At 45.4% G+C, this 122,283-nt stretch overlaps 2 protein-coding genes and 2 long non-coding RNA genes across 4 annotated transcripts; 1 reads left to right on the forward strand and 3 right to left on the reverse strand.

The window, feature by feature from the left end:
• Positions 1–1,728: 1,728 nt before the first annotated feature.
• LOC308588459 lies at positions 1,729–4,181 on the reverse strand. The gene is made up of 2 exons (XR_014008788.1): positions 3,603–4,181; positions 1,729–3,125 (listed from the first exon to the last, which is right to left on the reverse strand). It is a non-coding gene; the product is annotated as an uncharacterized lncRNA (long non-coding RNA).
• Positions 4,182–4,698: 517 nt separating this feature from the next.
• On the forward strand, positions 4,699–52,932 carry APCDD1L (APC down-regulated 1 like). The gene is made up of 4 exons (XM_081196375.1): positions 4,699–5,099; positions 39,314–39,488; positions 43,857–44,415; positions 49,468–52,932. Exons 1-4 carry the CDS (start codon positions 5,063–5,065, stop codon positions 50,236–50,238), a joined length of 1,542 nt encoding a protein of 513 aa, XP_081052501.1. The 5' UTR covers positions 4,699–5,062; the 3' UTR covers positions 50,239–52,932.
• Positions 52,116–108,018, reverse strand: LOC308588418. Its single transcript, XR_014008736.1, has 2 exons — positions 107,924–108,018; positions 52,116–53,922 (listed from the first exon to the last, which is right to left on the reverse strand). It is a non-coding gene; the product is annotated as an uncharacterized lncRNA (long non-coding RNA).
• On the reverse strand, positions 58,113–104,668 carry VAPB (VAMP associated protein B and C). The gene is made up of 6 exons (XM_081196715.1): positions 104,187–104,668; positions 80,139–80,291; positions 65,156–65,259; positions 62,095–62,175; positions 60,303–60,479; positions 58,113–58,650 (listed from the first exon to the last, which is right to left on the reverse strand). The coding sequence occupies exons 1-6, from the start codon at positions 104,242–104,244 to the stop codon at positions 58,492–58,494; spliced, it is 732 nt and encodes a 243-aa protein (XP_081052841.1). The 5' UTR covers positions 104,245–104,668; the 3' UTR covers positions 58,113–58,491.
• Positions 108,019–122,283: the final 14,265 nt, after the last annotated feature.

The following is a 122,283-nucleotide window of genomic DNA, read 5'->3' on the forward strand; positions in this document are numbered from 1 at the left end:
AGAGGAAAGAAAGGGAGAAAGCAAGCTCTGAATTTCTGTTCAGTTCGATTTGTCCATCAAAAGCGGCGTCAGGTGGTAATAGAAGGTTTTGGAGGCGGCCAACACATCTCCCGTTCAAGCGTCAGCCTCGATTCAGCTCAGTGATAATATGCTGGCACACGAGGTCATGCGAGAGTTGCCTAGAATTGCCTACCCAGCGCCAAGGTCAAAGCAGTCCAACTGGAAGTATGAAAACATATAATGCCCAAATGCCTCTGGAAAGCATTAGCTTCCCCCAATACTGTTCATATTTCCAGCCAGCCACCATGGTGGGGCTTACTAAGCTTCTCAGCATGTTTATTTGTTCGCCGTTGTTGCACAACAACGCCTGGTTTGAGATTTGTAAGAGGAGAAACAGAGCCTGGGCTGGATCCTGCCCCAGGTGCAGTGGGCCCAAGCCGAGAACACTGTGCATGTTTTGTTGGGAATATTTTGAATAAATTTAAGGAGATCTGCTGAGTTCTCTGTTCCTGCCAGAGTTACAGGGCTGCTGTGTTGCACACCAGGTCCCGACGGAACAGCCGTCACCATTTTTGGAGCTGTTTTGGACTTCAACCCCTTAAAAGGGCAGCCAAAGTGATCAAGGAGACTGAACAACTGCCCTATGAGAAAAGGTTACAGCATTTGGGGCTAAGCTGGTCAGAGCTGATGTTAAGATTTTGCTTCTTTTGATGGAAAAAACACTGCCCAGTTATGCAAAAGTGTAATACATCTGTACCTTCCATGCTAGAACTCTAAGGGCTTTTTCACAGAGGCACATAAATTGGTTTGTGCTTACTGCAGATATATGATTCAAACATAAAATCACAAAACGTTGGCTAGAAATGTGCGCATGATTTCTCCTTTGTGGTCCATACCACACTGCAGACATTAACCAGGAACGAAGCACAATGAGAGAGCCTAAGAAGTGAATCCTGTCATAACTTTCCTCGAGATTCCTGGATCTAGCTCCTGACAGAATTTAACTAATGCTTAGAGTGTTAAAAATGTGCTAGACCTGTGGGTATTTAAACTGTGTATTAGACACTGTTAATCATCTGGAATCAGCACGTGTCAACAGCTAATTAAGCCAGGACTAGCCTCCTGCATTAGGTGATAGCCTGGGGGTAATGAAACATTAAGACATCAAAGAATCAAAGGAACTCCATCTACAGATAAAGAGCTTACAATAGAGAGGGTGGAGGCAATATAAGCAATGAAGGCTGGAAGCTTAGAGTAAGTTACACATACAGTAAAGCAGCAGGCTGAGAAATAGGAAATTGTTTTCAATATATGCACATTTGAAATTGTGATGACCATGATCCTAGATCACTGGTTTAAATGCTACATAACGTACATAATGTGTGCTTGCTCATGGGCAAACACATAAATGTGCATAATGTTTGTTATGTACAAAAGGTTTTAGGTTTGTTCATTCCAGTGATGCATCACTTTTAAAAAAATACAGTACTTGTGGCCATAAATTTTGTGTTCTACCGTTGAAGATGCATGTTATTTTATAGAATTACACACACCCCAACTTAGTTGTTTCCCCCATGAAGTTTTTGTTGTGGGTTTGATTTCCTTCATTCCTCCCTCACCCACCCAAAACTAGTAATCTACATTAACTCATCTTGACTAGTGTGCATTTGTTAACGGAAAAATCCGAGGGCTCCCTTGGACAAAAACAAAGACACCAACCAGGATAACTTGGAGCAAAACAGCAGCCTGTAGGCTTGGCCTTTATTGAACTGTTGCAACAGGGTACTCCCCTCACTTGCAGGAGAGAGGAAAGACACAGAAAAAATGGTGTGCAAGGTCTTATAAAGACTTTTGAAATTCCCATCCTGTAGATCAAGACCACCCCCAGAAACATCATACATACATCACAGAAAGGAGGGGTTGAGGGAGGAGTTGTGGTGGTAACCTGAGTGTCCTGTCACCTGGCTGGTTCCCCCTTTCCCCATCCCCATGAGTACTTTCCAGGTGACAGAGGGGAGTTTGCAGTTTCCTGCCCCCAGAGGGAAGAGCTGATTATTGTCCTTTGTTCCAGTCCATGCTGAATCCACTCCCATATGAAAGTTCTTTGTGATCTTGATGGTCTTCTGTCTGGGACCATCAGGGTTGGCATAGCAACTGGGCAGGGCTCCTGTGTATGTGCTGGTATGCTCAAGGGATTATGGCTGCCCTGTATCAAACCTTCCCCATTTTGTAGTCCTTCCTTCATGGAGTAAAATAAAAGTGGAACAGTGCAAATCCAATGTATGGTTGATTTTCTATGAATTTATAACAGAAGCGTAGCGTATGTCGTGTGTGAGTGTGTGTGAAGTTTGTACAAACTGAATGATTGGGGGGGGGGGGTTTCCCTGCTACACATTTAAAGGGTTGGCTAGCGATAACTACCAATACTGCCTGACAAATACTACCTGTTATAGAAGCGGTCATCATGCTACTTGGCTGATAAACAGCATATTTGCCCAGATGTCCCCCAGTCTCCTATAGCTTCAGGAAGCTGTTGCTTTCAGAAAAAAATATTTTTTTGGGGGGGGGGGACTGGCAGATACCAGGCTCCACTTGCCCCAGTTCCCTGGAAACACAAACAAACCACAACATCCCCTCCAAAACACTAATTAATATATTAATAGAAACTCTTGTCTAAGGCTTATGTCCCTGGCAGAAAACACCACTTCTCTCGCTTATTGTCCTCAGGCCCCAGCTGGCTGCAGAAACACTCCTTCTGGGAGATACGAAACTATTGAATAGTGGGTCTCTCAAAGCAGCCTTGGTGGGAAAGGCATGCAATGGCAGGAAAGTGAAGCAGGAGGGGAGGAGGTTTTCTTGGCAGTTGAGAGATGGCTGGCTTCCAAGCCCAAAGGGCATGCCATTTGGCTAGGGTGATGCTCAGCTGAAAAGCCCTTCCCTTGGGCAAACTCACAGCATGGCTTGCCTCAACACTCACGAGGGCTGATTCACACGACCCTGGAGCCTGCTTGTTTTCAGCCCAGAGGACACAAAAACGGTGCCAGCAGCTGTATCGGCGGTGGCGGCTCTCCTGCAAATCCTTGCAATATCTGCCCCCATTTTTAAAGCTGTGCTTGCACGGTCCCCTGGCTAGAAAGATGGTGGTATCAGGGAACACATTGATACGGATGCTGTCTCCCTCAGACCTTATCATCATGTGCAGAATTCGACTCTTATCACACAGAGTGTCTGTGGCACGCCTCCCAATGGATGCTGAAATCATACACATGCCAGGGACTTGCCCCATCAGGCAGAGGGAGGCAGCTGCTACAGGCAATATATTTTGGGCACTTCTAAAGAGCTACAAAGAACACAAACAGTTCCTCATTATATTTTTGCTTCGGGTACGCACAGGACTGGTTTCTTTGCCTTGGGCACCAAAATACATATTAGACTGCTTTGCACTTGGCACTGGCAAGAGACCACGAGTTTGCTATGAGGGTTGCAAAGGCTTTCCATGATGGCGAAGCCTGTTCCTTATGTTCCAACAGCCACTGAGTGAGGTCACAGTTGATACCCCTCTTGCCTCATTCAGGTAAGGCAGGTGGGATTCAATCACATACCTGCAAATTCAGGTTGCAGCATCAATAGTTGACTGGGAGGTTCTTGCTCAAGAAAAATCTCCAAAAGATCAGACTTTTCACTGTAAGGAAAGTGACAGGGGAATGCACTGGAACACCATCTAACTGTCCTGCAAACAAATCGGAACGAATGCTCAATAAAGAAGTGATCTGGAAGTGAACGCAGAGGCCTGATTTTGCTCTGTGCCCAAAGCTAAGGCAGTGAGGAATCTGAATTTGAGAGTGGCAGTGCGCAAAATAGTAATAATAATGGCTTTGTGGGTTAAACCAGAGCCTAAGACTTGCCAATCAGAAGGTCGGCGGTTCAAATCCCCGCAATGGGGTGAGCTCCCATTGCTCTGTCCTAGCTCCTGCCAACCTAGCAGTTCGAAAGCACGTCAAACTGCAAGTAGATAAATAGGTACCGCTCCGGCGGGAAGGTAAACGGCATTTCCGTGCGCTGCTCTGGTTCGCCAGAAGCGGCTTAGTCATGCTGGCCACATGACCCGGAAGCTGTACGCTGGTTCCCTCGGCCAATAAAGCGAGATGAGTGCCGCAACCCCAGAGTCGGTCAGGGGTCCCTTTACCATATTTATATGGATACCAACTGAGAACACCCATAAAAAGCAATCGTACAAAAAAAGGGAAAATTTTGTGAAAATAAGAAATATTTAGTGGGGAAGGGCGCCAAATTTTGTCCTTGCTCAGGGCCCCATATTACCAAGCTCACTTATCTTTGAGCTCTTTGGGGGGAAAGCTGGGCCATAAATGTAATTATCATAAATAAAATAAAATAACCGGCCGCTGACAATGCGCAAAGCCATCGTGGCCAGCAGCCCTCGCCTTCCACGAATTTCTCCTCTAATCCTCTTTGAAAGCGATTTTGGTCTGTGAATGGTGGCGTGGGGGGAGACCGCAAATAATTTCTGCTGGGGTCGGGAAGTCGGCGGAGGGACTCGGCCAGGGCTGGGCGTGACCGAAATGTGCGTGGAGGGACGTGGGGACACCCCTCTCCGCCCGTCCCTCCCTCGATCCCCCCCCAACCACCTCCCCAGTCTCCACCTCTTCTGGCCGGCGAACCTGGGATCTGCCGACCTGCCTTAAAACTATCGGCAGCCAGGCGCTGCGGCTCCGAAGAAGCGAACGCGCCGTGCGCTGCAAGGGGAGCAGCAGGAGGAGAGAGGAGCGTGTTTCTCTCTCGATCTCTGGAGCAGCCGCCGCCGCCAAACCCAGCCCGTCGGGGCCTCCTTTGCCCGTGGGCTGCCTCTCCCCGCCTGCCCGGGACTTTCGCTTCTCGGCTGCACATGGATCCCCGGGGATTCCCCGGCACAGGCGGTGCGCGCTGAGCAAAACAGCACCGGAGTTGCCTCCTCTCCGCGCGCGCTTTGGTTTTTTCCCTCCCCGGCTGTTTCCCGGGGGCAGGTTGTTGCAAAGGCACCGCCGCGTGGGGCTTGGACCTGGCCATGCTCGGCTCCTGGTGGCTCGTGGGACTCTTCGTAGGTAAGCAGTCGCGCGATATTTTTATTTTTTAATGGGCGCGTGGGTTTGAGCTTGCATCTGCGCCTGGGGTTCCTGCCTGCCGCTTTGGAGCGCGGAGACTCGCGGCTCCCTCGGCTATGCCCTGCTGATGGGTCTCCAAGGAGCTGGTTTAGCCGCGGCACCGTTGCACCCGTAGAGCGTAGAGCGTCTAGGGGTAAAGCGGATTCCCACGTGTAATAGCAAAGCGCGGCTGCAGTCGGGAACGTCTGCACGGCTGGGGATGGGGAGTTGCGCGGGCAAGAGGATTTAGTGCGCGCCCAACACCCTCGCAGAGGCGACAACGCTTAAAATGGAATCGCAATACCCTTTAATTGCTCTGTTGGCCTCGAAGTCAGAATAATTAGGATAATAATAGTAATAATAATATGAAAGAGTGCAATCCTACACGTGCCTACTCAAACGCAAGCCCCGCAAGTATGTAGCAGTCCCATGCATAAGAGTAAGTTGCACTGAAACCAGCGGGATTTGCTGAATAGGCACCCGTAACAATTGCGCTGTAAGGGTTATTGGGTGTGAATGTCCTGTGATTAATAGGAAGCGTTGGCTACTCCAGATTAATGCGGAGTTCACGGTTGTGACGCTTTATGTGTGAGTTTGTGTATTTAAGTACAGTCGGAACTGGAAGAAGTCGAACTCTCCCTTGCAGCAATATCGATTCCGATTGGTATTTACACCCTATACACAAATGTGCATAGGATTGTACTCCAGAATAAGTTCCACCACTTACTCCAGCGTCCCTAACCTCTGACACCCATCAGTATGGATTAAAAAGTGGTTGGTGGGGAGGAGGGTTGAAGTCTTTCTGAACAGATCAGGGCAGTGAAATTGCATTAATGGGACAGGACAGAACAACCAAGATGAAAGCTTAACCCGCCCAGAACAGGAGGGATTGATATTGTGTGTGCGTTTTCCAGAGCGGATCTTCTTTTGGGGATTCCTAAAATTTACACTTCCCTACTCGGTTCTGTCCCCCATTTCCTGGTACTGTGGCTCCCTGTTTTTCAGTGCTTTGAAAGGATGCAATTTTGCACTCATGTGGGGAGCCAAAGTTGCAAGTTGCGGAGGCTTTTGATAAATCTGTCTCCTGTGTAGACTCAGCCACCTGGGCTTCCTTCTGTAATGAAAGGATGGGGGAAATATTTAGGGGTTGTGTACAGGCATACAAACTGCCCCCCCTACATAAATGTGCTGTGTGTGTAAAAAGACTTGCCCCTTGTGCCAGATGCGCAGTTACTTGTGGAACAGGCACTGCCACACACAAAGGAATCCCTTCTCTCCTTGCTTCCCATGTCCTGGGGATGGACAGCAGGTTCTCTTGCTAAGCCCCTGACTCAGTTTTAAGTCCAAATGGTTCCCCTGAGCTTGCCTGGCTCATCTGGGACAAATTCCAGAGAACTGCTTGCAGCTAACACAGCAAAAGGCTCCTGCAGCAGCTTAGAAGCCAAGCCAATATATTGCGGCCTGAATTTTATTTTATTTTATTTTTGGTAGAGAAGAGCCTCCTTTACCAGTTGTGTGTCTCTCAACTCACTCAGTTAAGGAGGATGAACATGTGCACACGCTCTTTTGTCAGTTTTGGTGTGGTCCCCGTCCCCACTCCCCTGGAAGTCCCAAGTTGCCGATCCGTCAGCTTGCAGATATTTTGCTGCAGCGAGAAAGGGTTACACGCAGACATGTACATGTGTTTGGGATCTGCTTCTGTTTGCCATGGCAGGGAGCTTGCCTGGAGGAGCCAGCACCAGTCTCCGACAGCTAATAAAAGATCACAGCTAATAATGAGGAAGAGACATTGCTGGCTTCAGCCAAGCACCTGAAGGTGGTGGTGCCAATCTCGATTGCAAAAGGAAGGCGGCTGGGAGGGAAGGGTTTTTCTTGGCTCTGCTGGCCTCCCCCTTGACGCCCCCACTGTCCGATATTGGTCAAGCTTAACTAGCCAGGCAGCAATCTTCAGGAACTGGAAAACTTCCATCCCGTTTGATTTGGAGATTCGTTCCACCTTCTCCCTTCGCTTGAAATGCTTTCCACAGCTATTTGAAGCGTGGTAGCTTTTTAAAAACTATATTTTATTAATATTCATGTAGCACATATTAAATACAGAGGGAATGACCGCGATCTGCAAACAGTGGGCCAGACCTGTAAGGCGCGCTTGTTCTCTTTTTGCATATCTTAACAGGGAAATGTGCACCTATTGAGGAATGCAAGTTTTGTGACCATCTGAAAAGCCGCTTACAGGTGACTTGTATAGTCTGGGAAATGGGGAAATGCATTTTCGAGCCCTTGCAAAATTCGTAGTCTTTCCCACCTTGAACGACAGCTGGCATTTGCCACATTTTCAGCAGTTATACTTAATGTGTCCTATAGCGTAGGACGCTTTGGACTACAACTCCCATCAACCTCAGCCAGGACAACCAGTGATTGGGAACAATGGGAATTGTAACCCAGAACATCTGGAGGGCACCAGGTTGGCAAACGTTTATATAGTGAGAGAAGAGATAGTTTGGCTGCGCCCCAGAGTATGGAACCCCTTTCCCCGTTAAGAAAGGTTGGCTGCTCCTTCCCTGTTTCCCATTGATTAATAAAGACTGTTTTATTCCAGCAGGCTTTTGCTGCATACAAGTAACTCACGGTTCATACACATTCAACTTTTGCACATTCAACTTTACGTGCTAGGCAAAAAAAAAGTTCTTTAATTTAAAAAGGAGCTGGGCATCCAGGGGGAAAGAAACTTGGGGAATCCCACCTGCCATTGCACCCAGTATGTTTTGACTATACAGTGGTACCTCAGGTTACATACGCTTCAGGTTATAGACTCCGCTAACCCAGAAATATTGCCTCGGGTTAAGAACTTTGCTTCAGGATGAGAACAGAAATTGTGCTGTGGCGGCAGCAGGAGGCCCCATTAGCTAAAGTGGTGCTTCAGGTTAGGAACAGTTTCAGGTTAAGAACGGACCTCCGGAACGAATTACCGTATTTTTCGCTCTATAACATGCACCCGACCCGACACACTCGTAGTTTTTAGAGGAGGAAAATCCGTAGGTATGCCACCCGTAGGCATTCCCTCCATAACACGAACAGACATTTCCCCTTACTTTCTAGGAGGAAAAAAAGTGAGTGTTATGGTGCAAAAAAATACGGTAAGTACTTAACCCGAGGTACCACTGTACACAATTTTGGCTTTATCCCTAGAACACAACCTCTCTGCAAGTTGAGAGTCACCTGTATGTGGCAGATAACATTTTTATGCTTGACTTTAAACTGCAGGTGCTGTCTCCTTGGTTGATAGTTTTATACTGTTGTCTTAAAGAAATGGCAATGGTAAAGGTTACATGCTGCCCTGAGTACTGCTTTTGACCCAGGACGGCAGGATAGAAAAGACATTTGTAGCTGAAGAGACGTGACAGGCGAAAAGCTGAAATTGTCCCAAATGGAAAGGGCATAGAAGGGAAAGAAGGATATGGAGGCACGAGTGCAATTTTTATTGCATCGCTGTGGCCTAGTTCTCACAAATGGAAGATGATTCAGTAAACCCGTATCTCAATTGGATCACTTAGAACAGGGTTCAGCAACCTTTTTCAGCCGTGGGCCAGTCCACCGTCCCTCAGCGCATGTGGTGGGCTGGACTATTTTTTTTTGGGGGGGAAATGAACGCATTCCTATGCCCCATAAATAACTCAGAGATGCATTTTAAATAAAAGCACACATTATACTCATGTAAAAACACCAGGCAGGCCCCACAAACAACCCAGAGATGCATTTAAAATAAAAGCACACAATAAAAGTAAAAACATGCTGATTCCCGGACCATCCGCGGGCCGGATTTAGAAGGTGATTGGGCCGCATCTGGCCCATGGGCCTTAGGTTGCCTACCCCTGACTTAGAACTACAGGCAGGGACTCCCATGACTCCCAGGACTATATTTTACCCCCTCCCCAACCTTGCCACACATAGAAAACTGTCATGCCAGGTGGAAGGGTTTAGCTTAGCTAGGCCAGACCCTTCCTGCTAGCTTTCTCTCCATAGTTTTTTTTTAAGTATAGTGTTAAGTTGTGGATGAACATATCAGACGACACAGCGATTCTTCAAACAGCTCTTGTTTATTCACAGGCCAGAACAGAACTGAACTGAAGGGTTCAGCCAGCCTGCTTATATAGAGCTCCAGTACAACGCAACTGTAACAACGTTCTGTAACTATCCAATCACTGAACGTCACTTTCAATCCCTTATTTGCATATGTGGACCTGAGTGAAAACTATCCACAATATCCCCCTGCTGGCCCAGGGTGAGAACTTCAGTACATAACACATACTGGTAGCTTTCTGTGCTGTGTGACAGAGCACATGGCACTTTGAGCAACCCAGATTCAGGTTCTTCGTCTTATTCTCCTGCTTGTGCAAACTAGACACGTGTTTAGGGTTCTATGAGGAGGCCATAGGAACACTGCCTTCTTTTTGAGTGGTCAGCTCAGCTTAGTATGTTCAACACTGACTGACAGCAGCTTTCCAAAGTTCAGACCGGAGTCTCTCCCAGCCTTACCTGGGCAGGTGCATTTAAGGCAGATGCTCTGTCACTGAGCTACGGTCACCTTACTTCTGAAAATAAGTCCTGGAGTTTTCTGTTGTTGTTTTGCGTCATTCCTTTCTCTGATGTGCTGATTCACCACGGCTGCATACCGCCTCCTTCAGCCTAAAGCTTGCATTTTGGATTCCTAATTTTGAGCTCCTGGTCTTTGCAGTCTTGTTTCTTACGCACGATAACACAGCAAGTGTCTTATGGTGGGATGGGGGCTGCAGGAGTCTGCCTATAGATGGGGCACTTGCTACTTTAAGCACAGTCTGTGCCGTTGGGCTAACAGAGAGCAAAGTCTGGTTGTTGGCCAGCTGTAGCGAATAGCTAAATGCTGCTGCTAAGCCTGCCCTGGTAGAATGCCACAAGATAAGAATTGCCTTTGTTCTGAAAAAGGCGGGCATCATTTAGGAAATTGTGCTATTGTTATCCAGATCCTTTAAAAATAATAATAGGACTCTTTGAAAAGCTGTGAGTATTCTAAAACAGAGTACCTAAGTTTTGCTTGAAGTGTAGATCTTCATAGCTGCCCTGCAAAATTTGAGAGGCTGGGAGGACTGAGACCCCTCTATGCTGATGATGCTCCAGAACACACATAGTGCAGAAACAGTCTGAGTTAATGGGGATTACTGGAAGGCAGATATGAGATGAAGAGTTCTGTATAGTCTGAAAGCTTGCATACTCCAGCTTGACTATAAGTTATTGTGATAAACTGTTGCCATATATACAACTGTTCAAGCTGTTTGACAGTGGAACGGACTCCTTCGGGGGGTTGTGGACTCTCTTTCCTTGGCGGTTTGTAAGCAGAGGTTGGATGGCCATCTGTCATGGATGCTTCAGTTGATATTCCTGCATTGCAGAGGGTTGGGCTAGATGACCCTCGGGGACCCACAGAACACGATTCTGTGTTTCTATGTATTAACAAATCTCAGGAAACAAGACAGAAATAGCCTTAAGGTAAGAGAGAAAATTGATTGAAAATGTAAAATAGCCCTACTAAGTTAGCAACAAAGGGACGTGGGTGGCCCTGTGGTCTAAACCACTGAGCCTCTTGGGCTTGCCGATCGGAAGGTCAGCGGTTCGAATCCCCGCGATGGAGTGAGCTCCCGTTGCTCGGTCCCAGCTCCTGCCAGCCTGGCAGTTTGAAATCATGTCAAAAAAAGTGCAAGTAGATAAATAGGTACCACTCCGGCGGGAAAGTAAATGGTGGTTCCGTGCGCTGCTCTGATTTCGGTGTTCCGTTGCGCCAGAAGCAGCTTAGTCATGCTGGCCACATGACCCAGAAAAACTGTATGGGGACAAACACTGGCTCCCTCGGCCTGTAAAGGGAGAAGAGTGCCACAACCCCAGAGTCGTCTGCGACTGTATTTAACTGTCAGGGGTCCTTTACCTTTTTTAACTTAGCAACTGCTCTGGTTTGTTGTTGTTTAGTCGTTTAGTCGTGTCCGACTCTTCGTGACCCCATGGACCAGAGCACGCCAGGCACTTCTGTCTTCCACTGCCTCCCGCAGTCTGCTCAAACTCATGCTGGTAGCTTCGAGAACACTGTCCCACCATCTCGTCCTCTGTCGTCCCCTTCTCCTTGTGCCCTCCATCTTTCCCAACATCAGGGTCTTTTCCAGGGAGTCTTCTCTTCTCATGAGGTATTGGAGCCTCAGCTTCACGATCAGTCCTTCCACTGAGCACTCAGGGCTGATTTCCTTAAGAATGGAGAGGTTTGATCTTCTTGCAGTCCATGGGACTCCCAAGAGTCTCCTCCAGCACCATAATTCAAAAGCATCAATTCTTCGGCGATCAGCCTTCTTTATGGTCCAGCGTTCACTTCCATATATCACTACTGAGAAAACCATAGCTTTTACTATACGGACCTTTGTTGGCAAGGTGATGTCTCTACTTTTTTAGATGCTGTCTAAACTGCTCTGGTTAAAAGGGAATTAAAACCTTGGGAGGGGCGGAGAGTGGGGAGAGAGTTTATTACTTGCAATGCAATTCTATATGTCTACTCAGAAAGACGCCCCATTGAGTTCAGTGGAACTTCCTCCTAGGTAAATGTGCATAGGAAATGACCGCTATGCAGAGATCTACGGCAACTGAGGGGTCCAGGGCATGTTGCCTTCTGGCATGTGGGGGTCAGGAGCAAAGCTCAGGTCCATGCCCCCAATATAGAATATATCAATAATTTCAGCATGTGCATGCACGTGAAAGGACATCTGAGACATCTGCCATAAAATGTCATAGTAGTTCAACAGGGCATATGAGTGTGTGTGTGCACAAGGAACATCCTGGGTCACATATTTGGGGGATATGTATGAATCTGAAGCTTGGTGTTCTACTTCACTTTGTTAATCAGCACACTTAGGGGAGAGGGTGAGCCCCCTCCCCCATAGCCGGCCTCGTCATCACCCACAAGTTAAAGGGATGCCATTATCTGTTTAATTTGTTTACCACTTTATATTTCTAAGGGATGCGGGTGGCGCTGTGGGTTAAACCACAGAGCCTAGGACTAGCCGATCAGAAGGTCGGCGGTTCGAATCCCCGCGATGGGGTGAGCTCCCGTTGCTCGGTTCCTGCTCCTGCCCACCGAGCAGTTCGAAAGCACGTCAAAGTGCAAGTAGATAAATAGGTACCGCTCCGGCCGGAAGGTAAACGGCGTTTCCGTGCGCTGCTCTGGTTTGCCAGAAGCGGCTTAGTCATGCTGGCCACATGACCCGGAAGCTGTATGCCGGCTCCCTCGGCCAATAAAGCGAGATGAGTGCCGCAACCCCAGAGTCGGCCACGACTGGACCTAATGATCAGGGGTCCCTTTACCTTTTTATATTTCTAAAGAAATCTCTGTTGACATCTCTCTCTCTCTCTCTCTCTCTCTCTCTCTCTCTCTGTGTGTGTGTGTGTCTGTGTGTATTGATTGTTTATAAGTTAGTGGGTGCTAGACACCCTAAAATCCTGGATCCGGTAGGTGTTAGAATTTAATCAATGCTTGAAGTGTTAAAACTGGGTGCCAGACTCGTGTTTATTAAGTAAGGCCTGTGCGTATTAAGATGTGTGCTAGACAATGCTAATCCCCTGGAATCAGCAAGCGTTAAAAGCTCATTAAGCAAGGCTCACTTTCTTGTGAGGTGATAGCTCGCAGGTTGAGCCATGAAGAAAACAAAAGGTTCAAGGGACTCTGTCTGAACCGGCAAATGGATGGGGCCCCTCCCTCCATCTACAGAGAAAGCCAGAGCTTAGAGGAGAGAGATTAAAGTTAGAGTTGCTGTGATGTGAACTAAATGAAAAACAAAACAGCAGGCAGAACACGATGACTGATCCAGAGCTGTGCCTGTGGAAAAACCAAGACCCTCTTGGAGCGTTAATGCTATGACCCCCTCCATTGTAGGCTCAGGTTATATATGTGTGTAAATAAACCATATATCATAAAGACACCACTGTGCCTCATTGCCGAAAGGAAGCACAGACGCTGGGTAAATGCTCTTGGAACCCCCTGAAATCTTGCACCACTAGGAGATTGGGATGTGCAATAATATATTTAAATACAAAACAAATTCCAAACAACAAATTCAAGTAACACAATTAAGTAATAAGTGGCCTTTGGAAGAGACATTCAGTTGGTACTGCAGGGGTTAAGTAGCCTCTCCCTTTTGCCCCTGTCATTTCCAGGTCTGGACCTTCCTTTCTGGGCTTGATGCCACAACAGGACTGAGCTCATTTAAGAGATGCTGTGATTGCGTCAGTTGACATTCTTAGTTTGATGACACATGGGGATTTTTACATCAATAAAAACCAATTTCACTCTTAATGTGTTTTTTTAAAAATGCAATTAGTTAACCAGTTTGGCACAGATTTGGGGGTACCCAGAAAGAATGATAAAACTTGCGAAATGTGTATGCTTCAGGTTTCCTGTGTGTCCCAGCTTCTCAATGGGATTTATAAAGGTTGCAGAAAGTTACACAGTGGTACCTCGGGTTAAGTACTTAATTCGTTCCGGAGGTCCGTTCTTAACCTGAAACTGTTCTTAACCTGAAGCACCACTTTAGCTAATGAGGGCCTCCTGCTGCTGCCACACCGCCGGAGCACAATTTCTGTTCTTATCCTGAAGCAAAGTTCTTAACACGAGGTAATATTTCTGGGTTAGCGGAGTCTGTAACCTGAAGCGTATGTAACCTGAAGTGTATGTAACCCAAGGTACCACTGTATACCCAAAGAGAAATGTGTGTGGACCCACAAGATCAAAGACTGAACTGCACTCAGCCAAATGCATCGCTTGGACAGTATTACTGGGGGCTGAACCTCATCCCTTCGCACCTCATTTTGAGCTTTAGATTCCTATCAGATTTTAAGGCAAACATTTTTTTGGGGGGTGAGTAGCAGCTTACTGCCCTTCTTCTCTGCCTGCACATATGCTATCCCCAGAAGAAGAAAAAAAACCTTGGTTCCCAGGACCTTCATCTTCCTGCTAAGCCTGCTTGGAGGGTCTTTTGATTTGTGCGGCTTGAAACTTAACATTTTCCATCTTGGCTGAAGGCTCCAAGTCTTCTCCAAGTCTAGCGAAGGAATTGTTGGGACACCATGACCTGTTTTCAGTTATTTTGCAAACTCAACTCCACACACACCCCGGCCACTCCAGCTTTACAGATCGTTCTCTGTGACAGAGTAAGTAGATGGCAGGTCTTCAAACCAGGTTTTAGGACGACGACGAATGGGCTGTGGAAAGCTCTTTGGTCCATTGGAAGGAGAGGTGTAGTGGTCCGGGTTGCGCGAGGTCGAAGACCCATTACAATTTCCGCGACAGGGTTTCCATCTCCAGTGTCCTAGAGACAGCCACTCAGCATGGATCACACAGGGTCCCCGGACGTTTCACCATCTATTGATCCCTGTGCCACCACTTTATTTCTCGCTGCCACCACCCATGCCCTACCTGGGACAATACTGAGTCCAGTCAGGGTTAAACTGGAACATAAACTTTTGTTTATTTATTGCAGTTTAACAAGCGTGTGGTTTCATAAATGGTATCAGTCAATTACAATCATGGGCTGCCTATCCAGACCTATAACTTCCGCTACCTGCTCTCACTCACTAACCCACCTCTCAGATATTTACGGTACTTGTCTTCCTAGCCCCTAACTATTCCTGACTCAGCTTATTTCACTTCACTAACTCAACCTACCCACAAAGTGGATCCCAATTCACTCCCACTCCAATCAACCACCCAACTGCCAACGAACTTCTCCCAGAGCTGGTTTTATAGTCCCTCTGACTCCACCCTCCTGGGTCCTGATTGGGTAACCTGTTTAACTATTTCACCTCCAGCACTCTCATATGTTAACGTCGCAGTCAGCCATGGTGGCCTTGTTCCATGGTCACTCTGGAGCAACACTGGGGAGTTGGTGCTTCAGTTCCAAGAATGGTGTGCAAGCTACATAAAACTTAAGTCACACTGAAAGACGTTATTGGTGCACTCGGCGCTTCCCCCCCAAGAAAAATAGATGCCAGAACTCAGTGTGCTTGCAGTAAGTGGCTGAGCAACTCAGGGCAGCCCTGAACAGATGCTGGGTTAGCAACAGCCACGTTCATTGCCCGCAGAGGCACTAAAACTACGGCAAGCTGCTCCCTAGCTGGTTTTGGGGTTGCCCCTGGTTCTGGTGCAGGTCAAATAAATGTGCCCCCGCCTCCCTCATCGTCTTAGATTCAGGAGGATGGCTAGGGCAGCTCGGAAGGGCCCTCGTGCAAATACGCATGTGTGCAATGGGAGAGGCCTGGCTGGAAAGTTTAAAGCCCGCCTCTTTTACATGGGAGATGGATTGAAGAAAATACAAATTTGTTAAGTTGTGGGTGAACATATCAGACGATACAGCGATTCTTCAAACGGCTCTTGTTTATTCACAGGCCAGAACGGAACTGAATTGAAGGGTTCAGCCAGCCTGCTTATATAGAGCTCCACTAGAACGCAACATTAACCATTTTCATCCAATCACTGAACGTCACTTTCAACCCCCTATTTGCATATGTGGACCTGAGTGAAAACTATCGACAGTATCCCCCTGCTGGCCCAGGTTGAGAACCTCAGTACATAACAAAATTAGTCCAGCCCCGTAGCTTGACCAATTGTGGCTGGGAGCTAGGTGAAGTCATAGTTCCAGAAAAAACGTGTAGACTGGTACAGGCTGGCCAGCTTCCATTTTGACTTGAAATAATTCATGTGGGGCATCTCAGAAGTATGTAAAGGGAAGAAGCGGTTGGGGGGGAGCACCGGCCTGCAGTGGCACTCACCCGAGAGGTGCCAGAATTGTGCCCCGGCGTACTCTGGCTGCAAAAATGCACTGGGCACGCTCCAAATCGTACGCCCTTGTATGTGCTCAGAATATAGTAGATCTAGCTAAAGGCTTGGAAAGCGTGAAACAGAAGCTTGGAAGCTTATGTTAGCAAAACTTGGAGAGATGAAAGGAATTAAATGAAAAAAATGTTCTGTGTAGCCAAGGAGGATGGGGTTATTCCTTGAATAGCTTCTTGCCCATCTCCAGACCCAGCAGGAGCTAAGTCAGAAGTTCCCCTGATTTGCGTTAACTAATGTGGGTAACAGAATTACGCTTTCCTTGGTGGAAGATTTGGAATATCCTGTTGCAGAATGTGGGGTGTGTTTTTTTTAAAAAAAGTAAAATAAAATACTTTTTTTCAACACTGATAATACACAATCCTAGCCTCTTGGTTAACACGCAAATTGCAGATGATTTAAGAACTGGCTGGAGCTGGTGGGAGAGTGGTGTAAAACATCTGGGGGGGCACAGGGCTGGGGAAGGCTGCGTAAGAATCCTCCCAGCTGTTTTTCTGATCCCAGGCATGTGCATTTCATTTTCAAGTGCTGGCAACACCACCAGCTTCAAAGAAGCAGATTACAGAACAGATACACTTTATTGGCTGTGAATCTCTCGGTTTCATTGAAACGCTAGTACGTTTTATTAGAATTTGGAGACTGGAGATGTTGGTTGTCGTCAGCATCCTTCCTTCGCGCAAGAGCAGGCAGAATTTAGGAGGTGCATCATTTGGTACCCCTCTCAGCCTGGGATTAATTACTGCAGCAGTTGTCTTATCTCCGGGCAATCACAGTCCAATTTATTGGTTTAATAATCAATTAAACTGTTGCAGAAATCCTGCTTTGTTTTGTTTTTTAATTATATTTCATTGGATTTTCCAAAAATTAACACATACATTCCAATACATCATGATTTCTTTTTGTTTCATCGACTTTCCACCCCATTTCCCACGGTGTTTTTTAATTTCTCCCCCTTTGCTGCACCCTAACACCTGTCTCTTAATACCATAACAACAATTCAGTGATCTCTAATACCTTTCGTTGCTCATAGTTCAAATCCTGATCATGAGTTCATAATACTTACATAATACTAATAGAGTGTTTCTTTTAAGTTATCCGAAAAAGGCTTACATTCTAGAAGTCCTCTTTCATGTGGTCTGATTTTGCTCAGGTTGTCTGGGAAATGAATTTCTTGCTTTAGCACAGGGGTGGAGAACCTTGGGGACCAGATGTGGCCCTCCAGGAATTTCTGTGCGGCCCTTGGCACTCTCCCCCAGACCACACCCTCCTTGAGCGTTTCTGCTGGGCTGGACCATATCCTTGAACTCTGATAAAGCCGCTTTGCTTGCCTGGAGGGAGGATAAAGAGGGATGTGTTCCATTCTCTTTTCCCTCTGGTTCTGCCTCCAGTCTACTCCCCTACAAACTGCTGCAAAGATATCCCAGGGCTTGAGGATCAAAAATTGCATCGTAGAAGTTGCGTTGTACAGAATCAGACCATTGCTCCATCTTTCTCAGTGTTGTCTACACTGCAGCATCCCTCCCAGGTTTCAGGTAGGGAATCTTGCCCAGTTTTACCTGGCGATCTTTGGCATGGAGCCTGGGACCTTCTGCATACAAAGAAGATGCTCGGTCACTAAGCTATTGCCCTTCCCTGTTGGAGTGGGGAGAAACCTGTCTCCACTTGAGTAGTGCCCTGGCCTTCGAAGGCACAGCTCTAGGTGCTCGCGAACTAATCGGAAGTTCTGGTCAGGAGTCTCACAAGTAGACAAACGGCATTTTTTGCCACTGCTAGGACCCATGTTTGATTTCGTCAGCTGTGTGTATCTGAAAGCACAGCTGCTCACAGGAGGAGGAGTGCAACAGTCTGATTCCAATTAAATGGCACTTAGGTGGAAATAGGAACGGCACATTCAGCAAAACTTGAAGCTGATCACATTCAGCAAAAATGAAAATTAAATGGTAGAATCCCCCCAGGGCTATACCATTTCAGGCTGCCGATGGGAGAATTGCATTTCCAAATGCTAGCTACCCATTTTTTTCAGGCATCCCTGCATGTAGAAAACTGACACATAAGGGGAAATGATTCCCGTATAACCCTTTCCTCCGATATGCTAGTTTTCTACAAGCAAGGAGATTTTTCTTTGTAGGGGTGGTGCTCCTCCTAACGGAAAATTCCCACTTGCGCTCTGAGATGCTATAGTCTTGAAAAGGCATTTGTGTATGCACGTATATGTGCGCACCTTTGAGCCAACTCAACACAGATTTTATTGGAAATTCTGCAACACTATTCGTTGTATATAAATTACAAGTGCTACCTGCAGCAAAATGTTACCGTGTGAGGTGGGCCATGTTTATCAGCGTGCTAGCCAGCCACACCCTGTTCCAAGATACTCCATTCCATTTCCTTTCCCATTCCACCCCCCCCCCCCAAATTCATAGTCTGCATTTTGTGACTACTGAGCATGCTAATTTCTCAGAGGGAAGTTTGTTTTTTCCCAGTTTCCTAAAACAGAAAAATGCTTCTGCGCACCTTGAAGTTTTCTCCTGAGCTTGCCAACATTTTCTTCTTCAGTGTCGATGGTGCTGTTTTGGTTATATAAGCAACGGTGTCAAGCTGTACTGCTGGGGTGGGCGGGGAGGAGATTTAGAAAATCGCTGTTTCCAAACTTTGTTCTGCCAGACACAGCCTCCTATAGAATAGGGTCCCAGCGCTGTTTTTCTTCCTAGCAATTTCTGGTTTTTGAAAATCTCCTTACTCATCAATCTGCGCTTGTGGAGAAAATACAGAAACCACAATATATTTCATTTCACTTGCATCTCCCTCCGCCTATTTTATCTGAATCCTGTTTTTATCTGGATCCATGTACTTTGTACTATCCAAAAGCTATCATTAGAGTAAAGAACAAACGGCTTCAGATCACAGGATCCAAAAAATACATTAATCATTGGTATTTTTCTCTGCTCGGTTTTTGTTTTTTTTGTTTTTTAAGTACTGTACAGAATATATGAATAAAAAAAAAAGACTTCGTCCAAATTAAACATGACCGGCAGCTGGAAAGTATGCATTTTGCTTATTAAGTGTGATGTGTTTGCTCAGCATTGTTTCATTAAACTCTTCCCCACATGAAATAATTATGCGCAACTGTTAATCTTAAGTCGAGTTTGACCCAAATTGTTTTCAGACATAAAACTTTTAAGCGTCGTCAAGCAACCAGTATGGATCCTTTGATGTTAAAACAGTCTGGATTGCATCAAAAAACATTGGTGCAGTCCATTGGAATTTCAATACTTTAATGAAAGGGTAGGTAAGATTTTTGACCATGTCGTGGATGACATTTCCAAGAAATAGTAGTTACTTGGTGAGTGAGGGACCCAAAATCGGTGGCGGTAGCTTGGTGTTCAGAGAAATGAGAGTTGTTATTACTATTATATAGAATGTGCGTGCATGTAGTTTTTCCATCCATCATCAGAGAAATCCAGTACAACTCTGTCATTCTTTACCACATTCCCTCGTGAGGCTTAAAATTTGTCAATGATAAATGGGTATTTGGATTTCCTGGAGACATAGCACAGATATGTGTTCGACTTAAATAGAAGTTAATGACTCGAGATTAGCGGTGCTTTATTTCAAAATGAGAGGTCCTTTTCTGTGGGTCTGGTACCCCCACTTGCAAGACCAGGGCAGACAAAGGGGTGGTTGGTGTAAGTCCTCGCAGGGTCCTCCATCCTTGGAGGATAGGCAGGATGAGACACCAGGAGTAGCTGCGCAGGCATCCCCTGGCAAAATACGGCCAATATTGGGGAGCTCTTGCTCCTCCAGATGTTGTTGGACTCCAATTCCCATCAGCACCAGCCTGCTTGGCAAATGTTCAGGGATCACAGGAGCTGCAGGCCAGCAACATCGGCAGATTCCATATTCCTGGACTACAGCATCTTCTTGATATGTTAAATGGGTTTGGGATTGAGCAGACAAGTGGAAAACTGTTCCCTGAGAACAATTGCTGTAGGCTGGTGGGTGGAGGGGGAGCTCTAGCAGCACCAGGAAGCAAGACTGGAGCAGCCAAGCATAGTTTCTTTATTACGTCATAGTATCACCGAAGGGACGCGGGTGGCGCTGTGGGTTAAACCACAGAGCCTAGGACTTGCCGATCAGAAGGTCAGCAGTTTGAATCCCCGCAACGGGGTGAGCTCCCGTTGCTCGGTCCCTGCTCCTGCCAACCTAGCAGTTTGAAAGCACGTCAAAGTGCAAGTAGATAAATAGGTACCACTCTGGCAGGAAGGTAAATGGCGTTTCCGTGCACTGCTCTGGTTCGCCAGAAGCAGCTTAGTCATGCTGGCCACATGACCCGGAAGCTGTACGCCGGCTCCCTCGGCCAATAAAGCGAGATGAGCGCCGCAACCCCAGAGCCGGCCACAACTGGACCTAATGGTCAGGGGCCCCTTTACCTTTACCTTTATCACTGAGTTGGATGGGGCCATGGGTGGGGCCATCTAGTCCAACCCCCTGCAATGCAGGAATCTTTTGCCCATGGTGGGGAATCGAACCCAAGTCCCTGAGATGAAGTGTCTCACGCTCTACCTGGCTGAGCTGAGGGGAGATACTGGAAAAGATGTTCTAGCTCAGCTCTTACCCTGTTTTGCAAGCTCTTTACTTGCAGGGAGTTGTTGGTTGCCTGTTTACAATCTTCTGTTTGAAAGATGGAGTCACCTGGATTCCACTTAGTTTTTGAGTGTGATTCAGGTGCAGTTGTCATTTTCAAAGCCCTAAATAGTTTGTGGCCAAGCTACTTGAAGCACCATCACCTCTATGTGACTCAGCCCATCCTTTCAGAACAGCCATTGCGGCCCACTGGCCTGCGCCATTCCTGTCGGACGCATGGTTGATGGCAGTGCATGAGGAGCCTTTCTGTGGTAGTGTTCCGTTGTGGAACTCCCTGCTCCAAAGGTAAGGTCAGTGGGTCCCCAAACTCCCCACACATATGAACCACTTGAAAATTGCTGAGGGTTTTGTTGTAGCAATTGCAGCGCGCTGTGCTAGATGCTGTACGGTCTTTTTCAAATTGCATTTTTACAGACATAGCACAGACCGCCTGAATGAAGCATGTGGCCGCTGGTGGTCTGTGGTCTGCAGTTTGGGTAGCCCTGAGTTAGGTTAATCTTCCTTCCCATTTCTTTCCCACCAGGAACTGAAGACCTTTTCCCCCTTCAAATGAGATTTTGATTCCGTTTGCAACTTAATTTAATGTATAGTTTTGTAAAAAAAAAGAAAGTATTTACTTATTTATTAAGACTTATAAGCTACTTGTCACCTAAGAGACCTCCATCCACCTTACACTGAAGAACATATAAAGGCAAAGGGACCCCTGACCATTAGGTCCAGTCGCGGACGACTCTGGGGTTGCGGCGCTCATCTCGCTTCATTGGCCAAGGGAGCCGGTGTACATGACTAAGCCGCTTCTGGAAAACCAGAGCAGCACACGGAAATGCCGTTTACCTTCCCGCTGGAGCAGTACCTATTTATCTACTTGCATTTTGACATGCTTTTGAACTGCTAGGTGGGCAGGAGCTGGGACCAAACAACGGGAGCTCACCCCATCACGGGGATTCGAACCGCCAACCTTCTGATCGGCAATCCCTAGGCTCTGTGGTTTAACCCACAGCGCCACCCATGTCCCGAAGAATGTATACAAAACTATAAAAGAAAACGGAAATGAAAAAGGGTCTTACAAAACGTTAGCATTCCATACAGTGTGTAAATAAAACACAAGGAGCAGCTTCTGCCCAGTAGCAGGGACAGCAACATGGGCAGCGAAGTAGCAATAAATGAATAAATAAATAAATCCAAAATGATGCTTCCACCCACTAACCAGCAGATAAAAGTAAAAGCTCAGACACTGACACACACCCCTCCCTAGCCCAGACGTCAGCCGCATCAACATAGTGTTTTCTCTTCGTCTGTTCTAATCTCCCCACACCACCCAGAAGTCCAGGCAATTTGTGGTGTGTGTGATCCACCAGGGATGAACTTGTGGCTCACCTCTCTTGCAAAATGTAGAGCAGGAAGAGGAAGTTTCACCTGCTCTGCAGTTGTTCTGGCTGCAGATTCTCTTCTGGGGGGTGCGGTGGGGGTCCAGTTTCAACCTTTTGTGTTCTTGCTCTGTAGACCCAGCACTATTATAAGCCTTGTTCCATTTGGCATTACCCAGTGCACCGTTGTGATTGAATAAATATTATTTTGTGTGTTTATCCTGCTGGAGATGGGTGTGCCTGATCCAGTTCTTTCAGTGCGGAGGGTGCTGTGCTGGCATAGACGGATGATATCATCAGCCTGCATAAGCTGCTATGAGTGTCTCCTCTGGCTAGGTCAGAAGCATCTCTCTCTTGCTGCTGCACATGCCACCCCGTGAGTTGGTGTCGTTAATTTGCGGCGGCGACATATCCAGGCAAATGGCATCCTATTAAATCTGGACATCTCGGCTGGTTGAAAGCATTCCACCGGCATGAAGTCCACGCTCAGTGTATTGACATTGACATCTCTATTTTGCCATTCAAACCACACCCTAAACACTCGGCTGAAGTCATGTTTGGGGGATGCCAGTTGAGATCATGGCTCAGTTGCTTGGGATTCATCCGCCATGATAAAGCTTTAAACTAAATGTTGGTGGGTATGACGTCAGGTGGAGGGTGGTCAAGGACATATGTTGGAATCTCCAACCCGAGTCTTTCAGATCGTTTTGCACCATAGCTGTCAACTTACCGATTTGAAAATAAGGGACTAGCAGCCAAAATAAGGGATTTTCCAAGCACAGGTGTGTTCAGCTTCTGAGACCCTTCGAGCCAAAGGCAGAAAGCCCAGCCAGCCCAGCAGCCAAGCAAAGTCTCAAGCGGTGGTTCCCACAGCGCAGCAACCTGGCAAAGGGGATGCAGCAAGGGAAACCACCATCACCTCTCCGCTGGGAAGCGCTGAGCAAAGGTGAGTCCTCAAGCAACATGGCCGATTTGATCGGCACAAGGCATGCAAGCTCCACCCCCAGTCGTTCTTAGACTCCTTATTGGGTGAGCAATGTAGCCAAGCAACACAGTTGGAACCTCCCTCCTCCCTGGCCGGCAGGCAGGGAGGGAGAGGAGCTGCTTCCTTTGAAACCTGGGAAATTTAAGGGACATCATCAATAAGGGACAGCAGCAGGACACAGCGCTGGGATAAGGGACTTTCCCGCCAAATAAGGGATGGTTGACAGCTATGTTTTGCACCTGCAAGAGCTTTTCTGCACTGGTTCTCTAGAGCCTGGGTGAGAGAAGAAAACAAGGTGAGATTAACGAGGAGTGTTGCATTCGTGTTAACGGCTGCGGATCCATGGGAACGTCGCGGATATTGCCATTTCCAAAATGTGGATGTTCAAGTTGTCCCTATTTGGTTGTGGTGCTCACTCCCAGCAGGGTAATGATCGGATGGGAGGAATTGCTGTGAAGAAGCCCTGCCCATGCAATTCTGGTAACCACACAAGCGCACAGCACAGCCACTTGGAATCTTGCATGGAGAGGAACCAGATCCCATATCAAAGGATGCAAGAGTGAAGGGGGAGGCCCTGGTACCTCTCACCTGAGAAACTGGTGGATGGGTTAAGCCAGGCAAACCCACATAAACCCCAGGAAAAGAGGTGAATAAAACAGTTCTCTGTAGACCCAGGAATTGAGAGTAGTTTATCTACCTTCCTATTCTTGTACTATAAACACTGTGCACACTGATGGTCACAGTGTTTATAGTACAATACAATACACTACACTACACTACAATACAATACAATACAATACAATACAATACAATACAATACAATACAATACAATACAATACAATACAATACAGGGATGCGGGTGGCGCTGTGGGTTAAACCACAGAGCCTAGGACTTGCCGATCAGAAGGTCGTGGTTCGAATCCCTGCGATGGGGTGAGCTCCCGTGGCTTGGTCCCTGCTCCTGCCAACCCAGCAGTTCGAAAGCACATCAAAGTGCAAGTAGATAAATAGGCACCGCTCCAGCGGGAAGGTAAACACCGTTTCCATGCGCTGCTCTGGTTCGCCAGAAGCGGCCTAGTCATGCTGGCCACATGACCCGGAAGATGTACGCCGGCTCCCTCGGCCAATAAAGCGAGATGAGCGCCGCAACCCCAGTCGGTCACGACTGGACCTAATGGTCAGGGGTCCCTTTACCTTTACAATACAATACAATACAATACAATACAATAGCAAAGATACACCAGTAACAACACCCTTATAATGAAGGGCAGTACAGTTGTACCTTGGTTCTCGAACGTAATCCGTTCTGGAAGTCTGTTCGACTTCCGAAACATTTGAAAACCAAGGCGTGGCTTCTGATCAGCTGCAGGTGCTTCCTGGACCCAAGCAGAAGCTGCGTCGAACGTTCGGCTTCCGAAAAACATTCAAAAACCAGAACACTTACTTCCAGGTTTTCGGTGTTTGGGAGCCAAAACGTACGAGTACCAAGGCGTTTGAGAACCAAGGTACGACTGTATATAAACCTAATAAAAATAAAATAAATAAATAACAACAATTTGCCTTCTGTTACCATTCTCAAGATTAGAATACCTGGTCTTTGTGAATGGCAAAGGAGGAATGTGCAGTTTGTGGTGCAATGCAGAGCTCGCTGGAATAAAGTGCATTTTGGGTGATAAAAAAACTACAGTTTTATTTTAAGAAATAAGTAATATTCCAGAGTAACTTGCACAGCATAAGCACATCCAAACGGTATAACCACGTTTCACAATGCATGATAACATCAGATCCTCAGGTGCTGGCAGAGAGAAGGATTTCTGTATTGTGTTTGTGCATTTCCTCAAGACGACGTAAAAATAGCATATCCCAGTGGACAGAAAGCTCCCAGGTTCAGTCCCTAGAACCTTCAGGTAGGTCTCATGTTCTCCTTTGGGCTTCCTACAACCGTTTAGTTGGCCACTGTGGGAACAAAGTGCAGGATGCTGATGGAATTTGTACCCTGCTCTTCCTCCTGATAGAGCCCAGGGCAGCAAATATCAAAATGTTAAAACAGTACAAATTAAAATAAATGAAAAGTGTCATGGGTCAACACCAACAGGCCAGCAGTCGGAGGCAGTGGCGGACCTACGTTTTTGGGCCCTGAAGCTTGAACCGTTAAGGGGGCCCCTTCACAACCAGCAACAAGTTCTGGGTAACCACTTCTTCAACGGAGTTGTTCCATGACAGATCACCACAATGTTTTTACAAAGAAATTAACTGCTACATCTCAGATTTTGAATAAAATTGCTGTACTGTACTGGATTATCTCACACGTCAAAGGCACTGGTGTGAATAAAAATTTCCTATGCCTTATATTTTTGTGAGTTATGGGAGGGAGGATGAAAATTTGGGAAATGTTATATACATGCATTATACATCATAGAATGATTTGAGTCGTGTGGCTCAAATTGGGTCTGCTAGACCCAAAATTATTAAGCATGATGGACTTAAAGTCCCTTCTGGGACACCTCTGAGATTAGGGGCCCTGGAGCTTAAACTTCCTTAGTTTCATAGTAGATCTGCCCCTGGTCAGATTAAGTCCAATCGCAGATGCTTCTGGGGTTGCAGTGCTTATATCGCTTTACTGGCCAAGGGAGCCGGCGTACAGCTTCCAGGTCACGTGGCCAACATGACTAAGCTGCTTCTGGCGAACCAGAGCAGCACATGGAAACGCCATTTACCTTCCCGCTGGAGCGATACCTATTTATCTACTTGTACTGGTGTGCTTTTGAACTGCTAGGTTGGCAGGAGCAGGGACCGAGCAACGGGAGCTCACCCCGTCGCGGAGATTCGAACCGCTGACCTTCTGATCAGCAAGCCCTAGGCTCTGTGGTTTAACCCACAGTGCCAGCTGTGTCCCGGTCGGAGGTAGGGAGGGGAATTATTGGTTTGTTTTGCTTTTGTTTTTCTTAGGTGTTTTACATTTACATTCTGTATTTTTATGTTGGGAGCTGCCCTGTGAACACCCTTCGGAAGAATGGCGGCATGCAGATTTAATAAAGAACAATATATTGCCTCATGTGAAGAGTTTTTGTTGATTAAGCGGAATATAAATCTTGCCAGCTAAATAGATAAATAAAGTTGGGTGCTGAGGGGTGGAGAAGAGAGAAGCTTGGTTATCTCTTCTGACAGCAGAACCCCACGGTGGCCGCACCAAAAAGGGGCATCCAGGATCTGGAGCCAAAACATTGCAATGATTTGCCGCAGTTCTTTCTTCTGTAGATACGAAATGTTGATGTGAAGACCTGGGAAGCGTATTCTGTGTGTTCATTTTCAGCGCCATTTCCCCTTAACGCGAAACGGGGCCTTCTATTCTTCATGTTTCTAAAATCAAGCTTGCCCTCCCCACTCCCCAAATTAGGCCACCTGGATACGTCAAATGAAAAATCTAAATGACAGCCTGCATTTGTGGTGAGGAAGTCCTAAACTTTGCTATAATTTGAAGGAGCACAAGCTCTGTTATTAGATTATGCAGAGGGCAGGTTGAACGTCAGCTTCAATTTGAGCGTCTGTCGGCTGCGTTCAAGGGAGCTGGAATGCATCAAACATTGGCCCATGTTGGCAGGCAAAACAGTAGGCTGAAATTTCAGACTATCTAGAAACCACACCCTAAGAGATTGCGCCCCCCTCCCTGAAACAGTCTGCCTATTGAAACAATGCCAATTCTATGCTTTGACCGGACAAGCAATTTTTCTCCTTCTAGCCAAACATGTTGCCTTTCTTCCTTTATTTTGGTTTGTGTCATTGGTGCTGTGTGGTATGCGTCACTTTAATAGCCTTCCAAGCTTGTGTTTTTTCCTTTCGAGGTGCCTTCTGCCATGACAGCATCTAATGCACTTTGACTGTGCAAAGTGCAGTTTCTGGATGGGGGAAAAATATCTCTCTTTCCATATTCCCTTGCCGTGCGAGCTGTACTCCTGGGACACTCTTGGGGCACATTAATGCAATTTGCAAGCTGCTTGGGGAATCTTTCAAATTATCTCCAGCAACATAAAAGCAAGTGCCATGCCCTTGGAGGTTTTTTTTTGGGGGGGGGGCGGGGTTCATAAAGCATGGAAATGTAATCGTAGAAGGGCTGGGAGCCACCGAGTTCACAGCTGAAACACATTTCCTTAACCATCTGCAGTACATTCAATTAGTCAATAAGGCTGCAGTCTTGTGACCCCCTCAGAATGTGTCCCTGGGGCCATAGGATAACATCAGACCTCCCCCTCTGCAATCCAACCTCAAGTGGGGGATCCAATGAGAAGAGATCCTTTTCCCTGCTGTTTTGGCAATGTCTACTATACCCACCCTGTATGTACTGATGCTGGAGCTCCTATATGGGTAGTGGGCTATTTGAAAGGATGCAGACATAATAACAACGCTCTTCACACTTGTGATTCCTAGTACAGTAACTGGTATTCAGAGGTATACTGTCTCTGACAATGGGAAGTACAACACAGGAATATGCATCTGTCCCATACGAGGATCGAACCTGCGACCTTGGCATTATCAGCACCATGCTCTTAAGCATCCGGGTTCTGAGACTTGAATAAGAATCCACGTGGCATAAAGCAAGGGTGGGTGTGGCCTTCCTGTTGGATTTGGTGTGTTTTACAATGCCCTGGTATTTTATGGAAAATGAAAAGCGGTATTAAAAAAACCCTTTCAGTGAATATAAATTCGAATAATGTTTTTAAGGTCCCGTGGATCATAGTGGCAAAAGTTAAGCAAATACTCTGTGCAGGAAAATGAGAAGCTGCTCACGGTCACTTTACCTGTTGAAATAGTACTATTCCCTGAACACTTTATGTGGCGCTCTGAATTGTACAACAGGGGACCAAATACTCTTGAGACCTTTCCCTGCAGTCTCTGGCAGAGCTGAAGTGTCAAATATTTTCCCCTTACTTTCCCAACAATGTATTGCCTTTTTCAGTTCCACCCTGGACTGGTCACTATCTCTTTCCCCTTAAAAAATCCCCACTCTTGCATGCTGTACCCTTTGAATATTTATCGGTTTCTATCATTTCCATACCATTCGCTTGTCAGCCAGCCAGCCTGTATGTTACTAAGCTCCTTTTATCATACCTCATAACAAAAACCTCTCATAATTCCTTTGGATGGACCTTCAAGTCTTGCCAGTCCCCCTGTTTTGTGTTGCTTGGGATGAAGCCCCTGTTTATTTTACTATTATGTGGTAGGTGGTCCTTTTGCTTCCAGGCCTGCGATCACTATTAATTACTTAGACCCTGGAAATACTTCTGGCAACCTGATTAATAGTTGCGCTCTTCAGAAAGCACCATAGGAGATGAAGAACAAGGGAGGGCAAGTTCCTTATGTATCAACGTAGAAGAGACCACAATGGCCATTAATATGGAGCTTCCATGCTTGGGTATGCAAGGATAACATACGTCTTCTATCGGCTTGAAAGGAATTTAACTTCAAAAACAGTCTGTCTTGCTTCCTGTTATAGCTCCATTTCTTTTGAACTTAGAAAGATGGAAACCTGCCTTATGCAGAGTCGGACCCATCTAGTTCTGTATTGTCCACGCTTAAGAACAGAGCTTAAACCTTGAAATCTCTGCAGTTCAGCCACTGACTGGTGCAATAAATCTGTTGCTGCCATATCCCCGACAACTGGCCAGTCAGCCGCTGCTTAGAAGCCTGTCTGGAGTCTCAACAGACTGGCAGTCTGCTACTTGGGCAAGTTCAAGGTGTTGAAGAAGGCCCTAGGCAGCTCAGGAACAGGTTCCTTGAGGACAATGCTGTTTTTCTAGAAAAAGAGGTGCTGGAACTCATCACAAACTCACCATTCTTGTTCTCTTAGAATGGCAATGGTGCCCACCTGAGAGGTGCCAGAACTTGAGTTCTGGCTGAAAGGAAAGCCCCTTTCGAGGGACTGCCTTATCCCCTACATAGCCAGTCCGTCGCTGTTGTCTGTGGGAATAGCTTCTCCTGCAAGCTCCAAAGATCTCAGAAGTTCGCTCCGCAGTAACTCAGAGCAGGGTTTTTCGTGTGGCTGCCACCGTTTTGTGGGATAGCATTTCTGTCAAGATACAAGCAGGCGCCCACTAGCAGCTTTTTCTGGAAACAGTCGGAAGACTTTTTTTTTATCTGCAGACTTTCCCAGCCAGATAAATGGGCCCTTGTCACAAATGTCTATTTTGTATGGTGGTAATAATAGTAATAATAATAATAATAATAATAATAATAATAATAATAATAATAATAATAATAATAATAGTAATTGCCCATCTGTCTGGGTTTCCCTGGCCACATCATCATCATCATCACCAAGCGATAAAACATCAAACATTAAAATGTTCCCTAAACAGGGCTGCATTCAGATGTCTTCTAAAATCAGATAGTTGTTTATTTCCTTGACATATGATGGGAGGGCATTCCACAGGGCGGGCGCTGCTACCAAGAAGGCCATCTTTAACTTTGCTTTAAAAGTAACTGCTGTTTTAGGTTTCCTAAAAACTGTTTCGCTGTTCTAATTTCACATTGCCTTGAGGTGATTGCGCAGAAAGCCATTTATAAGTTAAAGTGATCAGTTAAACAACAACAACAACAACAACAGTTTTGAGCCAAAACATCCTGTTCCTGAATTGCTATTGTTCCGTGGTTACTTTTCTTTCAGTTATTTACGCCCCTGTCTGAACTTGCTTCAGGAAGCAGGGCCACCTCCCCACCTCAGTTATTTTTCCTTCACAGACATTTCAGCCCGTTTTCTCATCCTTCCTTCTGCCATACACTTCTCCCATGTATTGTTATGGTAACCTGGATTCCCCTGCCCCCCCCCCAAAATTTTTTTTTAAATTAGATTAAAAATGGGGCTCTGAACATTTTCCTTGCCCCAGGGGTCAACCTAGGTTTGCCACACAGTTGCCCACTGTGGAACAACCATCCAATTCCCAGCCACCCTATGGAGTGTGGAGTGGCAAAATAACAATATTTTTAATTAAATAAATATACATTGTCGCAGCCACTAGCTGGAGTAGTACATAACAACTGGATGTGTTTCCTGGTGGTTCTAAGGATTTAACTTCTGTGCCAATTTTTAAATGCCCGCTGAAAACTTTTCTAGTCCTCTAGGCCTGTGCAGGCAGTTAGGAGTACACCCCCCACACTGGACTGTTGATAATTGTTTTTGCCTTTTTAAAAAGCTTTTTATGATTTTATTGTTTGGTTTTAGGTTTATTATACTGTTGTAAACTGCTGTGATATGTTTTTAATGATACAGCGGTATATAAATATTTTAAATAAATAAAATAAAATGCATGCTTCGCACTTGCATGTGACAAGCCTGCTAGCTGATTTTCCACTTAGAGAAAAGCAACTTTGGAAAGGGTCAGGTTGGAGGAGGGAGGCTACAGTTTAATGATTTCCCTGCTTTTCCACTCAAAATGGCAATCTAAACACCCACAATGCTGTCTTTTCCCCCTGTGGGGATTCAAAATGCATGTTTGTGGCATGTTTGTATGTCCGTGATGTGTAATTATTCCCTCAGACTTTATATTTGTTAGTGTTTGTTTGTGTGCTTAGCACTGAAAGAGCTGGTCTCAAGTTCGTGCCTGCACAGTTTTTAACAGCAATTTAAGAGTCAATAGGTACAAGTGGGGCCCTGCAACAAAATGTTGCAGCATGGAGTGCTTTTGTTCAGGATTTCAGATAATGCATTCCATTCAATCCCCAGCACCTATTATTATTATTATTATTATTATTATTATTATTATTATTATTTATTACTAAACTAGGTGGAACATTGGCCTGATTCAGAATAATCGCCACTCAAAGGTTTTTATGATCACCATAATTCAGCTATCTCCTTTTCCTTTATATTCATTCTTGGTGTGCTAAAAGTCATTCTCATCATGACCTTTGGCCATGACAGTTGCCTGGTGAGCATTTCTCCTTAAACTGCCCCCTTGTGGTGAAGTCTTGAAGTACAACATGGATTTCTACTATCACTTCCGTAGTTTGCATCAGAGAGCTTTATGCTTAAAACTCCTCTATCCTACCAAAAGGGACTTTTTCCTTTCAGTATTCTCGGGATTCTTTCCGGCTTTCCCCAGAAATTCTCCAAACCCGCACTGCCAACATTTCCCAGACTTAATTTGGTTAAGGGACAGTGTCAGTTGAAGGTGTCTAAAGCTCTTTCTACATTTCCAGCTCACTGAAATGAAAGCATTCAAACTTGCTTGAACCCTCCAGATCTAGGAACCATTGTTTTTATAAAATTATTCCTTCTGGAAAATGAGTCTTGGGCTCAAAAGTCATTACTGACTGCAGAAAAACAGACAATGGCCGTTAGCTTAAATTTGAGATGTTCTTCCTTCTTTCATTCCTCCTAATGAGAAGGGAGGGTTGGTTTGGGGTTTTTTTCAGCCCCCAGCGTTCATGTTGTGGGGAAGGGAAGGGTCACAAATTCTATCGACAGCACCTCTAGGAAGGGCTATCTAAAATGGCTGCTCTTCAGTCCTGACCTAGATGGACCAATGGTCTGATCTGGTATAAGGCAGCTTCCATATCTTGGCTTTAGCCTCAGCTGCTGTTATTTCTCCCCCAGTAGAAGGAGGAAAATTGGGAGGCAAGAAGGCTGGGGCTGAACCATTAGGAGCCGAGGTTGGACTTGGCTATTAATGGCCTGGTGATTTCTGAAATTGGAGTTCGTTTCCAACTCTCCCGTTTCAAAATTCTTCTCCATCCCTGTCTCTTCCATATAGGTGAAACAGAGCTCCTTAACCACACCTTTCATTGTTTCTTGGAACGCGTTGCCTTTATTAAGATGGCCAGGTCAGTTGATGGGGGAGTTGTGCGCCCAGGTACGTCAGCTCTGCTAGGGCCCATACTAACTGCACTGTGATGGCCTGGGACTCGGGCTCGGACTTGGAGCCAGAGTCGTCTCAGTCTGAACCGGATCCTTAGCCTCAAGCGGCATCTGAACCAAGTCTGCGGCCTGATTCTGAAGAGCCCCAGTCTGCACAGGTTCCCAGGCAACAAGCACCAGCTGGGCCGAGTCAGGGGCCTGAGCCTGCCCTGGCTCCAGATGTGGGGATTACCTCGTTGCCTTCAGCCGGGCCATCACTTACAGCTGCTCCACTACCGGTTCGGTCAGGAGAGGCTGAGGCGGCCTCTGGGTCTAGTAACCCACCGACATCTCCCGAGCTGCAGAGACGAAAGTCTGAGAGAAGGAGAGAACTGAGTACTCGCAGGAGGAGTGCTCACCTTCGGGCGAGACAGGGAGGTGAGTCACCAGGGGATCAGAACCGGCCGTTACCCCATCAGAGATAAAAGGCTGTCGGATCCAGCCCCAGGTTGCAGGAGCAATGTTGCTGTTGGCCAGAACCTGCCTGAGACCCTGTGCCTGACCTTGCCTGGTTTTCTGCCTCGTGTCCTGCCTTGGTCCTGTCGGACTGACTCCTCACAGAACCCTTGGATTCGGGACTGTACCTGGACCGCATTGCTCAGGTTACCCCCAGGCCCAGCACATGCACTTTGCTTCCTGGCCCTCCGTCTAAAGGGCACAAGCAGAGTCTGCTGGATCAGGCCAGTCCATCATCTTGTTCTCAGAACAGCCAACCAGGTGTACTCTCTTCATTTGTGATTCACTGGCTCTGGCAGTGGATTTGAACTACATCTACCCTTGCTAGAAGCCATTGATAGCCTTGTTCTCTCAGTCCATTGCCTGCTCTGTTCCCTTCCTGCAGCCACCTTACCTCTGGACTCCTTGCCTCTCCTGTCCCTTTAGCTTGCCTGAGGATTCAGTCCCAGCCAAACTGACAACCCCTCCCCCCCCCGAAAGAATTTGGACTGCAAATATTCTCTGAGCTTTGTTCTTTGACCAGTTGGAATTTTTATGAGCATTCTCACTTCATTCAGTCGATGTTAGAAGCTTCACTGCCACAAGCACAATGCAATACAGATTCTCCCAGAAGTAAAAACATCTTAGCCGGTTGCGCTTTCACTTTTTCCCCTTTGCCAAGTCTTATCTTCTATTAGGAAAGAAAGAAAACACAACCTTTTCCCTTCTTCAATGTGTCGGAGCCCTGTGATTATCTTGCCAAAGTGTCTGTGATTCAAAACAATGCCGGCTTGGTGCCTCTGCCAAGGAGACATAATAAGGATTCAGTCAAAGAGCAGCGCCACACATTGGCTCAGAAATGTTAGCATGCGCAAACATTTCGGCGCTAAGCCATCAGTAGTAAACATCTGGAATAACTACACTGATTCAAGTGTGTATATACTGATGTAAACAGTAAGTGATTCTGGTCCATTAGCACTGCACATTGAGACTTTTTTTATTACTGTTTGTAGCAGGGATGTATTTTTACTCATTTAAGTAAAATAAAGTCTTTGTTTGGGTTCACAGCCTGTGGCAGGATCCAGCATCTTGGGACAGGCTGCTGGGCCTCCAAAACCCCACTGCGGTTGCTGCCCCCCCCACTTGTTCCCTGTATAGGTTGCTGGCCACTGTGAGCCACCCACTGGTTTAATTTCCCACAATGTTCCAACATTGGTGTCCCTCCAGGGAGCTGAAGGCAGCATGCATAGTTCTCCCCTTATTTAATCTGCACCACAACCCTGTGGTGCTAGGTTAGGCTGAGAGGCGGTGACTGGCCCAAGGTTACCCGGTGAGCTTCCTGGCCGAGTGGGAGTTTGAACCCTGGTCTATCGTGCAACACTCTAACCACTACACCACACTGGACTGGCAATGTCAAGGCCAGGGGTCAGCAAACTTACACCGGGCCGGAGGGCGGGGGAGTGCATGCCCAAACGTGCGCGCACGCACTATTTCCAGCGCACTTCCGGGACAGAGGAGCATCGGAAATAGCTTGTGTGCATGTGCACAGGCCTCCTCCAACCTGTATGTGCACTGGAAATAACACTTGCGCATGCACAAATAACGCTTACGCATGTGCAGAAGCTATTTCCAGTGCTCCTCAGACCTGGAAGTGGGCAACAGTGCAGTGCTGGTAAGAGCAGGCAGCAGGCAGCGGGATAAACGAGTCCCTCGGGCCTTATCCGGCCCATGGCCCTCAGTTTGGGAACCTCTGGTCAAGGCTCTTTCTTATGGTTCGCTGTCTTTTACCTGGACTTCAAATAACAGAGGGCTCTTTCAAATACAAGACTGTCGTTGAACAGCACTTCAAAGAGAGTCCTAGGCATAGTAGGATATGTGGCCAATCTACAGGAAGTGCCCATCAAAATAGTGTTTGTTTGTTTGTTTGTTTGTTTGTTTGTTATTTACAGCATTTCTAACCCACTTGTCACTGAATATTTTCAGTCCCAGAGCAGGCGGGGGGTGAGGGGTGGGTGTTTGTGTGGAGTAGTAAAAATAAACAGAGAAAACCAACAATATACAAAAGTTCCAAAAATCATATAAACAGGTACAATAAGTTACATATTAACACTCCATTCATAAGGAAAACAAGCCAAACCATGAGAAAAATTATTTCTATACATATGTTGCAAGTCACAGCAACAGCCAAGGCGACATTTTTCCACCTTCGCCGCATCAAGCAGTTGGTCCCTTACCTTTCCCGCCCCGACCTGGCCACAGTGATCCATGCAACAGTCATCTCCAGGCTTGACTACTGTAACTCGCTCTACGCGGGGCTGCCCTTGAAGCTGTCCCAGAAACTCCAGCGGGTACAAAATGCTGCAGCGAGGCTCCTCACAGGGTCTCTACCATGGGAGCATATTCATCCAGTGCTTTTCAAGCTGCACTGGCTCCCGGTGGAGTACAGGGTCAGATTTAAGGTGCTGCTTTTGACCTTTAAAGCCCTTCACGGCCTAGGACCCTCGTACCTACGGGACCGCCTCGCCTGGTATGCCCCACGGAGAGCCTCAAGGTCCATAAATAACAACACCCTAGTGGTCCCAGGCCCTAAGGAAGTTAGATTGGCTTCAACCAGAGCCAGGGCCTTTTCAGCACTGGCCCCAACTTGGTGGAACGCTCTGTCTCATGAGACCAGGGCCCTGCAGGATCTGATCTCTTTCCGCAGGGCCTGTAAGACAGAGTTGTTCCGCCTGGCCTTTGGATTGGAGCCAATTTGATTCCCTCCGCCCCCTTTTTCTTTTTTCTTTTCCTTCTCCTACAATGAGGCTCCATTTTAATATTTTAATGTTCCATTATTTTAATGTTGTATTTTATTTTTGTTTTTAAGTTGTAATCACTCATCTTGTTTTTATTATTGCTTGTAAGCCGCTCTGAGCCCGGCCTTGGCTGGGGAGGGCGGGGTATAAATAAAAATTTATTATTATTATTATTATTATTATTATTATTATTATTATTATGTATGTAAAAACAAACGCAAGACATTCAAATAGATTACAGAACTCGTGTTTTTAGCAGCAGCTCCCACCTCATTTTTCAGAATCCTAGCCAGCAAGCGGTTTATGGCAGAGAAAAATCATATTCGTTAATGTCCCCATTTTACAGATGGGCAAATAGAAGCTGTAAGAGAAATACTTCTGAAATATGGTCTGGGGCCACCTTGAAAGGTTTATTGCGCAAAAGGAATGTGAAAACCAGCTTCCTTAGTCCTGGTCCACAGTTTGTCCCTTATTCTACATTGATTCAAACTTAGAGAATAATTAATAATAATAATAATAATAATAATAATAATAATGAGGAGGAGGAGTGGCAGGGGGTTAGCTCAAATGACTGAAAACTTGGAGGAAAAGCTTATTCAGAAAAAGACACTGGTGTTAGAGACCAGGGCAGTATCTCTCTTCCACTAGTAGAAGCCTCACCGACTTCTGTTGTGTATTTTTTTTCAAAACTATCAAGTTAAAGGCTTGGTTTGGCTGCCTATTCTCCCATTGCCTAAGCCAGTAACATCCGCTGCTACAGGAAATTAGGTAAGTGACAAGATTACTGTCCTTGTAAAAGGGCAACAGGAAAGGCTTTATGTTCCTGTGTTGCAATTCAGCTGTTGCCCATCAGCAGTAAATTTGGCAAGGGAGAGGAGGCAGGGTTGGGAGGAGGGGGGAGTGTCTAGAGATCGGGCAGGCTAGAAACCTATTAAATTAAAACGGGATTGTTTATTGGACACGTTTCAAAGTGGTGCTGTTTGTACGCGCGCTCAGCTTTTAATAGTTCCACTCTGGCCGCTGCGGAGCTTTGTGTAACTCGGATCTTGATTTGGTTAGCACACCAAAATAGTCAGCCTTTTAAAATGTCTTGCTGCATGCAATGGCTGACGGAGCCATATGTTCCCAGAAACTTGAGGATCTCCCTAGACCTCGCTTTGGGAAGGGAACAAATGAGGAAACAGACATTAAACCCACAAGCCTGATTGCAACATTCCTCTCCTTCTCACGAGCCCCAGCAACAGATCCCCAGAAACACACCATAAAGGCTTTCTAGTAAAGGTAAAGGGACCCCTGACCATTAGGTCCAGTCGTGGCCGACTTGGGTTGTGGCGCTCATTTCGCTTTATTGGCCGAGGGAGCTGGCGTACAGCTTCCAGGTCATGTGGCCAGCATGACTAAGCCGCTTTTGGCGAACCAGAGCAGCACACGGAAACGCCGTGATACCTTCCTGCCAGAGTGGTACCTATTTATCTACTTGCACTTTGATGTGCTTTCGAACTGCTAGGTTGGCAGGAGCTGGGATTGAGCAACGGGAGCTCACACCGTCATGGGGATTCAAACCGCCGACCTTCTGATCAGCATGCCCTAGGCTCTGTGGTTTAACCCACAGCGCCACCCGCGTCCCTAAAATACTGTTAGGCTTTCTAACAGTATTTTAAATGTATTATCAAATCACTTCTTCACTGTTTTATATGGTATTGTTACATACCAACCCCAATCTCCAGGTGGAAGATTCCAGGGGTTGCAGGTGTGTTTACCATAGTCTGCGTTCTCTTCTGGGAGAATGAGGCACAACAGAGAGACAGTGATCTATTGCTTATTTACACTTACAGTGGTACCTCGGAAGCCAAACACAATCCGTTCCGGAAGTCCATTCGACTTCCAGAATGTTCGGAAAACCAATCTGCAGCCAGTCGGAAGCTGCGGAAGCCGTGTTGGACGTTTGGGTTCCAAAGAACGTTCGCAAACCGGAACACTCACTTCCAGGTTTGCTGTGTCCAGGAGCCAAAACGTTCGACTCGCAAGGTGTTTGGGTTTCAAGGTACGACTGTATCTACAACCTGAACCCACGTGATGGGATTCCACATCCCATGCGCAGCACGGCATTCAGAGAACAGCAGAAAGCCATCTTGCATCTCTTTGTTGCAGCTTTCCCCCTCCAGCCCGCATCGTGTTCTGCTTGCAAAACCGGCAATTTTTCTGTTCGCTTAGGCCAGCCACACCGAAATCCTGCAGCCCTTTGGTCTCTAGTAACACACAGCTGGAAAGAGGTCTCTCCCCTCCTGGTCTGGCAGTGTCCACTCTCTCTTGATGGTTTCCTTGACGGGCCATTGCTGGTCTTTGTGCTTTATGGACTTTACTTACATTCATCTGGCCCTGCTCAGTTAGCCTGGCTCATTAGCATAAACTAAATCCAGAATTTTCTGTGTTTGGCACAGTTTAATCAAACCTTGATTACTTCTAACTTTTACTAATTCTAAGAATTGCGTGCGACTTGCACCCACAAACCCCAGCACCCATGACCTGTAACAATATCTAGTAATATCTATTATATGCATTATCACATAATTTTTATCATTTCTAGGATGTTCAGTATACAATTACATATTTAGGTTATTGCATGTTATTAAAAATGCATTTTTTAAAAATGAAGTATTTTATGCATGTCTCAAAAAGTAATTATATTGTTCTCTTGCCAACAGTGCAGTGTTAGAAACTGTTTCACGATCTGCTGGGTGCTACTCAGATTTGGGGATTGTGGCCTTTGCATGTTTCTCTGCTACTGTTTCCGTTGCCACCTGTTGGCCTTCCTTGAGACCCGGACCTTCGGGTCTCCCTTTCTGGAAGCAAATGCTTTTTTTCCAACTGTCTACATAGTTGCTCTATATTTAGCCAGAGGATAGCAAATAGATCTGTAATCCTGGTGCTTAAATTAGAGCTAAGACAGCACCAGGATCTTCCTTGCTGAGTACTAGAAAGTTATGTATCCTGTAAATTAGAACCACACTGTTGGAAACAGAGGCAAAGAAATCTAATCTAGAGCCACCTGGCTAGACATCCAAGGAGAGAGAGATAGCCTTGTTGTTGTGCCACAGATTAGACGGATGGATTTATTTAATCTCTTTCATATAAAATACTTATATCTCACCTTTCCACTTGATAAACTTTCAGAGAGAGAAAGGGTATACCAAAAACACAAATCATGAAAACCTATAATGGGGCTGCTGCCTAGTTGAAGAAACCTGAAACCAATCAGTTTATTAAATTAAATTTGTGCACACACATACACATATGCATTAAAACAGTGTGCACACACAAAAAAATGTTTGTGGGAGAAGTTTTGCAAATAGAATTATTAAACTAGAGGCAAGTCTGGTGTTTGGCTTTCACAGATGACTTCCTCATCTTCTCCCCTCAAACAGTCCTGGGAAAAATAGTTTGTTAAGGGTCCTGGGGATTGTTAGGAGACACCCCCCCCCCATTCTCCTCTCAGAGCTATACTTCCCAGAGTTCTCTGTGATGAGGGATCGATTGCTCAGCCACGCTGGGAATTGTAGCTCTGGGAGAATAGGGGTCTCCTAACAACTCCCAGCATCCTTCACAAACTACAGCTCCCAGAGTTCTTTGGGAGAAGCCATGAGTGCTTAAAGTAGTATTATGATGCTTTAAACGTACAGTGTGAACACGGCCACTTGGTTGTGCACAAGGAGGGGAGGGGGGAGTCCATTTGTGCAAGTGAAACTCTGTTCGTGCAGTGCTAATTACAACTCACATTTTTTAGTAATATTTTAAAAATGATTAAAAGTTGCAGTCCTAACATCTTCTGCAAGCAAGCCAGTTTCCCTTTCTCGCTCTCTCGCTCTCGTTCATTCTCTATCAGGCTGCGCTTCCCATTTGTAAAATGGGCACAACAGTGACATAATCTAAGGAGTTTGTCTTCACTGCAGCCAAGACAGAGAGCGCAGTGTATTTTGCAGCTAAATTTTGCATCTGTAAATTCTGCATCTATAAATTACCAGAGAGGCAAAGAATGCCTGTAGGCAGATGCCGTGATGAGGGGGCTTTTTATTAGGTGAAAGAGGACCTGTATGTGTGTCTTTTTAAAAAAATCTGATTTCTCTCTCTCTCTCTCTCTCTCTCTCTCTCTCTCTCTCTCTCTCTCTCTAGCTTACACATCTGGGAAGAAGCTGTGGGATGTCCCTCCATCTCACACAGACCAGCTCAGTCCAGGAAAACTGCGGTGGGAGCCGCAGTGCCAGCATCAATTGCGCCACCTCCAGGATGGTGCTAGAATTTCAGCTGTCCTGCCTCCCAGGCTGGAAGGTCACTGGATTTCAACAGGGTAAGGAGTTTGTAGCAGTGTAAAGGGTAAATGTGCAGTTCTTGAATACACTATCGAGTCCGCGACCAGAAGGAGGAGGAGTATCAGGAAGAATGGACAAAATTTAATGATTATTTAGTTAAATATGTAAAATTAAATTAATTGGAAATAGCTTGCAGATACTTAATTGGCTTAGGATTTCATATAAGTTAAGTGATGAATCAATATGTTTAATTTTAAAATTAAAAGATATAACGATGTTAATGTTTTAGTTAAATTTGATTTGGAAAAGCGTTAAAAGGAAGTGCATGGAAATTCAACCAAGGGGAAGCGAGGAAGTCGATTAATAATGTTAATAAGTGTAATTTTAATAAGGTTATGATCCATGTTTGTTTGTTTATTTGTTTGTTTTGTTTATAATTTTGTGAAAATCAACAAAATGTTTATATATATAAAAAAGCTGTTGAATACACTATCTCTTGTGTATTTAATTGCAGGTGGGGAATTTTGACTAATAGAAAACATGTCTTTCTTTTGCTGCTTATTCCAGTTTGAAAGACAGTGAACGTCTGAGCTCCAAATTGCTTTGCCTTCTTTGGCAATTGCACGGAGCCCCAAATCTAACAGTGCCACTCATACACTAAAGCAGAGTTCTGTGTTAGAGGATGGTCTATTAGGAAATATTTCCAGTGTGTACTTTGTTCATCACTTCTCTTCGCGGGGCCTGTGCATGACTCCCTGCGGCCAGGGGATTTTATTTTCTGTTTCTCTTTATAGAAAAAGTAATCCTTAACTTGCAAACAGAGAATTTGGAAATCTTAAATCAGGAGTGGGAGTTCTGTGACTCTTCTATTTTCTATAAGCCAATATTTTTTCAATCTTCAAATCTTTTTTTAAAAAAAATGATATTTATTAAGGTTTCAAAGAAAAGAATTACATGAATTAAAAAAGAAGAAGAAAAGAAAGACAAAAGAAAAAATAAAAGAAAAAATACAAAAAAGATAAAAAACACTTTAAAAAATACATCAGTCTTTCCATACCTTACATTCATTTCCTTGTTTCCCTGACCTCCTCACACCTCCCTTTTTTGTATTCCAATTCAGTTAGTTAATTCAGCAATTTCTTTCCCTCTTTGTTTTTATCTTAGTCCTTTTACATAATATATTCTAACTTTGGATTCTCACCTGTTAACAATCCATTTTTACATACACCTTTATAACATTGCTGCTTAAACCACTTAACTTCATTCTGACATCATTCTAACATTCATTAATTTTGCAATATTTCTGTAAATAGTCTTTGAATTTCTTCCAGTCTTCTTCCACTGACTCTTCTCCCTGGTCTCGGAGTCTGCCAGTCATTTCCGCCAATTCCATGTAGTCCATCACCTTCATCTGCCATTCTTCCAGAGTGGGTAGATCTTGTGTCTTCCAATACTTTTCAATAAGTATTCTTGCTGTTGTTGTGGCATACATAAAAAAAGTTCTGTCCTTCTTTGGCACCATTTGGCCGACCATGCCCAGGAGAAAGGCCTCTGGTTTCTTCAGAAAGGTATATTTAAATACCCTTTTCATTTCATTATAAATCATCTCCCAGAAAGCCTTAATCCTTGGGCACGTCCACCAAAGGTGAAAGAATGTACCTTCAGTTTCTTTACATTTCCAACATTCATTATCGGGCAAATGATAGATTTTTGCAAGCTTGACTGGTGTCATGTACCACCTGTATATCATTTTCATAATATTCTCTCTTAAGGCATTACATGCCGTGAATTTCATACCTGTGGTCCATAACTGTTCCCAGTCAGCCATCATTATGTTATGTCCAACGTCTTGTGCCCATTTAATCATAGCAGATTTCACCATTTCATCCTGTGTATTCCATTTCAACAGCAAGTTATACATCTTTGACAAAATCTTAGTTTTGGGTTCTAGCAGTTCTGTTTCTAATTTTGATTTTTCCACCAGGAAGCCAATTTTCTTGTCCAAATTGTATGCCTCCATTATCTGATAATAATGAAGCCAGTCTCGCACTTTGTTTTTTAATTTCTCAAAACTCTGCAATTTCAGTCTATCTCCCTCTTGTTCCAAAATTTCCCAATATTTCGGCCATTTGACCTCCATATTGAGCTTTTTCTGAGCTTTCGCTTCCATCGGTGACAGCCACCTTGGGGTTTTGTTTTCCAGTAGGTCCTTATATCTTATCCAAACATTAAACAATGCTTTCCTGACAATATGGTTTTTAAATGCTTTATGTGCTTTGACCTTATCATACCACAAGTATGCATGCCATCCAAATACATTATTAAAACCCTCTAAATCCAAAATGTCTGTGTTTTCAAGAAGCAGCCATTCTTTCAACCAGCAAAAAGCTGCTGATTCATAATAAAGTTTAAGGTCTGGCAGGGCAAATCCACCTCTTTCCTTTGCATCTGTTAGTATTTTAAATTTTATTCTAGGCTTCTTGCCCTGCCAGACAAATCTAGAGATATCTCTCTGCCACTTCTTGAAGCAATCCATTTTGTCCAAAATTTGCAATGTTTGAAACAGAAACGACATTCTAGGCAATACATTCATTTTTATCGCAGCAATACGGCCTAGCAGTGAAAGCTTCAAATTTGACCAAATTTCTAAATCTTTTTTCACTTCAGCCCAGCATTTCTCGTAATTGTCTTTAAATAAATTCCCATTTTTTGCTGTCATGTTAATCCCCAGGTATTTCACTTTCTTAACCACTGTTAAACCTGTCTCATTCTGAAACCTCTCTCTCTCAATCGGTGTTAAATTTTTCTCAAATCCAGGTATTACAAGTTAATGCATAAAGGGTTTCTGATTCTTAATAAATATCAATAATGATTTTTCACTGATTAAACACATTTACTTTGCCATCTCAGCTAAGTCCAATAATTTTATCAACCCTTCCTCCAGCCAGATGGGTGGAGCATAAATAATAAAATTATTATTATTATTAGTAGTAGTAGTAGTAGGTAGGACGGTATCTGTCCATATTTATGCATATATCAGTCTCGCCCTGGAACGGCACACAAGTTGTGTGAAAAGGGCAGATTGTTCCATGAGGCAAGCAGGAATGCTGATGGAGCCATCTGTTTAGCACTATGTTGACTTCCTCTCTATCCTCTGGAGGGGGCCAATCTCTATAAGGCCTGCCCAAAGTGAAGCACCAGAACTTAATAAAATTCAGGCCCTGCCAAACTTGTAACTATCTGCTACTCACTAGCCATATGGGATTGCCCACTGGAGACCTGATAAACCTATTTGCTGCTGATATTGCCTACCTGGGGCTGTAAAAAAAACAGGCACAGGGGATCCAAGCACCTGGTAAGCCAAAATATGTGGTCATTAGGCTGCATTCAGTTTGGGGTGGGGGACAGTTTACATGGGTGGTATCCAGTTAAACCGCTCCACTTGCGCAAGGAGTTTTAGCTTTGCAGTGGAACTTCCCAGCCCTGCATGCCTTGTAAAATCTGCTCTGGGGAGTTGAGGGGAGCTCCATAACAGATTTAGGGGTTGCTGCTTTAAAAAAGAAGTTTGTGTACTTGAAATAAATACTGCATCCTTCCTCCAAGAAGCATTGGGTAGCACCCATGGGGTTAGTCTAGGCAGTGGTCCACACTGGCTCTCCTTTATGACCAAGGAAATTTAATTTAGATAATTAAATGTTGTTGGTTGAATTATATCAAATTAGATATGGTACACCAATTTGCCTTGCTTTGTTTGTTCAATCATAGAATATGAATGTTCTGTTTGAAAGACATTCTTGAGATGCCCTGAATTCAAAATGCTAATGAAAACTTTGCATATCTTCAAGGAAAAATGCATAAAACATTTGTTAATTAATGGACCTTCGTAGCCGGCCCTTCACCACACAGTCTAAGAGTAGATTACATACAGGTCAGTTCAAATACACCATGTAACAATAAATTATGATCCCATCTTCCACCACCAGTGGTCTCTGCAAAAAGGTCTCTGATGTTGAACTGTATACATAACAGTGTCAAACCCAGATGCATCTCAGAAGGGGGGCCACCACAGAAAAGACCCTCTCACACACCCATTCTGTTTCCCCATCCCAGTTCTTAAAATCTCCTAAGCTAAGATAGTAAGATGACCGTATTTCATTCCAATATGCCACATATTTCAACAATTTGTTGGCATAACGTGATTCTTGAGCCATAGCAGCCCATGCCTATTGTGACAATCTGTCAGTGTTTTCCCAACTGGAATTCCCTTTGAGCTCCAAGTTATGCAACAATCAGAAAACAAGTAATGAAGTTTCCGTTTTTCTAGCACATTCATCAATATAGTATATATTAGGGGAGATATATTGCAAGGGCTGTAATTTAACCAAAACATCCCTCTTCGTTCTCAGGTGTGAGGTACGTCCAGGACCTGAATTTCTCACCCGGTCCTATATGTTCTATGCCAACCGGCTCTTCAAAGCCTATCAGTTCTACTACCGGGACCCTTCCTGCCGGGACCCCTCTTACTCCCTGGTCATCAAAGGGAAAGTCAGGCTCCGCCAAGCCTCCTGGATCACCAGGGGAGCCACGGAAGCAGATTACCACCTCCACAAAGTTGGCATTGTCTTCCACAGCCAGAGGGCCATGCGGGAAACAGTGGCTCGCATCAACCAGACGTCGGGAGAGCACTGTAGCGGGTTCTCGCCGGCTGGGCGGACTTGGGCTCCCGGTGCCCTCTATGAGCTCCTGAGTGCCAAAGCAGAGCGGGATTGCACTGCGGGCCTTGGCTTTGCCATGCACGAACTCAGCCTTGTACGAGTGGAGAATTACCAGCAGCCCTTGTTCCTTCAGCAGAGCCAGGGGAGCAGGGCGGTGGAGGAGCTGTATCTGGGGGACATCCACACGGAGTGGTCGGAGAGGCTCCATTATCGGCCAACAGGATACCAGCGCCCCCTGCAGAATGTGATGGTAAGGGGTACATCTCATGTGGGATTGTGGCCAGATGGGATCTTCCAGGCTAAAACATACCCAACTCCCTCAACCGTTCCTCATAAGGCTTGGTTCCCAAAACGTTGAGCAGACCTGGCCATTACAAAATTGCCCAGGAAGGACTGCGCCCCTCAGATTTACGTTTCCAAACACAATTCAAAGTGTTGGTGCTGACCTTGAAAGCCCTAAACAGCCTCGACCCAGTAGACCTGAAGGAGCATTTCCAGCCCCATCGTTCAGCTCAGACACTGAGCTCCAGCTCCAAGGACCTTCTGGCGGTTCCCTCACTGCGAGAAGCGAGATTACAGGGAACCAGGCAGAGGGCCTTCTCGGTAGTGGCACCCGCCCTGTGGAACGCCCTCCCATCATACGTCAAGGAAATAAGCAACTATCTGACTTGTAGAAAACATCTGAAGGCAGCCCTGTTTAGGGAAGTTTTTAATGTTTGATGTTTTATCGTGTTTTTAATATTCTTTTGGGAGCCGCTCAGAGTGGCTGGAGCAACCCAGACAGATGGGCGTGGTGTAAATAATAATAATAATAATAATAATAATAAAGGTAAAGGGACCCCTGATCATTAGGTCCAGTCATGACCGACTCTGGGGTTGCGGCGCTCATCTCGCTTTATTGGCCGAAGGAGCCGGCGTACAGATTCCGGGTCATGTGGCCAGCATGACTAAGCCACTTCTGACGAACCAGAGCAGCGCACGAAAACGCTGTTTACCTTCCTGCCAGAGCGGTACCTATTTATCTACTTGCACTTTGATGTGCTTTCAAACTGCTAGGTTGGCAGGAGCAGGGGCCGAGCAACGGGAGCTCACCCCGTCGCGGGGATTTGAACTGCCAACCTTCTGATCGGCAAGTCCTAGGCTCTGTGGTTTAGCCCACAGCGCCACCCGTGTCCCTAATAAGAATAATAATACCCCCCTAAATCCTGGTCTGGAGGGTATGGCAGGCTCAGTGGACACTGATGTTACCTTATGGGGTCTCAGTTCTGACTGGTCCTCCTCTAGTTCATATGAAAAAAAGAGGAGCAGAAAAAGGGTGGGGGGCAGAGAAACATTATCCAATAAACCATTATCCCTTAGCAGAGAATGCCATTACCAGAGGAAATAGCCCTGAATGTAATTACGGGCGGCAGGACTGGGATATACAGAACGCAACTTCCAGTGCAGCTGAAACAAGCCGGCCTTGGTTTCTTTCTCTCTCCACCCCACCCCCCAATTTTTTGTCAGGAGCTTGGTTTCATGCCCAGAGCGTATTTTTTAATCAAAATCATAACTAATCAATTGAGAAATGTGATTGAACTGCAAGATAGGACAAGGAGCAATGAGCGGAAAAGGGCTCATGACCGTTGCCAGATGGGACCAAAGACAGGGCTGAGGTGAAGAGAGGGGAGGAAAAGCAGCCCCCCCCAATATTGCAGCCACTGGGATTCTTGAAGGACGAGGCGAAGGACGAAAAACAACCACCTTTCCGAGGCACATGCTCAGATTGGCATTAAAGCCAAGTTATCTTGGGCCAAAACCATATACGTATGAGCTAAACCAGATGGTAAACACGAATTGCTTTCTTAAAAAAAAATATAATTAATTAAAAACCCAAGCTGAGGTGCGCTGAAATACAGTGACTTCACTGCAATGCTGCAATTAATCAGCTCACAGTTCTACGCGGCTTGTTGCTGGCGGATGATGTCACTGCCTGGGGAGAGTTAGACAGTGTCACTTGCCTCCTTCGAAAGAGTTTCACGTAAGTGGAAGTGAGAAAGGTTTTTTGGCAAGGAAGAGGAGTCTGCAGATTTTTGGCTTGCTTTCGTGGCCACCCTTTATTTATTTATTTGCTACCAATCTTTGGGGAAGGGCAGTAGCTCCGGTGTTTGTGTGTGTGTGTGTGTGTGTGTGTGTGTGTGTGTGTGTGTGTGTGTGTGTTACTCTCTCTAGAATGCATAGGGGTCCTGGGTTCGTTTCCCGGTGGCTCCCGGGGAAGGTCAAGGAGAGGTAGGAGAGCTGCTGTCCGCGTCAGTGCAGACTACTCTGAGCTACATAGACTACATGGTCCAACAGTGTTGTATGTTCCCTCTTTGTATTTACTTGCATGTGCAGATAATTCAAAGGACGGGCACGGCAGTTTATGGCAAGCTTTGGAGAAGGGTCAGAAGGAGCATAAATTCTTTGAGGCTAGAACAAGATTGGAGAACAGCCAGTCTCTGTGCCAATCGTGGCCTGCCAAGGAGGTTCCAGTTTCCATGAGGCAATTTTCCTCACACCCATCGGTGACATCAGCTGATGGGTAGGAGGGGGTTTAGCCCATCAGGATTTAATCTCCACTCATCAGCTGCTGAGCCTGTGTTTAATAAGGCACTTTGCAAAAGCACTCTTTGAAGCAGCTCCACGCTTCTCCTTTTATTTAGTGAGTGGTTGTGGGTAGTAGATCCGGATAAGAATCTCCAGAGGCTGAAATGGGAGCATGGGGGCTGCCTTAAAGCACTTTGCAAACAGCAAAAGGGCTTTGAAGCCACTGCAGGTTCCCAAGTATCAGAGAGCTAACTGTTGTGCACTTGGAAACCCTACACAAGGTAAGTGAGACCACTCACGTGGTCAGTCATGTGGTGCTATGATGTCATGTGATCGACAGGTGGGAGGCCTCACCCACCTGCCAAATTTGGCACACTCTAAGGATCTGGCCTGTGAAGCCAAAAACGTTTCCACGCATCCTGTCTCTTTTAAAAGGAAAGAAGTCTATTGTTCAAGGTAGAAGATAACTTTCTTTTGTACGCCGGTCTCAACTTCATTCCCAGGCATTTTGAGTTTAAAAAAAATATTGGGTAGCAGGACTGGGAAAGACTGTAAATTGAGATTGGCCTTTCCAACCTGGTGAAAGGTAAAGGGACCCCTGACCATTAGGTCCAGTCGTGACTGACTTAGGGGTTGCGGTGCTCATCTCGCTTTATTGGCCGAGGGAGCCAGCGTACAGCTTCCGGGTCATGTGGCCAGCATGACTAAGCTGCTTTCTGGGGAACCAGAGCAGCGCACGGAAACGCCGTTTACCTTCCCGCCGGAGCGGTGCCTATTTATCTACTTGCGCTTCATGCTTTTGAACTGCTAGGTTGGCAGGAGCAGGGACCGAGCAATGGGAGCTCACCCCGTCGCGGGGATTCGAACCGCCGACCTTCTGATCGGCAAGTCCTAGGCTTTGTGGTTTAACCCACAGCGCCACCCGCGTCCTACCTGGTATATTCCAGATATTAGACTGCAGCTGCCATCAGCCTCAGCCATTGTGGCCTAAAGGGTGATGAGAACTGGAGTCTGGGATTCATAGCCCGGCCAGTGTAAGGCAGCAATTGCCTCTCTGAATTTTTCTTGCACTCCCATAGAAGTTCAGCTCGCTTACCGACCTCGAGATCAAGTCAGCCGAATTGCTCACAAACAGCAGAGGTTTCTTCCAAGCCCCCTGCTCTGCACAGAGGAACGTCTTTGATTTCCTCTTAAATATGTTTTAAAGAAAAACCACTCTTGGGAAATTATCTCCCAGTATTAAAGTATTTCCTGCTTTAAAAATAAAAAGGCTGGGAATATTTAGCTGCAATGCCCTGTGTACCGTCAACGCTCCTCGAGAGTGACAGTTGCGGTAAGGCGAGTTGAAAATGGCTTGGTTATTGCAGACTTCAGTCAGCGCACATGCAAATTGCCTGCTAAGTGCAGAGTTACTAAAATCTCATTCCCATGCAAACACGGCTGGCGTCTTTCAGAAATCAACCATATGCAGCAGCCCAGGCTTATGAAAGCAGATACGCTTCACTGTAAATTGTTATGTTGCCCATTTCTATAATTAGTACAGGAACACGTTTTTAATGCTGACTTAGAAACATTTCGGGTTATATTCCCCTAGTGTATGTCAGATGAAAATATGTACATTACTTCCACATTAAACGAGGCTAGCTCCTCATAGTGGGGTAGAGAGGAAATTGCTTTTATACCATTAAATAAACTACCAGATACCACTCTGAAAAGTTAAACCTTTCCCCTGCCCTGTAGAATTCCGACACAGGCTTCTGATGTTTTGATATAAAAAATCTGTACTTGCCACCCCACCCTTCTCCCTGTTGGCACCTATCTGGCGTTCAAATACTAAAACCTGCAGGATTTCACAATTTAGCCTAGACCAGTAAAAGTAGCTGCATCTTATATTTTGCCAGATAATTTAAATAAGTCATTATGAGCCTCCTGCAAAGGATAGAGCTGGTGAGACCCAAATCACCACCTAAATTTGATGAGAGATTTAAATTTGCCGAGAGATCTAAATGTACATTTGTTGTTGTGGGTCTCTGCCTCCCCCTGCAGTCTTTTAAGCACCTTCCCACACCCCTGGTCTTTTGTATCCTTAAAATCTAAACCTATATGATTTTAATTTTTTTGGTTGGAGAAGAAGAATAAAACAGCAAACATGTTTTACTAATAGTAGAGCAAGGAGGCTGGTAACGGTAAAGGGACCCCTGACCATTAGGTCCAGTCGTGGCCGACTCTGGGGTTGCGGCGCTTATCTCACTTTATTGGCCGAGGGAGCCGGCGTACAGCTTCTGGGTCATGACTAAGCCGCTTCTGGCGAACCAGAGCACCGCACAGAAACACTGTTCACCTTCCCGCCGGAGTGGTACCTATTTATCTACTTGCACTTTGGCGTGCTTTCGAACTGCTAGGTTGGCAGGAGCAGGGACCGAGCAACGGGAGCTCACCCCTGTCACGGGGATTCAAACTGCCTACCTTCTGATCGGCAATTCCTAGGCTCTGTGGTTTAACCCACAGCGCCACCCGCGTGCTTAAGAGGCTGGTACAACCAGGGAAAAGGACAGTTTTGCCTTGCTCCCTCCCTCGCAGTCTAGTCTTTCATGCCCTAACAGAAGTTAACGTTTTCTGCTGAATCTCTTCCTTCCCCTTTGCGGAATGCAGCTTCCCTTGGTAAAGAACATGCCCGTTTTTAAACAAGCAATGAAAAGCCTTGCTGAGAACTTGTCTTTTCCTTCCCTTCCCGCAGCATCACATCCAGCCGTGCCCTGCCTGCGGGATTATATACCGAGCTGACGAACACCACCCGCCACTATTACCCCTCAAGCCGGACCTCCCCATGCTGCTCAGCGGCCGCTGGGTCAGCACTCGCTGCGAGGTCCGCCCGGCCGTGCTTTTCCTCACGAGGTACTTCATCTTCCACGCCAACAACCGCAGCTGGGAAGGCTACTACCACCATTACTCTGACCCTCTCTGCAAGCAGCCGACGTTCACCGTCTACGCTCTCGGCCACTATACCCAGGGAGCGGCGTCCCTCATTGTGCGAGGAGGTACCGAGCTCGTCTTCAAGGTGACCCGCGCCCGGGTGACGCCGATGGATCCCGTAACTGTGGCGATGCTGAACTCCTCCAGCTTTGGGAGCTGCGGAGAAGCCGGTGCCTGGAGCGTCGGGCAAGAGCTGGACGTGACTCACACGAACGGATGCGCCGCCCTGGGGATCCGACTGCCCCACACCGAGTACGAACTCTTCCGAGTCGAGCAGGATGCCAAGGACCACAGCTTGCTCTTCATCGGGGAGAGGCCGACTGATGGGTCAAGCCCCAGCACACCTAGCAAGCGGCCCACGTCCTACCAGGCCCCTCTTGTCCAGTGCGGGGGCCCCTCCGGAGCCCTAGCGAGGCACGTCAAGCCAAGTTACCTGGGAAGAATAGGCGAGGGCAACAGCAGTGGGGCACTGAAGACACTGCCTTGGGCAACCCTGCTAGCATCTCTAGCTGTGCATCTGGTCAGGTGGGACTAGAAGCCCACATGTTTTGGTCACTGAGCTGCTGCATGGAATCCAGGCAGCCTTAGCGTTCAGACTTACCTGTATGCACAACAAAATGAGCACACTGGGGAAACTGTTTCGTTTTCTACCATGCCAATACGCACTCTCATTTTTTCTTAATGATAGGTGACGCCTGTTGGATGTGCTTTCCCCTTTCATACCTGCCTAAGTATGGAGACGGGCATCTGAACTGGGCTGCTTGGTCTCTGATGTAGAGGGCATCCTTCGGCTTCTGATCAGGTGGCTTAAATTGTACCTAACGCACCAGAATGGCCCGTTTCAATAGGTGTAGACCTGCACCCTCTTCTCCCCACCCACCCAAACAAAAAATAGTAATTCTCATGTATCAAGAAGCAATTCTGCTTTCATGGGACAATTTCAGTTTCGTTGCTCTGGATTAGCGTCATAGAGACATATCATTTACTATTTTGTTCACAATGTATACCAACTGTTAATAGTATAAAAGTTGGAATTGGGGATCCTGTTATCCAGCTTCCATATAATGTACCATGTGTGAGGAAATGTACCTGCATATTCAACTGCTTATCTTAAACAGGGGAGGTGAGGGTGTAAATTTGGTCAGCACAGAACAACCCCAGAGGCTGGGTTTGCACATAAAGCTATACCATAGCACAGTGTTAATATGCACAAGCAGGCAGATTGTTGGAGATTAGTTTTACTTCACGCTAATATTTCCTTGTTCTCTCAAGCAAACCAGGGACCATAGTTGTTGGTTTGTTTTGTTTTTTAATCTGGTCATTTTTAAGACAGGCCAACTTCGAAACATTTCTTTTCAAATATTTTTAGACTGCCTTTTAATTCAAAAGTAAATTCCAATGCAGGATACAATCATCAATTATCCAAATACATTAGGCAGGGAAATAGCTACAACTGCAGACCAATAGCCTGAAAATGCATGGGTGAATAAATATAGAGTTTTAACACAGTTTTAAACAGTCATTACTATCAGTACGTGCCTTATCTCAGAGCAGAGTCTTCTACAATGTAGAAGCCACCAAGGAAATGCCCTTGCCTTTGGATGCTGCAAGATGGATTAATATAGGTCATGGCATTGGCAGAAGGATCTCCTCCAAAGATCTTAGTGAACAGAAAGGTTTAAATGGGATAAGGAGTCTTTTCCAGGTAGCCAAGTCTCAAGTTCCTTAGGGATTTAGGTCAAAAGAAGAAATTACGAAGCTGGCTCGCATAACGGACCAGTTTCTTTTGAACGACCATTTCTCTTTTGCATGGCATGACAAGCCAAGATTATCAGAAGGCGAAACTAAACACTAGCAAAAGCATTTTTTGCTGGTCATGTGGGAGGAGAGAGGAGAGCCCTGCCAAGCGTGGTGCTTTGCCTGGGCTTCTTCCTGCTTATGGAGTGTTAAAACAATGGTTTTGCATTACGTGCGAACCTGGCCACAATGTCTGCTTTGTAGGTGTCGTGGATTTGTTTATTTGAGGCCCTTGGTTATTCTGAAAAAGAGCGTGAATCTAGTCCTTAGGAATAAAGATGATAAAATGCTAAAGACAGTCACAATTTAAAAGCCAGACCAGGTACAAGGTGCAATTCATTTAGCCATGTATGTGGAACTCAACCAAGGTGCTGGGATTGGAAGAAACCAGTTCACATAAGGTCAATGAATTGTGCAAGCCAGATTTAAGCAAAGGAAGCTGCCTTAGACAAAGTCAAACTATTGGTCCGCCTTTCTCAGTAGTGTCTACCTGGCAGGTGTTGCAAGTTCTAGATGGGGCATTCCCAACCCCACCTGGGTATGCTAGGGATTGTGCCTGGGACCTTCCGCATTCAAAGTGCATGCTCTACCACTGAGCTGCGGCCTTCCTTTTGTGAAGACTGACTTTTCCCACCCTGCCCCACATACCTGATTATCCTACTACACCTGCAAAGAAAGATAACAACTATTGTAAACAGAAAAATGCTCAAAAGGGCATTTGTTTACAGCCTCAGCTGTTCTACTCCACTGTGAAAAATAACCCAGTATGAGTTTTCTGGCATCCTTCATCTCTCTTAATCAGTCAACAAAGCAACATCCAATTGAGTTAACTCTGAAATACACAGCTGCTGGCAACAGGCAAAAACTCGTGATTTCTCGTCTGATCAAAACTTGCTTGGCAGCTATTCCTTGGAGCTGTAGAGTTCCAGCCGTTGCATTCTATGAAGCAATTTTTATTTTCTGGCAATAAGGAGCTATGCATTAAAAACATCCTTAAGGGAGAAAGAACGACCATGACAATCTTCAGTAACTCAGGCTAATGTGCATGGCATTGTATTGTCTCAAAACCACTGACTCCTTTTTAGCTATAGAGTAGATTCCTAAAATAATCAGATCTCCTTGGACCTGTGTGCCTTCTCCAAATCACTGAACTAGCCTGCCCACCCCCCAAAAAGAGAGAGAAAACCCTCCAGCTATGCAACTACAATTTACATGGTATATTTACAACATTTTTGGCTAATATGTAGATTAATGATGGGTTTTTATACAAGTACCAGTGGGGAATTGTGCATTAACTGATTCAGATGTAATGCTTATCTTAATGTACAAATTTTTAAAGCACAAAATGTATTACAGCATGTTAACTTTTTTTTCTACACAGGGAACTTTTTTTCAAGCCATGTATATAAAACAGCTGCCCAACTTCTAAAAATGGCTACATTTTGTTATAGGCACTGACATAATTACATAAAGTACTTCCACTTTTCCCTTTTGCTGGCCCATTTCTCTGCAATTCAAGATCTCTGTTAGAATGTGGGTACCTTTTCTGGCTAGACGGCCAGATCCTTATTTCCCCACCTGTGACAGGCCAAATTTGATCTGTCAGTCACCTGATGTCATTATGATTCTATGATACTTCCATTTCTAAGCCCCGATTGCTAGGAATTCAAAATGCTGCTCAGGGCTATTTAAAAGCTCTTTTGCAAAGAGCCCTACACTGCTATTTAAGCCTATGAAAACCAGAGTGTCAAGGAACAATGCAAAAGGACTTTCAAACAGCCCTACATTGCATTTTGAAGCAGAACCCAGGATTGGACAGTTAAATTCTGCTGTTTTGGCTGCCCAGGAACTGCCTGTTCCCAGTAGGGGAATCGGTGTATGCAATCAGCACAGAATTTAACCCCACCCAACTCGTCAACTGACAGCATCGGCTGACTGGACTAACATCAGCCGATTGGCAGGTGGGTAAGACTGGTGGTTTCCTGGAGGATCTCACTTCCCATCAGCACAGCCAGCATGACCAATGGAGTCCAACATAATATGGAAGGACGCAGATTTTCAACTCTTGGGTTAGTGTGGTGTCTTAACACAGCTAGGGTCTGGTGCCTGGGATCCATGTTTCTGTGTGTCCTGGTAAATGTGAAAATCTATTTCAAGTAAATGGAACCAGAAATATGGGGAGAAGTCATTACTCAGTGGTGGGAACACATATTTTACCTATGAAAAGTCCATGTTTTTAATTCTGGCCACCATCTATTGAGTTCAGGAGTGCAGAGGGTCTCCACCAGAAACTTTGCAGTCACCATCTGGGGAAGATGAAACACTTGATTGGACTGGACCATGTGTATTCATGGAAATGTAACTTTATAGTGGGGGGCGAGAGACATAGCTGTCACAGATTTGAAAATAAGGGACCAGCAGCCTCAAAAATAAGGGATTTTCCGGGCACAGGTATGTTCAGCTTCTGAGCTCCTCCGAGCCAAAAGCAGAAAGCCCAGCCAGCAGCCAAACAAAGCCTCATCTGTAAGGGACAGCAGCGGGACATGGCGCTGGGATAAGGGACTGTCCCGCCAAATAAGGGACGCTTGACGGCTATGGCGAGAGAACCTGCAGCCCAATTCCATGTGGGTGAGGAATGTTCAGCACGACGACAGGAGTGGGGAAGGGCCAAAATGTATGAAGCAATTAGTGACAGGATAAGAAAAAAGGCCCTCTTGCAGGCGATCAGATTTTTGAGCAAAAAGCCATTTGTTTTCCTCTCTTCCGGCAGTGCACTGAGGGGAAGCAAAAACAAGGCAGACTACCTGCCATGTAGAATGCAGCCCTTAACAGCGTCCTCACTGACTGATTTACATGATCAAAGACTTCATAGTTGCATTTCTTCAGCCAATGTTCATTCGCTGCTCTCTGTGGTTGATAATACCAAATAGTGGTTAAGAGGTTCCTCAAGCCACATAACTCAGTAGATACTAAATGTGGTTTATTTGTCTGTTGTGTTTATTGAATGCATATCCCACCACTCATCTTTAGTGACCTTGGGATGAGTCTCAACAATATAATAGTCAAGAGAAGACACAGTTAAAATTCCTAGTTGCTAATCCTTCTTTATAGTCCCACTTGGCTAACTTTTTGCCTGCTAGTTGTTTGGGGCTATAAAGCCGAGCAACCCCAGCCAGCACAACCAGTTAAGTCTACGTGTCATCAAAAGCTTGCCAGGCCAAGGAGCAAGACATCAGAACCTGCTATTAGTGCTAGGAAGGGTCTGTTTTCCTTCTCACGGGGCTGACGCCTAGGCTTTAGCAGTGTAATCAATTTCCACATGACCAAATCCTCAGTTCTCTAAAATTTAGACAAAATGTTTAGACAGGCCAATTAATGCCGAAGGTCTCGGTTCAATGTCCAAATGGATTAAAAAAACCACCCCACAACCAAACCCTAAAAACAGATTTGGTACTACAAATCTGAATAGGTGTGTGTTCAGTCTGCGAAACAGACACCAGATGTGTGTAATTAGCTCTTGCTATTTATTCCATCCAAAATAAATGCACACATCCTTTGCAGTTTCTTCCATTTTCATTTCAGAAACAGTAGTAGGTCATAAATGCATAACAGTTTTGATTGAAGCATGAAGCGGTGCTTGGAATCGGTTTACGTTGAATAATAAAATGTCCAAGGATGGAGAGTCCACAACCTCCTGTTCCACCATCAAATAGCTCTTAGAAAGCTCTTCCTGATGTTGAGTTACACCCCTAGATCCTTTCCACATGTACTGCTGGCAAGACAGATTCTCCCTATCCAATATTGGTGCAGCTAGTTTCCACATGACCAAATCCTCAATTCATCTACTCCAGCCCTCCTGCAACACAGCAATCTCAACTAAAGCACCCTTGATTTCTGTGGGTTAATCTCATGGCCTAGTTCTATTTGGCTGTGGGCCTTTACTTGCACGGTGGCATGAACCCATAGAAAACTGCACTTCCTGCAGCAGTACTGCAATGGTTAAAAGCACCACAGGTATGATGGACAGCATTGTCAACTCCCGGAAGATGAAGGCTGTAAAAGCTGCAGGCTAAATCTGTGATCCAAACAGCAGAAGCCATCTTATAGGTGGCAGACTTTTATAGTGGTGATCACTTGTAAGCAACTCAATGCTGTCCATCCATAACTTCCGTAGATAAGACTTTTTTTTCTATTTGTGCATGACACGTCCTCTTCAAAAAAAGGTAAGTCACATTCTTACTTAAGTTGCTACTTGTTATGTGTTTGGAAACAAAATTAAGTTAGGAAAAAGTGGTCATCAAAACTAGGCAACTTAAGGTCTCGTTACGGACAATTCACTTTTGCAGCATTGAAGCACAAAATGAAGCAATCAAAACAGGGACAGAACTCCATTCGTTTGGGGATAGATTTATTTGATTTTTTTTTAAAGATGCTACATAGTCAAACAGGATTGGTCTTTTTGTTTTTAACAGCATAGAACTAATTCCTACTAATTTTTTTCCCCTACATAGACTTATTTTTATATACAAAAACAGTTTTCCTGACCGCTGTTTCCCCCAATGTTTAGATGGTCGAAAGTGAGAATTATGTCGTGCCCAAAGCATCAGGAGGAGGAAGAGTCCATCGTTACTACAGCAACAAAAGGAAAATTTAGTTCTATTCACCAACTTTGAACAGGTGCCTTTTCTCTCTTTTTTAACCATTTATAACAGTAGTCAAACTTCTGTGACGGTAAAGGAAACATGAGATGAAATACAGTCAGCTTGCAACTTAACGTGCATTTAAACTTAAAAACAAAAAAATTAAAGAGGGGGGGCACCAGCTATCCCACCTGCCACTGCAGTGAGCTTGGGAGAGCATTTGGAGGTGCAGGGACTATGTGTTTTGAGTATATGAGATTTTGGCTTCATGAGCTATCCCTGGAACGTAAGTTGAGAGTTGACTGTGTATTAAATAAGTTAAATATGCATTAAACATTTGGATATAAAGGACTTTAACTCAGCTACGTGAACCAACAGCAAACAGTAGCTTGGTCCCCTTTTAGAACGAGGCATTGACCCTCCTCGCCCCACGCAACCTGCCCCACAGGTGACTGTCCAGTGGTATTTCCCACACTGTTCAATGGGGCTGCATTCAGCTCCTCTCAGCTTTCCATTGACTGGTATGTTAATACCAGTGGTGCTAAACCAAGCGTACCCAACCTGGTGCCCTGTGGGTGTTGCTGTTCCCCCAACTTCCCATCAGCCTCAACCAGCATGGCCATTGGTCAGGGATGAGGAGATCTGGAATCTAGCAACAGCTGGAGAGCGGTCGAAAGGAAGGCTGGTCTAGACCTACCGTCCCACAAACGAGACAACCAGGTTGCTTAAGATTCATGACCTTTGCCCCCAAGTTCTTCCATGCACATGTCCCCTTTTCAGCCAGTTATAGGTCCAAGAGACTCTTATTCCTTGGGTGCAGCATCATTCAAGAAAGTTAGCACTAAACAGCTGATGGGCAAAGGAGGAGCATGTTATTTCTCTCTCGAACTGAGCTGTTGAGAAACGGAGAATGCCCCAGAGACTGAACTAAGCTGTGCTACTGATGGGCACAGAACAGCAAGTCCCATTCCTTCTCAGGTCCAGAAGACCAAATCCCTGACAGCCTTTCTTCTATAGTTCAGGACAGAAACCTGATCTCCAAAAGCTTCACGAGAAGGTAAATGACAAAAGGCTGAAATAAGGTCTTGTAAGCGGAAAGCCACTCCCCCCCCCCCCCAGCGTGCAATGCATTATGTGGCTAAGCTTGTGAGAGTCTGCCGAGGGTGCAAGCAGAGGAGGAAAGGTTTGCTGATGGATGCGACAAGCGGAGGATGCAAAAAGGATGCGATGGACGAGGCGAGAGGTGCATGGTCCCCATTAAACATGATGCCATCTTGACTGGAAACACAGAGGGACAGGAAGAAACTATTTTAGCAAGACAGGAGGGTTCAGATACAAAATGCGGTGGCTCATTGCAACGCTCCTCTTTCCGACAAAGCCTGGCTAAGAAAATCGCACCCGCAGTTCAAATCGGAGCACATCTGGTGTAACACGTTGAGTTGACCACAGCTGGAAAGTAGGCTCCTTGTGTTTCCAAACCACCACTGGCAATTAGGTTTCCTCACTGCTAGACTGACATGAGCAAAAAAGCATGTGGGTGACCCTCTCGCCTTCCACTCCTCCTGCTACGGCCTCCAAAAACTTTTGGTCGCCCCTTTTCTAGACTGGCCAGGGCCAAATTTCAGAAACCCGGTGCTGCTGGCACCCTTCTGGATCATGAACCTGCTCCAAGTCCTCTCTCCTCAACTTCCAAGCTGCCCAGTTAGTGGTTCACAGCTCCTGCGAATGACGCAGGACATAGAGAGGCAGGGTCACACTTAAAGAGAGTTCAGGGTGAATAAACAGCTGCTTGGGGAGTTACACTGCTGAGACCCAAGTCACACCCACTTGACAGAACTGTTAAAATTTAAGAGGAGGAGGAATGGTGGGTTAGCCTATTTTACAATAACGCCATCAACCTCACCTGCCTGAAAGCCAACCTCTAAATAACCAGAAGGATCTACTCTTTTTCAACGGAGGAGCTTTTTCTCCCCCCCCCCCCAAAGAAGAGAAGTCCAGTAATTGGGATGAAGGTCCAAGAACTCTTTGAAGTTTAACTTTAAAAAAAACAAACAGAAAAACCCACACACACACAAAATGCACCTTTATAGTGTTAAAATACATGATTTTGTCCTCACTGCTCGCAATCAAGATGTAACTCGCCTCTCTTCTCCTGCTCAACTCCTTGTACGTTTTATGCTTTCTAGTAGATTATGTTATGTTAATGTTATATTTGTGCAGGGGTAAAAATTTAAAAGGCAAGACCTGTGAGATGTCATACATTTTTTTTTTAAACATTTGTTATGAATAAATTTAATACCAATGATATGGCAGATCCATCAATCCAATTTACAATCCTCAGCATGCTGCCTCTACAAGGCGATTTTCCCTATAATGACGCCAATGATGAAGAACAGTACCACCAGGGCAAGTAGTCTAGTGCTGAGCCCCTCTTCCTTCACAACAGGTGCTGAAGCAAAGCCCGGGTGGTTTGTCTGGGGCGCCTTCCTCATCCGCAGTCCATCTTCTTCCTGCAGCAAGGATAATTTATGGAGATTAAAAAAATAAATAAATGCACTGAGCAAAAGTGTGCATTAGAAGCTCAGCCTCAATTCTGTGCTGAGATGTAAACAATCTGGGGTGAGATAATGTGCTCCCTTTTCCAAGCAGAAAACTCCGCTCTGCCAGGCCCAAAACTGACCTAACTGTTCCTGCTAAACAAAAACAAGTTCCTGTTAAAAACTGTTCCTGCTAATCCAAAAACAGTTTCCCCCCCAAGCTAGATTGATCAGGAACTGCAGTCAGCTCTAACCTCTGTTAATGCAAGTGCCAATGCTGTAAGAAACCATGGGCAGCCAGGAGAAATTTGGACCAGAATGGAAGTGATGGGAAAAGACAGCACACGAACCTACAATCTGTCACTAACAGATTAACCATGGTTAAACCCCCCCCCCATGTCTTCTATCTAGTTAAGCTTGTTGTTACTCATTTTGCCATCATTCACTACTGTGGTAGATTTTATGCATTAACTAATTTCACAGATTCACTCAAATAATTACTGCCCTGTTCTCTGGCCAAAAGGCACCTAGAGTGGCTAACAACTGTCTAATACACAACAATAGATCAGGGTAAAGGTAAAGGGACCCCTGACCGTTAGGTCCAGTCGTGACCGACTCTGGGGTTGCGGTGCTCATCTCGCTTTATTGGCCGAGGGAGCCAGCGTACAGCTTCCGGGTCATGTGGCCAGCATGACTAAGCCGCTTCTGGCGAACCAGAGCAGCGCACGGAAACGCCGCTTACCCTCCCGCCTGAGCGGTACCTATTTATCTACTTGCACTTTGACATGCTTTCAAACTGCTAGGTTGGCAGGAGCAGGGACCGAGCAACGGGAGCTCACCCCGTCACAGAGATTCAAACCGCCGACCTTCTGATTGGCAAGTCCTAGACTCTGCGCTTTAACCCACAGCGCCACCCTTAATAGATCAGGGTAAGGCCAGGTTAAAACAACAAAAAGCTATTGTTTGTTTTAAACCATGGCTTAATTGTGAATGTTCCTGCTGCTCACCTTCTCCCAATAAGCCATACCCCAGAACAAGCGTGGTACGGCTTATCATGTGAACCTGGATTGTGGCTTATTTCAAACAAACCATGATCAGTAAACCAGAAGTAAGCCAAGGACAACGAACCTCGGCTTACTTCTGGCCTACCACTTGTGGTTTGTTGGAAACAAACAAGCTATAGTATCCAATGGCACAAACCATACCGTGTCTTGTTTGTACTGGGAGATGCAGCACCCAACATAATTAATGACTTAAAACAAACTACTGTATTGTTTGTATTCTATGTAGGCTGCACCAGTGCAAGGATTTTCCTTGTGAGAGGGAAGCTTCTGCCCCTCTCCTCCCCCCCACAGCCCCAAAATCTCTTCTTGGAGTTCCCCCAGCCCTGGCAGGGAAGGAGAGGGCAGAATTCCTGTTGCACAAGCAGGAATCCTTGTACTGGCCTCCACCACCACAATAATTTAGATGAATGCACCTCTGTTACTTAGGAGTGGTGTGTGAAGCAGCATGAAACAAATCCCCAGGCGTAATTAAATGCCCAACAAAAACACAACTATGCCAGGCAGTTTGCAATACATGCCAATACTTTAACTTTGTCCTAAGTGTCAATGGGTTGACCTTACCTTAAATTGTTTATTCTCCTCTCGTAACCTCTGAACTTCTAACTGAAGCCTCTTACATTCTTCCATTACTTTCTTAACTTCGCTGTCATCCAAAGAAGAACTTAATGATTTAGACATTACAGAAGATTCTGTCTTTGTTGCAGCTGTGGATATAATTTTATTTATTTCTACATCATGCTGTTGAGACAAAAACAACAACAACAGAAAGTTTGTTTTCATTTAGGGCACTTCAAATCCTATCGTTCCTCTCTTTACAAAGCACTTAGGACAGCCAACAATCTCAAGTCAGCCTTCCCCAACCTAGTACATTCCAGATGTTTTGGACTACAACTCCCATCAGCCCCAGGGAGCCGGAACGCTTTGCATACTGTATCTATGACTATTTTTGAAATCCCATTGCCTTGCCCCAACTACTGTTCCCTCATCTCTGGGTTGGTAGATGGAGAGTTGTGCTTGTGTGAGAGACAGAGATGCCAACAGCCTCCTACAGATACCTATTCTACTTGAAGTCTTAATGTTAGTGCTCTAGTGAAAGGAGTATTAAATTTCTAGGGATATTTGTAATCACTGCGCAGAGTACTTCCTTATTCTCTCAATAGTTCCCAGCCTTCATTATTTTTCACATAGTACACAAAGACCCAAGTTCTAAATATGGGTTCCTCATTGCGCCCATTTTGCAATGGCTGACAACTGCGATTACAAACAGGGCCCAAAGATCTGAGTGACCAGCCAGGCACAAGGGTATTTATGTGTTCAAAAAGCAAAGCCAGAAGTGTCCAGGAACACCTCTCAGATTGTTGGAAGTGTCCTGTGTCAAGCTGGTGAGGTAGCCCATCTAGAAGAAAAACTATGATCCTAGACCTTCACTGCGTTGTGTAACATCTTCGAGAGAAGAAAAAGCTAAGGAATTAAACCCTACACAAATCCAGAGTGCAGTCCCTAAGGCAGTTGGATAGCGTCTTGTATGCCTCTTTCCGGCAACTCCTGCAGCCAAGCTGGTGCTAAATGTGCTGCTCTGCTTTGCTTTGGACCACATCAGCGACTTGTTCTCTGGGCAGTCCAGGACCTCCAGACACACTGCCCAGTCCTGAGGTCACTTTGGTGCTGCAAGCGCAGCGAAAACAGCGCAGGAGGCAGCAGTTACCTAAACACGCCCTTCCTTGGCGACTTGTGGAATGTTCTATTTCTTATCTGACGCTGAAATTGCATCACAGTCTGGAATACTAAGAGCAATGGCTAAAGCTACTATTTGATGCCTAGTCTCCTGCCATTGCAACTTTTACGGATTAAAAGAGAAAAAGCAGAAACGTGGAATCCACAGGCTACTCTATTGCAATATGCTGCAATTCCACCTTTTACATTGTTAGAGGACTAAGCGCCAGAAAAACAACCACCATATATCTAAAGGCATGGCTGTGACTGCAGAATTGCAATGCACAATCCTATGTAGAGCACAGGTGCAGTTTTAGTAATGATGTGCCCATGACATGATTCTGTGTGAGAGAAGAAAAAGCAGGGAACATAATGAAGAAATTCAGCTTCACCCACAGTAAATCGATCATGTTTAAATCAATTTTATTATAATCTACAAAAATATGTTAAATTGACTATAAAAATGCCTCTTTGCTGGGAAGATTTGTTTTGAACGTTTAATATAGTTTCTGAATAAACCGCAGCCTTATGTTTGGGCCTTGAAATATATAGCTGGTTTAAGAGTCTAGATATTTCAGACACTACCTTTTACTTATAAGCAGCAGCTGTGTCAAGTTCAGAAAGTAACAATTGCACTCACGGGTTTATCGTTTTCTGCCGGCAGCTCAAACACACATCTAAGTTTTGAATCCATGAGTTCCTCTGGCTTTGCTTCTTTCCACTAAAACACACAGAACGGAAGAAAAAGTTAAATTTTAAAAGAATGAAGTCTTCTTCAGTACTATGCAGTTTGTTTCCCCGATGTCTCTCCAATGTCCAAGATACCTTCCAGAAGCAAAGTGAAACCCCCCTATTACATGGATCATTCGTAAAAAATAAATAAATAAGGAAAAGTCTATCTAGCATTCTGAAACACTTCTGAGAAAGTTTCAGAAGGACCAATAACAGGCTTTAATGAATCTCCCAGCCATGACAAGCATGGTGTCATCTTCTGCTGAATGTGAGGAACAGCCGGCGTTTCCCTCCGACTGCGATGCTGCAGAGATGGGCGAAGATAGCTGGGAAGTCGTGCAGTGACGCCTGCTATCTTTCCACTTGAAGAGACTTGACTATGAAGTGTCAAAGTGCCCCCCCCCCATCTCCCTAGGCCTTCTATGCTTTGAAACAGGAATGGTGGGGTGGTGTTGAATTAGAGCTGGCTGGCGCATGCCCACCGCTCCATGCAACTCTTCGCTGGCGGATATGGGCAGGGAGAACCATGGAACTGCAGAATTGGAAGGATCATCTAGTCCAGGGGTCAGCAAGGTTTATCTTGCCTGGGCCGGATGGAAATCCCTCCGTGGGCTGGATCGATCGCGTGCACCCCACAATTTTCGGTGTCTGCACCTGCGCAGACACGATTTTCAGTGCTGTGGAAGCGAGTCGCCATGCCGGTTTAGCGCAGCGCGCACCTTGGCTTGTGGGCTGGTCAAACGACCTCCACGGGCCACTTCTGGCCCATGGGTCTTAGGTTGCTGACCCCTGATTTAGTCTAACCCACTGCAATGCAGGAATACACAACTGTCCCATACGGGGATTGAACCTGCTCTTATCAGCACCATGCTCTAACGAGTTGAGCGATCCACTTGGATAAGAGGGATTTGCCTGGGGAGAAAGGGGTGAGTCTTGCTCCTACAGATTTTGGCTTGGCTTATTGGCAAACAGTGAGCGTTCGGATGGAACATTCACACAGTGTGCTCCCAGATGGCACAGGGCGAACTGCACAGGCTAGTTCTGCTTGCATAAGGTTTTGTTTCCCACGAGGAGCACATGCCATTGAGCAAAAATGCAGTGGGACTGCTATTAGCTAGGCCAACTGGTTCCACCTATTGTGCTTGGCTGTGGGTTGCATGCAATGTGCCCCAGAAGCAATCTGAACATCGCAAACAGCAGAGCTGTTTGCTTCTGGTAAAGGGCAAAATCGTTCACAAATGCAAGCCACTGGGATTAACCACAGCCTCCCATAGAGGTGGCATCCCCTAGATAGCAAGTTTGCAAATTAAAGAACAGGTAAATGCTGACATTTTCAATTTGTGTGTGTGTGAGAGAGAGAGAGGGTTATTAGGACACTGACAACTGCAATCCAGATTATTTCAAATGACTTCTGCTCAATTCAAGGGGTATTTTGGTCTGTCGACCAGTTCTCATAAGCAATGTTCATTCAAGGTTCATGCTCAGGACCATACTTTAAGAGTTAAATGTCTTTTAATGCTACAAGCTAGGGTCAAAGGGACATGCTATTTATACAACTGATCCACATATTCTTGTTTTGGTTCCAAAAAACATTTTAGCTTTTTCAATGTAATTGGCGTTCTTTTTACAATCTTAGGCTTTGCTGCTTTTTTTGTATTTATACTGCTACTGCTCTCCTGCTGCTATTAGAATATTTTGCAGCTGCTTTCGTGTTTTACAGATTGAAGATTTGTTGTTGGCAATTACATTATGAGTGAACATTATTGGTTGTATGCAATGAAGTTGCCCCGTTATCACGAGGGGTTCCACTTGTGTAATGGAACTTCCCCTCCCTCTGATCTCCCCATGGCCTGCAACCAGCTTGGGAGAATTGGGGGAACCCACAGAACAGATGGGGGGGGGTCAGCAACATGTAAAGAGAAAGAGAAAGTCCTGTTGCACAAGCAAGATATTCTTGCACTAACAGAATGACTTTGTTGGATATAACCCTATGCTAATACGCTGTGAGCCACTTTTGGAGAGTTAATTCCTGAAAGGCCGTCCGTAAATATTAAAATAGATAAACGTGCATAAATAAATTGTAGACCTTGCCGCTGGGCAAGATTCATCAGTACTTTTCACAGCGATACCATCCAACTCTAGCAACAGATGCAAAATCCATAGGTATTAACCACAACCTAATATGGATAAGGGTACCCTGAATTTTCCGATGTGGCTCAGCCAGCACTGCCTTCCCCTGTGGAGAATACGAAGCCACACCATTCCTACATTATGCTGTAAGGGTATGCTAGATGCGGGGGTGACATTAGTGCAGTTGCAGTGTTCAAGCATGCCACAGGGCCAACATTACTTACAAATCCCTCTTGCTGGTTTGGTTCATGCTAGAGATATAAAATGTCCAGAAATGTTGGAAGCCGTGGCGGAAACAGTGTTTTGTTTCTTCGTCTTTTAAAGAAGAAAAAACCTGGGATCTGTTTTTGCAATATTTTAAAAAAGCACACCCCGCCCCCCAGAACAGATTTAGGGTACGCATGTGGGGACAAGAGGGGATGAAGTTCCATTGCACCTGGGAAAATCCTTGCACCTAAATAACGTGTTAGCAGGATACAGCCCAAATATGCTTGCACAGTCCAGTTGCCTAACTTGTTTTCCTGAAGTGAATAAGTGAGCAAATAAGATTTCTTCTCAACAGACCTCTATGAATCTTGAGGCATCTGCACTTGCAGCAAGACTGCCAGTTCAATCAAAGGTATCCAGTTTGTCTATTTCAACTTTCATTTCTTGAAGGTTGTTTGACTTCCAGTCCAAGCCCCCACCCCCTTTTATACCGCTAGGTGCTCCGCCGTGTCTCACTATTACACTGTGCCCTTTAAACAACTTGTCGGCTCTTGTTAAAAGGCTTTCTGCCATGTTATTCACACAGAAGGAAAACAACACAGCACCTTAGTAAGTCATTTCTCAATACTCACTACTGCTTCCATGTCTGAAGTATCGGGGGGTGCGAACATCGACTGAACCATGAACTTGTGTTTACTTTTTTCATTAGGGTCGTAATCAAAAGGCTGTAGCATCACTGGAAAGAGAAATCATTGCCATTAGAAGCGCAGCATTTATTGCCACAAGTGCATCTTTGCTCGTTCCCAGAAGCAATTCCTGGCAGCGTCGATAGATGCAAGGAAGCTGGGAGCACCACAACATTAGTTTCAGAAGCTTAACCCCAGTTGAACAATGAAAACGCTTGAGCTTTTTTTATACTTGTAAGCTACAGAATTATGAAGACTTGTGCAGCGCAAGGGCATTTGGCGTGACTGCTGAATGGGAGAAGGGAATGCAGTCATCCACTTTGTGTAGGAATGTTATTTCTTGGGTGGCATTTACTCAAATTACCCCGATAAGCTACTGTTTGCAGAGACCAGGTTCTCACCTCTGAAAAATGGAAAGCTGTTACTTCTTTTTACAAACGGTTAAGACAGATGCTTCATGCCTCCTCCCCTCATGCGTGGAGGGAAGAGCGCACAAATGCTTTGCTGCAAGGATAATCAAACAAATGCCCTCTCCTCTTCAATGAGCGCATGAGGGAATAGCAGGGACTCTCCTGTTGACTGCACCCCTCCCATAGCGACACACTTACAGGAGAGTCCTCCCTAGCAGCCAAAAGCAGTGCTTCTGTGTCCACATCAAGGAAAAATTGGTGATTGTATGCGCCTCAAGTTCATACACAAAATGTCCTTACCTACCTGTAGTTCCCAGGGTGACTACGTTGCATCCCTCCAGGTGCTGCTAAACTATAACTCCCATGAGCCCCACCCAACATGGCCAATGTAGTTTAGCTGTAGTTTATAGAGTTGTAGTTTAGTGACCTAGGCAGTCAAACTGAAGAAAAGTAACTTCTTCAATTTCACATTTTTCACTATTATCATCTGGTTTATATCACTTCTTTTCTCCCTTATAAATCCTGGTCTAATCCTCATTTCCAGTTACAAGCATCCATGGATGATTACATCTGAGGGCATAATAGCTTTTCTGTTTGAGGTCTCCGGTAAAATTGCCTGCCCCCCGTCAAAAAATTGGGAGGTCGTTGGAGTTGAACGTAAGCCTGGCTTACGTTTCTGCTACAGTCAGGGCCAATGTGTAAAGTATTTGAGTTGTCGACATAAGCAATTCCTTTGCTGCCTGTTCCACCAGTTGTCACAACCCCGGGCATCTGGCACAAACCACGGCTAAGGGAATTCTACAAAACATCCAGAATGGAAAATTTAGGAACTTGTCCGTTCAGTGTGGTATGCTGAACTATGGCATAGTGTGCTGTCTGAACCCAGGTTCCTGGTTCATCTCTCCCCTCGCTAACCACAAGCTGTAGCCCAGAACCTGCATGGTCAAGTCATGCTAGCAAGTCACAGCAAGGCTTACCATGTCCAGCAACCCATGATTTTCCTCAGCAGCTTAGTGTTTTGTTACGTAAAAAGAATGTGCAGTAATGCAGCAAGGAAAAGCCAAAGCTAGGGAAGAGAACAAGGCCAAGTCTGCGCTACTATGTGAAGGGGTGCACACATACGAAGTTGTTGCTAATAGCAACAGACTACGTTTTGTTTAAAGAAAAAAACAAAAACATGTTTTAAGAGTACAGAACATTCAGCTTTTCCAAAGCTGAATCTAGGCTTGCAACAAGCATGTCGCAATGAGACGTTTGGCCGAGCCCTGCCTGAAAATCTATGCAATGTTCTATAGTCAAGGACACATTCCAGTTCAACGTGCCTTTTCCACTTCCTGCAGCTCAGATATGCCGGCTCAACTTATTAGACCTTGCACACCAGTCTCCACACAGCAAGCGGCATACAAACAGATGTGAGCCCAACTCCTGCTGCAAATCACCAGGCCCTAATCCACTTCTGCTCCGATGCACCTATGGCAGGGGGAAACCCCTGCTGCATTTCCCCGTGTTCTTGTATTGGAAGCATTTGAGAGATTTTCATACCAACAGGAAGTGAGAAGAGATGCGTGGCTGCAGGGAAGAAGGACCAGGTAGAGGAAAGGAGCTATGCAGGGACACAGTGTGGGGCAGCCCTGGCTTTAAGCAGCAGGGCAGTCATTTGCACCCATCCAAAGACGTCTTTTGAAAGCATAAGCTGGTTCCTCACGTTCTGCAATTTCTCAGGGGGATCCCAAGATATGCAAGTCAGTAAGCTTTGGAGTTCTGAAGAATTCTTCAGCAGGCGAAATCACAGGATTGTAGAGTTGGAAGGGACCCCCGAGAACCATCAAGTCCAGCTCCCTGCGACACAGGAACGTGCAGCTGTCCCTTAACGGGGATCAAACCTGCAACCATGGTGCCATCAGCACCACGTTCCAACCAAGTGAGCTTGCATGCTACTTTTAAGCACGAGGTGGTCGGGGCTGCAGCACGCCCAGTGCTCTACTCTAGCATCCTTGGCTGCTGGTGCCCTTTAAGGACTTTGGCACCATAGCCTTGCACGGCATATGAGGACTGAAAGTGGCTTTCCTTGGATTTCTCCAAGGAAAAGAGGAGGCACCACAGATCAAAGCAGAGGACCACAAACAGACTGAGAGGGACTGTCGAATTTCGCCAGTTGTAGCAACATCCTAAGTAGTTTTTAAAAAGCAGGTGTTTAAACATTTATCTACGCCCCCTTCCAGTTTAACCAAAGCAGCAGAACCAGTATAATCCATAACTGTTAGCGAAACCTGGAAACTGAAGGACCAGGGCAAATAAACAGGTGGGGGGGGAGATGTTTGGTGCCAGGTGAGTCTCTGGGACTCTTCTATTCAAGGAGACCTGCCTGCAATCATCCTTGTCAGCACTCAAGGAATCCAATGAGGACTGAGCGTAAGGGTGTGAGAAACAGAAAAACGTGGGGAGGGAGCTTCCTGGAGTGTCCTGAATGGCTGGCTGGCACCCTGGCCAGAAGGACTCCACACTGATTTATTTATTTTTTTACTGCAGGTTCCACTTGTATTCTTTCATTCTGGAATCCAAAGGCTCCCACAGTCTTCTGAAGACCCCACCCTTCCTTGCATCAGGGGAACTTGAGAATAATAATAATAATAATAATAATTTATTATTTATACCCCGCCCATCTGGCTGGGCCTCCCCAGCCACTCTGGGCGGCTTCCATAAAAACCAAAAATACAGTAAAATGTCACACGTTAAAAACTTCCCTGAACAGGGCTGCCTTAAGATGTCTCCTGAATGTCAGATAGTTGTTTATCGCTTTGACATCTGCTGGAAGGGCGTTCCACAGGGCGGGCGCCACTACCGAGAAGGCCCTCTGCCTGGTTCCCTGTAGCTTTGCTTCTCGCAGTGAGGGAACCGCCAGAAGGCCCTCGGCGCTGGACCTCAGCGTCCGGGCAGACTGATGGGGGTGGAGACGCTCCTTCAGGTATACTGGACCGAGGCCGTTTAGGGCTTTAAAGGTCAGCACCAACACTTTGAATTGTGCTCGGAAACGTACTGGGAGCCAATGCAGGTCTTTCAAGACCGGTGTTATATGGTCTCGGCGGCCGCTCCCAGTCACCAGTCTAGCTGCCGCATTCTGGATTAGTTGTAGTTTCCGCGTCACCTTCAAAGGTAGCCCCACGTAGAGCGCATTGCAGTAGTCCAAGCGGGAGATAACCAGAGCATGCACCACTCTGGCGAGACAGTCCGCAGGCAGATAGGGTCTCAGCCTACGTACCAGATGGAGCTGGTAAACAGCTGCCCTGGACACAGATTTGACCTGTGCCTCCATGGACAGCTGTGAGTCCAAAATGACTCCCAGGCTGCGCACCTGGTCCTTCAGGGGCACAGTTACCCCATTCAGGACCAGGGAATCCTCCACACCTGCCCGCCTCCTGTCCCCCAAAAACAGTACTTCTGTCTTGTCAGGATTCAACCTCAATCTGTTAGCCGCCATCCATCCTCCAACCGCCTCCAGACACTCACACAGGACCTTCACCGCCTTCACTGGTTCTGATTTAAAAGAGAGGTAGAGCTGGGTGTCATCCGCATACTGATGAACACCCAGCCCAAACCTCCTGATGATCTCTCCCAGCGGCTTCATATAGATGTTAAAAAGCATGGGGGAGAGGACAGAACCCTGAGGCACCCCACAAGTGAGGGCCCAAGGGTCTGAACACTCATCCCCCACCACCACTTTCTGAACACGGCCCAGGAGGAAGGAGCGGAACCACTGTATAACAGTGCCCCCAGCTCCCAGCCCCTCAAGACGGTCCAGAAGGATGCTATGGTCGATGGTATCAAACGCCGCTGAGAGATCCAGCAGAACTAGGAAACAGCTCTCACCTTTGTCCCTAGCCCGCCGGAGATCATCAACCAGTGCGACCAAGGCAGTTTCAGTCCCATGATGAGGCCTGAATCCCGACTGGAAGGGATCCAAATGGTCCGCTTCTTCCAGGCGTGCCTGGAGTTGTTCAGCAACCACTCGCTCAATCACCTTGCCCAGGAATGGAATATTTGAGACTGGGCGATAGTTGGCCATCGTGGCCGCATCTAAAGATGGTTTTTTAAGAAGCGGTTTAATAACCGCCTCTTTCAGCGGGTCTGGGAAGGCTCCCTCACGGAGGGAAGCATTCACCACCCCACGAAGCCCATCGCCCAGTCCTTCCCGGCTAGCTTTTATAAGCCAGGATGGGCAAGGATCCAGGAGACAGGTGGTTGGTTTCACTCGTCCAAGCAGCCTGTCCACATCCTCGGAGGTAACAGATTGAAATTGATCCCACTCAACTTGACTAGACAGAACTCTAGCACTCTCCCGCCCCGGCCCTGCTCCCACGGTGGAGTCTACTTCTTCCCGAATCTGGGCGATTTTATCTGCAAAAAACTTTGCAAAATCATTGCAGGAGAACATGTGGCCCGTACTGGGCCCCGATGTTGCAGGTGGTTCCGCTAAATTGTGAACCACCTGAAAAAGTCTCCTGCTGCTGTTTTCTGCAGATGCAATAGAGGCGGTGAAGAAATTCTTCTTCGCCGTCGCTATCGCCACTTGGTAGGCTCGACGTTGAGCTCTAACCTGTGTCCGGTCAGATTCGGAATGAGTTATCCGCCACCGGCGCTCTAGCCGTCTCAACGATTGTTTCATTGCCCTCAGATCCGTGGAAAACCACGGGGCTGTCCGGGCTCCATGCAATCGGAGAGGGCGCTTCGGAGCCAAACAGTCAATAGCCCTGGTTAACTCCACATTCCAGCGGGCCACCAGGGAATCGGCTGAAAGGCCATCAACATGGGATAAAGCATCCCCTACCACTCTCTGGAAACCATTTGGATCCATTAAGTGGCGGGGGCGGACCATCCGAATTGGTCCCACCTCCCTGCAGAGGGGATGGGTCGCAGAGAAGTCCAGTTGCACCAGGAAGTGATCTGACCATGGCACTTCTTTCATTTCGCTTTTACTTAGTGTCAGATCACCAACATCCATAGAGGTAAACACCAGGTCCAAGGCATGTCCACGGCTATGGGTTGGGCCAGACTTATTCAGGGACAGCCCCATGGAGGCCATGCTTTCCACGAAGTCCCGAGCGGCCCCTTGTAAGGTCGTGTCGGCATGGATGTTAAAATCCCCTAGGACGACCAGGCTAGGTGTCTCCAGGAGAACATCCGCCACGACCTGAAGCAGCTCGGGCAGGGAATCCTTGGTGCAGCGGGGAGGTCGGTACACCAAAAGGAATCCTGTACTGCCCCTATTGCCCAACTTCCAGAACATGCACTCAGAAAACTGGGTCTTCCCAATAGGACGCCTGGTGCAAACTAATGACTTCCTAAAAATCACTGCAACCCCCCCTCCCCGCCCACGTGACCTGGGTTGCTGTGCGTAAGAGAAACCTGGTGGACAAGCAGCGGCAAGGACAGGCCCATCTGCTTCATCCAACCAAGTCTCTGTTACACATGCCAGGTCAAATCCTCCATCCATGATCAAGTCATGGATGGCAGTGGTCTTACGAATCATTGACCTGGCATTGCACAGCAGCACCTTCAGGTCACGTGGGTATCCCTTGCTGATTCTAGTATCCATCCGGACAGGACCAGACCCGGAGGCAGGGATAGTCCTCAGACAACGACTAAACCTGCCTCCTCTGTAATGACATGGTCTGGTCTTAGCGTAACTCCTCCTCCTACCCGTGATCACTGAGATCGGTTGTCCCAGTGCATCCCCCCCTGTGGAACATGCCCCAGCCATTTTGTGGGCTGGGGCCCACTCCCCGGCAGCCCTGAACCCTCCCCCTAAAAACAAAATAACACCTTAAACAAACAAACAAAACCAATAAAACAATACAAACAAAAAAATGTAAAAATTACAAAAACATCAAAATAAAAAAATAATAATTCCCCAAGCCCAACCAAACATCCATCCCACCCCCACCCCCCACATACAAAAAATCCAAAGAAAATTTTTAAAAAACATTTTAAAAACACTCTGTGCCTCTCCGGCAGTAACAACTGTCCTAGTGAGGCCTGTCAGGCCCCGCCCCGGGCCAGGTGGTAAGTGTCAGGGAGGAGCAGGGCCCTCAGGCACTCACTCAGGGGAGTCCTCCTGGGCAGCAGGCAGCAAGCAGCACGCAGTCCTTATGAGGCCCCAGGCCCCGCCCCAAGCCAGATGGTAAGTGGCAAAAGCAGGGCCCACAAGCACTCACTCAGGGAGTCTTCCTGGGCAGCAGGCCGCAAGCAGCACGCAGTCCTTATGAGGCCCCAGGCCCCGCCCCAAGCCAGATGGTAAGTGGCAAAAGCAGGGCCCACAAGCACTCACTCAGGGAGTCTTCCTGGGCAGCAGGCAGCAAGCAGCACGCAGTCCTTATGAGGCCCCAGGCCCTGCCCCAAGCCAGATGGTAAGTGGCAAGAGCAGGGCCCACAAGCACTCACTCAGGGAGTCTTCCTGGGCAGCAGGCAGCAAGCAGCACGCAGTCCTTGTGAGGCCCCAGGCCCCGCCCCAAGCCAGATGGTAAGTGGCAAGAGCAGGGCCCACAAGCACTCACTCAGGGGAGTCCTCCTGGGCAGCAGGCAGCAAGCAACACGCAGTCCTTATGAGGCCCCAGGCCCCGCCCCAAGCCAGATGGTAAGTGGCAAAAGCAGGGCCCACAAGCACTCACTCAGGGAGTCTTCCTGGGCAGCAGGCCGCAAGCAGCACGCAGTCCTTATGAGGCCCCAGGCCCCGCCCCAAGCCAGATGGTAAGTGGCAAAAGCAGGGCCCACAAGCACTCACTCAGGGAGTCTTCCTGGGCAGCAGGCCGCAAGCAGCACGCAGTCCTTATGAGGCCCCAGGCCACGCCCCAAGCCAGATGGTAAGTGGCAAAAGCAGGGCCCACAAGCACTCACTCAGGGAGTCTTCCTGGGCAGCAGGCCGCAAGCAGCACGCAGTCCTTATGAGGCCCCAGGCCCCGCCCCAGGCCAGATGGTAAGTGGCAAAAGCAGGGCCCACAAGCACTCACTCAGGGAGTCTTCCTGGGCAGCAGGCCGCAAGCAGCACGCAGTCCTTATGAGGCCCCAGGCCCCGCCCCAGGCCAGATGGTAAGTGGCAAGAGCAGGGCCCTCAAGCACTCACTCAGGGGAGTCCTCCTGGGCAGAAGAGACAATTATAGCAAGAGCAGCGCAGCGAAACACTCTGAAAGGGGAAAAGGGCTGAGTTAAGCAATTCCGTGACAAATCACAAGAACATGCACGACGGATGTGCTGACAGTGCTGTTAATACACAAGCCATTTCCTAAGAAACTGAAGTGTAGGCATGCAATGGACTCCGGAGTCTCAACAGATAGGGATTCTCTCCCGGGAAATTTGCATTCCAGTTAAGGGTCGCTTTAAGGGAGCGAAGAAGAGCAAGCTGCATTTCTAAGCGGCATCGTCTAAAATTGATTGCATGATTTCTGCTGCTAACCATCGTGATGCTAAGGAACCCTAGTGCGTGTCAGCTGACACCGAGGACAGAAACGAGGAGATCACATGGGAGCCCTGTGATGACTCGGTAAGGGGGACTCAGACCTTGGGGCAACATCCAAATAACACGTCCTGTCCATGCAAGGTTTTATGTTTGTGTAATAATAATAATAATAATAATAATAATAATAATAATAATAATAATAATAATTATACCCCGCCCATCTGGCTGGGTTTCCCCAGCCACTCTGGGCGGCTTCTAACAGAATAGTAAAATACAATAACCTATTAAACATTAAAAACTTCCCTAAACAGGGCTGCCTTCAGATGTCTTCTAAAAGTCTGGTAGCTGTTTTTCTCTTTGACATCTGGTGGGAGGGCGTTCCACAGGGCAGGTGCCACTACCAAGAAGGCCCTCTGCCTGGTTCCCTGTAACTTGGCTTCTCGCAGCGAGGGAACCACCAGAAGGCCCTTGGCACTGGACCTCAGTGCCCCGGCAGAACGATGGAGGTGTATACTCCTTCAGGGACGCTCTTTCAGGTATACTGGACCAAGGCCGTGCAACAGAACTCCCGCCCCAGCAGGTCCTGAGCCCTCCTCTAGAACAGATTTAGGAAATGGGCGGGTAGGAAGGATGGGGACAAATTCCCATCCCATATCCTGACAAGATACGTTAGTTGGATGCCACCCTTACTTCTCCCTATTCATGGCTAACATTTATTCTATTTCTTAATCACCCTTTAACCCAGTGTTCTCCAACCTTGGGTCTTCAGTTGTTTTTCAGACTACAATTCCCATCATCCCTGACCACTGGTCTTGCTAGCTAGGGATTATGGGAGTTGTAGTCCCAAAAAGCAGTTGGGAGACCCACGGTTGGGAGACCCTGCTTCAACCAAAAAGGAGCCCAGGACCATGTACAATAAAAGATAAAACAAGAGTAAATAAAATAAATGCTTATAAATCACCATAAACATCTATAAAATATCAGAACCTTCAAAATACAGACATAACAGCTGCTGCTTGGAAAACCTGTCAGTAGAGCATGAGACTTCTAATCTCTGAGTCGTGGGTTTGAGCCTGACGTTGGTGAACAAATTCCTGCATTGCAGGGAGTTGGACTAGATGGTTTCCTAGGTGGTCCCTTCCAGCTCTATGATTCCCTTATCAAAACAGTGAAACCACAAGCGGTAACAGGCTGGGTACAATATTTGGCTTGTATGGCAAGCTGACATCTGATCAACCTGACATTAGGATGGATTCTGGTTTCAGCCACTCCAGATGCACACAGTTCCTTGCATGCTAAATGCTTAACTGAGCTCCTGCCATGGGGTAACACTCCCCTTCCTCCGTTTTTTAGGAACAGATATGTCCATGCTAGACCTAACTGTTAAGCCATTACATTAGCACTCATATGCTAACTTACGGTGAGGTAAGGTGAGTTTGCACTTTAATCCTGGGTCTGAAGCCATTACCTTTCGTCATGTCCTGTTCCCTTATTGTGTTTATCCTCGATTAAGCAACTGCGAGAGGTATCTTGCTGCAGTTTTGTGCAGGCAAGAGTCTCGCTATACAGTGGTACCTCAGGTTAAGAACTTAATTCGTTCTGGAAGGCGGTTCTTAACCTGAAACTGTTCTTAACCTGAGGTACCACTTTAGCTAATGGGGCCTCCCGCTGCCCCTGCACAGTCGCTGCACAATTTCTGTTCTCATCCTGAAGCAAAATTCTTAACCCAAGGTACTATTTCTGGGTTAGCGGAGTCTGTAACCTGAAGTGTCTGTAACCTGAAGCGTCTGTAACCTGAGGTACATGCAAGCTCCTGACAGATCTCTCGAGGCTGTCCCTTAATAAAAACAAGCGCTCTCCTCGAAGTCTGCTTTTACCACTATCTGTAAGGAGATATGCAACGGATAACACCCTGTCGTGTTGTGACATAATCTCCAACACTGCTGACAGCACTGAGGTTTGCCCCATTCCTGTCTGCTGATCTGCACAGAGGCATTCTTGATAGCTGCTCCAGTTATGGAACTCCCTTCCCTTGGAATCTCACCAGAGCCTAGGCAACTTCATGCAGCGCTGTTAAAATAATAATAATAAAGTCTTCTTCTGGGCTGGCTCTTGGTGGCTCTGGTCCAGCTGGGAGAAGGGTGGAGGCAGTAGCTGGAATCCGGTATTCGGAAGAGCTTTCAATTAGATGCTTTGTCATCCCAAGTTTATTTTATGGTCTTAGCTACGAGCCCTCGGGGGCTGTGCAGGACAAAAAGTAAACAAGTATTAATTAAAGCATGCTTTGCAGAAGGCCGTGAACGAAATTAAGACCACATGCTCCCAAGGACACTAGAAATAAGCTGATTAAAGGTGCAGCACAGGTGGGAGATATGGGGAGCTACGAAGAAGAATTAAACCAGCAAACACCAGGAGATGGAAATGGTCGTGCTAGTTTTGAAGGGTATAGCCGCCCTTTGCTTGGTTGAAAGAGTATTGATTATCCTTGCATCCTGCAGCTTCAGTCCTGGAAATGGACTCTTTTAAGTGCATTACAGATTCAGCCAGCTAACAATTAAATGCCACGTCATTCTGTGAAAGACAAAGCAGGCGAAACCCCACCCCCACCCCCTTCACTTGTGGCAGAACCGAGAACTCCCATGTGAAAAACCTGACAAGGCAGCTGAAACTCTGGTTTCTCAGGCCTTCTTCCATTAACACATGTGCAATTGAAGGAGGAAGGTTCAGAATGGGGGGGGGGGCATATATTTTTTCTGTCAGAGGGCCATCATTTCCTTCCTGTTATTTTTGGGGGGAGTGGGTCACATGGCCAGTGGGGAGCAGAAAAAAGGAAGGGGGAAATGGACAGCGCAATGGATATGAATTTTACCTGTGTGCAATAAGCTACCGTATTTTTCGCACCATAGGACGCACCAGACAATAGGACGCACTTTGTTTTAGAGGGGGGAGAACAAGAAAAATAATTCTCTCCCTCTCTGCCCAGCGCCCCTTCAGTGAAGCGGCAGGAGGCGCTGCACAGAGAGGGGGAGAACTTTTCCCCTCTTGTTTTCCTGCTCTAAAACAAGGTGTCGTTTAAGGTGCGTTCAGGCGGCTACCTTGGAAGCCTGGAGAGCGAGAGGGGTCGGTGTGCACTGACCCCTCTCGCTCTCCAGGCTTCAGGTTCCTTTCGACCTGCTCTTTGGGGCGGGGGAAGCCCACCACCAGCCTCAAAGAGCAGGTCAGGGAGCAGAGGAAAGGCGCAGCGGAGAGGCTCCTGCTATAGCTGCGCATCACCTCTCCAGCCAGGAGAGGGTCGCGGGGCTATGGCGTCTTCGCTCCATAGGACGCACACACATTTCCCCTTCATTTTTGAAGGGGAAAAAGTGCATCCTATAGAGCGAAAAATACGGTAGTTTACAACCCCCCACAAACCACCTCTTTATCCTCTATCAAAGCAAGCAAGAAATATATAAATATGAGCCCCATCCTGTCCTGTCCCCTTTATAAAGACCTGAGGAATGAGATCATTACCCCACTCCTACTCACCATCCCAGGCCGCCCATCTGCGGCCACATTGTTCTTTCTGTTATCAGATCAAAATGATCAGATAACAGCAAAGGTTGCTAGGTTTAACGAGGGTGCAATGAGATTAAGGGCCACTATCTGAATGATAGTCTTGATCATTTGATTGTCCTTTTTATCCACTGTTGTCTTTTTAATTGTATATATTGCTTGTTTAATGTTGCTATGGCCGTTGGCTAATGCAAATAAAGTTAAGGGGGGGGGGAAGAGCCCCAAGCTGCAAAACTGCCACTGAGAATATATATCCAAATGACAGCGGAAATGAGGTGACCATTGTCTCTTCCAAGCATGCTTTTTTGAGGGGTAGGGGGTCCTAAAGTGAGAGACAATTGGATGACAAAGAACACAAATAATGGCCTATCCAATGTCATCAGGTGCTGATGGTAGTCTGAAACACAATGAGGAACGACTGCCAAATCAGGTTGTCTGAAGACACTAATTTTAATTTATATAATAGGGCTCATATTTTTAATTTCTGTGTAAACCTGCAGTCATATATAATGGAGATGGAGGCATTCAAACTACAGTACATGAGAGCTCTGGGTAACCTGTCTGGTGGAGGCCCAGAGGCATTTACCCACGGTAAATTTTCCACAGCTCTATTTTGCTGGGGAATTTTTTTTTAAAAAAATGCTTCATATATTCAGTATCACCAAGGAATGGATGCCAATCACAATTTTGGCATTAGGCAAACTTGGCAGCTTTACATTTTTAGTTTTGTTTACTAAATGCAAGTAAATCTGACATGATAAATTAGATCAGAAAGTTTTCCGAGGCAAATTATGATATGGAAATTATCCTAACTTGCACAGGAAATTTTCCGGAACATTTTCTGATTCAAAATTTTCTGGAAAGCCCACATCACTGCCCGCAGGTAACAGATTATAAACGCTCAAGTCTGCTGAAGTTTTAATGAGTTTCCACTAAGCAGAGAAACAGTTTGCCATGGGCATTTGAGAACTGGTGGTAGGAACAGAGCAGGGGTGAGAAACCTGTGGCCCTACAGATGTTGTTGGCCTCCATATTCCTGCATTTCAGGGGGCTGGACTAGATGACCCTTGGGGTCACTTCCAACTCTACAATTCTATGATTCCATCTCCCTATCTGCCTAAAATGGCCAACTGTTTGGGATGAAGGGAGCTGCAGTTCATCATCATCAAAAGAGTCACAGATTCTCTATTCCTGAAGTAGACAGAAGGACTGGAAATGTTCAGGGGGAGCGGGATTTCTTTGTTTCCTTCCTCCCAGGCTCCCCCCCATTTTTACAATGGAAAAGGGGAGAAAATCTGAGGGAACATCGAAGAACATCCTATGGAAAGGTCTTCTCCTTTGGAATGAGTGAAATACCTTGGTAGACAAGGTCTTACTCTTCCAAAATGTTCAGTATGAAAATTGTTGTGCAAGACAATTACTGTATTAGAGGGTAATTTCTGTGTAAACTTGTAGTCATATATGATGTTCAAAATCGTGTGTGTGTGTGTAATTTGCATTTAGAGGTTGGCATCTTTGTGTCAGGAGCACAAGCTGTTGTGAATTGCTGCTTTCCTTGTTCTGGTGACCTCTGATCTACGCCCCACCTAAAGCATACATTTAAAACAGTATTATACCACTTTTAACAGTTATGGGTTCCCTCAAAGAATCCTAGGAAATCTAGTTTAAGGGGAATAGCCACCTCCTTTCAACTCCCAGCCCTACTAAATCCCCACAGTTCCATGGCAAGAGGAACTGTGTTAAACCACCCTGGAAGTGGTTGGAGGTGTAAGAAAAATCTGCTATCCTTCTGACCAGGTACCTCCCTCCCTTGGGGGGGTCAATCATGTCACCTCTCTTCCCCACATACCTTTCTAGAAGGCATTTATACTTTTGAGGTTGCAATCCTACCTGGGAGTTAAGTCCACAAAACACAACACACATTATTTCTGCATAAGATTGCTCAGTAAATTCCATAAATACAGTAGAATTCTATAGATGCATCTAAGTCTCCTTCGGCCAAAAAAGAGTTGTATTTGTTAGTGATATTCACAATGCAGCTATCAGCCAGGTTTAAACAAGCATTCAGGTGAAGCCTTCCCTTTCAATAGAGAAACAGCCAACATGGCTTAAAGGTGGTCATCACAGTCTGACAGACAACGCTTGCTGAAAGGTACATTATCCAGGAGACAAACAGACCTAGTTTAAAACTCAGGTTTAAAAGCTGCCTATTTTATGCACTGGGTAAGTAAGGGGTTTTACAATTTCAAAGAAAAATTAAATATCCTTTTTTGGCAGCCAATCAGAGTATTACCCACAGCTGAAGAGAACATTTGTTTGTAAGAAATAATTGCAGAAAAGTGCACCAAGAGCTAGCTTTGTGCAGTACAAAATAAGGTTCTAGTTGCAATCAGATCTTTGAGCACCAAGGAACTAGTGGCAATTCTCAAGTGAAGAGCACATTTTCAATAGAGCTGATGGTTTAATTAAGGCAGACATTAACCAAATTGATTTAGTATTTCCATCTGTCCTATTGAGCATTTGAAGTCTACAGACTTAGCATGCTTAAAAGATCATATATATCTATACTTGTTTTATTCTACAAATTAAATTGCTCTTGAAATCAACTGATAATGGTTAAGAGATGAACAGGCCTGTATTAAGCTAACAGCACAAACCTGCCAAAAACCAGGCACTTTTAAATCCCCCTGAAATCAAGGAGATTAATTTAAGCATGTGTTTAATCTTCCACTCAAGTCACTACTAAGTTCACCTACTCCCAACTATTTATTGCGCAGCAGCAAACTATTGTTTTAATATAGCTACCATCTGAAGCCATGGTTTGTTGTTGACTTACAAACCATGGCCTTCTAAAACTACGGCCTTGCATTGCTTGAGAACCTGGCACGCTTTCTTAAACAGTTTGGACACTCTGTCCTGTCCCAGGAAGGTTAACACGCTACAAGGGAGTGAGACAAGAACAGCTGGAAAACAAAATAAACTTTCCATGCTGAAGGTTCCAGGTTCAAGCTGTTATCTCCAGTTAACAGGAAGTGATACGAAAAACCTCTTTCTGAGACCCTGTAGAGCTGCTACAGTATGAGCAGACAGAAGCCTGACTGTCAGACAGCTTTCTGTATTCACCATTTGCTACTGAGTCCTCCTCCTTTGCTAACTGAACAATTATTTTTCTTTTTGTACCTCACTGTTTTCATTTAAGTTTTTATTCCTTATTGGTTTTGCACAGTATTTGTAGTTCAGCAGATCTGCTCTAAATCGTTTTAAAATTAATGATCGAAAATGGATTGCCTGCTTTGTAATGTTCATTTTTCATTATTCCTTAATGAATCACTTCATAAATGAAGTAACATAATTAATAAAAAAAGAGCTTTTACTTAACATCTCTCCCTTTCCCTGTTTGACGTCCTACTATACCGGGAGGCAAGGCAAGCACACCTGGGGAAATGGATGGGCTTCTTAAAATAAGAGATCACCGTGCTCATCGCAATGTTGGGGCTGTTATGTCAGAATAACTTACCAGACACATTAATTGACGTTCCTGCATCTATAATCCCACTGTTGGGTCTTACGCAGTATCTGCGTGGTGCTGTGGTCTTCACCTTGAAGCACACATTTCTGTCTGTAGGGTTGCCAAGTTTCAGGTTCGTGGTGACGACGTCTGTGAATGGACCTGCGGGATGAAACAAAGGACACGTCAAAATATTTTCCAAACATTTCAGAAAGTACCTCGGGATTTTCTATTCCTACAGATGTGTGCACCTATCAGGACACAAAGAGCAGCTTGAGCTCAGAGTTCAAAATTAGCCAGGTGCCAAGAACATTTTGCACCTGGCTATCGCCTACCTGTGACCAAGTGAAGGTGCCCAGACTCCAGGATGGCGCCTGACATCTCCACCATCTGGAGGTCTATGGATCTTGACCATTTTCACACACTAGCAACACTTCAGCATCCTAAAAAGCAAAGACATCACCTTGCCATCAAAGGTCCGTATAGTTAAAGTTTTGGTTTTCCCAGTAGTGATGTATGGAAGTGAGAGCTGGACCATAAAGAAGGCTGATCGCCGAAAAATTGATGCTTTTGAATTATGGTGCTGGAAGAGACTCTTGAGAGTCCCATGGACTGCAAGAAGATCCAACCTATCCATTCTGAAGGAAATCAGAAAAGACCCTGATGTTGGGAAAGATGGAGGGCACAAGGAGAAGGGAACAACAGAGGACGAGATGGTTGGACAGTGTTCTCGAAGCTACCAGCATGAGTTTGACCAAACTGCGGGAGGCAGTGGAAGACAGAAGTGCCTGGCGTGCTCTGGTCCATGGAGTCACGATGAGTCGGACACGACTAAACGACTAAACAACAACAACCAGCACAATCAGAATGAATTTCAGGAAACAAACAACAACAAAAAAGACTTTCAAGCCGTCTGGCCCAAAAATGGCAATTAGGCATTCCGTTTTGGAGGCTGCAACCCTGGTTTAAGGAGCTTATAAATCTGAGCTTCTAACACTGCCCCCTGTGTGCTGGGACCCCATGACAGACACACAAGAGGCAAGCCAAGTTATCATTCCTTCTATTTTTGTGGTTCAGACTGTGTGTGGCACTACTTAGGTTGCCAAAATAGCACAAAGGTCTGCACGATCCAACATTTGCAGAGCTATCTTTTAAAAAGAAATAAAAAACCCTACGGCAGGGGAGGAGGGCCAAAAAGACTAGAAAGGACTGAGCATGCAATATGTGGTATAGAATATGTTGAATATGTTGGAGGAAACCAGGGATGTGGTGGGGAGAGGGTAGAATCGAGTGACTTGAACCTGTACCAAAACACTGCAACACAGCATTTTGTTGCAGGCCCCCAGTTGCTGACCCCCTCCCGAACTGTAAAATGGGGATGAGGCCAGGGCACAGGGGCCTGTCTAGCTGCCACCCCAGTGAATTAATAGCTAAGCTGACCTCTGGCCCCATAACTTCCTGGCTCACAACCCTTGCTCTTTACTGTGCAACACCAGCACTTGATTCCATTTGTGTATTGCTCCGGCAAATGTTTTCTAGAGCGGTGTTTAGACGTATGAGGTTCCCAACTTTAAATAGCAGGGTATGCAAAGCCTTGTTAGCACCAGTTATAAATAGCCCCCAAGTAAACTATATTATAACTCAGCTTGCAGATTCTCCAAGTTTCTAAATGGGATGTTGCTATTATGGGCAGATATGAAAGGTCAGGAGTTAATTACTTCTCTGGTCAATAGCTGAAGGAAGCTGCCAGAGGATAAAATTTCAGGTATGACTTCTGACTGCAGTTTAGATTTTTATGAGTTCCCTTCTAGCCTAGAACTGTTTTGGTTTATTTTATTTCATTTTTGTGCTTCTTTATGAGAAGATGCACAAAATTTGCACCAGACCACCGCAAGTTCATCTTACGTACAGTGTTACCTCGGGTTAAGTACTTAATTAGTTCTGGAGGTCCATTCTTAAGCTGAAACTGTTCTTAACCTGAAGCACCACTTTAGCTAATGGGGCCTCCCGCTGCCGCCGGAGCCCAATTTCTGTTCTCATCCTGAAGCAAAGTTCTTAACCTGAAGTACTATTTCTGGGTTAGCAGAGTCTGTAACCTGAAGCGTCTGTAACCCGAGGTACCACTGTACTGTAAAAAAACCAAAGGAACACAAAAACCCCTCATTATTTTCCCTAACATTGCAGAATTTTGATCAAGATTGGCTGCTAAAAAGTATATTAAGAAGCAACAGCATACTCACAGATAGATATGCTTTCTGCATGTGGTTAATAGATTCCCTAGGAAGAAAACAAAATGGAGCATTCTTCCTTTCCTTTCAAAAAGCTCCAAGTAGGCACATGGCAGAGGTTTATAAAATTATGAGCAGCATGGAAACAGCTGGTATTCTCTCCCCCTTTCCCCGGCAATACTTGAAGTTAGGGGAGGCACCCTATGAAAGCTATTTGCTTAAGAATCGGGTCAATTGACTTATGGAACTCATTACCACAATATGTGGAAACAGTCGCTAATTTCATATGGTTTAAGGCTAGATGCTGGGATTCGATGAGGGCTGTTGCCTTCTTGTTTGTGTGGTTCCCAAAAACATATGGCCAAGTGGATTTATTTTTAGTCTCACCCAGCAAGACGAAGCCTTGTGTTCTTTAATCTGCAGCACTGACGGCAAGCGAGGCGAGACAGGTTAGTCTTAACAACTAAGAAGTGTATATGAAAGAAAGCCTTGCGGGGCCCACCAACACCGATCCTATTTTCTTTGATGCAATTTATTGTATTAATAAAAAAATTATACGGACTTCACCATAAGGTCCCAAGGTGGGTTTCAATAATATACAATTATAAACAAAATTAGAACTGTTCCACCCAGAAGAGAATGGTATAAATAATGGCTGTAAGTGTATATTTAACGTAAATCATAATCCTCTGGACTTCTAATCGGATGTTATTGGACACAGTGGACCAATCTGTGTGTCACGCTAAACCGTGGTCAATAAGTGAAAGCCAGTTTTTAGTCTGCAGTGTGGATGCCATCAATTCTTACCTAGCAACGAAGATCAAACTGCACAGTGCAGACTTCCTTCCAAACAGGAATAGGTAAAGCACAACCACACACAAATCCAAGTCTAAACAAAAATATGTTATGTTTCTCCAGGAGAAAATAATGCGGCTCTATGCATCATTTATCTGAAGGCCCAGACTCATTCTAGAAAACTTGTTTCGCAGGAGGGATTTAAACAGCCACGGCTCGCCCACTGCAAAGAATCCTGGGAACTGTAGCTTGATAAAAAGGGTGCTGAGAGTTGTTCTCAGATTCCTCTTTCAGACCTACAATTCCCAGAGTTCCTTGGGAAGACAGACTGGTTGTCAAACCTCCCTGAAAATGGTGAGGGGGAACAAGGGTCTTGTAACAACCGCCAGCACCTTTAACAAACTGCAAGGGAAACTACAACGAACACAATGCACTAAAAGTTAATAATGAGAAGATCAGAATGGTATTTTGGGGTGGGGTGGGTAGGGACCTAGCTATCAGCTAGGCTTTGGTCAAGAGAGCAAAAGGACATATTCACACCCTATTATATTGTTCTGAGAAATTTTATAGACTAAAACAATAGTTAGCAGCCCAGAAGCCGGCGAACAATTCCTCCAAAAAGAACAAAGAATACTGCATAATTTCCAAGTTTGCCACAGTTCATTTTGTACTTAATATACCAGCGGCGCATCAATCTAAACTAACCACTTTGTGCAGTGGCATTACAGAACTGCATATATTTTCAAGTAAAACATGTGCTAAAGGAACTATGGCAAAAGAACATTATGTCTATTCTAAAAGTTCGAAGCCAGCCACACAGCCCAAACAGTTGAGACCTTTGCACACTCTTACAAGGGGGCTTGGGAAAGGGCTATAAGGGGGCTTTGTGGCAGATGAGTCAATGTCCGCCAAGCTTGAAAGCCGCTACTCTGGACTACCTCTACTGACAACAGCACTAAAACATTTTTTTTAAATCACCACCGACGACAGGAGGTCGGCACAGAATCCGTAGCTAAATGCTTTCGTATTTTAAGTGAGGCACTTTCTGTATTTTTTTTAAAAAGGAGCAAGCTAACACATCAATATAGACAGACGGTACTTAATGCATCATGCATTAAAAATAAGAAGCCGCGTTATATACCTCTGCAGTAATTCTAGCCAATGGGTGGTATTCAAGTACCGTGTCCCAACTGTGCAAGGATTTCCTCTTGCACAACAGGCCTCCCCCTTCATCACAGCTGGCTCCCTACCCAAGTCTTTTCCAGGGGGTATAGGTAATCCCATGCAGGAGGGAGGGAGTGGGAGACAAGTAGAAATCCTCACGCTGGTTAAATGTTCACTTAGTGCTATTTTGGATTCCACCCAACATGCCCTACTGTTGGATTGTCTTGCTAAAGATCTGCCTTTCACGAACTGACACCCTCTTGCTGTGCTGGTTGAGGCTCATGGAAATTGTAGTCCAAATCACTAGGCTGGGAAAGGCTGGTACGGACTGTAGGAAGGCATCCCAGGAATACATACGGGAGTTGTTGTTTTTCCACCTGCAACTGCGACAGAGCCTTTGGCCCTTCCTTGTAATTTCCTGCACCCTTTTGCTCTCATTTCTACCAGTTAATATGTCAGTTTCCATATAGTCACCAATCTAGCCAGCATAGGCTTTGCATCCATGGTTTTTAAACTAGAGAAAATGAGCAGGGATTGTGGGGCGGGGTAATGAAACTCACGTTTATGCAGGGCTCTTTGGTGAAATGGGTCAGTGTGCCTGGCTTGGTGGTTCGAGCCCATCCGGGGGCAGCTGCGGGCAGGATTCCTGTATTGCAGGGGGTTGGACTAGATGACCCTCAGGGTCTCTTCCAATTCTGATTCTATGCACACACATGCCATCATTTAGCATCTCTAAAGCTGTGTGCGACAACTTTCCGCCTTCGCCTTGCATCTCTGGAGACGCATGTAATTAAGCCGGCGTCAGCATAATCTTATCCTAAGAACGTTGTGAAATGGGAAGCCAGGAGGATATGCAAAATAACAATTTCTGCAAGTCCCTTGTTGGGAAACGTTCATTCGAAATATGGAAAGCTTAAAATCGCAAAGAGAGAATGGTAGTCTGCCTCTGCCTTTGTCACCTGCCACCAACTTAAAATTTCATACGTTCTAGTTGCCAGGCGTATTTCAGAGCAACATGCAGATTCTACACCCACCTAAGTCTATGTGGATCAGATCATGGCTCGCCACACAGCTCTTGAACACAAAAGCTGCATAATGAGAAGGCTAAGGGTCTGCCACCCCAGATAGTACATGAACCAGGTTTTGTCTGAACATATGGCCCATCATCCACTCTACAAGCCATGCAGCTACACCAGTCTTCACCAACATTCATGCTGACTGAGGCTGATGGGAGTTGTAGTCCAAAACAACTGAAGGGAATCAGGCTGGAGAAGGTTGAGCTACACCAGAGGAGTACATGGGGAAATGCTGAACCACTTTCACTTAGAACACAGGAATTGCATTGCAAAGGCTATTTGCAAAAGGAAAAAAAGAGAAAGGACAGTGATTCATCGAAGAGAGTTCTTTCCAGTTAAACAAAAGGAAACACTGCATAGGACAGAACCGTAATTAAAAACTTAAGCCACAATTTCTACATTCAAACCGGAAAGGGAAAACATAAAAAAACACAAACTGAACATGATTAAAATGCCTAACTTGAAACGCTGTGCATTGTTCTGCAGTTTATTTACTCTGGATTGATTAATCCTGTTCCACTTCAAGTCCACTAGATACACAGCCTCTGCTTGGTATCAAAGTTTCCCACCCAGCCCTGCCCTCTCCCCCAGCACTTAAGACTTTCCTTTGGAAGAACACAATGGAAACTCCAATGGACTTTTCCTACATACCGAAAGAACAAACAAAACAAGTTTTGTAAGCTCAAAATTCCTTGGAGCAGGAGTGGGCAGACTTCAAAGAGAATCTATGTTGTTTGCACTAAAACTCATAGGTCCACCACCCAAGGTAAAGGACCCCTGACAGTTAACTCCAGTCGCAGATGACTCGAGTTGCGGCGCTCATATCGCTTTACAGGCTGAGAGAGCCAGCGTTTGTCCGCAGACAGTTTTTCCGGGTCATGTGGCCAGCATGACTAAGCCGCTTCTGGTGCGACAGAACACCAAAACCAGAGCAGTGCACTGGAAATGCAGTTTACCTTCCTGCTGGAGCGGTACCTATTTATCTACTTGCACTTTTTGGCATCCTTTTGAACTGCTAGGTTGGCAGGAGCTGGGACAGAGCAACAGGAGCTCACCCCGTCATGGGGATTCGAACTGCTGACCTTCTGGGGTTTAGACCACAGCGCCACCCGCGTCCCTACCCACCAAAGGCAGATGCAAAAAATAGGGGAGACACAGAAGTAAGGAACATATCCTGCCTTAGCACAGCCTCTAGAGTTGGTTTTAGTACCAGAACTGGGCTCACCATCTTTTCACCCAAACTTCCACTCCCAATCGTTCACAGTTATTTCCATTTCTGAGAAATAAAAATATGAGGATCAAAAACGCCTGGGAATTTACTGCAAATCATTCAGAAATTTACCAGTAGATCCTGGTGTGTCTTCTGCCCATCTCTGCCTTAGGGGCTGCTGGTTATTTGGCAACACCACTTTAGGGAGATAACGTGAAGGTGATGAGATGCCTCACCTGTCACCGAGGCGGAAGCAAACACTCCTAGGAAACCGTCGTGTGCAACTCAAAATGGCAATCCCCCAATGTAATTTATCCGGTACGTTATTGTTTGGTGCATTTTGGACCAGCAACAGAGCTGAGTGGGACTCTAACAACTCTGCAACACAAACAAAAATAGCCACCCACACAGCTAGTATGCACAAGTTTCAAAAGTCTTCCTTGCTTAGGTTTCGGTTTCAAACATACATCTGTTTTGGGTTTGTTTTTTTAAAAAAGGGTTAACGTTTTGGATTCCATAACTGGTCTGTCCTATTTGTTCACAGGATATGAACTGTATGTATGTGTAAGAGTTGGAGCAGAACTGTGTAGTCTCTCAGTGTTTAAGGTGTAAGAGAGACCTCAAGGCCCAGATAAACAGGCTGGAACACCCACCCCTCTATGTAACACAGACTTGCGAAAAAATGCAGAGCAGCTTTTCTCACCTTGGTACCCATCAGATGTTTTGGACTACAACTCCCATTTGTTCCAGCCTGTGCAGTCTTGATGCCAGGTACTGATCTGAGTTGTAGTCCAAACACGGGCAAAGGTAAAGGTAAAAGGTAAGGTAAAGGACCCCTGAACGGTTAAGTCCAGTCAAAGGTGACCATGGTGTTGCAGCGCTTATTTTGCTTTCAGGCCGAGGGAGCCGGCGTTTGTCCACAGACAGCTTTTCCGGGTCATATGGCCAGCATGACTAAACCGCTACTGGCGCACGGAGGACCGTGACGAGTGCCAGAGCGCACAGAAACATTGTTTACCTTCCCGCTGCAGTGGTACCTATTTATCTACTTCCACTGGCATGCTTTCGAACTGCTAGGTTGGCAGGAGCAGGGACCAAGCAACTGGAGCTCACTCCATCACGGGGAATCAAAATGCCGACCTTCTGATCAGCAAGTCCAAGAGGCTCAGTGGTTTAGACCAGTGTTTCCCAACCTTTTTTGGGCAAAGGCACACTTGTTTGATGAAAAAAATCTCGAGGCACACCACCATTACAGCCCCGTGACGTCAGCGCGCAGCGTCACGCCGGGAGGGACGCACGAAAGTGTAAGTTTCAATTTTTTCCCCTCCCCCTTGCCGGGGAACCTCCAAGCTTTGGGGGTGGGGGGGGGAGGAGGCAGCAAAGCGAGGCAGGAAGGAGAGCGCGGCTTGGCTGGGTGAGCTTTGGCAGGGGCAGGGAATGAGAGCCGCGAGGCGGGCGCTGCGGACGGAGGCGCTGCCCGCCGAGCTCGCAGGCAGCCAGGCAGGCAGACGGCGAGAGCCCCGCGCTGGGACGCCTCTCCTCGCCGCCGCCGCCCCGCCTCTCGCCGCCCGACTCGCCCGCCTCCCTCCAGGCAACATCTCGCGGCACACCAGGCAACATCTCGCGGCACACTAGTGTGCCACGGAACAGTGGTTGGGAAACACTGGTTTAGACCACAGCGCCACCCGCGTCCATACCCAGAGGGCACCAGGTTGAGGAAGGAATGGCCGTGAACCCGCCAAATCCCTGCCCTCTGCAATATTATTTATTAAGCATTAATCAAAGTCAATGTACAATATAAGGTAACCACATTTCGAATGCAAAACACTCGGGATTCAAATGTAACTTGCAGTAAGGCATTCAGCTCTGGTAAACACACACACATACACACACAAAAATGTGCCACAGTTCATATGCAACACCTACCCACCCCCTACAAGCACCATAAAGTTAATCTTTAAAACTAACTTCCCACAAAGAAGCAGCCAATAAGCAGTCTGGTGATACAAAACCGTTTTTGCCTGGCACTGAAATCATATAAGAATTAGTGCAAGGTGGACTTCCCTAGGGAGAGCATTCCAAACATTGGGGAGGGGGCGACAGCTGAAAAGGGCTTCTCCCTTGGCAGCACCTTTAAACCTTTTTGGAGAGCGAAGGAATATATTGCTTAGAAAAGATTCCCTCATCTGTCACCAGATTCCTACTCTAGGCAAATTCATACTTACCAGTCTGATGTGGTAAAATCTTTCAAACACATCAGTGCACTGGACCACTTAAGTATAAAGTTATTGTCAGATATGTACGGCTCCATCTCCATTAGCCAGGCAGCACCGGGCCCAACATTACCATTGTCTACTTCATAGGTGTGTAGCATGTTCTAGGATGGAGGGTATGTCCTGCTGTCATTACTTAAAACAGCTCCTCATTCATAAAAAGAGAGAGGCATTCAAGCATGCAATCTCATGGAAGCTCTTTGCACTCATCACTGTGGCAGCTGCCTCACCTGTCACCAATTCCTGTGTGTACAATGTTGTACAATTGGCTTTTAACCTGGCCAGTGTTTCCCCAACTTGGGTCTCCAACTGTTGTTGGACTACAACTCCCATCATCCCTAGCTAGCAAGACCAGTGGGTCATGGATGGAAACTGCAGTCCAAAAGCAGCTGGAGACCCAAGTTGGGGAAACATTGGCCTAGAGCAGAGTTTTCCAAACTTTTCGTGCTGGTGACACACTTTTTGAGACGTGCATCATTTCGTGACGCAGTAATTCAGTTCTGCATTGTTTTGTGACACAGTAATTCAGTTTTACTAGCAGACCAGAAGTTAAACTAACCCCTTTCCAGCCCTGGGAGAGGCATGGGGAGCATTCGTGCAACACGCTGACACGCTAACGTGTTGTGACGCAGTTTGGAAAGCTCCGGCCTAGAGGAACTTTCAAGCCTTTCCCCACGTTCTGCTAAAGAAGGAGTGTCAACCTTTTTACACCAGAGACCTACATTTAACAAAAACAATGGAGGCCATTATTGGACTATGTCATATGCTGAAGAACATGGCAAAAAAAGGCAGCCATCTGCACCACTCGCACTGACCTAAACCCACCGCACAGTTTTAGTTATTTTATTTTGAGGATTTTTATTTTATTTATTTCACAACCCTTTCACCCAAACTTGTCTGCTTCTCTGTTCATTGCATTTTACTTATTGATTGATTTATTTGCTGGCGGGGGAAGAATGATGGGTGTTTATCACCATTCTGGGAGGACTCAACCCACCCAGAGTTCTCCTGCATGCACAGACAGCATTTGGGGTGTGGTCACAAAAGGCTTAGGAGACACTCAGTCTGCAGGCACACCATACATTTAAAATACAGTGGTACCTCCGGTTAAGTACTTAATTAGTTCCGGAGGTTCGTTCTTAACCTGAAACTTAACTTGAAGCACCACTTTAGCTAATGGGGCCTCCCACTGCCACCGGAGCCCGATTTCTGTTCTCATCCGGAAGCAAAGTTCTTAACCCTAGGTAATATTTCTGGGTTAGCGGAGTCTGTAAACTGAAGCGTATGTAACCTGAAGTGTATGTAACCCGAGGTACAACTGTAGATGACTTTCTCTGAAGAACCCTGGGAACTGGAGTTTAAGGGTGCCAAGAATGGAGGACTGACAAAGCCAATTCCCCAAATCTTTTCTATGCAACAGAGCAAACCAGCAAGGCCTGCCCCCTGGCTATAAAGCAGTGCTTTAAATGATTTGATGTTCCTTGTTTTCATAGGAACCAAACAAGGCTTTTCCTCTTAAGTTTGCAAGATTTACACTTGAACCTGTGACAACCCAACACGAGTGGAGAACATAGGAAACAACTTCGAGGGTAAGATAATAAGCAGAGAACAGAAGGACAGTTACAGGCATATATTGTGCTATTCTCTCTGAACAAGGGGACGGACGGACGTATTGTTCAGTACAATGATTTTAACAGTTCTGGTTGTGCTTACAACTTTTATCTGGCACGAGCACTCAAAGGACAGCCCTGTGCAGAAGCAGGAAAACCAGAAGAAAGGAGGTTTCTGTTTGCTGGATTCTCTGACTGCTCATTGACCATTCCCAGTACAAAGCTGAGATAGCCAATAGGACAGTACCATCTTGGGCAGAAACTAGGAACGGCTGTTTTCATCCATGCAGGGATCTTTTGCCCAACGTGGGGTTCAAACCCATGACCCCCGAGATTAAGAGTATTATGCTGTACGGAAGGGGCCATCCCAGCTAGGACTTCAATGTGATCTACGAACATTATCTACACAGGAGCCAACTGCAGGCGGGCATCCGGGTAATTTTATTAAGCCCCTAGGAGCTGCACTTTCAGAATACAAAAGAAGACTTTGCACTGCTACTTGGGCTTAAGGATTCTTAACACTTTACTGCTCTTGCAGGAGCGTTTGTTTGTTAGATGGTTTCCCGTGCTAAGGCATGGACAGCCAGCTTGAGGCATGGGAGGCACAAACAACCCAAATCACGGCACCCTGAGACATGAGAACTGGCGGTAAACTTGGCACCAGATATGCAGCCCAGAAAATGCAGTGGACCAAGCAATATTATCACCGAGATTTTCTGCTAGTTGTAGCACCGTTAGAAGCTTTAACCAAATGAGGTTACAAGTTTCAACCAGTCCCCCTTAAGTGCATACTACCACCTCTGCATGAATGGTGGGTATTCATGCAAGCTGCAATTCGTATTAGTGAAATCTACGGTGGTGGCTTGCATTAAGATACTTCCTCCCCTTTGGAACGAGGGGCTTCATTAGCCAAGCATGCAAGGCAAGGTGGGCAGATGGCAGAGAAAGGTCCACAATCTAGTTTTGTGTTGGAGAACCTAGGTCAGGGTTTCCCAAACTTGGGTCTCCAGCTCTTTTTGGACTACAACTCCCATCATCCCTAGCTAGCAGGACCAATGGTCAGGGATGGTGGGAACTGTAGTCCAAAAGCAGCTGGAGACCCAGGTTTAGGAAACCCTGGCCTAGGCTATAGTTGCTTATTGCTGGGAGCCTTGCAAAGTTGGAACTCTGTCTAATATCCAGGATGTCACTTCTTAAGAGTGCATGAGGCTCGCTTTTCATATATTACTATTAACGTATACACCTTCCTGTCCCAACACTGGACCCCAAGTTGGCCAACAACCAAATTAAAATCCAGCTTTTAAATTCCGGCTGAAAACTTTTCCATTATGTCAGGTTTATGCAGGCAATTAAGAACATATATTTCCAAAAAAGTTAACAGGTGTCTGTTTTTAACTGTTTATATAGTTTCAATATTTTACGGTTCTATGTGCTGTTGTTGTAAACTACCTTGTTATCTTTTATGAATATTTTTAATAAAATAGAGTTATGTCTTCATAATCAAGAAACTGTGCACTCTTTGAAAGTTTGACACACTTTTGCAAACACGGCGTAGGTGAGTACATTCCAACATGATACTTATGGAAGGCAGATTTGAGCTGTGCATAAAATATAATTGAGACTGCACATGCAGTCAGAGATGGCTGAACTCTCTTACAAGGACAGAAACAAGCCCTATACAGTGGTACCTTAGTTTACAACCATAGTTCGTTCCGGAGGTCTGTTTGTAAACCAAAACAGGTTGTAACCCAAGGTGCGCTTTCGCCAATGGGGCCTCTAAAAAAAAATATTGTTTGTAATCCAAAAAAGTAGTAGTAGTAGTAATAGAAGAAGAAGGGGGTGGGTTGTAATTCAAAATGTATGCAAAGCACTGTTTGTAAACCAAGGTACCACTGTACTGTTAAGAGCCTGATTCTGCAACTTTCTGCATCTTCATACATTCAGCTGAAGCAGAATTTATGTATTCACCAGGCCAATGAGATTTTACAAATGGGGCACTCAAGCCCTCCCTCCAATAACTAGAAATGTTATTTCATCCCACTGCATGCTTCTAAGCTGTCACACTACCTGTTACCCCAAACACTTTCAAGCCTATCCACAAGTAATCACAAGAATTAGGCGCTAGCTTCTTCCTTTCACAAAGCTGGAGAACTACCTAGAACTACATTGTTGTTTCTACCATAAACACCTCTTTGAAAAGCATTTAAGATGTTGCTATAAACATCCTCTGAGCTCAGAAAGCAGGCCTACTTAGGCTTTCAAGCCCTGCAGAAACTGGAAATTATGAAGAGTGTTTTTATGGTATTCAAATTTCAGCTTTCCCGCCTTCCCCATAATAAAACGAAACTGCAACCAGGAACATGCTGTTAAGTGTGTAATTGTTTCCAAGAAGTTTAAAACGAAGTCTAATTTATGGCAGAGGCACTAGAGTCCTCCAGCAAATTCTTGTTGCACAAACCGCATGTGTGTGAGGGAAAAAATAGCAGGCTCAAAGTGATAGCACAAAAGAAATACTTGATGTGACTATCACATACACAATAAGGATTCTGTCAACTAAGCAGAACTTATCAGCCGTATGACATACATGTTGTCTGAATCCAATCTTAAGATTCTGCTACGCAATCAAATTTCTGAAGGATGACACAGCTGCAATTCCTCAACACAGACAATTGTGCTTTTTAAAAAACGTTAAGCTAATGGACAAAAAATGTCTTCAACGTTTTGTCGTTTCTGTGACAATCCCATTATCTGACAATATATATTTGATTTTGAATATTCATGGCAAGCAACAGAAGGGTTCTTGTCAATCTCAGGTAGGAAGAAGCAGTTGGTGAGAGAACAAACTGCAACTTTTTCTGTATTGCCTCATTAGAAGACAAGCTTCTGGCATTGCATTTGGCACTCAAAGACTGTTCTAGCACGTTCTACGCAAAACCTTTGTATTAGACCTGGCCAAATTAAATGAGAAGCAAGTGATGTTGCAGTATTCAGAACTGTTTGTTTTGGAACACAACCACTAAAGTCGACAGGATGATTCCAGAGGAAATGAACCGCACTCACTGGGCATTTAGACATTTTACCCAAAGATGCGGATCCAGGGAGGGCAAAAGCAACGTTAGAAACTCAGATGGCTCCTAAAACCAAGGTTGCAGTTGCCAAAACAGAATGTCTAGCTGCCATTTTGGGGCAAGAAGGCTCTAAAGTCTTATTTTTCAAATGATGGACTGACTGACTGATTGATTCTCAGTTAAATATCTGGCTAGTTCAGATAACAACTTTGAGCTAGGTTAAGAACTTTGAGAACTTAAAGAAGAAAAGTCACTTGATCCAGGGATAGTCCACATATATATTGGCCTATTCCGCCCTCTTTTCCTTAATGGTGACTGCTCCTGCTCTCAGGCTTCACAGAAAAAGCAATTTTGTTCCAGAAATTCATTCCGATTGTGCAGATAAAATATAACTGATAGAATTCTACAGGATGTGCTACAGTGGTACCTCTGGTAACAAACTTAAGTCAGTCCGGAGGTCCGTTCTTAACCTGAAACCGTTCTTAACCTGAGGTACCATTTTAGCTAATGGGGCCTCCCGCTGCCATGTGATTTCTGTTCTCATTCTGAGGTAAAGTTCTTAACCTGAGGTACAACTTTCGGGTTAGCAGAGTCTGTAACCCGAGGTGTTTGTAACCCGAGGTACCACTGTATTAGCATGTGAAAACAGTTCAGATCCAATGATCTCCAGATGGTGGAGATGTCAGGTGACATCCTGGGGCCCAGAGATCTTCACTTGGCCACAAGTAATGGAAAGCCGGGTGCAAAATGCACCTGGCTAATTTTGAACACTGGGCAAAAGGTAGATGGAGCTGTACTGACAGACTGCTGGATGGTTTGCAGGAGACAAACATGAGGTTTCTAATTCCCAACAAAAACATGACCCCCTCTGCACTGAACTAAGCTGGGCTGTTAAAATCCCAAATCTCTAATAATTCTAAAGTCCTCACTCCAGTGCATGGTTCATGGAGCACAGCTAGTTACGGATTCCAGCCCATCTCCCACCAGTTTGCATGTCGGCCTACCCCCAGAGCCATTATTTGGCTTGCACAAATCTGGTGTCTGCCCCACACCCAACAGCCTGCCCGCAGCCACAGACAGAATCAATTCAAACAGCACATTACTCACCCCAAAACTGACAAAAACCAATTACTGATTTTCCTTTGCCAAAGAATCCCACACACAGACTCTATAGACATTCACACTCCATGGGTGGGGTGACTTCTCAGTCCTTTCCGGCTTTCATTCAGGACAACAATGCAAAAAACTACCCCAAATTAAAATGGTCAAGTAAGCAGATCACAACTCAAACAGAGGGACAAGGAAAATGCTGGACACTCCCCACCCGCAGAGCATTGCAGCTTTAACATTAGAGTATTGTTTGATGTTGCCAAGCCGTGTAGGACGTGTCTGTGAACACACTCTGCTTCTTCAATTATGTTATATCTATCCAACCAACCACCCATCCAAACAGTACTCTCTGGGTCTGGAGGATTTGGGGGTGGCCCCAACCACAGTCATATGCAGGCAAAATCTGAAGCATGCAAACAGAAAATTGGGGGTAAACACCCATAAAATGCTTGCACGCTATTATCAGAAAGACCCCGGGCTTGGGAAGAAGCTATAGAGAATAATGTAATGTTTGTATTGCATGGATTTCCTGCTGGTGACCATCTAACACACCAGGCAACTAAATATGTGAACCCTAAGTGACAAACAAGCCTGGGTAGATTAAACCTGCCCAAATTCAGATCAATACAGTAGTACCTCGTGTTACATACGCTTCAGGTTACATACGCTTCAGGTTACAGACTCCGCTAACCCAGAAATAGTGTTTCAGGTTAAGAACTTTGCTTCAGGATGAGAACAGAAATCGTGTTCCGGCAGCACGGCAGCAGCAAGAGGCCCCATTGGCTAAAGTGGTGCTTCAGGTTAAGAACAGTTTCAGGTTAAGTATGGACCTCCAGAAAGAATTAAGTACTTAACCTGAGGTACCACTGTAGATGCAAAGCTGAAGGTGACATGACAACAAATATATGAGATGGGGGTTATATAAATATTTTATAAACAAATAAAATACAATAAATGGACCATGCAATTTTATGTTAGAAGCCAACCAAATCTTAACAAGTCCCCAGTCTCATGAATCTAAATTATCTACAAAGGAGGCTGTAAAACTTTCACTTGGCTGTATTTCTTTGTGGTCAAAATCAAAGGCATCTCAAAATGTTCGATTCTGCAGTCATGCCATAGGTCAAACCGGAAACTGCACCCTGGCTGCTGCCACAAGCACACCTAAAATAGGGTTGTGCATTAGATTCTGATAAACCCCATTCTCCCAAGAAATAGTTATGGACGCTTACTTAAAAAATAATAAACCAAAACTTTCACAAAAGCCTTTTTGGCATACTGATGTAAATAAGTAATCAAATCATTTTAAGAGAAGAACAGTAGATCTAACCTAAAGGGAATTTCTTCCAGCACCTCTGAAACCCAGATACTAATGCTAATAATTTCAATATTTATACCCTGCCCATCTGGCTAGGTTGCCCCGGCCACAAATACTACATATTTGTTTACAATTTTGTGTGACAAATCAGAGCTAGCTGCTTCAGTTGTATTTTCTGCAAGTTTTACTCTGCTAGACTTTTAAAAAATCTTTTTTTGCAATAATGTACTCTCTACCATATTTACTAAAATGCAACCACATCAAGAAGATCTCCTAAAAATTAAGTTTATCCAAGAGAATGGACTCTTCGGAACACTGCAATTTTCTGAATTCTGCAACTGAAATACCCTAATGCAACCTAAGTGCTCGGGACTACAATGACCATGAGCCTCTGCCAACTCCAGAATCACATGGCCATGCTGAACGGATGTTGTCGTTAAAGCAGCAAGTGTACTTGAAATAATAATGTACTAGTCTCCTTTTACCCTTGGCTGCAATTCTGTCCCCTTTCTGTTCTGTATCTCCCTTATGTCAATTTCTAGATCAGAGGCGGCCATGGTGGGGCAATGCAGAAGATGTTGGACTATGACTTTCATTAGTCCTAGCCAGCAAGGCCATAGTCAAAGAACACCAGCAGGGCACCACCTTGCTCTAATCTAGATTGCTAGCCCCTTGGGGCAGGGACCAGAGCTCTCATTCTTTGTAAAGCACCATGTCAATGTTCCATGAGCAGAGTTACAACCTTCCTTAAAGGCTGTTGATGAAATCTGGGTGTTAAGAGTAAAGTAAGGTAAAGGTAAAGGGACCCCTGACCATTTGGTCCAGTCGTGACTGACTCTGGGGTTGCGGCGCTCATCTCGTTTTACTAGCCGAGGGAGCCGACATGCAGCTTCCGGGTCTTGTTGCCAGCATGACTAAGCCGCTTCTGGCGAACCAGAGCAGCGCATGGAAACACCGTTTACCTTCCCCCGGAGCGGTACCTATTTATCTATTTGCACTTTGATGTGCTTTCGAACTGCTAGGTTGGCAGGAGCAGGGACCGAGCAACAGGAGCTCACCCCGTCACGGGGATTCGAACCACCGACCTTCTGATCGGCAAGTCCTAGGCTCTTTGAGTTAACCCAGAGCGCCACCCGCATCCCCTGAGCCCATTAAATCAATTGACTCATGAGAGCTCCAACTAACTTCACTGAGCTCAATGGGCTTACTCAATCTGACTTAGTCAGAAACTACCCTTAATCTTTAACTAATTTCTGGGTGTAGCCAAATACTACTCTTAATCTATAGTTAAATTGCTACAGTCTGCACCCAGCAGACTGAGGGCCATTTTATACATTCTGGAGAATCAAATGGTATAGCTTTTCTGGGGCTGTAATACTTTGAGCTGTGGGTGAGGGAGGAATTTCGAATGCTCTGCCCTCCCCATCGAAAAACTCCCTAAACACAGGTATGTCAGGGAGAAGGGTAGGATGACCCAGTCTTACAACATTGACAGGAGGAGCGTTCCAATATGCAATCTCTGGCCTGAAGTGCTATGAAACAGGAGAAGCTTTGCTACTTGTTATTCCTCAGTGGAAGGAATAGTACACCCATTTATCCTTTGTGCAGGATTCCGCCCCCCCCCCCAACTCATCATCAATGGTTAGTTACCTTTAACATCAGGGGGAAGGATTAAAAAATCCAACCTATACTATTGATTAGATGACCCTGCTAAAAATAAACACTCAAGTCTCTGGCTTTATTTTCGTTCACCCAGGAAAGTTTAGTCGAGGGTTTCCTAAACTTGGGTCTCCAGCTGTTTTTTGGACTAAAACTCCCATCACCACTAGCTAGCAGAACCAGTGGTCAGGGATGATGGGAATTGTAGTCCAAAAGCAACTGGAGACCCAAGTTTGGGAAACCCTAGTTCAGACATTTTTGCTTTGTGAAACTGATGGGAGGTGGAAAGAGCCATGCTCACTTTCTCTGCTAAGCAGAAAATTTTAGATCTTGTTTCAGTTCTCCATTCAATGACAAGCGAGAGCTTGGAAGGAGCACTGCTAAGCCTCAAGCTATTTCTGAAACACCATGCTTGATCTGGGAAAGAAAAGGCTGTTGGCAAGATATTAAAAAATCCCAGATTGAATGTTTAAAGTCCTTTCCCTCCCTTTTTGAAGGCAATGAGCTAAATCTCCAGACAGTGGAGATTCCACTCAAAACAGGTATTTGTGTGTTCCACAAGTATTGACACCGCCAACTGTAGAACCCCAAGAAATTTAAGTCTTCAATAGCCACAACCCACCAGAACGTCTCTCTTAAGCAAGCTTTAGAAGTGAACATGCTCTCAGTAGAAGAAGATCGTGCCATTAAATGAAAAGCAAAAAGCAAATCTGACCTAAAACTGCACAAAGGATGCATTTCAAAGCAAGTAGTGCTGGCAAGTAACGGAAAATTCATGTTCCGTTGCTTGCTGAGCTAAATGGACCAATGGTCTAACTCTCTGGGCCACACTTTCAGAATAAAGATTTAATTCAGCCACGCCGATTTTTTTTTTTATAAGATTGGAAAACAAAAAGAAAAAACTCCCAGCAGTGCTTGGTTTTGAAAAGGTATCCATCCATATCCAAATAAAAAAAAATATTTTAATACTATACTATACCACACTGAAATGTTTAAATGTTTTATTGAATCTTCCTGCTACGCTTCCCATCATCTCCTGCCACAATCCATGGCAGGAGAACCACTGTCCTAACCTGTTTATGAACAGGAAAGAAAATTGGTTAAAATAGCTTGACCACAGATCTTTGTTTACTGCCTATCTAATTCCATTTGGGGCATGTTTCATCTAAAAGAACAGGAAGAGGATCTGGTGCTGTTCTGATAGTTGCAAATCAGAATTAGCAGAAAGAAGCTCCAATCCCTGCTGAATCATCTCCCGGGTTTTTTCTAGTTAACATTCTTCCATCTCCACTGCGTGTATGGAATAAACTTTAGGTCTTGGTATCCGACAGCTTAATGCTTGCTCTTGATTAAGCAGAAAGACATTTAGCCAGTGATTTCAACGGAAGGGAGCAAAGAGAAATAGCAGCCGTATGATAAACTGTCCTAATAAAAATAGCAAACAATTGCATAATCCAAGCTTTTTCCAATTCTAGTAAAAACCCACTTGGGAAAACCCACTTGGAGCAAAGATGAAGAGGATATGCCAAAAGATCAAAGGCTGTGCCAATTTTCTCCTCTACCATCATGCAGGTTTCAGTCAGTCATGTGCAATTAAAATAAGTTAGTGTGCTCCCACTGAACTTACGGAACTTTCAGCAAACTAGCTCATCGTACCATGGTAGAACATGACAATTTTCAATAAAGAGCACATGTCTCAGGTGAGCCTGCCTCCTCCATTTTTCAGGATAAATGAGAGCCAAGTAAACCTGGAACTGCTACATGGTGCGTTATTCTTTGATGAGGAATGCTGCATATTAAGCAAAGGTAACACAAGAAGTTTGGGGATGTACAACTAAGGTTGAGGCTCCGTGCCACACCTGGAATACAATGTCTCCTCCAACCCAGGAAAAGAAGAGGCAGGGATCTTCAGTCATACAACCGGAACTCAGGTGTTCTCAAAGTAACAACCACTCCAGTCTGCCCAAACAGGAAAATCACAGCCTCACCACCACCTACCACCAGCTCTGAAAATACCAGCCTGCAAACATTTCCAATAAGAGCTAACAGCTGTTCTACAACCAGCTGACAATGGCTGCGTACCAGTTGCCTATCAACAGGGTGGAAGAAAATTATCTTCCAATTTACAAAATATTCTGTGATATTATCATCCAGCAGCAATTATTCATTGCCAAAGGTTGGCACGCAAACAGCTATGTGCAAGCCTATGCTGCCTTGTCAAGGATAGGAGATGTAGTCCAACTGCATCTGGAAGGCCACACGTCACTCAGCAGCTGTTCACTTTACCTCCATGTCAGGAAGACCTTTCCCCTCTTTCAACTTCTGCATGTGAGCTACTAAAAAGCACAGGAGCAGGACAAGCAGAAGGAACAACTTAGCAACCCTATTCACAGGTCTCTGTACTTATCCAAGGAACTAGCAACTTGAACCATCAGAGAGAATCACCCTGCTTACGTTAACATAACTGCTAGTCTCCAGGCCAAGATTTGTTTTCTCTTCCGGCTCACTTCTAATGTGTATTAACCAGAACTTCAAGTGTGTTCAAGGGCTTCCAATGGTACTTGCTGTGCTTTTCTCTCTGCATGTAACGCAGGCATAAGCAGACAAGTTTGCAGCAGGCTGTTTGGTGAAAGCAGAGGAGCATATTCTCTGTGGTGGCACCTAGACTTTGGAATGCCCTCACTTGTGTGGGTCAAGAAGTGAACAGAGTCAGTAGCCAGCTCTAAATCCTTCTTAAAGACACTTAAGTTTATCCCAAGCTTTCATGGCTTCTGATTCCTAACTCATAGAACTTATTTTTTTTCTTTTGGTGCACTGTTCACTTTTTGTCTATGGCCTACAGTTTTTTAAAAAAACGTTTTATTTTATTATTGCAATTATATGAATTTTAATTAGATTTTATGTCAATCACTGAAGAGGGTGTGTGTGTGTGTGTGTATGAAGGACCACTGCGATGCCTCCCCAAGAGATTCTGAAAGCTTCTTCTGACCTTACAGTTGCAAAGAGGAAAACAGGGACTGTCTACAAACCTGTAGGAGGAGGAACAGAAGAGGCTTCCTTATACTGAATCAGTCCACCAGTCCATCAAGTTTAGTACTGTCTACAATGACTGGGAGATCCCCAGAATTTCAGGCAGAAGTTTCTCCCTGAAGATGACAAATATTGAACACGCATGCAAAATGCAATATGCTCTAGCAAACTCTCCTCCCTGTAAGAAGCTTCTTCACAGCTCCCAGAGCTCCCTAATTCTGTCTTCTGCATTCTTAATTCCTGCCCGAGCAAGACTTGAGTAAAGACTTGTTGGCCACCCAAGCACCTATATATTAACGATGCCACCTAGGAAACCTGAATCACTTTTCCAGCTCTCACTCCCTTGGAGTCTCAAGCCCTTTTTCTCCTCTTATTATTTATTTACTGCACTGTTTTGCAATTAGGGCAGAAGTACCTGCTGAAGCACTGGTGACATTTGCCTCAAAGATATGCAGCAATCCTAAGCATTCTTACTTAGAGAAGACAGATTAAATCCATCCTTCTAAAATTGGATGTGTGGGTGCAAATCTAAACAAATATACATGGCGTAATAATGTTCACTTCGTCCTCTATGTTACAGAGTTGAGTGCTTTTGCTTGCAGTAACGACATGTTTTTGTATACTTTTTTTTACTCCCCAGTAAACAGCAGTTTATTTCTAGCAGAGAACACAGCTTGCATATTATGGAAGTGTATGAGGTCTCACCTATTTAATTTTTATACCTCCCAAAGTTAAAAACAAGGCCTTAAACTAAATTAGAAAAAATGTACTGTCAATACATGAGAAGGCACTATGACTGCACAAAGTGTCAGTGAAGTATGAATTCCTCTCTACAGCATATCTGCACAGATAAAAGTCACAGTCCATTACTTGATTAACAGCAGAGTAATGGGATTACTTTAGAGTAAGTGGGCTGAGAACTTAGGGAAAGCCTATATCTATATATAAGAAGCAATTTGAGTATAGGGGCTGCTGCACATTATTTCTGCTGCATTGCTCCTCAGCACTAATACATGGCAGGTGCTATCAACTGCCCATCTATAGTTACATAGGACAAACAGGGCAAATATCTATAGAAGAAAATAAATGTGCCAGAAACAACAACACAAAAAACCCAGTTTTTTCAATATCCCAGGAAATTTTATTTCTGTTGCCAAGGTCAAAGTAAAAATAAAAAGGGTGGATACAGCATGGGATTGGAGCTCATTTGCCAGTTTCACTCAACTCAAACAGGCCTTAATCATCATTTAGGGTGGTTGTCTTACTAGAGACGGTCATGAGATCACGAACAAATTAAGCTCTAACCCAGAATTATTGGGTATGCTAGCACCAATCTATGGCCTTCAGGGTCTGAACCTTATTTACTTCAATTGAGTGCCTAATGAGTCATAGAAAGATGGTATCTCCAAGTTCAGTGTGTGTCTATTTTTAATCTCACCTTACACCAACAGTTCCATCACATATTCATTAGATCTGTACGCACACAAGTGTGCCTATATGGACATGCCATGTTTAATGAAGCAGAATTGAGTCTGGACTTGCCTCCACAATTAAACCAGCATTTTCATATTCCTCAGATACATATTATAATGGCTGCTGTCTCACATGCATATGCACCGCTGATGTTTCATCCACATGTTTATAACTGAATTGCAGCTTTCAGTAAAGTGACAACTCTTTTCCTGCAAGGAGACCAAGTATGTGCATGAGGCAATTAGACAAAACAATTCACCCTATTTCCAAATACATGTCTAACTGCAACATCATGTATGTACGTTTACTCAGAAGTTCAACTGAATTCAGTAAGAGTTAGTCCCAAATAAGCATGCATGCACTTATTTAGGACTTACTCCTACGTAAAGGTGGAGTCTGGGAACAGGAGCAACACCACTGCAAGCAGAAACGTTTCTGATCCACTTTATAAATAAGTCTGCTGGTTGCTGCTGTGTAATCTCACCGTATTGTATTACCAGCAGCCCTGTCCATGAAAACATCAGTGTTTGATTTCTAAAGTATAAACCCGGTATAACACCCTGAATCAGAGGCACGTATTAAAAGGCCTCTCTTTAGTTAGGATTCCAAAAACAGCAGATGTTTTTATCTTAACATGCAAAAGGGGAATAAGGAGGAGTCAGCCGTTTACTGTTACACACTAGGCCAAAGGTCTTAGAATTTATTGCCACACAAAGTGAAACCCGTTCCACACTTTCAGGCAGTTTTTAGGCAGATGTAAGGTTGCCGCAGGCAGTTAAAAGCAATGTGACTCAATCCCAGCAAGATAAAAATTCCAATTGTCATTCAGCTACCATCAATTGACAACAGATGCCCACACACTTACCTGGGACTCACTGGCCACCGTGGGGCTTCTGAGTAAGCATGCACAGGATTGCGCCCTAAACCCTTAATCTGTTGCAAATGTTAGGCATGCTTGCTTGACTCCTACTGAACTCAATGGGACTTATTTCCGAGTGAACATAATTGGGATCAGGCCGATCAACGCACCCAGCGCTAGCCAGCTACTTTACAAGTGTGACACGTCATGAAGCGCTATTTGTTGCTGCTGTGCTTCTTCACATCCACAGCACACGCTTCCCTAGGGAGCCGACCTCACTGTCCCGACCCCCACCAGCGCGCGATTGTGCAACACCCGCAATTGCATTTACAAGTTTGCAAATGTTTGTTTTTCGTAAGAATCGGGGAGCCTGTCAAGTTTCCCGAGACGGATCTTCTGTGCCTTTCTGCAAACGCAGATTAGCTCCGTCATTGCCGCCGTCAACGAGGGATCCGTAGGCCCCCGCCCAAACCAAGGATCGAGAGATGCTTCCCCCATTGCACCGCGGAGCATCTACAGGCTTAAAACGGGGGGAATATATCCCATTATGATGCCTCTTGGGGCGATCGATCCCTCTTGGCTGCTCCCGCTTCTGAAAGGCTGCTGCGCCCGGCAAGGTTTTGCTTCCCCGGGCATCCAGGGATCGAAGCGGAGGAGCAGCGCCAGGGCCCGAGCAGGCCCGAGCACAGGGGCGAAGCGCAAATGCAACAAGAAAAACACCCCTCTCTCCGCCTTCTTTTGCACCCGAAGGAGAGAAACGCTTCGAGGGCTCCTCTCGCATCCCCAGCGCCCCGAGCGAGGGAGGATTGCGCAGCAGCCGGGCGATGCCGGCGCCCTGGGGACCCCGGGGAGGCGAAGGCGCGCCCGCCGCGCGCGGTTCCCTTCCTCGACCACGAAGGACATTTCAGCAAGCCCTGCGAGCTGAGCGCCGCCGCCGCTGCTCCTTCTGCCCAACCCCGGCGGCCCCCGGAAAATGGCTGCCGCTAGAGCTGAGCCCTTTCTGGCAAAGCGGCTGCAGCAGAGCGCGCCGCCGGAGGAGCCACCTTGCCTTTCCGTTTCAGAAAATGAATAATAGTAGTAATAAAAGGGGGGGGGAGAAACAGGCGGTGGGAAGGAAAGGGAAGGCGAGGAAGCGTCGCATGGCTGCTGCATGGGCGGCCGCCCCCTCCCCGCGCCCTCCTTACCTTTGAATTTCAGCTCGTGCTGCGGTTCCAGACTCAGGACCTGCTCGGTTTTCGCCATGTTGTTGCCGCTGTTGCTGCCGCTCCTCCTCCTCGGCGGTGGAGGCACCAAGCAGGGTTGGAGAGGGAACAGCAATATATATATATATATATATATATTATATGAGATATATATATATATTTATATAAGGTTGCGATTTGGAGGCGGAGGGAAGGAGAAGAATGCACACACGCCAGGGACGCACCCGCGGCTGGTTGGGTAAGAGCTCCTTGCTTAGAGGAGCCTGGGAAGGGAAGGGAAATAAGCGCGGAGGAGGGAGGTGGCGGCGGCGGCGGCGGCTCCGGTTCTAGGGCGGAGGGAGGTGGGGGCGAGACGCGGCAGCACCCACCGGAGGCTGTTGCACACAGCGAGGGGAATAAGCCGCCGCGCGCGCCCCCAACGCGCACACTCGCTCGCTCGCCGACGCTGCTGCTGCTTCCTCCCTGCCTGGCAAGGAGGCGGGGAGGACGATGCAGCAATGGCAAAGGGGGAGGGCGGAGAGGGAAGCTGCAAGCTGACGTCTCCAGCCGGCACGGGCGGAGTGGGGGGGGGGGGCGGCAGCAAGAGGCAAACCCAGCGCTTGGGGAGGCGAAAGGAACGGCGCGCGTCATGCTGGGCGGGGCTTAAAAGGGAGCCGGGAGGAGGCGAGGGCGCACGCGCCGCGGAGGAAGCGCGCAAGGAGCCGCGCGGGGGGGGGGGGGGAGAGGCGCAGAGGGCTTACTCGGGAGAAAGCAGTAGGGGGTCCAGCTGGCATTCGAGTAAATGAGCATAAGTATTGCACACTTTGGGTTTTGTTACATACTCTCGACAATAGGGAGGCGTCCTATGCCATTATTATTATTATTATTATTAAAAACTGCTCCTTTTCCCTTATGGGGTATCCAAGAGCCCGTATAGAGTCTTTAAGTGGATGGTTTTCCCATTAGTGATGTATGGAAGTGAGAGCTGGACCATAAAGAAGGCTGATCGCCGAAGAATTGATGCTTTTGAATTATGGTGCTGGAGGAGACTCCATTCTGAAGGAAATCAGCCCTGAGTGCTCACCGGAAGGACAGATCCTGAAGCTGAGGCTCCAATAACTTTGGCCACCTCATGGGAAGAGAAGACTCCCTGGAAAAGACCCTGATGTTGGGAAAGATGGAGGGCACAAGGAGAAGGGGACGACAGAGGACGAGATGGTTGGACAGTGTTCTCGAAGCTACCAGCATGAGTTTGACCAAATTCAGAAGGCAGTGGAAGACAGGAGTGCCTGGCGTGCTCTGGTCCATGGGGTCACAAAGACTCGGACACGACTAAACAACAACAACCTATTGGTAGGAGAAAATAACAGGCCAACCAGAGACTATTGAGAAGCAAAGCAACTAGTAAGTCAGTTCTTTATTAAACTGTTGCAACAAGGTTCCCACTTACCACATGCAGGAGGAAGAAGAGACCCAGAACAATGCTGGGCAAGCCCTTGCATAGACTTTTGCAGTGCTTTTCACACACACACACACACACACGTTTGGGGTACTCTCATTTTCCTACTCATAAACCGCTTCTGGCGCAACAGGACACCGTGGCGGAAACCAGAGCACATGGAAACGCTGTTTACCTTCCCGCTGGAGTGGTACCTATTTATCTACTTGCACTGGTGTGCTTTTGAACTGCTAGGTTGGCAGGAGCTGGGACAGAGCAACGGGAGCTCACCCCGTCATGGGGATTCGAACCGGCGACCTTCCGATTGGCAAGCCCAAGAGGCGCTATGGTCTAACCAGCATTTCGAATTGTGCCTGGAAATGGGTCCGTAGCTAGTGAAGCTGTTTCAACAAGGGAGTGACATGCTCTCTGTAATTGGCCCCAGTCTCCATTCTGGCGGCAGGATTCTGGATCAGCTGAAGCTTCCGAACACATCACATAGATGTAGCAAAGGCATGTGACACCATGGCCAGATCCTGCATCCCAAGGAGCTGGTTGCAGTAAAGCGCTGTGCAAACTGGTGGAATAGTGATGATAGTATCACAGAAGCAACTTTGCCTTAAACATTTTTCCTCACCCCCCAAAAAAAACCTTTGAAGTTTCAGGCCTTAACTAGGAGATGAACTGGAGTCTTAAATCATAGTATATTAAATGAAATAGAAAATACCATTTACAACAAGGCACCATGCTCCTTATTCTATTCAGAAGGAAAGCAATATATTTTATTCCTTCCATCTTGTGGCAGCTTTATCACACCCATTTATTTCCCTGCCTAGTTTGGCAGAGGAGAGGTTGCAAAACCAGATTCTTAGAATGATTTGGGTTTTCCTTGTTTCCTAAATGATTGGCCATTGCTGGTGAAGTTAATTACAGTGTCCCGTCGCCATTTCCTGTAGGAACACACTCGGAAGTTTGCCTATCAGGTTGGAAGCGAAACTGGGCCAGTGGTTTCTGTATTCTCAGAGGAACGATTTGGGGGGACCCCCTGAACCCTAGAATTTAATAAATGGTAGGGTTTTTATTATTTGGGATGCGAAGGGAGAAATACAAGCTGCATGGGTATTCCTTGGCTAGCCTATGCAAAGCAACCTGGCTAAGCTAGGGCCATTAAGAAACAACAGAGGGCTGTTGAGAGCTTGCCAGGGCAACTGGTTCTGAGGTGACAGGAAAAGAGAGTTTTTAGCAAGGGTTGCTGGGAAGAAGAAAGACTGGAATCTAGGGATATTCTGGGATCAAATCAGAAGCCAGGATGACTTTTCGGAATTCAGGCACTGTTTCTGGAAAATCAGAACCCTTGGAGGGTATGCTACAGACTGCCTGAAGCCCTGAACCAAAGCACAATACAGTGGTACCTCGGGTTAAGTACTTAATTCGTTCCGGAGGTCCGTTCCGGGGGTCGTTCCGTACTTAACCTGAAACTGTTATTAACCTGAAGCACCACTTATAGCTAATGGAGCCTCCCGCTGCTGCCGCGCCGCCGGAGCACAATTTCTGTTCTCATCCTGAAGCAAAGTTCTTAACCTGAAGCAATATTTTTGGGTTAGCGGAGTCTGTAACCTGAAGCGTATGTAACCTGAGGTACCACTGTACTGTGGAGACGTGCTGCAAGCTTATGTTGCAGAGCCCACGTCGTAAATAAACCTCAGCTTTTAACCAAGGTCTAGAAGACTATTTAATTTTCTAGTGCAATGTGATGTATAAAAATAGCTACTGGTCTTAAAAACATTTGAATGCAACTGGGCTCATTTAGTATGGGAGCCATGTTTTTCCAGAACTGGCTGCAAACAGAATTAAAGCAGTGATTTCATATGGCACATAATGTAAGTGCGATGTTACTCATCCGTGCCCAGCCCCATGGCTCAGAAACATCCTGTTACAGGTCTTCCTTCCCCTCCTCCAGAGAGATTTATTATTGTTATTATGCTGGCCTTTGGAATTACAAACACACTTGTGTGATGCGGTGACCTGGCAAGTGCTCCCTCCCTACGTCCAGGATGTTAGCGTGACACAAAAATCACTGTGGGAAGGGCAAACAATTTCCCTGATAAAATCGAACAGTTCATAAAGCAGTTGTCACAGGAAAAGCTTGAAGCACACCATCTGATGGGGGAAATTTCACACATACCCTCCAACATTTCCCTGATGAAAATAGGGATGTCCCATTCCATAATTTTAGTATTTATACGCCAGACATCTTACCATAGCTGTCAACTTACAGATTTGAAAATAAGGGACCAGCAGCCTCAAAAATAAGGGATCAGCAGCCAAAATAAGGGATTTTTTGGGCACAGGTATGTTCAACTTCTGAGCCCCTCCAAGCCAAAGGCAGAAAGCCCAGCCAGCCCAGCAGCCAAAAGAAGCCTCAAGCGGTGGTTCCCACAGCGCAGCAACCCAGCAAAGGGGATGCAGCAAGAAAAACCACCATCACCTCTCTGCTGGGAAGCGCTGAGCAAAGGCGAGTCCCCAGGCAACGCGGCCGATTTGATCGCCACAAGGCATGCAAGCTCCACACCCCCCAGTCGTTCTTAGATTCCTTATTGGGTGAGCAACGCAGCCAAGCAACACAGTTGGAGCCTCCCTCCTCCCTGGCCGGCAGGGAGGGAGGGAGAGGAGCTGCTTCCTTTGAAACCCGGGAAATTTAAGGGACATCATCAATAAGGGACAGCAGCGGGACACAGTGCTGGGATAAGGGACTTTCCCGCCAAATAAGGGACGGTTGACAGCTATGCATCTTACTGGGTTGCCCCAGCAATTCTGGGCAGCTTCCAACATATATAGAAACATAATAAAACATTTTAAAAAACCTTCCCTATACAGGACTGCCTTCAGTCGGCTGCGGTGTGTGTGTGTGTGTGTGTGTGTGTGTGTGTGTGTGTGATAACTCCATACCCTCCAACATTTCTCGAATGGAAATAGGGACGTCCTGAGGAAAAGTTGGATGTTCCAGGTTGAAATCAGAAACAGGGACTGCTTCTCTAAATCAGGGATGTCCCTGGAAAATAGGGACACTTGGAGGGTCTGTTCTTCCCGCTCAGGGTACCCTCTGCCTGCCCCATATCTGGTGCGTCACGCAGGGCTGGGCCTCAGCTGTGGTAGCTTCTCCAGCAGCTGTTCTAAGCTGCCCAAGGGAGGCGACCGGCATCAGCCTCCTAACCATAGATACTCATTTGCCATGGGCTTTAGGAAACATTAACATTTTTTGTATGCTAAATATCAGACTCTGATCAGGCATTACTTTAAGGCAGGGGTGCCCAAACATTTTTCAAAGAGTGCCATAAGTAGTGAACATGTGCGAGAGCTGATCGAAGTTGTTAGGATTGAAGTTGTTGAGCTTTTTTTACAATTTTACCCCAAGTTGTTGAGCTTTTTCTAGCATTTTACCCCAGGACATATACTGCCACGGGGGCCAGATTTAATCGGCCAGCAGGCTGGATTAGGCCCCCAAAATGGACTTTGGACATGCCTGCTTTAATAATAATAATAATAAATTATTTATATCCCACCCTCCCCAGTTGAAGCCGGGCTCAAAGCGGCTAACAACAGTAAAATGATAAAACACTCTAAAATCATTTCATTATAAAATTACAGTGGTACCTCAGGTTAAGAAGCTTAATTCGTTCCAGAGGTCCGTACTTAACCTGAAACCTTTCTTAACCTGAAGCACCACTTTAGCTAATGGGGCCTCCTGCTGCCGCTGGAGCCCGATTTCCGTTCTCATCCTGAAGCAAAGTTCTTAACCTGAAGCACTATTTCTGGGTTAGCAGAGTCTGTAACCTGAAGAGTATGTAACCTGAAGCGTATGTAACCTGAGGTACCACTGTAATTCAAAACAAATTAAGGCAAAGCCCAGGTGATAGTCTGTTAATAGCAGTCAGATAGTAGACCCACAACACTATTTTTAAAATCTAGCTTTGAAAAAAATTCAACATTCTCTGCTACCCAAGAACCTCCCTTGCATTATTTTGACTTGTGGTTATATTTCCTGGGACCTCTTTCCAGCATGAAAATAAAACATACCTGATTTTATCTACCACGCGACAGCAGTCTTTCCACTGCTGAATGTCTTCCATTCGTTTCAGTAGTTCAAGGGTCCCTCAGGATCAAGGAAATGAATGGTGGTTGCACAGCTGTTTTGATCAATAAATCCTGCCCCCAACCCCACAACACACCATGACAAAATTGGTCTTTTCATTGCTCTTCAAGCCAGAAAGCTGCCGTTCTACAACACTGGATATTTATTGCTTTGTAATGCAAGTAGAGAACTTGTTCTGGAAAGCAACGAGATATTAACAGGACAGTTGTTTCTGTGATGAAGCAGTTTGGAAGAATGTTTGATGGCTCCTTGCAGAGCAAATGCCGACTTAATGAAATTGTCAACGGGACACATTTCTACTGGATACCCTTTGGTCTGATTGTCATCCCTCAAGGCATTCGGCTTTATTGGTGTGGGAGCTGTTCACTTCTAATAATATTTTATAGCCAGGTCCTAAGATCTGCTGGGCCAGCAATCTGTGCCTGAGATGGGGGTGTAAGGATGCACTGCTGAAATATTTCAAGCAACATAATAGTTTGCAAACAAATATTTTAAGCCTATCACTATACAGTAGTTTAAAATAAAAAAATATTATGGTTTACTAAAAACTTTCCGCGGTGCATGCTGTAAATAAAGTTATCTAATCTAGTCTTTTATACTCTATACCATTACAGTGGTACCTCAGGTTAAGTACTTAATTGGTTACGGAAGTCTGTTCTTAACCTGAAGCGGACTTTCCCATTGAAAGTAATGGAAAGTGGATTGATCCGTTCCAGACGATGAAAAACATCCCCTAAAAGAGCAATTTAACACTAATTTTACTGTTTCACGAGACCATTGATCCATAAAATGAAGGCAATAATCAATGTACTGCACTATAAAATAAATAAGACAGTATTTTAGATGAAAAAAATTAACGTATTTCTTTTCTTACGTGCACTCACTGTGTGGAGGGGGCTCAGGGTCCTCTTCCACAATCACAATCGGTTTGGCTCCTAGCATTCGTGGAGGCCTCAGAGAGCTCCTGCGGCTGGAGCCCAGTTGCAGAGCCTCTGCAGGCCCCATGGATGTTGGGGCTCGGCTCCTGGCATTTGCGGAGCCCTGCAGGCACCATGGATGTCTGGGCTTGGTTCCCTGCATTCGCGGAGGCCTCAGAGACGGAGGCCTCCATAGGCCCCGCCGATGTCCGGGTTTGCCTCCAGGCAGCAGCAAGGTCTCCGAGAGCTTGGACAACTTACTTCCGGGTTACAATCGTTCGTAACCCGAAAAAACGTAAGTTGAAGCGTTCATAACCCGAGGTACCACTGTACATGCTAGTGGCCAAGAAACCAAAGCTTGGGCTCTGAAGAGGACACACAATCTTCTCTTTTCACACAAGACACTGAGGGCATCAAGGGCTAGTCTCAGAGACTGGATTATGAGGAGTGGTGGGAGATTCCAGACGGAGAACACCGCCCCCCCCCATGGAAGTCCCAGAGGAGGAAGGCTCAGAGCCAGGTGGACACTGAGGACAGGTCAGAGGATGAATTGGGGGCAGAATGGTTGGATGCTGCAGAAGCAACAGGCTTGAGTGAGAGAGAAGAGCCAGAGGCAGGAAACAGTTCAGACTCAGGACATGAAGCTGGGAAGGAAGGGCCAGAGGCTTCAGAAGTATCCACAGAGCTTGCCTTTCTGACTGTAGTAAGTTCCCCTCCCCACATGTCTCCAAGACATGAAGAACCTTGCGTGTAGCAGAACAAAGGGCTTGGTTCCTCCCAGGTGTAGCTTAAGGCTGCTGTGGAGACTTAGCAGGAAGTAGGAGCCACAGATATCATCCGTCCTGGCAACTGTATTATTGGGGGGCCAGCCTTGCCTTGAGGCTTCTCTGCTTGTATGCTGTTTTCTTGAATAAAGAATCCAGGAAGAACTCTCTGACAGCAAGAGCTGTTTGATAGTGGAAAGGTATCCCTTAGGAAGTTGTGGACTCTCCTTCCTTGGAGGTTTCTAAGCAGAGGTAGGATGGCCATCTGTCATGGTTGCTTTAGCTGAGATTCCTGCATTGCAGGGGGCTGGACTAGATGACCCTTAGGTCCCTTCCAACTCAACAATTCTATGGTTTTTCATATGGAAATTCCAGAGAAGCAGACGTTAGCTAAATGCTCAGCTGAATGACAAGACAAGTATTATTACTGGTTGTTATCAACCACCTCCATTAGCCTGACTGTTATCTCTGATTTCATCAAGAGATGGCAACTATATGGTTGTGGCAAACACAGATCCACCCTCCCGAAAGAATGGTGGCTGATTAATGCCTTGAGGTCACTTATATGGATATCTGTGTCCATGTATCACTCTTATCAGTGACTGCCTGTGATATCAAGACTATAGACTCTCAGGTATTTGGATTCAAGGCAGGATAATCAATCATTTACCACTGGGGAAGTTTATACACTTTCGCCTCTGAACTGAAGCCTTTTAGAGGGTCTCTAAATCAAATCTGAAACATTCAGCAGGAATAGAGACAATCACCAAGCCACTGGTTGTTTGTGGCTGTTGCCAAGAGATTCAACTTGCATCTTTCGTTTAAAGAATTCAACTTGCATCTTTGGTTTAAAGAATTAACATATTATGATGATCTGCAATCTAATGCAGCTCCCCCGCCCCATGGAAGAATTTTGCAGACACAAAATCAAGCTGCATCGGGGGGCGTGGCGTGGCGTTATACACAACTAACTGGGTAGTAATAATAAATTTGTAGCCCACCCATCTGACTGGGTTGCCCCAGCCACTCTGAGCACTCAAAGGACTTGGACAACCATTTGTAAAATTTTATAAGGGTTGTGTGCATTTTGTGTGTGTGTGTGTGTGTGTGTTTTACAGTACTTCTCTTCCTATTGTAAATTTTTGGGGTCACAGCTTTAATCCTATATGAGGTGGGCTTAAAGAAACAGGTTAGGGACACTTCATTGTGATTCCTTTCCAATTCCATACAGAAAGTTGTCTAATTTCTTCTTTTTATTAAGTAAACGACACAGGCTCCAACTGCACAAGCAGCAGACAAAATCAAACCTCCTGCCTATCTTGCATATCCGCCAACATTTCTCTGATGAAAATAGGGGTGTCCTGTTCCATTATTAATTATTATTATTATTGTTGTTGTTGTTGTTGTTGTTGTTGTTGTTGTTGTTGTTGTTATTATTATTATTATTATTTTCATCATCTTACCCATCTGATTGGGTTGCCCCAGCCACTCTGGGCAGCTTCCAACATATATAAAAACATAATTAAACATAAAAAACATATTTCCCTGTACAGGGCTGCCTTCAGACGCCTTCTAAAGTTTGTATAGTTACTTACATCCTTGGCTTGGGGGTCGCATAACCCCATACACTCCAACATTTCGCCGATAAAATAGGGATGTCCTAAGGAAAAGTGGAACATTCCAGGATCAAATCAGAAACCGGGATGGCTTCTGTAAATCTGGGAATGCCCCTGGAAAATAGGGACACGTGGAGGGTCTGATCCTGGCAAATTCCAAAAGCAACAGCTGAATTTCAGGAGGGTTGGAAGGTAGCAGAATAACCCCAGATTAAGCAAAACAAGGTTCAAAAAGGAGCCGACACTTACCTAGCTAGGGTCCTCTCCAGTGAGATGAGTTGCTCAAATGGAATACCATATCCTGGAGCCTTTATAAAGTCCGATGGAGCCAGATTGGTGTTTTGGGCCAGCTGACTTGGGATGCAAGCTTTGTGTCCATCTCAGGGTGGGGGTGGATTGGATGGAAGTGACCCTCTACCTTGCTCTGCTGGCCTGGGCTCATTGACACAGAGATCCTCATTCCACCTGCCAAGTGTCTGGGCATGGGGAGTATCACTAGCAGTAGCCCATTGAAATCCCCAAAACGGGGTGTTCCGAGGGAGTAGAAGTGAGGCAGCTGGATTCTCACTCTCTTAATAAGCAAGGTTAGAATCAAACAACCATGCCATAGAATAGAATCATGGAGTTGGAAGTTCCTCCCCTCTATCATCTCCAGGCCAGAACTGTGTTGTTTGGATCAAGCTAAAAAGCTGTTAACTCTGTACTTTCTAAAACTGCTCAGATAGTTGTATTTCCCCCAGTAAGCATCTCACTAAGATGTGAAATTTTGGTGTACTCAGCATATACTGCTGGGGACTATATATGTTGCTATGTCAGTGTAGAAGGAAATGGAGTAGGTCACAGACCTTTAAAAGCAAGTAAATCACAGCGTGAACCCAGCATTCTGAAATGCTTGGCTGTAAAGTACACTGCTGCTGGCACTGGCCATAAAGCATCATATTCTTCGGTCTGACACCCTATGTGAATCACAAACATCTTCATACGGGTTCATCTGACTTCAGGCTGAAAGGGAAGACATTGTATGCCTGCTAAAGGGGGGAAAAGCCAATAGGGATAATAAAATTGCACAGGCATTGGATGGAGGCGATGCAATGCAACGACCTTAAATGAGTGTGGAGATTTACTTTTTGCAATGCATTTATAGAGCACCATTATTTTTCTTGAATGCACAAGAATGGTGAGTTTTGTAGTCTTGTTTCTGAAAGGGGGAGGGAACAGCCCTACCTTTGTTTCCCTGCGGAATGAAATAATGAACGCAGAAAAGATCTTTCTAAGACAGAAGGCCAAGATACTAAATTCTGGCACCAAATCAATCATGATAAAGCCATTGGGAACAGAAATGCCACCTTTCAATTTTAGTTTTTTGTTGCAAGGAAGCTTATAACAAGATAAAGAAATTAAGTAATTTTGTTTAGTTTACTGGCCCATCGTATCCTTTAAGACAAGATACCAACGGAGCATAAAGCCCGTTCAAATTGCAGTTTTAAATTCACATTCTGAATAAAAGCCAGATCGAACAGTTCAGTGTTGCTGAGACTTGGATTTTCACTCACTCATTCATTCATGCATGCATGCATTCAATAACAGAGTTGAAATCTTTGATTTTCACTGTAAATATAGCATGGAACAGAAGGACAAATTCATTTCACCTTCAGTTCTGATCAGATTTGGACTTCTCTGCAACCAAAATTAATAATAAAAAACCAAGTAAGGGAGTTGCTTTCATAGATCAGTATTTGGATACTTGAATACTTTTTCAGCATTTAGTTTAGAGTACAGGTCAGCCTTTTGCAATCTTGGGTCCCCAAATGTTGTCGTACTACAATTCCCATCATCTCTAGCTAGCAGGACCAGTGGTCAGGAGTGATGGGAGTTGTAGTCCAACATCAGGGGACCCAAGGTTGATAAAGACTGGGATATATTAACATGGAACATATAGCCTCTTGTGAATGGCACAATACCTGGTCTGATCATTGCCCACAATTTGTTAGGCAAGCTTAAGAAAATGTCCAGTTAAGAGAGTTACTGTAACATTAACTATAAAGACTCATGTCTTTGTATCGCTTGGGAATGCTAATGCAAGGCAGAAAGCGGAAAAGGGTCATTTAAATATAAAATGTAATGCCAGCCTATGAAGCTTTCTAATTTGGTTTATTTACATACATTGGAATTGCAAATATTCATGATAGTAATTGTGAAAATGGAAACTATTTCTTAATGTCTAAACAACGGAAAACACTGAAATCAAAGTGGCATGTGTTACAAACAGACAATTTATTAAATCAATTACACCTTTATTTTGCACAATACATCCAGCTTGTGATTTAGCATGTTGTTGTGCTGCAAGAGTACATTTGTTCACTGGAAGTAGCACAAATGGGCAAACAGGTATGGTTCAACAGGTGAAGCGGTCAAATTATGTGAACTGACCCCTGCCTCCCCCCAAATGATGTCCTTTATTATGTGTTAGAACCATTTTGATTTCAAACAGCTAGATATATTTATGTATTTGAACAATTAAAAAACAACAACACACAAAAAAATTGTTTAAGCTGAAACAAGGCTGTTTACTATGTTAAAACAATGACTCCTTAACAAAAGTATAAGTACAAAAAGGAATGAACAAAACCCCTACAAATACCATGAGATTTAAGTTATGAAACCCCACAATATCAGCCTTTACAAACCAACAATACAGACACACTTTTCACATAATCTTAGGACCAGCCCAAGAGCATTTAAAAAAAGAAAAAGAAAAAAGAAATCAAGTCTTCGGACTTTCATATGCTTGGCTAATAAAGATTATTGTTTTACCAGTTCTGTATCGGGCTACATTTCATGCAAAGAAATAACAGGCACAATCCATTGCAATATCCAATATGTTTGGTGCGAGCCTCACCAAAAGAAAATCTGGAATTCAGCACCCCTGGAGTCCAGCAGCCCCTGTGTGGAGCTCTGTTCATGTTCCGGCTCATCTTTGCATGCATTTACTTCTAGATGAGGCTGCCTTAACACCCTTGAATTAGGTTTATATTAATCTAAGTGGTGTTTACGCAGGAGACGAACCCAGTGACTTATAACCCTTCCAAAGTTTAGGAGTGCTAGGAATGCTGTCTGCAACTGAAAGGTTGTTGCTGTTTATTAAGAGTAAAGTAAGAACATTACAATCTGATTAATTTGTGCTTACCCAAAAGCAAAAGGTAAACTTAAAATAGGAGTTGGAGGGTGACTATGCTGCAAGACTATTTCAGGGATGGCAAAGCTCAGCCTTGCTTTGCTCTCACCTTGAGTGTCTTTGCCAGGATGGAATGTGTCTTTCAATGCGTTTATATACAATTTGCTTGTCTGGATGGAGCATAGAGGGGAGTGTGTGTCTGTAGAAATTCGTCTATTGTACTAAGGTAGAACTTACATCCGCTGCTCTGTCCACTTTTGCCTCTGGCCCTGCTGACCACTGGCATGTGGTCCTCAGAACTGGCATATGATCCTCAAAAGGTTTGCCCTCCCTTGCTGAACCTGACAATACATACAATGTTCTTCTTAGGAACATGTTTAACAGTTCGCCCCGCAATCAGTTCAATTGCTCCACTGATCTTATGGTCCAGCTGACGGAGTCTTTGGATCTACCTCCTAAATGTGCACTGCCATTGCCAACAGACACCCACCACAACCAGACACCACATTAGACATGGGGGGCGGGGAGGGGAGAGAGGTTTCACTTGCCAAATCTTGGGAGGCTAGAGGGTTTACAGACGATTGGAGAAGAGCCTGAAAGCTACGGTCCTGAGAGATCGGCATTGGCTCCCAGTACGTTTCCGAGCACAATTCAAAGTGTTGGTGCTGACCTTTAAAGTCCTAAACCGCCTCGGCTCAGGATACCTGAAGGAGCGTCTCCACCCCCATCGTTCAGCCCGGACACTGAGATCCAGCACCGAGGGCCTTCTGGCGGTTCCCTCATTGCGAGAACTGAGGTTACAGGGAACCAGACAGCAGGCCTTCTTGGTAGTGGCACCCGCCCTGTGGAACGCCCTCCATCAGATGTGAAGGAAATAAGCAGCTATTCTATTTTTAAAAGACATCTGAAGGCAGCCCTGTTTTTAATATTTAATGCTGTATTGTTTTGGAGCCACCCAGAGTGGCTGGGGAAACTCAGCCAGATGGGCAGGGTATAAATAATAAATTATTATTATTATTATAAATTATTATGGTGCACTCCTGACTGCTTCTCCTGCTCTGTCCTGCTACCAACTCCCCAGCTGAGCAAACATGAAGCAAAAGTCACCCCCAAGACATAAGGGATGTATGTGTCATGCGCTGCAGTACATATTAGGACGGCACTGTCTCATACTTAGCATTTCAATGAAGTATAAACACAATTGCTCCTTTCTCTACCCTCTACGGACTGATCAACAACTGCTTCTCTTCTTCCTGGTGTCTTTTCAGTTCTGAGAATTCGCACATATCCCCTTAACCCACTTCCTTAAACGTCTCTTCTCCAAGTATACCCAGTTCCCTTCGCTTGTTTTATCTTCTAGAAGAAGCTCATAGCTCTTCTTCGAATTCCTTTCCAGCTGCACAACTTTCTTCCTGATCTACAATAGCCAGAACTGAGCATCAAGGTTTCAGGTGAGATTAGAGGCAACACCAAGTTGATTGGTACTTCCTGGTTATTTGAACCACTCATTAAGACAACCCAAAATGCCATTGTGCCTTCATATTACAGCACCACACTGGACACAACTGATGTTTTGTTTGATTCTTCCTGCAAGCCTGAAATATCACTGATGTGTTGCTGCCTCCAGATTTGTCCCCCATTTTATACATTGCCCCCCACTACATAGTTTTTCCTGAAGGTAAGTCAGTCAAAATAAAGCAGGGGGTTTTTTTTGTACCAGTATATCACCAACTATGCTTTCCTAGCAAACTGCCTCCCCAATTGTTGGATTAATATAATCTCAGGTTTAATGGTCTAAAACAGAATATCCTCCACCTTGGATCCCCAGATGTGCTTGAACTACAACTCTCATCATCCCTGACTAGTGGCTAGGAATGATGGGAGTTGTAGTCAAACAACATTTAGGGACTGAAGGTTGATAAAGGCTGGTTTAAAGCATCTAACTGCACTGGAATTTAAATACATATTTGCCTTTAATATTCAAGTTTTTTAAAAATGCAAGTAGCATTGGGGTGGGGTAGAATCCTCTATTGGAACAAATAGAGGGGATTTATTCCAAATGCAAATATTAATTTCAGAGCAGAGATTTTCTTCAGGACCTCAACAGGGGAAGAAAGGGTAAAATTCCCCTTCTATACCTGCTACAATCCTTATAATTACCAGCCCTCAGCTGATGCCATTTGCATTTTAAGAAACTGCACATTAGCTGCAAAGATGCATTTAAATCCATGCCTAGTTTGGTCCTAAGGCATGGAAGTTTATTCAAAGTGGAAATGTATTTTATAGAAAGGCACAGTTTTGAGTGCAGCTGCTCCTGTTAAACATTAAATAATAGAATCATAGAAGTGAGTTGGAAGTGACCCTGAGGATCACCCCTGCAATGCAAGAATCTATGTTAAAATCTGCTTAGAAACCTGCAATGAAGGAGATTCCACAACCTCCCAAGTCCGTTCCACTGTGAACAGCTCTTACCTACATGATTACTACAACCATTTTATTTTACAAATACATTTCTGTCAAGACAAGCGCTTCTTGAGTAGAGAGATGGCCTTCTCCCTACTTCCATTAACAAGGCAGAAGGTCAAATTTCTAAGGCTGTGCCCAGAAAGCAGCTTCATGTGTTGATTATTGAGCAATAGGGTGCTGACCCAGAACAGCAAGAACAGTACCAGAAAAGTGATACTATTGGACAAACCTCCCCTGCAGTCCAACAACCTATTTGTATAGTGCTATCCATATGAAGTCTTACCGAACCCCTCTGAATTGCCACCAGCATTCCTGACACTTGCAAACTTTTCCATTTCGAAGCACCCTTTATTAATGAAGTTGTGTTGGGACACATGCAACAATGTATTAGGACTCTTTTACTCCTGTCCCCTACTAGAACAACAAAAAAGTGAGCCAATTTATTCTACAGTACCTTAAAATGTTATACCTGCCACAGCCAGTTTTCATCCGAATTTGAAACAGCAAAGTTTGTCGTGGGAGACATACAAAACCTCCAAGACGACAGAAAATATGGTGGTTATAGCATATTGCCTTCTCAAAGCTGAGAAAAGCATTGCATGTCAGGTCTGAACTTACATGTGGGCTTTTGCAGCTGTGTACATATCTTGGGCAACTACAACCAACCATGGGGTCATTAAGTGAACTAAGGAAGGTCCATAGCTCACTGATGCTGGTTAGCTCAGTTGGTTAGAGTGTGGCGCTAATAAGGCCAAGGCCACAGGTTTGATTCCTGCATGGTGCATATTCCTGCTTTGAAGGGTGTTGGACCAGATTAGCCATGGGATCTCTTCCAATTCTAGGATTCTACCATTCTATCATACAGCACATGAATACTCTTGAGACCCTGGAACTTCTAGCTAAAGGATCTTTGGAAATATCTCAGGCCTTGGGAAGGACCTCTGCCAGAGATTTTGGAGAGCTGCCATCACAGTAAGTAACAATGGGCAAGATTAGGGATGTGGCCCTACAGATGATTTTGGATTGCAACTACCAGTATGGCCATTGGTTCTCCATTTCTGGGCTAGATGGAGAAATAGTCCAGCAGAATAGCCGCTGCTTTTTACCAGTTGACTATTCGTCCATCTACCTCAGTAAAAAGGCATCACCTCCTTCTTACCTCATCACTTTGTTATCTGGAGCCTTTTGCGTGCATATATGGCTAGCATGTTTTGCAATCTTTGTGCAGGCTTCAAATCCTATACAACAAACTTGAGCAGATTTTGTTTTCCTCATCCCCGCCCCCCAGTTACATTTCTATATGCAACAGTGCTTTTGCTATGTAGTCAGAAAACACGCAGGTGGGAATGAGATGTGAATATCAATATCATTATGTTATCTTCAGGGTATTTTATGCCAGGCTTTTAAATAGCTTGGTTCCGGATGCATGGTTCTATAGCATGAAAAATTGAATATAGTTATATATGGATCCAGGAAGAAAGAGAATGAGAATGCCCTATTGGTGATTTCAGATGAGAAAAATCAATTGCAGGCATTTATCTAGTGCTCCGTTCTTGCTACTCCCAAGCAAGAAAATGAATTATGATCAAATTTTGGAAGTTTCTAAGCACAAGCAAGGAGAGCTTGACATTACACAATAACATCAATACAAGAGAGAATTTTTTTTTTTAAGTGACCACACAAAAGCCAGCCAGTTGACATATTATTTGCTGGGATATTTCTTAAATTTTGTTTAGCCCGGCTTGCTGCTATTTATAAAGTGAAACTACAGACAAGGGAGTGGCAGGTTGTGCAGTTCAAATGGCAGCATGCCTGCTGTAAATCAGCAATTCCCCCCAAGTTCATCTAGAGGAAGACTTGCTGATCTAAGATGCTAAAAATAAGACACCTCTCCTTAATACACAGGAGGAACACCATAAAAAAAACCCTTACCTATTGACAATGCCAGTTTTCACCACTGCAATATCTATGAAGCTTTATTCCAAGCTGTGGTAGGGCATGTTTGCACTGGCCCTTAAAGCCCATCCATGCCTTTAGGATGGGTAATGGTCAAGCTCCCCTCTTCTGCCTTTGGACCTGGTCAATATCACATTTAACATAATAAAATGAATCATCATCATGAAAAGCCTTTGGAAGACAGCTTCCAAAGCATCTGAGACATGCACTTTTCAAACATCATCATATTAAAGAGGTCAAGAAGCCTGATGGGAACTGGCTTATGAATGCAAAACATTTGGTCTCTCTACCTATATAAAGGAATTAAGCTTCTACTATCATGTGTGTGTTATTCCAGCATCTCTGTCCTTCCCACAACTGCATTACCTTAATGCTGATAAAACAGTGGTACCATGGGAATTACAGAAATGACATAGCAGCCATGTTAGGCAAAGGCATATTCTTATTTTATACTTACACCCTGTTCTTTGACGGTGGCTTACATCTAGTAGTTGTGCTTGGTTTGTGTTTACAGGTTCAAACCTTATGCTCCCCCTGGGACCAGCTGGGGCCAACATTTTATAGGAAAAAAGACCATACATTAATAGTGGAGTACTTCAGAAAGCCTCAGGTTTAACCCCTGACTCATGGGCTAAGAAAGTTCTACTCAAGGCTTTGAGTATTAGAATAGCTAACACTAGGCTAAGATAGGCTAAAAGTTTGACTCAGTCTAAGGCAGCTCTTTATGTATCTTGTGTTACCATTTTCTCCCTTGCAGCTGTAGTGGCATCTTTAAGTACATAGCTTTGGATTTGTCAAAGGACTAATAGAATAGCTCCTTGATCATGCATGTGGCTGTTAAAGGTAAAGGTACCTCTGACCGTTAGGTCCAATTGCGGACGACTCTGGGGTTGTGGCGCTCATCTCGCTCTATAGGTCGAGGGAGCCAGCGTTTGTCCGCAGACAGCTTCCGGGTCATGTGGCCAGCATGACTAAGCTGCTTCTGGTGAACCAGAGCAGTGCACGGAAATGGCGTTTACCGTCCTGCTGGAGCGGTACCTATTTATCTACTTGCACTTTGACATGCTTTTGAACTGCTAGGTTGGCAGGAGCTGGGACAGAGCAACAGGAGCTCACCCTGTCACAAGGATTCGAACTGCCGACCTTCTGATCGGCAAGCCCTAGGCTCTGTGGTTTAGACCAGAGCGCCGCCTGCGTCCCTTATGTGTCTCTGTTAGCTCTGCACAAAGTTGGATCAACCCTGTGGATAAGGATTAAAAACAACAACAGCAACACAAGAATCTATGTGGGTGTTTTTTTTAAAAAAAATGAATTAACCCAGCAGTTGGGACGGAATGCATAAACACCTTAAAGACCAATCACTAATCTGAATCACAACAGACAGATGACTCACATGACTTAAGAGGCATCCTTCCATAAGTCCCCGGGGTTGTGCTTAAAAACTCCCCCACCAAACAAACAAAAAATTCCAGCAAAATAATGATGATGATATTAGCATTTGGACTATAATTTGCAACAAGCTCAGTATTTCCCTTCTCCCCTCCGTTCTCGTTTTTCAACCCATGTTAGGCAACATAGCTTTTTCAAGTACAGTGCCTGGAATGTTTTAGATATT

This window comes from Podarcis bocagei, assembly GCF_964188305.1.
Source record: "Podarcis bocagei genome assembly, chromosome: 5".
NCBI classification, from domain to species: Eukaryota; Metazoa; Chordata; class Lepidosauria; order Squamata; family Lacertidae; genus Podarcis; species Podarcis bocagei.

Bases quoted from the DNA above. Each gene is read 5' to 3' on its own strand.
- VAPB (XM_081196715.1), bottom strand. From the start codon at position 104,244: ATGGCGAAAACCGAGCAGGTCCTGAGTCTGGAACCGCAGCACGAGCTG. The intron at 65,260-80,138 runs GTAAGTTATTCT...TTCTCTTTCCAG, and splicing joins AACGTCAATTAATGTGTCTG to TGATGCTACAGCCTTTTGAT. The intron at 60,480-62,094 runs GTGAGTGCAATT...TTGTCTCAACAG, and splicing joins CGGCAGAAAACGATAAACCC to CATGATGTAGAAATAAATAA.
- APCDD1L (XM_081196375.1), top strand. From the start codon at position 5,063: ATGCTCGGCTCCTGGTGGCTCGTGGGACTCTTCGTAG. The intron at 5,100-39,313 runs GTAAGCAGTCGC...CTCTCTCTCTAG, and splicing joins GCTCGTGGGACTCTTCGTAG to CTTACACATCTGGGAAGAAG. The intron at 44,416-49,467 runs GTAAGGGGTACA...CCCTTCCCGCAG, and splicing joins GCCCCCTGCAGAATGTGATG to CATCACATCCAGCCGTGCCC.